This window comes from Gigantopelta aegis, chromosome 4 (assembly GCF_016097555.1).
Source record: "Gigantopelta aegis isolate Gae_Host chromosome 4, Gae_host_genome, whole genome shotgun sequence".
NCBI classification, from domain to species: Eukaryota; Metazoa; Mollusca; class Gastropoda; order Neomphalida; family Peltospiridae; genus Gigantopelta; species Gigantopelta aegis.
Genome location: NC_054702.1, coordinates 6,781,915 through 6,926,093, shown reverse-complemented (window position 1 = coordinate 6,926,093; position 144,179 = coordinate 6,781,915). Strand labels below are relative to the sequence as shown.

The window sequence follows — 144,179 nt, the reverse complement described above, 5'->3', positions numbered from 1 at the left end:
ATTGTGTAAGAAACATCATCGGAATGAAAACAAATGAATTTCCTGTCATGTAAACTATACTTATTGCTGGATTGAGACGTTTCACACTCGCTACAAGCTTCAAATGGCTCGTGTCGATTCGGATATGTTCGGAAAAGTATGATAATTTAGCGAACGCAGTTACTACAAGTGTGTAGTAAAAGTTAACCAGAAATGCTACAAATGTCTGAAAACAAAACTTAAACAAACACGTGATACGAGACGGGAAAACCGATTCTACAAAGCTTTACCCGACAAAACCAAACCTATTAGTACACACACGTATGATAAAAGATTACTTGCGGAAAAAAACTATTATATCACACAAATATTTGGCTATTGTTAAACCCGTGCCAATGTACATCAGACGCATGCATTTTTAATTGCTTGGATATTCCATTCGGTGAAGTCATATGACAAATGGATCAGTTAAAACATTCATCATACTTCAATGTGTAGTCATAAACTAGTCGGTAGAACGCTTGCTTGAGGCGCTTGGGTCAGAAGATCGAATCATCTCGGTGGACTTATTTTCTGACTGTTTTTCCCGTCCCTACCAGTGGTATATCAAAAACCGTGTGTTAGAAAATCAGTTATGTGACATCCAGTATCTGATGATTAATTAATAAATGGTCTCTAGCGATGTCGTTAAACAAAACCTTTTGTTAGTGTACAGTCTAAAACTGGTTGTAATGGACCACTATGTCCGTTATTTCCTGCATTATCTCTACAGTGAAGCAGCTATATATGCAATTAAAATAATGCAGAAAATTATTACATATCCATCAACAGTGGATTATTGAAATGCACACTTTCAAAAATGGAGCTGCTTTGAAAATATGTGACTGACTGCAGGTTGATTTTTTAAAGTCTGATTTCACCAAACTTAGTAAAGAGAGATAACATATACCTCTTGATTTATGTTTATCGTTTATATAACCGTGTTCAGCAGTATTTTAGTTGGACATTGATGTGATAGACTATCACAAATCTTGTGGACACCCTTGTCACTGTGGACATCTAGCGAATGTTGGACATAATTGACATCGACCTTTTACGGCCAGGTTTGGACAATTTGTAAACATTGCCTGGCGTCTGGTATTACGAAATTAATAACTCATGTCCAGGAATTACGTAATATAATAATTATATTAACGAATCAAGACTTCCCGTCCTTGGGCGTGGAGACAAAATTTTGAAAGAAGGCAATTTCCTGAACCTACGTCTGCATGTCTTCAGCGTATAATGCTCATTATTTCTGAAATGTAATGGTGTAACTCTTTCTTGTTTTCACTTATTTTACGAGTTTGCCGCTGCGCAACACGGGTTTGATGAACACCCACCGCTGGGAGGCGCTGCGATGACACGACCAATTAAAAGTCTCCCAGAAGCGAGGTCAAAGGGGTCGGCTTGGAGGAGGGCCAATAAATAATTTTATTTCGTTTCAGATAGATTCCAGAGTTTTTCTCTTTCCGTGATAGTAGCAGCAAAACATAGCAATTATTACTGGGAATAAAGAAACGAAATCTGTTAATACCAATAGCGGATCCAGAAAATCCATTTAGGTGGCCCAATGAGATATGGCTGATGGCCACAAACGTTCCCGAACGGATTCCTCGGATTCTCAAACGTAAAACAAATGAAAAAATAAAATAAAAATATAACTGTCGCAAAATTTACGGGGAGGCGCGGCTCCCTTGCCCCCCCCCCCCCCCCACCCCGATTCGCAATTAAATACTCTCCTGTCATTGCATAGCTTCACTGTTATGTAGATATGGTAACATTCACCGTTATGTAGATATGGTAACATTCACCGTTGTGTAGGTATGGTAACATTCACCGTTGTGTAGGTACCGGCCTCGGTGGCGTCGTGGTAGGCCATCGGTCTACAGGCTGGTAGGTACTGGGTTTGGATCCCAGTCGAGGCATGGGATTTTTAATCCAGATACCGACTCTAAACCCTAAGTGAGTGCTCCGCAAGGCTCAATGGGTAGGTGTAAACCACTTGCACCGACCAGTGATCCATAACTGGTTCACAAAGGCCATGGTTTGTGCTATCCTGCCTGTGGGAAGCGCAAATAAAAGATCCCTTGCTGCTAATCGGAAGAGTAGCCCATATAGTGGCGACAGCGGGTTTCCTCTCAAAATCTGTGTGGTCCTTAACCATATGTCTGACGCCATATAACCGTAAATAAAATGTGTTGAGTGCGTCGTTAAATAAAACATTTCTTTCTTTCTTTCCGTTGTGTAGGTATGGTAACATTCTTGTAAGAGCGTAGTACCGTAGCTAGCTGGGATATTTAGTAGCTCCGAGGTGGTGATTGTTGACAGAGTCCAGAATGTACGACTTCCTCCTCGGGACTGATGGATGATCATCTGATATCGGGTAAACGCATCCAGGACATAGCCCGCATCCCATTGCAGAAATAATAAACCAGAATTAAAGAGGCAGGCGGGCCAGGCATGTTTTATTAACACTCAATACAGTTAGTCTTAGGCAGGCCAGGCATGTTGTATTAACACCTACTACAGTCAGTCCCAGACAGGCCAGGCATGTTGTATTAATAGTAATACTCAATACAGTCAGTCCCAGACAGGCCAGGCATGTTGTATTAATAGTAATACTCAATACAGTCAGTCCCAGACAGGCCAGGCATGTTGTATTAATAGTGATACTCAATGCAATCAGTTACAGACAGGCCAGGCATGTTGTATTAACACCTACTACAGTCAGTCCCAGACAGGCCAGGCATGTTATATTAATAGTAATACCCAATACAATCAGTTACAGACAGGCCAGGCATGTTGTATTAATAGTAATACTCAATACAGTCAGTCCCAGACAGGCCAGGCATGTTATATTAATAGTAATACCCAATACAATCAGTTACAGACAGGCCAGGCATGTTGTATTAATAGTAATACTCAATACAGTCAGTCCCAGACAGGTCAGGCATGTTGTATTAATAGTGATACTCAATATAGTCAGTACTAAGCAGGTCAGGCATGTTATATTAATACCCAATACAATCAGTTACAGACAGCCCAGGCATGTTGTATTAATAGTAATACCCAATACAGTCAGTACCAAGCAGGTCAGGCATGTTATATTAATAGTGATACTCAATACAGTTAGTACCAAGCAGGTCAGGCATGTTATATTAATACCCAATACAATCAGTTACAGACAGGCCAGGCATGTTATATTAATAGTAATACTCAATACAGTTAGTCCCAGACAGCCCAGGCATGTTGTATTAATAGTGATACTCAATACAGTCAGTACCAAGTAGGCCAGGCATGTTATATTAATAGTAATACTCAATACAGTCAGTACCAAGCAGGTCAGGCATGGTATATTAATACCCAATACAATCAGTTACAGACAGGCCAGGCATGTTATATTAATAGTAATACTCAATACAGTCAGTACCAAGCAGGTCAGCCATGTTGTATTAATACCCAATACAATCAGTTACAGACAGGCCAGGCATGGTATATTAATACCCAATACAATCAGTTACAGACAGGCCAGGCATGGTCTATTAATAGTAATACTCAATACAGTCAGTTCCAGAAAGGCCAGGCATGTTATATTAATACCCAATACAATCAGTTACAGACAGGCCAGGCATGGTATATTAATACCCAATACAATCAGTTACAGACAGGCCAGGCATGGTCTATTAATAGTAATACTCAATACAGTCAGTCTCAGGCAGACCAGGCATGTTGTATTAATACCCAATACAATCAGTTACAGACAGGTCAGGCATGGTATATTAATAGTAATACTCAATACAGTCAGTCCCAGAAAGGCCAGGCATGTTATATTAATACCCAATACAATCAGTTATAGACAGGTCGGGCATGGTATATTAACACTCAATACAGTTAGTCCCAGGCAGGCCAGTAATGTTATATTAACACTCAATACAGGCAGTCCCAGGCAGTCCCAGGCAGTCCAGTAATGTTATATCAACATATTGTACAGTCAGTCCCAGACAAACCAGACAGGCCAGGCATATTATATCAATACTCAATACAGTCAGTCCCAGACAAACCAGGCAGGCCAGGCATGTTATAGGAATACTCAATACAGTCAATATCAGGCAGGCCAGGCATGTTATATTAATACTCAATACAGTCAGTCCCAGACAAACCAGGCAAGCCAGGCATGTAATAGGAATACTCAATACAGTCAGTCCCAGACAGACCAAGCAGGCCAGGCATGTTATAGGAATACTCAATACAGTCAGACCCAGACAAACCAGGCAAGCCATATATGTTATAGGAGTACTCAATACAGTCAGGCCCAGACAAACCAGGCAGGCCAGGCATGTTGTAGGAATACTCAATACAGTCAGGCCCAGACAAACCAGGCAGGCCAGGCATGTTATAGGAATACTCAATACAGTCAGACCCAGACAAACCAGGCATGCCATATTTGTTATAGGAGTACTCAATACAGTCAGACCCAGACAAACCAGGCAGGCCAGGCATGTTATAGGAATACTCAATACAGTCAGACCCAGACAAACCAGGCATGCCATATATGTTATAGGAGTACTCAATACAGTCAGACCCAGACAAACTAGGCATGCCATATATGTTATAGGAGTACTCAATACAGTCAGACCCAGACAAACCAGGCATGCCATATTTGTTATAGGAGTACTCAATACAGTTAGTCCCAGACAAACCAGGCAGGCCAGGCATGTTATAGGAATACTCAATACAGTCAATCTCAGGCAGGCCAGGCATGTTATATTAATACTCAATACAGTCAGTCCCAGACAAACCAGGCAGGCCAGGCATGTAATAGGAATACTCAATACAGTCAGTCCCAGACAGACCAAGCAGGCCAGGCATGTTATAGGAGTACTCAATACAGTCAGACCCAGACAAACCAGGCAGGCCAGGCATGTTGTAGGAATACTCAATACAGTCAGGCCCAGACAAACCAGGCAGGCCAGGCATGTTATAGGAATAATCAATACAGTCAGACCCAGACAAACCAGGCATGCCATATTTGTTATAGGAGTACTCAATACAGTCAGACCCAGACAAACCAGGCAGGCCAGGCATGTTATAGGAATACTCAATACAGTCAGACCCAGACAAACCAGGCATGCCATATATGTTATAGGAGTACTCAATACAGTCAGACTCAGACAAACTAGGCATGCCATATATGTTATAGGAGTACTCAATACAGTCAGGCCCAGACAAACCAGGCATGCCATATATGTTATAGGAGTACTCAGTACAGTCAGGCCCAGACAAACCAGGCATGCCATATATGTTATAGGAGTACTCAATACAGTCAGGCCCAGACAAACCAGGCAGGCCAGGCATGTTATAGGAATACTCAATACAGTCAGACCCAGACAAACCAGGCAGGCCAGGCATGTTATAGGAGTACTCAGTACAGTCAGGCCCAGACAAACCAGGCATGCCATATATGTTATAGGAGTACTCAGTACAGTCAGGCCCAGACAAACCAGGCATGCCATATATGTTATAGGAGTACTCAATACAGTCAGACCCAGACAAACCAGGCAGGCCAGGCATGTTATAGGAATACTCAATACAGTCAGACCCAGACAAACCAGGCAGGCCAGGCATGTTATAGGAGTACTCAGTACAGTCAGACCCAGACAAACCAGGCAGGCCAGGCATGTTATAGGAATACTCAGTACAGTCAGGCCCAGACAAACCAGGCATGCCATATATGTTATAGGAGTACTCAGTACAGTCAGGCCCAGACAAACCAGGCATGCCATATATGTTATAGGAGTACTCAATACAGTCAGGCCCAGACAAACCAGGCATGCCATATATGTTATAGGAGTACTCAGTACAGTCAGGCCCAGACAAACCAGGCATGCCATACATGTTATAGGAGTACACAATACAGTCAGGCCCAGACAAACCAGGCATGCCATACATGTTATATTAATACCCAATACAGTCAGTACCAAAAAAGCCAGGCATGTTAGATTAATACTCAATACAGTCAGCCCCAGACAGACCAAGCAGGCCAGGCATGTTGGATTAATACTAAATACAGTCAGTCCCAGACAAGCAAGGCATGCTGTATAATTAACACTCAATATTGTTAGTCTCAGACAGGCCATGCATATTATATTAAAGTCAATATAGTCAATACCAAGTAAGCCAGTCATGCTGTATTAACATTAAATATTCAAAATAGTCAGTCCCAGACAAACCAGGCTGACTAGGCTAACTATAATAATATTCAATACACTTAGTCCCGGGCAGACCAAACATGCTATATCAATACTCAGTACATGTTATATTAACATTCAGTACAGGCGGTCTCAGACAGGCCAGAAATGATATATCAATACTCAGTACATGCTATATTAACATTCAGTACAGGCGGTCCCAGACAGACCAGAAATGCTATATCAGTACTCAGTACATGCTATATTAACATTCAGTACTTCAGTACAGACGGTCCCAGACAGGCCAGAAATGTTATATCAATACTCAGTATTTGCTATATTAACATTCAGTATACTCGGTTCTAGACAGGCCAGAAATATTAACACCCAGTATAGTCAGTACAGGTAAAATGGGCTAGCCGAGTTGAAGAATGTCGTGAAAATAAAGCATCTGTAAAAATTTACCCTTCATGGATATATAATTATACATCATGGGTCAGTGGTTCTTCGTGGCTTACAATTTTATAAAATATATTGCTAATTAATAGTGATTTTGAATGGTAAAACCGAAGGTCAAGACAAAATATAATAGCTATAGGCCTACACCTGGCTTATCACCATGTGTCTCTCTCTCTCTCTCTCTCTCTCTCTCTCTCTCTCTCTCTCTCTCTCTCTCTCTCTCTCTCTCTCTCTCTCTCTCTCTCTCCCCTAACCCTAAAAAATAAATGCAATAGTAACACATCTGACGTTTTGCCTTTCGTTTTTACCATTAAAACACATTCATATTTCACCAAAACCGCCATTTATTATCTCCCTTTAATCTGGGCACTGGTCAAGCCGTAATTGGTAAATTTGCAATCTCGGCTTCCAGCTGTTGAAACATATCCCGTATTTCGATGTCCGCTGCTTTCCACGTGTTCTGCTAGCGGGCTATCTGCCGTGATTAATGTTGTCAGTTGGTGCTCCAATTCCACCACTTTCAACGAGCGAACCCATCAGAATAGTCTGTGAACCCTAGATGTCTGGTCACCAGTCCCTCAAAGATTGGTCAAAACAGAAATCGTACTAACAGATCGCTGCTGTGGGAACCTCTAGAGAGATGGGTGGGTGGGAGAGTGAATGGACGGAAGATCGGGTGATGGTTTTAATAAATACATGTATCAACTTCCTAATGGTGGAGTAAATTGTCAGATGAGACCTAACACTCATTTTCGCTAACTGGACAGTTAATAATGTGTATGAGGAAGATTGGGGATGATTGGTTAATCAGTAACTAACACGAACGTCTTACCACCACACTACACATCAATACAACAATCATATCACCACATTATAATTCAATACAACGATCGTATTTCTGACTGTACATCATTACAACAAATATATCTGGACGCAATACTTCAATACAACAATCAAATCACCAAATTATAATGTTTAATACAACGATCGTATTTCTAGACTATACGTCATTACAACAAATATATCTGAACATAATGCTTCAATATAACAATCATATCACCAAATTATAATTCAATATAACGATCGTAATTCTAAACTATACATCATCACAATAAATATATCTGGACAAAATACTTCAATACAACAATCATATTTTAAGACAATACATCATTACAACAATGTCTCCCCACAGTCTGTTTCAATGCACATTACGCCATTGCTTTTGATGCAATAATCGTATCTTGACACTCTATAACAACAATCATATCTCTATACATAATACAACAATCATATCTTTATACATAATACAACAATCATATCTCTATACTTAATACAACAATCATATCTCTATACATAATACAACAATCACATTTCTACACTATACTTAATACAACAATCATATCTCTAAACTAATACTTATAGAATCATTGTATTTCTATACTATACTTAATACAACAATCGTATATCTACACTGTACTTAATACAACAATCGTATACATACACTGTACTTAATACAACAATCGTATACCTACACTGTACTTAATACATCTACCGTATATCTACACTGTACTTAATACAACTATCGTATATCTACACTGTACTTAATACAACAATCGTATCTCTACTTAATGCAACAATCGTATATCTACACTGTGTTTAATATAACAATCGTATCTCTACACTATACTTAATACAACAATCGTATCTCTACACTATACTTATACAACAATCGTATATCTACAATATACTTAATAAAAACAATCGTATCTCTACACTATACTTAATACAACAATCGTATCTTTACACTATACTTAATACAACAACCGTATGTCTGCACTAATATTTAAGACAACGATCGTATCTCTACTTAATACAACAGTCGTATATTTACACTGTGTGTAATACAAAAATCGTATCTTCAACCTATTTCATACAACAATCATATCGCTAATACTATACTTCAGTTGAACGTTAATATATCAAAATAATACCTCACTACAACAATCATATCGCTAACACTATACTTCAGTTGAACGTTAATATATCAAAATAATACTTCACTACAACAATCACATCTGTACACTATCAATGCAACACGTGTGCACGATACTTCAATACAACACTGATACCTCTACACTGCCTGTATAGCTCTCTTTGGTATAGCAACAGAAACCTTGAATGAAACAATCGCAACCTTTATTTCATTATTCCACTATCCCGTCTATGTCCACATTTAACGATCACCGTTAATAACTTGCAGCTTATTAATATTTTATCAAATGTATCAACGCGAGGGGATTAAAATACACAGATCAACTGCTAGTGGGTTTGTTAGATCGTGGTGTCTTGCAGGTTTAGATTTGTCAAAATAAACTACTAGTATTAGATATTTAACGACCTGGTAATTTTCATTCATTCATTTATTTCAGCTTATTTTTATGCTTATATCCAATTAAGGTTCAAGCACGATGTCATGGGCACACTCTTCAGCTATTTAAGCTGTCTGTCCAGGACTGTGTGTTAGTGGTTAGTTGACATGGTAACTTAAATATCACTTTAAAGTTCACTTTCAAGTCATTAAACCAACACTGGACACTCAGAGTTTCATCCGATGCTGATTAACACTGACACGCGGATCAGAATCGGTTTGATTGGCCGTGATGAGCCGTGACGTCGTTTAGTCCACACCGTCGTGGCTGGTATTTCCGTTCAAGCCCGGTTTGCGTTATTATTTGAATTGTATTTTACCATGACGGACTATTCGTCTCTTGTTGACTTAACTCTTAGAACCTCTTGTCTGTCTCCTTCTCTTATCAGCCGCGGATGAAATTTTGTCATGTTCTTCCCTGTCGAATGGAGCCTGTCCGTGACTTTTGCCATTTCAAGTTTGAGCAATAAAGACTTGTTTTTCTCGTGGGAGTGACGTCTATTGCTGCAACAGCTGCTGCTAAACTCATTCTCACATCCTAAACCGGCTTCCCGCCATTTGTCGTCTTGTCGTCTGGTGCGGCCTGATGACAGATCAAGTCACGCGATCTCACGAAGAGGGTCATGTGATCGCGAGACGCTCAACCCGATACGGAGAAGAAGTGAAATGAAGAACTGAACGCCGGAGATCGTCCGGTTTGATCATCTGGTGGCGATGATATCCTCCACTCTTGGGCTGTTTTCCTAGGGATGTACACTCGTTTAAAAATCACTGTAGTCTTCCTTCAAAATGACTCTAATCTCAGTCTAACTCAACAGCTGAACGAACTGAAATGTGAGTGCGGGGGGGGGGGGGGGGGGGGGGGGGTGAATAGGAAATACTATTTTGGCTGATGTTCTACCTCAAAGGGTCTTCAAATTTACTGCTATTAACTTCAAGCCTATTTCTAAATTTCATAAAATGTTATTTATGCTGCAAAATACCCCAGGACTTTCAAAACAGAAAATGGCCATAAACTACCCAGACCTCGGCAATTGTTCTGACACATAGGATTATGTAGCCATGAGTCTAAGACCATGGATTGCCAAATGTCATGCGAGTCGATACAGTAGATTCTAATCCCACCAGTTAGCAATTTGTATTTATATATTATATCGTATAAGTTGCTTTTAGAGTTAATAAAATCGTAAAGCAATCACTGGTATTTTAATGTTAGAAGCTTGACTTTGAAAAAGCTATCTGACAGACGACACAGCTACCTTAGTCTACTTAATAACACAATAACGGGGTTCACCGCTCATTCTGGATGTTAGAGATCTTCTTTTACATGTATGGGCAAAAACGAAGAAGATGAAGAAGAAGACGAAGAAGAAGATGATGATGATGTTGTTGTTGTTGTTGATGATGGTGATGATGATTAGGATGATGATGATGATGAGACGACGTCAACGACGACGATGAAGGAGGATAAGAAGAGGAAGATGAGAAAAACCCAGCTGTACATTGAATCTGATCAACCATGTCTATTTTCAATCTAGTGTTAATTTGACGTCTGTATTGTACTTCATATTTTCAATTTCTTCTAATCTCTCCTAAAGCTGTTTCTTGACACGTTGTGAACTCCCTGCTCGCGGGCACCGGTTTGCTTCCAGCGCTGACAAGCGAGGGACACAAATGTACCGCTAGCGCATTAACGCGGATATTTACGGTGTTGACGACAGCTCGAGAGATGGGGCTAATGAGAGACGGGGATGTCTGGGATTTGGGGAACGCCATCTACAGGGACCCGCAACAACAGACTCTTCTAAATATAGAACACAGCATGGTGTGTGTTTTGTGTGTGCGTGCGTGTGTGCATGCGTGTGTGCGTATGAGTATGTGCGTGCGTGTGTGTGTGTGCGTGTGCGTGAACATGTACAGTGCGAAAACATGTACACAATTTTAGATCCTGGGATCCTCGGTTGTTATTTTTCAGGTTAATTTGTTCCATTCCCTGTTTGATTCTGTTGTTATTTTTCAAATAAATTTGTTCTACTCACTAATTGTATTGTAATTTTCTAGTTAAATTTCATTTATATTTTTTCTTCTGTTTTCATGTTGGATTATGTAATATTTGTTCAGTTTACTTTCTTTTCAGAGACTAATGATGGGCAGTTAGAGAGAGAGAGAGAGAGAGAGAGAGAGAGAGAGAGAGAGAGAGAGACAGAGAGACAGACAGAGACACAGAGAGAGACAGAGAGAGACAGACAGACAGAGACAGAAAGAGAGACAGAAAAAGACAGAGACCGAGACAGAGAGAAAGAAAGAGAGACAGAGACAGACAGAAATACAGACCAGAAAGACAGAAATACAGACCAGACAGACAGAAATATAGACCAGACAGACAGACAGACAGAAATACAGACCAGACAGACAGAAATACAGACTAGAAAGACAGACAGACAGACAGAGAGACAAACATACTAAGACGACGTCGACTACGATTGTGATTATAAATAAACTCACCATCTTTAACCCACCGCAACCCATCATTTTTGACCCGATTGCTTTACCACTAATGAAACCACTGAATTCGGTTTTATTTTAATTAGTTTTGTGATTGTATCCAATTACGGTTCAAGTACGTTGACCTGGGTACACACACACACCTCAGCTATCAGGGATGTATGTCCATGACAGTGGGTTAATGGGTTAGATATTGGTTAGTGAGATAGAGGTCGGTGTAACGGCTTTAAACTAGCTCACCGAGCTGTGGGTTCTAACCAGTGCCCCATGTCTGTTATATCAAAGGTCGTGGTATGTGCTGTCCTGTGTGTGAAAAAAATTAATATAAAAGATCCCTTACTGATAATAAAAAAGTAGATTTCTCTGAAGACTCAGAATTACCAAATGTTTGACATCCAATAGCCGATGATTAATAAATTAATGTCCTCTAGTGGTGTCGTTAAACAAAACAAACTTTAACTTTATTCCCTTGTTTGGAGCCAGTACTGAGACACAAACCTAGAACGTGCCGATACTGTTGTTAATGAAATTACAGGGGGCAAGTACAGCAATTTGAAACAGGAGGGTACGAATTTGAATTTGAAAATGAGGGTGCGAGATGTTAATGCGCTAAGGGATATACAGTGTCTGAAAAAAAGGGGTGCGGGGTGCGCATTCGTCACCAAATGGGGGTGAGAGGTACCCCGCCTGTGAACAGTTTTGAAGTTTTATTCAATATAAAATATACGCTTACATCTTCAAAATCAAAATTGTCTCATAAACATTAATTTTTAACACTGCTCCACAAAAATAATGTGTGTGGCCAAAATAAAATCCTCAAACAGTTTTGACATGTTTTTTGTCACAAAACATTAGTCCACGCCCCATTACTTGAATACGGTTATTGTTAAGAACAAGGCTTTTGCAGAAGTTCGCGTGTTTGTGCAGTGGGCTCCCCGGGGTGCGAATATGCAAAAGATATTTAAGATGTGAGGGCTCTGGTTTTTGTTCGAGGAAAGTTTGACAGACGAGGAGGTTAATAAATCGTACCAACGAGGCGAGAAGATTATGGCGACATGTTTAACTGATGTTTAGGTCATTAGCCCGCGCATGTTCCATATTCCACACAAGAGAAAACAAGACACAATTCTCGCATTCGCGTTTCGCCAGTTTTAGCAGGATTTTACAACCCGGTTAAAAGCATCATTTAACGGCGACTCGCACCTCCTTCGAACAGCCCGGACCTTCTGTAGTAGGTTACGACGTCTTGGAATGACAACAACGTGTTGTTTTGTCTGATCTGTTAACTGCATCGTGGAGGTGGTGGTTGCCCATCAAGCAGACGATATATCCATCCAGTCATTCATCCACCCATCCCAGAAACACGCCATTTTCCAAGTGGGTTTAATGAGCAAGATGTATGACATACGGTGATTATTTTACCAGAAATATAGAGACATTATTTAGCAAACTGATAGTTAATAAATAATAATAATTTTAAAAATGTTTAACGACACCACTAGAGCACATTGATTTAGTAATCATCGGCTACTGGATGTCAAACATTTGGTAATTTTGACATATATTATAAGAAAGAAAACCCGCTACATATTTCGATAGTTAATAGATGAACAATTGATATAAAATTATTAAACGGTTGATTAAATGAATAAATGAATAAATAAATAAATAAATAAACGAATGCATGAATGAACGAACAAATGAGCGAACGATATACGAATGAATTGAACAATCTACTGGAGGAAATAAACGAATAACAAACCAGTAGAAAAACATAAAGGAACAAACATATTATTTTGCGAAAATTATAGTCTAAATACATATCGTCCCCTATAGAAAATTCGATTAGCAGCGTACTAGCAGGTCTTTTTCTTTAATTCTCTAAACCAAGTTCTACAGATTCATATGCCAGACGACCAATGTTCTGCTGGAATGGTGCATATATAAGATCCCTTGCTACTAATGGAAAACATGTAGCGGGTTTCCTCTCAAAGACTACATGTCAGAATTACCAAATGTTTGACATCTAATAGCCGATGATTAATTAATCAATGTGTTCTACTGGTGTCGTTAAACAAAAGAAAACAAACTGTAACCAATAAATACAATTTTAAACAACGTGATGAGGTATGCTTCACTGATGTACGGTGATCAAGACAATTTTAAATTGATTCAGTAGGAAAATAGCATGCTATAATTAAATACGGCTTCTCTAAATGTCTTCTTTTTTTAATTCTGTGCATTTGTACAAGTCGTTAAATAAAACATTTCTTTCTTTCTTTGTACAAGTAGAAACAAATATCCTATTTAAATCAATCTCATTTCGTTGAATCTGTGGATCTGAAAGTGTTGGTAATTTTGGTCATGCTTCGATCAGAGAACTGTTCAAGCACGCCTGTCGTGACCACCACTTGTGATTTCGCCGGGTAGTTCTGTCCATGATAATCTGGCATCCACATTTCATATCTAATATATTACACCTATTACAGTTTGAAGTTGTTAAGATGGGGGATAAATCACTAAGTACTCAAAGGGTGCTCAGAGAGGACACGGAGCGATAAGATGAAAAGTGGAGGAAAGTAAAATATTTTAAACACATTATGTGTGTCACCTGTTGCGATAAGCTATCTGCTGTGTTACGCCAATACCACACGGGCAGTTGGTGGTGATTAGGCATCTGTGGCGCAAACAAACCCATCGCGCTAACTAATCGAATATGTATCTAATCTTCCCAATAACCTTCATTAAAATTACCTGCACCGATAATCGTGCTATTGTTAGCCAACTTAAAACGGAAAACGAGAGCTCTTTATCAGGGGAGATCATTACAATTAATTCCGTCATGGCGAGGTGGTGGCGGGAACTGCCAGACGCACGTCACAAGATGGCTGCCGTCATTACGATTACGATAGGTCGCCTCAGTCCTGTCGGCGTCTGACGAAACAGTTTCTGGCTTCGACTACCAGTAATTAGTCTCCGTAATGAATCACATGCAAATGTGTGAAGCGCTGTCGCTGATTTCGTCTGATGTTTTACTGTTAGTTCCCGAGCACGTGTCAGAGTGTGTGATTTATGGCGGTGCTTCTAATAAGATCCGTATCTTCCTCACCGTTGAAGCTAATCACAGGCGGGCGGTGATAGGCTGTACCGGAATGTGCGGTCTCGACTGGTCAGCGCCGCACTGGAGAGGTGCCACACATGCATCACTGTCAACAAACAAATGTGTAGTTTAGAAAACAGTATTTATTAAATTGTCTATGAAAACGTGTTTACTAATTTCTATATTTGTTAAAAAAAAAAAAAAATCTTCTATAAAATACAATTTACAAATTCAAATACTTATTCCATCCACTAAATAAACATAAGTGATGTAGCTATAAAAATCTGTATTTTGTAAATTTGCTAAACATAAAAACATAATTATATAGTTGAGATAACAGTACGCTGAGGGTTTTTTTGGGGGGTTTTGTTTTTTTGTTTTGGGGTGGAGGTTTTCGTGTGGGGTTTTTCACAGAACTATTGACAAATTTATTATTATATTTCTTCCATTTAATCAAATTGTTTTGGGTTTTTTAAAGAAAATAGTACTTTATGATATTATTTTGACATAATTTTGCTGCTACTATCTATGTGTTCCTTTACTTCTTTCCATCAGTATATATTTGCCAACACTTGAGAGTGATTCCTGACAATGTAGCACAATGGTTTTACTCGTGTAATACAGTAAATAAAGCTGTCAAACAAAGTACCTAACTAATGGTCACTTTTAATCTTCTAAGACATTTGCACATTTTATTAATTTTATTACTTTGTTTAGTTTTACCAAACTACACAGTACAAAAATCGTAGAACACCGAGAAATACTTTTGATCTAATGATATGTGTAGCAGATTCCCACGTTTTGCCATCAAGTTATATAATACTGAGTAGATGAACAGAGATTTGTATACAGCAACTTGTGGACAGGATTATTTCTAATAACCCATGGAAACATTCACTTAGTGATGCCATGACCTACCTACTTTGAGTCTCCCACAGCGCTCACATGGTTTGTATTTCTTCTTCCTGGACCGCTGGGTGAAAGTCGTCAGCTATAGACATCGAGAGGCACCATCAAGAACCGAGAAGTATTTATTTCCACTGATGATTTCTTGCTTTAAGCGACCATGACACTTTTATTGGGGTTTTCAATTTGGGTGTCATTAACGACTTAAAAATATGGTTGTTTATGCAGAGGCGGGTAGTCCTAATCTGTGCAAGCTGAACTCTTAATTATAAAAAGCAGCATTTAACAATGGTTTTGTACTGGCCTCGGTAACGTAGTGGTTAAACCATCGCCACTAACAGCTAACCATTAAAGCCTGTCATTGGTTGACCATCTCAGATAGTTGCGGTGAGTTACCAGGACAACTTGTCTGAACCTTATTTGGATATAAGCACGAAAATAAACTAATATGAATGCATTATTGTTTTTGTTGTTGTATTCCTGAACGGTGGAACACATTGGTTGAAGTTTAATTTGCAATGTGTTTCTTTCGTTTATCAACCGTAGCACCTATGATTTTAATCACGTCATATTGACTGCTTTTTTATGCATATGATATTTTTAAATGGCAGTCATTGGGCTTGTACAATTCTACAGCTACACACCCATAACCAGAAGATGAACCTCCATCGTAGTTAGCGCCAACAATGACTGTCACTACCAAGAAGGTTCTTCTTTTGGTCATGGGGAATGTAACCGTCGAACTGTACGAATATTCTTAACTGTTTGCCTGAGTTACTATGGTTTGGGTTTATCAATAAACATGTCACAAACATGGATACACTGAAATTAAACAAATAGCTAAAAGTGTAAATTGGGTTTCATATCATCAGTTTTGCATAGAGATTCAAAACGACGGAAGTCCATACACAGTAAAAGGATAACTTTGAAATTTTCAGTTGCCAATGATTTCATGGATGGACGGATATGTTTTACGAAACCCACGAAAACTTTGAGGTGTATGATGTGAATAATAAGCAGGAATGTCAAAAACTGCGTCTTACAGATGATATGTAGTGGAAATAGCAGTATGGAAGTTACGGCATTGGCCTACATTCACCATTCACCAATAATGATGTGCATATTTGTGTGTGTGTGTGTGTGTGTGTGTGTGTGTGTGTGTGTGTGTGTGTGTGTTTGTGTGTGTGTGTGTGTACCAAATCGATATTGGTACAATTTATTTCCATGATGGATGAAGCTGCAGATACTAGTAGCAGGAACCGCTTTCTCACGCCATTGTCCTGCCCAGTTCCTCTCTCTGTACGCACGACTGGAACTGTGTTGACCGCTATTGTACGAGGCTGGTAGTTAATTATCGCAAAACGATACATCGTTATGGCCAGCGATGATAGTTGCTCCCTCTACCGGTCTGTGCGAAGCACGAGTTGCGATGGTTCGGCTCGCGATATACATGGCTTCTGTCCAGAAACCAACTGAAGCAAGGCCCGGTCTAGTCGCACGTCACGCACCAGTCCCGTGATTGACTCATTGCTTCAAACCATCATCCATCTTTATGTCTTACTGCAGAATCGGCATCAACTGCGCATCTATCACCGTTCAAATATTACCGGATAATTAATGTAAAATGTCGATTTCAGTTCTCAAACCATTTGAAAATGATGTATATATAATCTGGACGATAAATACAATTGATATATTTAAGCTCGTATTTTTGCACAAGCCCAATAGCCGATGATTAATAAATCAATGTGCTCTAGTAGTGTAATTAAACAAAACAAATTTTTAACTTGTACAAGGCAGAGTCCAGAGTATGTGTTGACAATGTTATGACGTTATGCCTCCTTGGATCACTCTCCAGAAGGATATTTTGGTATTAATAAATATTTGTAAAGCAAGGGTTAGCATAACAATATACTACAGCTATCACCACAATGGTGATTCTACTACCGGAAGACTAGCCACGTACAAAGATGATATAGCTAAAACAGATGCATTCATTATCTTTGGCTCGAGATAAGTGGTGTTCTATAGATCATACCATTTGGAATGTAACTAATTTACCTACAGTACTGGTACGGTAAATGATACGCCCATCATAAGTAGGTCGCGATGACCTAGTTATAGTACATGTCATGCCGCCATCCCATGCAAGGTTTGATGATCCTGTATGAATTGATAAGGAAGGTATGGTCCGGACAAGGATTTTCTTTTAATGTACAGTAATGCGCGAAAAATAGGTCGCGGTGACCTAGTTATGGTACGCGACACTCTGCCATCCAAAGTTGAACGTGCATGCAAGGTTTGATTGTCCTATACGAATTGCTAAGAAATATGTGCTTCAGAAACGAAAAGTTTGCGAACAGACGGACATATGGACGGACAAGCTATACCATAATACGATCAGCCAAAGACGGATGTATAAAAACTTTAAAACATTTAGTTTTGCAAAACTATATCAATGAACACAGGTGTAGAAATCTGTCTATATATAATGCCATTTGGTAGAAAATATATTTGTAGAATACTGATGACATTTTGCTCTTGTGATATTCAAGGAATATAATTAATATCGAATTGAATATCATATAAGAGAATGCATACCAAGTGGAAAATCGCCTTTCTTCATAAAAATAAAATAATTAGTGTTTTGAAACAAATTCTTTCTACTAATAACACAAGAAATCTATAGCAAAAGATTCGAACCTACTCTCGTGGTAGTTTCCAGTTGACGGCGGTAATCTCAAATCCAACCGGCCTTTCATGAATACTAATGTCCAATTAAGTGTTAAAATACAGTGGCAAATTCAATTATGAAATCACAAAACTGTTACCACATTCAAAATTATCGCATAAAAGGAAATATATATCTGCCTAAAGGTTATTTGAATATGAAAAACAAAACAACAGCCAGTATATCTATATGAAATCGCGTAATTTCCTAATATTATAACAATATACGAAGTAGTACTTACTCCTGCTCTGTATCGCGTCGCAGGCTTCACTAAAAGTACTTTTGGTTTTCCCAGTCATTTCAATTTGGCCACAATACGTCCATCGTTAAAGCTGATGAGAAATGGCAGTGTGTGGCACGGGTAGCCACAAAACACGAGCACCTGTCCAGGGCCGTACCCTCCGGGGGGGGGCGGGGGGGGGGCAGCTGCCCCCCCCTGAGAATCTTGTCCTTTTTCTTTTTTTATATATCTCCAGTAATAGCATAGAAATGTTTAATCTTTATAGTATGTTAAAAATTATTTATAAAATTTAGTGCCCCCCCCCCCCCCATGGATTTTGGTCAGGGTACGGCCCTGCTGTCACGGTTAGAATGACAAGCACTAGGGTGCGGAGGTGGACAGCGAAGGAAGTTAAGGTAGGATGATCTGTAAGATCGGCAAGAAATTATATGGAATTCAAAGCAGACAAACGATACTAATGTCAAAGTGGCATTAAAACAAATTAAATTTAGTTTGTCTTGACGTACAGCAGACGACATTCCTTATTATGGATAAGTATTGCTGTTTGTCATTCGAGCAGACGACATTCCTTATTGTGGATAAGTATTGCTGTTTGTCATTCGAGCAGACGACATTCCTTATTGTGGATAAGTATTGCTGTTTGTCATTCGAGCAGACGACATTCTGTTGTGGATCATTCGATTCGAGCAGACGACATTCCTTATTGTGGATAAGTATTGCTGTTTGTCATTAGAGCAGATGACATTCCTTATTGTGGATAAGTATTGCTGTTTGTCATTCGAGCAAACGACATTCCTTATTGTGGATAAGTATTGCTGTTTGTCATTCAAGCAGACGACATTCTTTATTGTGGATAAATATTGCTGTTTGTCTTTCGTGAAACTCCTTTACATTTTTCATACTTTTAGATGAAGTGAAGGACTTGACTGCTCGACTGGCAGTACAACTTTTGAGAACACCTGATATCATCACTGTTTTGACAGTGATTCACGGGAGTATATCTTCACAGCTATATTTATTTCAATGAGCTCTGTCTTGACCTAATTTTGATTTGGTAAACTAGTCTGGTAGTGGCTGTCTTTCTATAGACGAAGAACTAGATAGAGATTTATGGAATAAACCAATATTTTGCCAAATACCCATTCGACTGCAATATATAGAGATACGGTTTTGACCATGCATAACGGTTTTGTCGTTGATATTTAATTATATCTTAAACCAATATTGTAACAAATCGTACGTAAAAGAGGAACATATTCATTATTGCCAATAAAACCGCTTTCCACTTTAAATCAAACAACACTATCATGACTGACAAAACAAACCAACATATTTAATTGAGGCTAGGACGGGGTGTGTATGTAGTATGGATGTTGTGCAATCCACTAAGGAAAGATTTCACGACGGCGGCGGCGCGGGAAAACGTCCCATCAATAAAACTTGCTGGCAATTTCGTGTATGAGCTAGAAAAATGAACTGTTTGTAGTGTGAGCGGAACTTGTCGTCATGGTGTTAAGACGAAACCTTGCGTGTCTGCGACCCACACAGGCACCGTGTTGTCACTGGACTCAGCGCAGGGGAGTGACATTCTGCGGTGACAAGAGAGAAATTTGAGCCTGGACGCCGTACGGGATGGCACCGACAGACCAAATCGCAGTTTGCACAAACGGTGCAGCATCACTTCATTCTGTACTGACAAAAATCGTCGTGGATTTGTGGGTTGTCTTTTTTTGTTGTTATTCATCGAACGTCTTATGATGGTTTGAGATCTCGACCTCTTACACACGGGGGATAAGCTCCTGCATTAGTCTCATTGCAGAGAGGGTGGAAGATTGTCGAGAATGGTTTGATCGTCGACGACAGCCGCAGCGTGGTCACGCCGTCTACAGTGCAGGTAGATGTATTCTTCTTTCTTTTTTTTTACTTCAGCCTCTGTTTACATCAATGTTAATGATTTCACATGTATGGGAACGAGGCGGGTCAATTTAGTTACGTAGCATATATTGTCAAGGCTACAAGAATGCAGTCACCAGTCATGGATGCATATCAGTACATCAATGTTAAAAAAAAAAGTCAATTTCTTGGGTTCCCAAAAATATCAAATGAATGAAACTTACAGATAAAAAAGTTTTATTTAGTTCTGTTTAACAACACCACTAGAGCACAATGATTTATCAATCATCGGCTATTGGATGTCACACATTTGGTTAATTTGACATATGGTCTTAGAGAGGAAACCCGCTACATTTTTTCCATCAGTAGCAAGGGATCGTTTAAATGCACCATTCCACAGACATGATAGCACATACCACGGTCTTTGATGTACCAGTCTTGGTGCACTGGCTGGAACGATTATCGATCCTAATTTACAGATAAATATTTGTGTAAGCACTACGGTGAACAACCAAAGTAAAATGAGAAACACTTACCAGTACCTGGCTAGAATTGTATAAACTATTGTTGACGCTATTGTAAATATACCGTTGGAAAACATAAGGGAACACACGTAATTGTATACCAAATTTAAGTTATTATTAGCCCAGTAATTTATGGGTTTTTTTCATACAAAGTAGTAACGTGAGTATTGTCGAACTGACTGCAAGTAACACGGTCAACCTCTGACACTATGGACTGAGGGCTTCGGTTGCTCTCACCGTTTTCTGTGATTATTTGTGTTATTCCTTATCTTTTTCCATCAGTATACATGCCATATGTATGATATGTCATATAAGGTACCCATATTGCAAGAGAGAAGTATAATAGACATCCGCAACAGGTCAGATCTATCAGAAAAGTATTTGTCATTCAGATCAGAGTAACCTGAATATTAATCACCTATAGTTCAGTCAATATTAATGTTATATTCTCATTTAAACAATTACTCAATTAAAGATAACATCTTGAACGACAAAATTATGTTTATTTACTGGATCCTAATCTTTCAGAAACTAGATTCAAACAGAGCCAGTTAGGTAGAGGAGTGCCCTATGGGTCATGGAGCATTTAGTCCCGGGTCGTAAATTGACAGAATGATTCAACTTTAGGCGCTTATTAATGATCGGCGATCGTCTGTTAGGTTTGTGATTTGTTATTATGAGGACACCCCAAACTGGACGTGGCCTGGGTATCTTTGAATCTCCCAGTATCAGAAAGCCTGTATCTATGAATCTTCCAGTATCAGAAAGCCTGTATCTTTGAATCTTCAAGTATCAGAAAGTCTGTATCTTTTAATCTTTCATTATCAAAAAGCCTATATCTTTGAATCGTCCAGTATCAGAAAGCCTGTATATTTTAATATTCCAGTATCAGAAAGCCTATATCTTTGAATGTGTGTATATTTGAATCTTCCAGTATCAGAAAGCCTGTATATTTGAATCTGCCAGTATCAGAAATCCTGTATCTTTGAATGTGTATCTTTGAATCGTCCAGTATCAGAAAGACTGTACCTTTGAATCTTCCAGTATCAGAAAGCCTGTATATTTGAATCTTCCGGTATCAGAAAGCTTGTATCTTTGATTTTGTATCTTTGAATCTTCCAGTATCAGAAAGTCTGTGTCTTCGAATCTGTATCTTTGAATCTTCCTGTATCAGAAAGTCTGTGTCCAAAATGCGTGTGTACTGTACCAGAGGACAGACCCTTACAACAAAAAAATACGACCCGCTCCTCCCCCCCCCCCCCCCCCCCATTAGTTTAGAATTGCCGTTTTTGTTTAGTTGAATATAACTGTGCCATTATTATATTTCCCTGCGTTATCCATCTAAACTAGTTAGGAGGAGTGGGGGCGGAGAACAAAACAGTCTTAAACGAAACCCTAATGTCTAATGTCTATTTAAAGAGATGTCGATATAAAGTCTTAAACAAACCATAAGTTTTATAAGTTTGATTTGTTTGATAAGATTCCTGTGTACACTAACGATAATTATATAGAACATAATTTTATTTAATATCAAATACATGTCCAGTTTTTAAATTTTAATTGTATTTGTTGTCTCAAACGTAATAGCATTTCTTTAACGTGTTTGAACGTTAATTAGCTTAACCAATATTAAATCAATGTAAATAGAAACTCAGAAGATGTGTTTAAACGTCATTTAGAAGAACCTAAAGTATCTATCAACAGTCTGTGTGATGGTGCTCGAAAAAAACAAAATTATGCTTGCTAATCAAAAAGATTAGCCTATGTGGTGGTGGCAGCGGATATTCTTTCTCATTATCTGTGAGGTCCTTACTCATATGGCCGATGCATATATCCGTAAATAAAAATGTATTGAATGCATCGTTAAATGAAAAAACAATTCCATAGTCATATCCTCATTTTTGTATTTTGTATTTACTCAACAACGAAAGTTTAGCTAATGTTAAAAGAAATGGCATAACATTTATAAAGTAACCTATTTTTATTAATTAGTATTCATTTACAAACAACATAACTCATCAACCTCTGCCTTAACACAACAGGAGGACCTGGTTTTCTTTTACGTTTATTCAACAATGGCAAATTTAGACGTCATAAAAGATATTTGCTAAACTTTCGTTGTTGAGTATACATATATTAATACAAAAATATTCAAAATCAAAATATAATGCTAATACATGATTACCGTAAGCATGATTTGAACAACTAGCTCTGGGTTTTAGTTCTGCATAATTTATGGTGTAGTTTGGAATCTAAAACTACTGAACTACTTGAAGGTTAGCATTCTGAATTATTATGGTGTAGTTTGGAATCTAAAACTACTGAACTACTTGAAGGTTAGCATTCTGAATTATTATGGTGTAGTTTGGAATCTAAAACTACTGAACTACTTGAAGGTTAGCATTCTGAATTATTATGGTGTAATTTGGAATCTTAAACTACTGAACTACTTGAAGGTTAGCATTCTGAATTGTTTCTCGGCTGCCTGTTCGTTTGACCTCATCCGACCGTTACACCTTCCGTATCGTGAGTATTAAAGTCACTTTTTCGGGTCTAGATATCTAAATCCTTTTATGCCTTCTGTGGACAGCCAAAAGCGTCAGTTATGTTGCACTGTGCTTATAGATTCTCCTCCTATAGTTTCCCATGCAGATGCGACATGCCGGCAGTGCCGTCTCAAAACGCGTTGGTCCGCGCTGTCTAAACATACAGATGCTCTGCGACTTTGGGGAGGGATCAACGGACGTGGGAACTATGGGCAGACAAACATATTGGATCCTCGCTTTAATTCCTACGTAAATTTGAAAACGCTTCTCTGCAGGTTTGATACAAGCTCTTTTGACATCTGAATTCTTTATATCCTTGAGAAATGTATGATACACAAAAACAATCACTGCTGTCTGAAGGCAGGTAAACCAGGGTAACCTATTTAACAAGGCGTCACCTTGTTACGTGAAGCGGTCATTCTCAAGATACAAGACAAATCGTGAACATTCTTTTTAAAAAATGTACTATTGATAAATGTTGTTTAGAAAAACACTTTAAAAATAAAGATATAACATCACCCGAAAATAATAAGTTTCTAATTGTCAATTTGTTCAACACTGAGTTGTGTATTATGGTATTCGAACAACATGGTTCTCTCGTTTTAACACAATATTGAATGAATAGGACATTTACGTTCTGTTGTACAAAGTTCAAGCACATAAGTGTACAATAGAACTACAATTTCAATCTCATTTATCAAAAATATCAATGTTAGTTAGAACCCAGGTATTCTTATGTTGAAATAATGTAGCTATCGCATACGTGGTGAGTTTCTAAATTATGACACTTTTTATTTTCACAATACATACATAGGCTATATTCTATACAAAATATATTTCTTGCACATACACAACATAAATATACACATTGTCTACATACAACACAAAATCCTGATTGAAGTCGGTACCGGGATACGAACCCAGTACCTACGAGACATAAGGCCGGTGGCTTAACCACAAAGGCCAATGAGAATATCATTTGATCATCCACTAGCATTAATCACCATCATTGAGACCGATTACTCTGCTACAGATGACATTGTTTTATGTATGTCAAGGTAAGCATTCAATAAAACATATTATGTCTAGGTAAAAGTTCAATGAAAAGTGTCTTCGCTGCTTTGGTACTGGCTTTAAATGTGCGATATAAAAATATCCATGGTAAATATTGAGTAACTAATGATCGTCCAACTACGCAACACATATATCGATATTTAGCCTGATTAAATTTTGAAAACATTGAAGGTGCTTGAAAAACAAACAACACTGGAATGGATATATTTGGATGGAACCGTGTATGGAGCGCTTTGAAGTAGCGCGGTTCACCGTCCCTTTGATGTTGCCGCGACAAAAGAGTATTGTACATGAAATATGCACCGGCGAGCATCTCTGTATGGCGCACAACACGCAGGTCTTTATGTGACATGAGTAAATATCTTAAATGTGCAAAAAGTTCTTTAAAAGTTAGCTAATTTGGAGATGTATGCCTCGCTGTTTGGCCTGTGGAGACCCCTAAGAATCCAAATAGATCCATAAGACACTGCCCTCAGATCGACGGCAAACCTGCTGCTAGTAAAAACGTTTCAGATTTTACCTTCTTCGATACGCTTTTCTCAGGTAAACATTTTCTTTGATCTTTCTACCTATTTTCCGATGGATTTGGGGAAAGCTGTAAAGCTCGTTTTTGTATATTTTGCAAATTACGCGGATCAGCAAAGTGTTTATGCCTCACGACGAGACTGTGTGTAATTCTTGGATAATTCGCTGATTACCACCTCACACAGGTGTAGCTCATATTAGACATAGGTTTAATACCTGATTCCTCCACAGCGGACCCGGCATACCTAGTACAGACACCGAGAGAGATATTTTACACTTGTTTGTTCTCGTCAGTTTGCTCCCTTCATTCTGTACATGAAACAAATTAATACATTTAAGATATATATTTCTTTTATGCAGACCACGATATGTGAAACACGCTTCTTAATGTATGTATTTTGTTAAATTGTATTAATGATGAATATTGGCGAGGGATTCCATGGCATTGCGGTAGTCTGTTTGGCACATAACAGAGTTGAACATAGTTGTATAGTATGTAAAGTCTGATTAAACAGAAAAAGTCAATACTATATTTACATGTTTTAAAATATAAATATAGATTTTCATGTATAAAATAAGTGTTACATTCAGATGTAGTTATAAATTATTTTTACTAATGTTAAAACTCTCAAGTTATCTATACTAAATTGCATATACGTTTATGAATTTGGTGCGGGATCTAGCTCAGTCGATAGAGCAGTTAGCCTGAGGTGCTTGGGTCATAGGATCGCACCACCTCGGTGGACCCATTCTTTGACTGGTCTTTTTCCTGTCCCAATCAGTGTATCACGACTGGTATATCTAAAGCCGTGGTGTGTGCTTTCCTGTGGGAAAGTTCATATACATTATCTCTTCTTGTTCCTTTGAACACTACGTGTCAAAATTATCAAGTGTTTCACATCCAATAACCTATTATTCATAAATCATTGTAATCTAGTGGTGTCGTTAAACAAAGCAATGTTTAATTTTTACTTTTTTAATTTGTTTTGTTTGTTTTGGTTAACCTAATTTGCCAACGTCCAGAGATCTCTTTCAGGCGTTAGCACTTAGATTTTAGAATTATGTTCTAAAATATTAACATTTTTGGAGGGTTATGTAAGTGTATAGGTATATTTTAGCATTCTAAGATTGTTTAAGAAATCTACTATTGTAGGGTGTGTTTTTTTTTATAGACATCTAGGGTTGTTTTTCAAGATGTCTAAAGTTATGCAGTAGATATCTAAGGTCGTAGCTGTAAACGTAATGGGTTATGGGTTTCAGAAGTCTAGAATAGCATGTTAAAGGTCTAATGATCTATTTTTAAAAAATGTAGGATTTTTTTTTACATATTTCTATGATTATATGCTAGACGTATTTTGTTTTATGTTGTAGAATGCTAGATTTATGCTTTGGTAGACTAAGTAGACTACGATTATTTTTGAAGTTTATGTTATTGTTTTAGAAGGCTATGATCAAATATTTTACTAGTCTTAGGTTAATACTTATTTTTAGCAGGTAATGGTTATCGTTTACTTGTTTTGTGTTTATGCTGTAGAAGTATGTTTTATCAGTTTATAAAGTCATATTTTCCAAATCTATATTGGTATATTCTTTTGGGATCCAGTCATTTCATTTGGACAGTTCTCTAACGTCTACAGATACTGAAGTCTACGGTTATGCTGTTGAGATCCACATATATGCTAGATCGCCGACGGCTCATATCTTTGATGCCGTCTGGGTATTTGTTTCGACGGGTTATCAGTTTCGGAGCGGCAACTTTAATTAGCGATTGTATGTGATAGATAAAATAGTATAATTTCATAATGCATACGTTTTTGTCATCGCAAATGTTTACGTTAATGACACAAATATCGTGTTTATATAATTCATTCTTATGCAGTAAACATTTAGCTAAACGTCCTATTTTAATTCACACACTTTTATTCCATGAACCAATACCACCAGATCACCCCCATTAGGTTTAAATCAATAAGGTGAAATGTACATACTGTCTATATAAAGCAGACCCGTTCCAAATATTTATTCAGTTTTGTTTAAAATGTTTTTGATATTATGGGCATTTACTGGATATAATATTGTTCTTAAACGTTAAGCTGTTAAATGTCTTTGGGTTTTCTACAGTTGCAATAAACGACAACAGCCATTCTGATCTCGATCTGGCGTCTGTATAAAACTTTCAATCGGATACCTGTTCAAAAAGACTGAAGATGTTAACAATAGAAAGCTGAAACGAATATACAGTTAATACTGTATTGTTGTTTGCCCTTTAAACATACATATTTTTGGCAAAACCTAAGCCAGTGAAACCAAGAAAAACACCGTTATTTCCGTACGGAACGCAACACGTCGTTTTTTAAGTGTTACGAAACTAATACTGCCAGAATACCTATGGAGTTGCTCATTGTTTGTTAGAAATAATAATTATGTAATAAAAGTCTTTATATGTAGATTAAGATGTAGGAATATAATTTAAAACTGAAGTCTGATGATAATCATAAAACGATTGTTTTAGGACTATGTTTTGTATTTATAGCTGAAGTTTTACTAGACATGTATCATTTATTTTGTTCAGCACATAAATGATATTTTTAAATCAATCAAACAAAAAAACTGTCTTTAACAATATTGCATAACAAAATAACATCATTTCATTATTGTCATTTTTCGATTTTAGTTTTGACAAACAATATATAAAATAATAATTTGGAAATAATATTAAGATTTAACAAAAAGGTGTACACAATATACGTTTCTATCTTGATGTAATTTTTTATTGCCCCAGAAACCATTTCGTAATGTCAGTGTTGGGGGCCCTGATATCATTACTTACATTGTGTGTATCATACATACATATTATATAGACGTAATCCTAATAAACACATTTACACACAGAGGGACACACTATACACACACACACACGCGTGCGCGCGCACACACACACACACTTCTATTTACATGCCCATGTATACATATATACATACACACACTTGCATATACATATAAATGTTTTTTGTATAAATAATAATAGTAATTAATATACATATACCTCTACATTGTAGGTTTTACATGAGCAAATAAACAACAGTAAAATACTATGATAGAGTCAAGAAAAGGGAGTAAAAAGAAATATTTCAAACCAGAACCATTAACCATTTGTTTGAAAGAAAATTGGCCAATGGCTGTAGACTTCTTTGAATTCGTTGAACATATATTTTTGTATACAAAATATATTTTTAATTTGCAATTAATAAATTTATATTTATTATTGGATGTCCAAATAAAACTATATATTTAGCCAATGAAATATATTCACCTTTGGCCTTTATCCAATGTTTTCTAAACTTCAGCAGCTTTTGTGCAATTATAAAACAAATGTTTCTGCTTACAAATATTAGAATGTATATATTTTATTTTATGTAAAAACCTATACATTGCTATAGTTGTGTAAATTGTATAATAAAACTGAAAATGGTAAGCTGTAATGATATTGCCACATCTGTGTAACTTTTATTAATTTTGATTAATAATCAAATTATGTCGTTACTGTGGGTTCATGGGGGTTTTGTTTGTATTTGTTTTCGCTTTTAAAAGTGTTTTCAAGTATATATCTTAATATATATATATATATATATATATATATATATATATATATTATATATCTTAGTAATTATTAATAACAATAGACGTCGAACAGAATACTTCAGGTCTAGTATACTGTCACTTTCTTGACTTAAATGTTCTGCTTCAAGATATACACAAATAGAAGTATTTAAACAAAATTATGAAAATTTTGAAAACAAAATCTTTAATACATTTCATTTGAAAATGATGTATATTACAGGATACCTGTTAATACTAAAAGGTTTACTACATTTCATTTGAAAATGATGTATATTACAGGATACCTGTTAATACTAAAAGGTTTACTACATTTCATTTGAAAATGATGTATATTACAGGATACCTGTTTAATGGTGCAGTTGAAGTTTGAAAAAATAAATATAACTTTGACAAATTGTTTTTGATGTTATAATAATGCTTCATGTACGTTTAATATTTTTAATTTGTCTGATCGACAATACCGTTATCCGTGATTAAGTTCATATCTATCTAGTGCCTCAACTATGGGAGGACAGCCACTCCCAATATCATTTACTGCTCAGTACATCATTTTGACTGACACAAAGAAGACTGCCATGTCCATACTAGTTTATTAAATCAAAACAAGCGCAGAACAGAGGTTAGTGCAATAAATACAGCTGTGATGACATGCACTCATGAATCACTGTCAAAACAGTGATGATATCATGTGTTCGTGAAAGATGAACAAATCCTGTCCCACCGGCGGCACCAGCCTACAGGTGGTGTCGTTAGCATCTATTCTATTCTATTCTGTTCAGCCCACAGGTATGCACTAGTTCAAAATATGGAATAGTATCAGCCATCATTTCATTCAGTGATGCATTTAGTAAACATAGCTTCCAAATGTCTACCATAAAACGTTTTGAAAAGTCATTTATTAATCAGATCGTGTTTTTAATTTTCCCATTTGTGTTTAAATAGTAAGCATTAAATTTAAGGACGTGCCGCACAAAAAGGGGTAACTCAGTGACCAATTTATTTAATTTTAAAAAGTAATTATTTATTCATTTATAGTTTTAATATTTATTTTCTAATTCATTAATATATATATATATATATATATATATATATATATATATATATATATATATATATATATATATATATATGTATTTATCTATATATTTTTTATTATTATTTATGCATTTATTTATATATGAATTTATTTAGTTTCATTTAGTTTTAATTAATTAATTTATGTGTGTATTTATATTTGTATTTATTTATTTATTTTCAATATATTTAGTTATTTATATTAATTTTTTTTATCGTATTTATACATACATATAGCCTCCAACCTTTAGAATCTGCTGTCGTTTGTGTACTTTAATTAAGCATGTCCCTTAAAAATTGAGCTTCCTACGTTCCTGGTTATAGTTGAAACGAAACGAATTGTACGAAACAATTGGCCAGAGCTAACGTATTATACTGAACAATAAAAGAAACCCGAATTTAGTTTTCTTTAATTTATTTTACATTTATTTGGTTTGAATCCCATTATTTGTTTGTGTTTTGTGTCTATTCTGTTAAACGATTGATGTCTTATGAACATATGTGTGTGTTGTGTGTGTGTGTTGTGTGTGTGTGTGTGTGTGTGTGTTTTGTATGTGTGTGTTGTGTGTGTGTGTGTGTGTGTGTTTGTCTGTGTGTGTGTGTGTCTGTGTGTGTCTGTCTGTGTGTGTGTGTGTGTGTGTGTGTAAGACATAAAAAAGAAAGAAAGTAGCAGTAACGCATGAAAGTACCATTATTTGATCATGATTGGGTATTGTTTCTTTCTTAGACTATTAATGGGGTTTGGGGGTTTTGGGGGGGTAGGGGTTTGCGTTTTTATTTTTGTTTTGTTTGTTTGTGTGGGGGTGATTTTGTTCTTGCCTTTGGTTTTGTGGGTTAGTTTTGGGTAGGTGGGGGTCTCTTTGTTTTGGGGGTTGGAGGAGGTTTTTAGGGGAGTGGGTGTGTTTTCTTCTCTCTTTTCTTTCTCTTTTTTCCCCCCATATAGTTTGGGTTAGGTTTTTTTGTTTGCTGTTGTCTCCGTTTTCTTTCTTTAACTTTTGATTTTCTGTGCGCCTATTTTCAGTTTTACTCCATTGTTTGTAATAATTGTGTGTAACTGTTTTGTTTACCAGTTGACGAGTAGTAGCCTTGACTGGGCCGGGGCGCTAATCCACGATGACCTCTCATAATGTAGTCACAATATCGTCGAGCCAAATTTGGAATATTTCGCATGAAAGCGCCATGTTTGTCCTAACAATTTGTTTTTGTTTACCTTTTCTCTATAAATATGAATACAAACACCGCCTGTTCCGAACGCTTTCTCAGAGCCACAGAACCAGAGAACTTTGTGATTTTAGAGCACACCATCTCGGCAGCTACAAAGATCAAAAAGACTTTTGAATACAAAACGTTCGTGCTGATCGCCAATAGATCGACACAAGCAGCAGTCAACATTTGTGCGTGAAGCGGATGTGACGCAACACGGAGCATAAGGTGCGCGCTCATCTATCCAAATACACCTGAGCGCTTTCCTCTTGTTCAATATGTTCCATTGATTTAGCGACGCGCAAGGTTTGCCGTTTGTTTCCTACGAAGGACTTAAAAGGTGCCGATAGCTGCGAGAAAACATGCTGGTAAATATTTAAAGACGACTTACTGTGGTGGGACAAATAGTCTGTGAGGAATATCAAAGAGCTGGGGTTGTGTTGTGAGCGCAAGTTGATGAGAGAACAAGCCACGGGACACACGCACAACAAATAGACACACGGTATTATATCCGTGTAGCCAGTTTATCCTTTGATCTCAACACACAGATACAAATGGACATAACTTTTACAAATGAACATAACCTTTTTTGACAAATGGACATAACTTTTACAAATGGGCATATCTTTTACAAATGAACATAACTTTTTATAAATGGGCGTAACTTTTACAATTTGACATATAACGTTTACAAATGAACATGTCTTTTTACAAATGTACATACATTTTACAAATGGGCTTAACTTTTACAAATGGACATGTATAACGTTTACAAATGAACATAACCTTTGCAAATATATATAACCGTTAGAAAACATTTTCACAGTTTAAATACGTATGTACAAACTGACATACAATTTTACAAATGGACATAGTTTTTACAAATTAATGACATAACCTTTGCATAATTATTTAACTCGTGCAGTACATAGATACAGATGAGCATATCTTTTACGTAACTTCGATATAATTATTTCACTCCATCAACTGACAGATACAAATGAACATACAATCACTTCACTATTCCAGAAATGAGATGCAAAATTAATGAACATAACTTTTGTATAAATTGCATAATGTTTTGATTATTTCGCACCCTTGATTTTATCTAAAATTTTGATCCGAGAGTATGATGTTAAAGAGATATTTTAATACTGGACAATAAACAAAACTCTGATAGTTTCAGGTTTTTTAAATCTATTTCATTTTTTAAAATTTGTAATCAGTACTAGTCTTCATATTAAACTGTATGACTAAGGGGATTACTTCAGAATGCCAATACTTTTTTTTTCACTTATGTCAAGCAATATTCTACCTGCCCCAGCGTTTGGTGTCTACATATATCATAAATTCAAACTGATTCAGTCTATTCGTTATATGCCGATTTCAAACATTGCCATGTGTTTCTGGCACAGACGTTGTGTCGTCAGGAGAGAAAGGAGGAATTAACATCAACACGTTGTGCTCGTGACGGGTGTCACTGTAGGCCAGGGTGCGCTATGATACCGCGAACACGTGGCAGAATTACTATTATGAGAATAATTCATATTTCCAAATTCGTAAGTGCATGCCACCAAGAATGTCAACATATCCCTTGATCTCTGTCTTGTTTAAAAATACGCCTTTGTCATTCAGGTGGGCGGAACGTAACTCAGTGGTACACTGCTCGCCTGATGCGCGATCGATCTAGGATCGATTCTCGTCGGTGGGCCCATTGGGCTATTTCTCGTTCCACCTAGTGCTCCACAACTGATGTAACAAAGGCCGTTGATGTACTATCCTGTCTGATGGTGCATATAAAAGATCCCTTGCTGCTAATCGAAAATAGTAGCCCATGAAGTGGCGACAGCGTGTTTCCTCTCTCAATATATGTGTGGTCCGTAACCATATGTCAGACGCCATATAACCGTAAACAAAATGTGTTGAGTGTGTCGTTAAATAAAACCTTTCCTTCCTTCCTTATTAAGATTTGTCAAGTAACTGGCAGTAAGAGACAAAATGGGAAGGGTGTATCGCCATCCTGGAGAGCGGCTGTTATACAAACAAAACACCCACATAGATCCATGGTTGCATACCATCACGACTTTCTTAGAACATCTTTTGCATTACATCTTGTACACATATACGAGCTTCGATATGCTAACGGTTGTGCCCTTCAAGTTTGTAATAAACACAAATAGTAAGCACTGTTTTAGCATCCACTTGAACAGTTGCAAGCTTAATCTGACATACAAATTTGCATATTCGATTATTTTTACAAAGAAAACAAGTTGTGATGAAAAAACATAACTGTCGGGCGTTTTATTAGTAGGTGGCAACAACTATGCGTCTTTGTTTGAAAGAGGACTGCCACTTCCATCACGACTATGCATTCATCTTACTTCGTCTGAAGGATGAGTGTCACTCCCAGGACTGGCTTGACAAATTTAAATGGGAGACATCATTTCAAATATTCCTTGAACTGTGCCTCGCACTAATGTAACAGAGTTCAAGGGGTATTTGAATACATGCCAATTGATTCTATTTGAGATTATTTGAGGAAATATTAATGTATGTCCTGAAATCACGTGACTGTATAATAGGAGTGGCCGCTTGAGCTGGTTTGCTTGTATTTTGTAGACAAGATATTGGAATTTTTGTCATAGACAAAACAGTATAAATTACCTGAAAAATATATATATAATTGTGTAATAATTGACCATTATTTCTAAGTTTCTTTTTCTTTTTTTAACAGACATATGTCGAAGATTTCAATATTTCCGGTAAGTATATTTATAATTAATTACAATTATATGCCGTTAGACCACACAGATAATGAGACAGGAAATCTGCTGTTATTAATTAGCAGAAAAGGATATTTTATATGTACCATCCCACAGACAGAATAGTACATACCACAGCCTTTGTTACCCCATCAGTGGAGCACTGACTGGAACAAGAAACAGGCCAATGAGTCCACTGATTGGGATCGATCCTAGACTTGCCGCACAACAGTCGAGGGCATTACCGCTGGGTTAGTCCAGACTCTATTAGTAGGAGGATCGATCATATTGAGGTTTTTCGTCATCCCAATCAGTGCCACACAAAAGAGCAATGGTATGTACTGTCCTGTCTATGAAAAAGTGAATATAAAATATGTCTTGGTGCTTTTCGGTAGAAGACGACTATGTGGCGACAGTGTCTTTCCCCCCCCCCCCCCCCCCCCCCATCGACTTAAACAACATCAAACAGTCGTGGTCAGGATGTGCTGAGGTGTCTTTAAACAAATATTCTTTCCCCTTTCTTTCTCTGACCATCAGCGATGGAGATTCACTGCCCCGATTCTCCAGAGTCTGGCAGGTAAGCTTTTGTTGTGGCAGCGATCTCAGGCCGCTGTCTCGTCTGTCTTTGAGCCACGTGTAACAAAACTAATGTTTTGTCTACAAAACAATTACTATCAGTCGCGATATCTTGGCCAGGAGAAATGTATAAAGCACATCCACGAAAATAAACATGTTTTCAATAACAACAGTGCTCACTTGCTTGGAAGCTTGAGTTAGCTAGGTCAAGAAGTGGTTCTAGGGCATCCGAGTTTTTATGTACATCTATACAAGCATATCCTCCCGGAAAAAAGTTCCTATACACCAAATAAAATGGTCTCAAATCAACTGCAAAGTTTGTTACATGGTTGAAGTTTGACAAAGATGATGACAAATCATAATTGTACACATTGACTAATAATGTTTGTAAATGACCAATAAATAATTTCTTGAAAACTATTTGATTTTTCTTTCATTACAGTTAAACATATTTTAACGATGATTTATGGTTACAAGGAAGTCATCAGCTTCATTATAGCTTTATACGAAATAAACAAAGACGTAGTCGTCAAAGATATTCACGAATAAATTGGGGGTTTTCAATCAAAACGTAAGTTAAAAGAATAGAGTAGTTCGACTTAGAAGCAATATTATATGTTTTTGTCTATAAATGATAACGCTTTGACGTTTATTATTCTGTATATAATAAAGGATCATTATAATGCCAATAAAGTTATCAGAATTTCATTAAGTGGATTTCCAGGGATCATATGAAATGAGCAAACACTGTTGGGTATAAGTTTGATTAAGACTTGTGCTTATATAAAAATATAACATTTTAGTTAAATATTAAGTCGTGGAACAAGGTGTCTTTAGGATGCTCTATGGCAAGTTTTGTTTCGATTAACGACAACACTACAGCACATTGATTTATTAATCATCGGCTACTGGATGTCAAATTTTTGGTAATTATTGACACGAAATGTTTGAGGAAATTCCCTGCATTTTCTGTTAACAGCGAGAGATCTTTTACATGCCATTTCCCACAGACATGACAGCACATACCATGGCCGTTGATATACCAGTCGTAGAGCACTGGTTGGTACTGAAGAAAACCGAAAACCTGAGATGATTCGAACCTACGACGCAAGCACATCAGGCAAGTGCTCTAGCGACTGAGGTAGCGATGTCCAAGAATATGGCTTTCTTTACGCTATGGTTGAGATACTCGAGTCCAGCGGGCCACGTTAATAAGTAATCCACAGTGACTGTACTCACTCTGAATCCGTCTCGCCGTTATCACCCATTTACCGTCAAACTAACGGATTAGTGGGCGGTTTAGGATCGATCTCCGTCGGTGGCCCCATTGGGCTATTTCTCGTCCCAGCCAGTGCGCCACAACTGGTGTAATAAAGGCCGTGGTATGTACTATCCTGTATGTAGGATGGTGCATATAAAAGATCCCTTGCTGATAATCGAAAAGAGTAGCCCATGAAGTGGTGACAGCGGGTTTCCTCTCTCTCTCTCTCTCTCTCTCTCTCTCTCTCTCTCTCTCTCTCTCTCTCTCTCTCTCTCTCTCTCTCTCTCTCTCTCTCTCTCTCTATCTGTGTGGTCCTTAACCATATGTCCGACGCCATATAACCGTAAATAAGATGTGTGGAGTGCGTAGTTAAATAACACATTCCCTTCCTTCCTAACGGATTAATTCCATCATTGCCTCTTTTCACGTATGTGCGAATTATTATGTAACTTGCGTAGCTGTTGAACAAGGACTATGAAACATGGTTGTAATAAACAACTTTCATAAGCATTCTTAAATACATGTTTTTAATAAGACGATTCCTAATTACGATTATTTCGATATTTATATATAAATATTACATAATTATTAATATGACTGTTAATAGTCAGACATCACATCCCTTGCTGTTATCTCGTCTCGGGTATGACAGGTCGTAGTATTGATCGCTATCCGTGGACTCGTGTTTTTTCCGTTTCAACTAAAAAGCCGTGGTATGTACGCTGAAAGTGCATATAAATCTGAACGACAAAACCGTAATACATGTTCAGGGCCGTATCTCTGCACAATGCAGAGTTGAATGTGCATTTGGCATAACAGTGGTTGATTCCATGAAGCGTCGCAGGATCGAACCACCTCTGTGGATCTATTCAACTAATTGGGTGGGGTTTTTTCTCTCGTTTCAATCAGTGCACCACAACTGGACAAAGGCCGTGGTGTGTGCTTTTCTTTCTGTGGGAAACTGCATATAAAAGATCCCTTTCTGCATTAGAAAAAATGTAGCGGGTTTCCTCTGATTACTACGAGTCTGATTAACCCTATATTTGACATCCAATAGCCGATGATTAATTTTCAATGTGCTGTAGTGGTGTCGTTAAACAAAACAAACTTTTTTTCTTTTTTAGTGCCCTGTCTATATCCCTCGTTGCGGGGGTTTTCCGGTATGAGTAACCTATTAGTGACGGTAGCGGTTTTTCTCTCTTTGTCAACCAAGAGTTGAAATAACTATAGTTTAAAACGTGCTGAGGTGTCGTTAAACAAATCGTTCTATCCTTCAATTTCTTGCTGTTATTTGTTAGAACCATTCTGTGTGGTGGCAACAAGTTTCTTTTCTCACCCATATGTCGCAGTCATCTCATAGCAATAGTTTAACGTAGTGGGCTGTAGTTAGAAAAAAAACCTAAACTCTTCTTTTTTTCCTCTTTCCAAGAGTTAAGCGAATATCATCCATTAGGTGAAGGCCGCGTGACAGCAGAGTTGTTACGCAATGGAATGACAAATCGTGGTCGTCACGGATCACCTGCGTTCCAGAAAGCCTGGCACCAGTGTCAGAATCCGGTTTGTTTGGCCATGGTATCACGATTCCGTGTTTCCGAAAACCTACCCTCTGTTTGAATGACACGACACACGCCCGGCTTATGTCAGCGATCACTTCTCCAAACAAAATTTATGTTTTAAAAAATCGTCTTCCTAATGAGCGAAAATGTCCTCCGTAATTGTATCGATTTACCATTCATTAGAGTTGGTAATTAAAATTAATACCCCACCATGTGAAAGTAAGACTGGTCACGTGACGCCAGTCGACGATTCTAATGTCAATATGGCACTATTTGTTTTCCGCGGAAGCTGGGAGGCTACCGCCCGCTGGTCGTCTCGTGGTTCCTCGCAGAACCTCGCCGCTCTTTGATTGACAGGCGCGCGTGACTCGGGGGCCGACTAATGCCAGCGAAAGACCGCCTCGGCATATGCCAAATATATTCAATAGTGAAAATACCTTGCAAGAGTGTTTGAATGCGCTTGAAGCAACGCATTGATGCTGTTTCTCCGTGTGATTGTACCTCATTATGAGTTGTGTTGACGTTATGTATCAGCCTTATGCATCGGGATTTTCTTACCACCGCCACACCTCCGAACCGCCACAGGTAACAACAAAAATTATTAAATCTTTTACCACTTTTTTTCCCCTTCATTTTTTCTTTTTACACCTGTCGCATAGTTACATCCTTCTGACATTTTTAACCATCGTCTTTGATGTTGTAGCTCTTGCATTTTTGCATATAGCTTACTCGCTATTTCAGACAAAGCCATGACATACCATTGTCTAGTAAGGGCTCGCATAATTCGCAAGTTTACCGCTTCTAGCAAGTTTGGCAGTGCCCGTCCTGCGGATTGCGGGAGTTTTTCAAAGAGGAGAGAACGATATCTGAACCGCGAGTCCCGCTACCTGTGAATGGCGTATTAAATTATCGAGCACATTGTTACATTTTTGTTATTCCTCAGGCTTTCGGCGTTCCCAGGATGCACGAGCCGCTGGACCTGGGCAGCTACTCGGCGTCAACGTGCACTTCAACGACGGGGCCGGTGAAGGAGGAGGAGGAGGACAAGGGTTCGCAACCCAAGGAGACGCATTACCTGAACGCCAACTGCGTCCTACTGACGTACTTCTCGGGCGATACGTCATCCGTCGTGGACGAACACTTCTCTAGAGCTCTCAGTCAGACGAGCAGTTTCAGTCCCGACTCACAAAACAACAAACATGTCGTTAAAGGTAAGCTGCACTTTGTTATCATGATGACGTCGATGCTTTTTAAAATATTAAATATTATATAATAATAATAATAATAACAATAATAATAATAATATAACTACAATCAGTACTACTACTACTACTACTACTACTACTACTACTATTATTATTATTATTATTATTATTATTATTATTATTATTGTTACTACTACTACTACTACTACTACTACTACTACTACTATACTACTAAAACAACTACAACTACTGGTGGTATTAATATAATATAATATAATATTGATGATATTATATTAATGTAATATTGATTATATATTAAAATAATAACATATAACATACTTATTAAATATAATAATGTAATAATATTAACAATATACCAATATGAATAACAATAATAAATGCATTATTATAATAGTAAAAAAAAGTATTATTATTATTATTATTACTATTATTATTATAAAGTTTAAGACATGATGTATAATATATCTCATAAATAAATATATATATATATATATATATATATGTGTGTGTGTGTGTGTGTGTGTGTGTGTGTGTGTGTGTGTGTGTGTGTGTGTGTGTACTGAGAGAGGAGCAAGCTTTTACCACGTTTCGGATCTACAATAATATATATATTATTAATTGAATAGTCTGAACTGAATTATATATTTTTTCATAAACATCAAGTCTTACATTTATTAAAAAGTAAAATCGTATCAACAACATATTAAGAATTTTTTATAAATTGAATTGGCTTACAGTATTTCCTAAACTGGGCTATTTTTATTTTATTTTCATTAGTGTGTGCGTGTGTGTGCGTGCGTACGTGTATGCGTGCGTGTATGCGTGCGCGCGCGTGTGTGTGTGTGTGTGTGTGGATGGGTACTTTGGCATTAAGCAATATATTTATTTTTGTCATGTATATAAAATAACGTTCTCACTTCATAAAATCTACACACTTGTGATGTATTGTTTTGTAGGGGTACGTCCTACATTATCAGTTTCATTTATTATCAGTTTCATTTAATTATTTATTTAACTTTAAATGCAAATACAGGCATATGTAATTCTGCACTTTTTAAATACATGTATATTTATTTATACTTTTATTTACGTGTATTTATTGAGTTTTATCTTTATGTTACAATTACATTGAAGTATTTTTAATATCCATATCTTTTAGTGTTATGTATGAAAATAAGTATTAAAACATGGGGGTTTTTTATAACATGAATATAATACTAATATATTAATAATAATAATAATAATAATAATATAATAATAATAATAATAATAATAATAATACAATGTAATAATAATAATAATAATAAACATGTATTATTATTATTATTATTATTATTATTATGTCTTTACTATTTTGCTATTTATAATTATTTATATCTATTGCCGGAATAATCAACTATCGAAGTAAAAACACAACCCAGAAAATAAAATGAATCACAATGAATATAATAAAAATAATAGCAATATTAATAAATTAGTAATGGTTGTAGTAGTAGCAGCAGCAGAAGCAGCAGTAGTAGTAGTAGTAGTAGTAGTAGTAGTAGTAGTAGTAGTAGTAGTAGTAGTAGTAGTAGTAGTAGTAGTAGTAGTAGTAGTAGTAGTAAAACTAATTGGATATATTATATGTGAATAAAATGTATTATTATTACTATTATTATTATTATTGTTGTTGTTGTTGTTGATTGTTGTTGTTGTTGTTGTCTGGCAAGTAAAACTGTGAAGACCGTTATATTCCATATATTGTATTATGTCAAATACAAGTAATAGAACAAATACTACTCTACTTACAACACGTATACTGTTCTTTCATTTCATATACTTTCTTTAAACAACTAGTGACAAAATGTTGAAACTTATTTTTTTAATTTTTATTCAAAACACTAAAACAAAATAACCTGGAACCTAATATGCGTGATTGTTAGCTTTCTGGTATTCAGTCTTGTTAGCTGATATCCGTCTCACATTGACAAAGATTGTATCAGAAAAAGTAAAAATAAAAACATCGTGTAGCTGATAAATTGGTTTGTGGTGTGTGTGTGTGTGTGGGGGGGGGGGGGGGGGGGGGGGGGGGGGGGGTCGGCGTTTTGTTTTTGTTTTTAAATTTAAAGTACGCACCTCTATGAATATTTTCTTATTACCTTTTAGATTTCAATTTGTTTAGTTGCATCTGATATAATATAACCAGATATTTAAATAAATATTTTGAAATGTGGTGGAAATATTTCATGCTTGATGTTTTTGGGTTTTATTTTTATTTTATTGTTTTTGTAAATAAAACACTAAACTGATTAATAAACGAGTCATCTCATAGAAAATAACGTGTTATAATACAATGAACTGTGGCACGTTTATTATACATCACAGCTTCTTAGAATATAATATAAATATTTAGTAATATGTCACTGTTATGGTTTTAAAAACAAAACAGATTACATACACACTCTAAATATATTATAGAGGTTTTAGTCAATGTATCATTGCAGTAAAACAAGGGGAAGGGGGACATTATCAGTTATATATCAAATATGACACAGATTTTCAACAGTCTACATACAAGACTTTTTATGATATATTGAACGTATTTTAATGCTGTCGTGTTACCTAACTAAATATATTCATTCAATGAACCTCAGAGCGACGCAAACAGATTGTATATTGAAAGCAAATCGTTAAGCTATAAGCTATTTGAGCGTTTACCAAACGAATTTACACAAGGGAGCCTTGCATACATTTAAAAGGACGACCCGCGCTGATGAAATATCCACTCGTCCTAACTTCTTGTGTTGTTGTGCTCTTCGTTTTGTTCCAGCACAGTTAAAACCGCAATAGTTACATTAAAAATCACTTTTTAATTGATGCGTTTGTCTTTAATATTCTTACATCCCGCTGACTGTGTGGGTCCATACAGCGATTCAGTCTGAGAAGAGTATGTTAATATGCGCGCGCCGCTAGCTCGCGCGGTTGGTTCCAAGTAATAAGAGAAGTTTTGAGCAGACGATTCTGTCAAATTGTGTGATGTACGAGTTTTTCCAGATGTTCCGCTTTTATCATTTCTCTTTGAGTATCGGGGTGATTAATTTCCTCTATTGTTGATATCGTTAATGAGTACATAGAGGAAAGTAGTCTCGTTTTCATACATAACATCACTGTAAAATACTGTTATAGTCAATGTTTAAAATTAGTCCATTTGTAAAACGACTGACGTTTTCAGTCAATTTTTATATTGAGGGTTTCACACAGGCAGCTTACAAATTGACTAAATATTTTAGTCATTTTTCAAATGATTTGAACTTGTTACTGAGGATATTATTTAAATTTTTGTTTTTATTTTGTATTATTGCATTTTTGTGAAACATATCTTACTTTGTATTACATGTTTACGACTAATGTTATTCCAATCTAATTAAAATTAGCTCCACTATTACATGTGGATCTAACACCAGCCAGTTGGATCTCATGTCCACCAAACAAAACCTTACTTGCAGAATCATGCCAGTGATTTAAAAATAATTTGAAAATATTCCGAATTATCCTGAGGGTATACGATATGTTTCATGTGAATTACGAATGCCTTATGTAGACCAGTACAACTAATTTTAATCAGATTGCTAACAACACTGCGTAGTCTTCAATGTCCAGGTAACATTTCGTCTGTAAATAATAATATAAATATTGACCAATCACACTTCGCCTTTTATAACGTTATTTGGGAGCATACAAATTCTAAAAATATCGGGCGGGTCTATTTTAGTGGCCGCAGTACAGCGAACCATACCAATACGTACGGGATGGATTATCAGTCTTCAATTTTACATTAAAAATTATTTATTTATTTATAAAAAAAAATAAAAAAAATCAGTCTTCAGTTTTACATTACAAATTATTTATTTTATAAAATAAAACATGTTTTAAGGCATTCGTAATTCACACGAAACATGTCGTATACCCTCAGGATAATTCGGAATGTTTTCAAATTATTTTTAAATCACTGGCATGATTCTGCAAGTAAGGTTTTATCATATTTTTTCTTTCTTAAGATATACAGTCGACCTTCGATAACTCAAACTTCGATCGTTCGTAAACGTCGATCTCTCGAAGTGAAACGGCGGTCCCGGCCGAACTGCTATACAAACTAGTAATAACAGACTTCGAACACTCAAACTTCGAACATTCGAAAAACTCTATCTCTCAAAGTAATTTCTCTTAAACGAGTGCAAAAAAGTACATAACCTAGTGCTATTTGGCATACAGCGTTTTGATTTGTTATGTTATGTCTCGCTATGTTAGTGAGGGTTTTTAAAATGATGTTTGTGATTTACAATAATTTTTCTATTTATATTATGTATTTTTTATTTGGTAAACAAACGTACTTAGTGCTAATCGACATTCAGTTTTTAATTTATTAAAAACGTTACGTTCCGCCTTGTTTTGAAATTTGAAAAATATATCAACTTTAATTTATCGCTTACTTCCGGTTATATGTAAGTACGTGCTTTCAGTTTTCTTTTCTCTCTTTTTACTTTACTGTCAATTAATACAATTAAAGTACATAGAGATGTACGTCAAATTGATCGGATTTATCTCGTTTCTGTTAATATTTACTTAGTTTTATCATATACACAGAAGAAATGTGCTAACATCCGATATCAACGAAATGATAATACTGCAATGCAGTTTCACTTTGAGGTCTGCTGTACGAATTTCGAACACTCGAACTCCCTGAAACTCGAACTATTTCGTCGTCCCCTTCAACTTCGAGTTAACGAAGTTTGACTGTATTGTATATTTAAATTTTTAATGGGTATTTTCTATTTTCTTTTAATTCTTTTTTGTACATTTTCTACAATAATAATTATTTAATAGTAGCAAGAATGGATAAAGAACAAAATAAAAATGGGCTTCATTTTGCATCATGTTTTTAAAAATATATATTATTCAGAATTTAATTTAAAATGCATTGTATAATATTTAATATTCGTCTTGGGAATATTTCCCAGGGAACTCGGATGATGTACCCAAGACAGACCTTCAGTAGATATAAAATGTGTTTGGACCTTCAGTAGATGTAAAATGTGTTTGGACCTTTAGTATATGTAAAACGTGTTTGGACCTTCAGTATGTATAAAACGTCTTTGGATCTCCAGTAGGTATAAAACGTCTTTGGACCTTCAGTAGGTATAAAATGTCTTTGGCCCTTCAGTAGGTATAAAATGTCTTTGGACCTTCAGTAGGTATAAAATGTCTTTGGACCTTCAGTAGGTATAAAACGTCTTTGGATCTTCAGTAGGTATAAAATGTCTTTGGACCTTCAGTAGATGTAAAGCATGTCTGGACGTTCCGTAGATGTAAGCACGGGTAAAAGGGTTTATTCGTTAAGTTTAAAACTGCTGTTTTTGTCAGCGGTCTTAGTTTCGCTGTGATATACATATGTCGAATATCGACCCGTTAAAAGCTGCAGTCGTTAAATATTATTAAACATTTCACTACTGCAAAATACAATCACAATTACAGTTTTAAAGAGATTGCCCTGCTTGCTACTGTTGTATTATGTAAAATCAGATCAATAGAATAATTTTTATTGACTAAAAGCTGATTTAAAATGTTCTTATTTGTTTGTATTTTTTGTCACATACTTGTACTAGCCCGAACTGAGATTTTAGCTCATAACCATTACATACATACAAGCATACATGTATCCAGTATATATATATATATATATATATATATATATGTGTGTGTGTGTGTGTGTGTGTGTGTGTGTGTGTGTGTGTGTGTGTGTTAAAAAGGTCGTTAGTTGTCCTATCAATAAATTGGTGTGTTGTTGTCACAGCTTATTGCTGTCATTCCCTGTCGCCTTGTGATTCATGAGTGCATGCCATCACAGCTGTATATATTCCACTGTGCTTTATCCTGTGCTGATTTGGGTTCTCTAAGATAGTCTGGTGAGTGGCGGTCCTCTTACAGGAGGCGCGGAAGTGATAAAACAGCCTGTCACAGATCTTTTAGGGGAGTGGCGGTGGCTCATCAAAGAATCACGTGTTTGCCTAAAACATTCTTTTGACTCTGCCTTGTTCAGAGATACGATTTTGATTTAATTGATTGTAAGACAAAACGAAAAATTATTCATTTCGGGAGTAAAAATGGAGAATAGTATGTTTGTGTGTGACCTACATTAGAAAATAAGCTAAAGGATATTGAAGTATGGCGTGCGAAAGTTAGAATATTCATGTAGATGGTCAATTCAAAATGTTAAAATAATGAAAATGTATTCTCGAGATTGCAGCTTTAAACTTTACAATAGCTTTACTGCGAACATAAATAATATTTTATATTTCAGATATTGTATGTGTCGTTGTTATAACGAAAACAGAATGACGGATTTCTCTTTTTAAAGCTACCAATATCCGGCAAAATTACAAATATGTGATTAATATGTAGAATCAATCACAATGTCAATCTGAGTGAAGTTGTTTCCATTGTATTGCAAATTATCGTATTGGTGGTACCCGCATTGTCGTATGCCCGTTTCGCGGTTATTGATGCGGATTCCTTGAACCGGGGCCCTCGGTTCATGCGGTAATTCCTGATTACCGCAACCAGCCACAAACGGCGCTCTCTTTTTAATTGAAAAGAATGGAGATTTCTATTATTGCAATTTGTAACCACCGATATAACTGTTTGGAAGTTCACGACGAGCAAGTTTAATTGCGTTTGCTATGTCGTTAATTTTGATCTGTCTGCGGATGTTATATTAAAATGTTTTGTCGTCATTGTGGCTTGTCTGTAGTTTGGTTAATTCTACATCAGTTGGATATTTCAGCAACAAAACTTTTATTTAAATGATATCTATAATCGTTATGGAAGTTAAAACGATTCCAGCATATAAACGTAGGCCTAATGGCGTTAAAATGTAATATAACCGTAGATGTAAGCATGTGTGTTAGTAAATATGTCAATATACAGTTGTATGTACGGTGAAAATAAATGCCACTGGAATTTTGATCGCTTCACAGCAGCGCAACATGAAACATCTGTACAGTCTATTTAAGAGTTGTTTTGGGGTCTGTTTGTTTGGTTTTTGTTGTTGTTGTGTTTGTCTTTTGCTTTGGTTTTTGGGGAGGGGGTATTTTTCTGTCTTTTTTTTTCTTTCATTTCTTCTTCTTTTTTTTAAACTGCGACTGATGCAGATGCAATCGGAGCTCTCTCGTAACTGTGAAATCACATTTGATCGTTGCTATCAAGTTGATCGTTTACTTCAAACACACTAAATCGGCCGTAACCTTGTAAACTCTTGAGAACAGACGACCGATAAACTGGGGGGAAATCCCCGCTACCTGGTTTTGAGATGTTTTTAACAACTCGTGTGTTCTCCGTTTCACTCTATTAGCGCAACTCGATCCATTGTTATTATGTGCCCCTCTTTAACTCGGTTTAAGCTTTGATACATGCCAGGTCGCTCGTTCGGATGTGTACCTTTTCCTCTAGTTCAACACCAGCTTTTTGTAATGGGGTTCGAGCTTGTGTGCGATTCCGTGATCACCCACCGCTTTACGTCCCCGTCTGGGAGCCCGCCATCTTAAAAGACGCCATTATTACCATCTATGTTAAACGGCGTGTTTATCCCTCATTTCAACAGGTTAAACAGCTAACTTAATTGAAGACAAATTTCACTGGTGTGGGCTACTTGCTCTAACCCGAAAGTCATTTGAAATTTCTTTCAGCACATTTTCTCGTTAAAAGCGCCCAAATCCTCGGCTGTGGTGTCTGTTTGTTTTGCCTGATCCCGCTAAGCGATGATCGTGCTTGTGCCGGTGTGGCCAAAAGTGGCCAAACTAACGGGGATAGTTTTAACCTGACGCGCAATATTTAGCATGGGCCAGAAGTCCTGGAGACACAGCAACAACCATTGTTTCATTTCGTCTTCTCAAACACCAAACACCGAACAATGTACCGCTTGCAAATAAGGCACACTAGCTTTCTGAGAACTGTGTTGGGTAACAGTCTACAATAGGTGAACAATAACGAGATTTAATGGTGGAATAATATACAAAACTATACACTATTTTATTTACTGCTACTATGTGTAATATTAACTTTTTGTTACATAACATTGGTAGGGGTGTAAAAGGAAGTTAAAAGGACATATCCTAGTTTTTCAACACTAAGGCATATTTTTTTACTATTACTATTTGATAACTGAAATGATACTTTACTAAGATTTTATTGTTTAGTTTATCCATTTCCGTACATTCGAAGTGTTTTTGGTCATCCTGGTGTATTTAATATCACAAAATGCATTTCTCATTTTTTTTTTTAAACGCACGTGCGTGTGAGAAGTAACAGTTATGGAGTTGTTTTAGTCTATTTTTAGAGGGTATTTCACCATTTCAAAGTCACAGACTCATGTTTCACTCAATTGTAATTTTATCCAAATGTGTTACAGGTTTGTAGATTAAGTAAACGTAGTGTTAATTTTCACAGGTTGAAACTAGGGTCTGTCCCTTTAACATTTCATGGTTCTTTGATAAAGATGTTTGGTTCTCATGATAGATACATGTTTAAAAGTATGTGTATTATACTTGATATACACAGTGTATATATCTTTAGACATTACTTTGTGCATATGGACAATACATATATATTACTTTAGGTTTTAGAGTTATGTGCATCTGTGCCTACGTGCTATATGGCAATCAAATCCATTCATCATAAAATAATGAGCAAATATAATAAAAATTATATACATAACATGATTTAACATATACGTCATGTGTAAGTGTTTTGAAGTGTAGATAATTATGATGTATGCAATATGCATATTTAGTAGTTGAGAAGAGTTGGTGGTAAAGAATAACCGAGTAACCGAACACTGCTGTTAAAAACACTGTTCTGGGTTTGCTTCCCTTGTAAAATGTGTCCGACAAATAAACATCGTTTAATGACTATCTAGATATTCATGGAATCAACCACTATTTTCCTAAATGCCCATGCGACTCTGCATTATGCAGAGATATGGCCCTGATCACGTATTACGATTTTGTCTTTCAGATAAAATTTCGTACTAAATATATTTTCTTCTTTAGAATATCACTGTATATTCAGTATGTTGCTGGTCGTCATAATGTTTGTAAGTAGCCCAAACTGGACTTTACCTTTCGTACGTACAAAAACATATATATGTATATTAGGAAATAGCACTAGGATAATCAGTATAATAATTAAAACGTCTGTTAGTCGGCAACATCATAAGAATAGCAGCAAACACAATTCAGTGGTTTTAAAGTTTAGATCAATGAGTAAAGGAAAGTAAAGTAAAGTTTGTTTTATTTAACGATGCCACTAGAGCACATTGATTTTTTTATCTTATCATCGGCTATTGGACGTCAAACATATGGTCATTCTGAGACTGTTTTTTTAGAGGAAACCCGCTGTCGCCACATAGGCTACTCTTTTACGACAGGCAGCAAGGGATCTTTTATTTGCGCTTCCCACAGGCAGGTTGTTGAACCAGTTATGGATCACTGGTCGGTACAAGTGGTTTACACCTACCCATTGAGCCTTGCTGAGCACTCACTCAGGGTTTGGAATCAGTATCTGGATTAAAAATCCCATGCCTCGACTGGGATCCGAACCCAGTATCTACCAGCCTGTAGACCGATGGCCTAACCACGACGCCACCGAGGCCGGTAAAAATGAGTAAAGGATGTTCTCACGGTACGAGTTTTGTAGTAGCGACTTGCAGACTCGAATTATAAGGTGTGAACACCCCACAGTTATTACAATGTCGGGATTCACGTGTTACTTCAGTTTCGTAAGGGTATATATTGTGATGGCCTTTTAAACCCATACATGATTCACATAACTACAGATACACTGTCAAAAACTCATTGTTAGGCCTAAAAATATGTACTTCCGGGAACGTGCCGAAAAACATTAGGTAGAACAGGTGGGGTTTTGATAGGGGGTTTTGTTTTTACTATATTTACCTCCTATGGGTCAAGGTATAATGTTATGTAGTTATTCTTTTCAGCACCTAATTAATTGGGGGGGTTTTAATTGAAAGAAAAACCAATACATACACAAATTTAGGGTCAGCCCTTTTATCAGATAGATTCCGATTCCCGGAAACACCATTTTTAGGCATTATCGATGTATATATATGAGATCTGTATATACATATACATATACATACATACATACATATACATATACATATACATATACATATACATATACATATACATATACATATACATATACATACATACACATACATACATACATACATACATTCTATTTCATACTGTTGTCAAAACTAGTATTATTTCAGACTGTTGCCCTCTTGAAAGTAGTTACATTTCAGACAGTTGTTTAGATGAGAGTAGTTCCATTTGAGAATGTTGTATGTGAGCTGTTTTATTTTCAACTGTTTAGCTGTGTTTCCGTGGTTTGCAGAAATACTGCACGACCAAAGTAAAAATAAGACCTCTTCCTTCACCTCTTATTTCTTTATTGTAAATCGAATAATACAATACTTTGTGTCTTGGTGTCTAATGTAAAGAAACAGAGGAAACACGAAATTCGATTGATATATGAATGGTACACACATGTTCTATTTTCGAAAAGAAGAGGATCATTGCGTAAAGGAACGCCGGAGGAGACACAAGCTATGGTTGATCATAAATGACACATATTACAATAAATAAGAACATAATATATAAACATAGTATCTAAATATATATATATATATATATATATATATATATATTATGTTTATATTGATAATGGTACAGTTTACAAAACATATATTACAAAATACAAAAAGTATACACACGTAATGAATTACAAACAGTAATTTTAAATGATTGTACAGTTCATTTTTCAGGACGGTATAACGTGTATTTAAACATATGGGGTTTTTTCACAACAGATCTCCTATTTACACGATTTATATATTTGCATATTTATTATTTATTTATTTATTTATTTATAGCTAATAGTACATTAAAGGGACATTCCTGAGTTTGCTGCATTGTAAGGTGTTTCTGACAAACAAAATATTTCTACGATTAAACTTCCATATTAAATATGTTTTCATGTTTAAAATATCAGTCTCCGTATATTCAATGTGTTTCTGGTCGTCTTAATATTTGTAAGAAGCCCAAACTGGATGTTGTGTTCAAATAATTTCGTACGTACGAAAAAAACATATTTTAGGAAATTAAATGAAATTTAACCTAATAAAAAATATTATAATGATCAGAAACACGTTTAATATACAGCCACTAATATTTTATGTAGAAAAATATATTTGATATGTAATTACAATCGTTAAAAAGGCTCTGTTAGTCGATAACATCTTAAAAATTGCAGTAAACTCAGGAATGTCCCTTTAAAAATCAGTTTATATAAAACAACAAACAAACCAAAATAGTATCTAAATATTTAAAACGGATACACATGTAAAAACATTTGCATATATGTTTATAAAATTATAAATATAAAACCACAAAAGCAAACCTAAAAGCAAATATATTATTAAAATATAAATAAACAGAAATATAAGGTCAGAATATAAACAAATACAAATATCAAAGAACACATAAAGATAAATCTTATTTTTGTAAACGATTGTTTTATCAAATATTATACTGTAATGCTGAATTATCGTATCATGCTGGGGGTTTGTAAATATGTTTGTATAATTATAAAAGACGATTTATTGTGAACAATTATTGTATCAAAACAATTTGATGTCAGTACTGAATTAATTCAACAGAGTTTTATTTTAAATATTGAATAACTGCAATTGACGTTTTATCAAAGTACTGAATAAAGAATTATCGTACCAGAGCACTATTTTGGCCAGTGGCTTTTATCAGAACAGTGTATTATAAATGAGAAAATATTGTAAGATATGTAATATACAGTAAATCAACAATGCCATATTCGTTCAGAATAAAAATGTTTAGATAGGTCACATAGTAAGGTAAATATTGAATTATTTGATCAGAATGGTTTTATTGTACATAATAAATGATTGTACTACAACTGGTCATAAATATAAATATAATATAATTGCATAAAAAATATTTTAAACAAACTCTTAGAACATTAATTACATTAATGTTTAAATGTATAATTTAATTCAGTGTATATCGAAAGGCTACATTTAGTGTGTATTGTAAAACACGCTATTGTCCGCTTACAGCATGCACTACACTGCATGGCGGATGAACACTGATGGAATGCAGCGTAGCGACATGATCACTGACAGGACAGCTGCGTATATTTATGTTTCTGTATGACCCGTCATGCAACGTGTGACCCAGACAAACAAACATGTGTTATGAACGTATTGCAGGGTATGTGTATGTGTGTGGGAGAAAATATTAACATCTTATTAGTCCCAGGCCTTATCTCTCTGACATTTTTATACAAATGTAAAGTATTCATACATCCAGTTGTTGAACATTGAAGATCTGAGTCTCTAATTCTAGCTTTGTAAAGACGTATTACATATTTCCGGTTGTGTTTGCATTTTCGTACAGGGATTTGACAACCCTAAACGAATAAAATGTCATTGCTTGAAATCAAATCTTAACACGTGAATAGCATGTGCGGGTTTTTTTCTGAAATGAATACATATGTGTAATACTGCCAAGTCACTTTCTATTGTTCATCAAATATAATTCCATGATATATTATTTTAATGTCTCTAAACGCTATGAACATATATATTTTCATAAACATAATACATTTTAAATCACATCTCATCATGTAAACTATCTGAACATTTTAATTCTGAAATGAATATAACATTATCAATTACAATACACTGTTCCATACATATCTGTTGCATATGCATTTTAAACTCTCTTAACATTTTGGACTTTGTTGTATAGTAAATATTTTAAAATATATATTTTGTGAAATATTATTGTGCCTTTACAAAATAATCTTATCTTTAGTCATTTGAGCGGTTTCGTGAGTGTACCGTATTAACTTCCAGTTTAGATGAACAATATTTTTAACAGTACTCAGTAGTGTACTTCAAGACTTAGGGTACTAGTTTACTTGTGTTTTTCATGAGCTATATACTACACAAAACAAATAACGAGTTTCGCACACAGAGTTGAAGCCATTTCTTACCACTTCATTTAAACACTTGAGGGCTGCTAAGGCGGTAATTAAAACCGTGACTCGTAATTCAAATTTGTTTCCACAATTGATTGTTTTCGCGGGTTTGCGTGAGTAATTACGACCAGACTGGTCAGCTTGCACAGCGGCCACACTTTGCGTTTCAACCTGACAACGACGTCTGTGACGACAAACCCGACCATTGCGCTTTTCTGGCATTTATTTTCGTCACAAAGAAAGGATTGATTTTAATTGTTTGGCGAAACTGGAATACGAAAGACGAAACACTCCTCGGGTGATAATGAAAATTCTTCACAGTAGTTGAATAGTTTGAAAAATTACATCAAGGATGAAAGCCTTTTGATGTTTTGGGGGTTTTTCACTTTGTGTGTTCGCCGCTGTCTAAAACTTTTGTGTAGACATGCATTTTAGATCATGATCAAATATATATTTAAAACGTAAACTGAACGTTTTTACGAATAACAAACAGGTAATAGTGTATTTGACAACGTATGACGTAACAAGTAGTTCAATGCTAGTGTATTCGCCTGAGGTGACCTGGAATTAATTTACCTTAGTAGATCCAGTGGGGGTTTCCCGTTCTAACCTCTACTTCACGGTAAATATATCATGGGTCGTGGTATATGACGTCACGTCTGTCAAAGGTGCTAATTAGTAGCAACTGACTCGTATGGTTACCCATACAGCAATGCTGGGTTATACATAAAACTAATGAATCTGCTTTGCTTAGGCACAATATATAGTGGACACAGTAGCGTTAATGGTCACCCGCACTTGCTTTCATGGCAATCTGAGCGACAAAACCAGTAAGGCACATAAAATCGTATCTCTGCACACTGCAGAGTCAAATGAAATTTTGGCAGGTCTTGATTGCTCCTTCGAATACAGTAACTGTCAAGTGCAGTGTCGGAAGTTTTGGAGGTTTCCTTTATAGAATCTTATTCGGCTATATAGAAAGAAAATATTTTTATTTTTGTAAATGGTTTTTTTTTTTTTTTTTTTTTTTTTTTCCAGACTCACCCCTCATGTCTCAGAGGAATTTCCCGCCATCCTTCTGGAACAGTAACTACCAGCCTACGACGGGACTCATGGCATCGCACCACGACTTTCAGTTCTCGTCTGCTCCCTATTTTCCGTCATCCTTGCACGGCATCTCGAGCTTACACCAAGACCCCTGGCATTACCCTCTCTCCTCCCAGACACACGGCGTGTCGTATCCTCACAGGTCCATGCACTACGACCTGTCCTACCCGTCCATGGCCAGCACCAGCAGGTTTTCCCCTGGAAACTACGGCACTTTGTTGATGCAGCCCTCCATGAGATCGAGTCAGTTTGGAAGCATGGCGGGACAGTGCGATCTCACGAAGCCGTCCGACGCATCCAGACCCAGATACCCCGATCACAGAATAGGATCAGACTTCCCTTCACATACTGCTCTGCCAGGTAAAAGAAACAGTTTTGTAGATAATAACTAATTTACTTAATGACTTACGATATCGGCTTTATCCTGTGATGGTAAGAATGGAAATCTCCCATTCGGCCGGAACAGAATAAAGCCTATATCCTACGTTATTAATCAGTTATACTTTTTATCCTGCAGTCCATAAACATTGAGGTAAAAAGCAATACTTTTTTTTATTATTTTACCTATATTGTATTATGATATAGTGGTCAAATAAACGATTTTGTAATGTATCTATGCATGTGACGTCACGTGCGTGACGTCAAAAAATCATAATCTGATCTGTTGGTATACGCTTTAATCGATCATCATAATCGGCCAATAGAAGCAGTGGTTGCAGGATAAAAAGACATTATTATGCCATTGGTCATAATTCTCATACGCGAATGAGGCAGGGAACTGGGAGGCTGCTCCCACTACATACACAGATCTAGGGAATAGAGCGGGGTTGTTTTTACAATAGATGATGGATGTTTTAGGACAGATTCTTCTGATACGGTGGATTCTTTGGGGGAGGAAGTTTATAACTTGAGCTAGGGTAAATGCTTGCTGTTATGTTTGTGATTCTCTTGCCCTGCCTTTGTGTTATTGTATGCAAGATTTAGTGCTGATATTAAAATATATACCTTGAAACATTTCGGGTAAAATTCATTCCAACACCCCTAGCAAAATGTGATCATATACGTCTATGACAAAGACCAAAATTAGGTGTGTCTGTCCTCTTATATATAAAGCACTAGATAGAGATTCATGGAATCAACCACTATTTTGCCAAATGCCTATTCGACTCTGCATTGTGCATAGATACGGCCCTGAACATGTATTACGTTTTTATCGTTCAGATTTCAGAGTTTTAAAGAAAAAGGTTTTAAAATGAAACAACAGAAATGTTGATTATTAAAAAAAAAAAAATATTTGTATTTTAAATACATTTAGTTTTTATATTAAATTTTAATATAATAAGTTTTATGTTATTTTGTAATGCCCAGTTTCAATATGTGGTGGTAACATAAAGTAAACGTTTTAAAAATAATAATAAATACCGTTACGATTAGGCACATTTCCCCCAAATATTACCCTAATAATGTTTTTAAATCAGTTTTATGTGTGTGTGTGTGTGGGGGGGGGGGGGGGTTGTTGTTTTGTTGTTGTTGTTTTGTTGTTGTTGTTTTGTTTTGTTGTTTTGTGGGGGGGGTTTGTTGTTAGTTTTTTTGTTTATTTTTTGTTGTTGTGGGTTTTCTTTTGGGGGGGTGGGTTTGTTGTTGTTTTGTTTGGTTGGTTTTTGTTATTTTTTTAATAATGTGGTAATATAGTAATACATTGTGCGTATAATACCTATTGTTTTGGTTGTAAAACTGCAATAAAGAACAGTAGTGATCATAAAACAGAAAATGTTCTAACGGTGATCTAAAAACTGTTTGTAACCTCTGCCCTACACAATACTTTGAAGGTTAACTAAATGTTTAGAGAAACTTTAAAGGAGCGCAAACCGGGCGTACATACGCACGTACAGAAAGGCTAATCATTCTAGACCTGCTTTCACATGGCCTAAATTATGTTTTGAAAACATCATAAAATCAGACTCAAAGTTAGTTTTGGCACTTATCACAAATATTGGATAGTTTGGATTGAGACATTGTTCTGCAGTAACAATCAAGAAATAGGACTGGTTTGTGATTATGCATTATCATTCTAGGAAGAATAGTCATTACTTGATTGTTTCTGTAACTAACCTTCTTTATGACGATCATTGTATTATGTTTACTTCTTGAACAAAAGTATATAATTATGTTAATGTCATTTTGTAAAGGAAAATGTTGCTAACTTGATGTTTAAATTAATTTATAAGCAATACAACAGATTGAAGTGGGATGGAAAATAGCATTGCTACACTAATAAAAGTGCAGAACATTTTTAATTTACAAAATGTATACTGAGTATTTTTAATTTACAAAATGTATACTGAGTATTTTTAATTTACAAAATGTATACTGAGTATTTTTAATTCTTACAATTTTATTTATTTTTAACTTTAAAAATGTGTACTCTACTACCAGTATATTTAAAACAATGATTAAATACAATTACTATTTATAGGATGTTAAACGAGCTTCCATTTCGTATTAAGTTTACATCTCGAGTGAAATAATTTTTAGCTGTCACGAGCATGAAATGTTTTTCACGAGGGACATAAATATGATAAGAAATGGTAGCGAGTTTAATATCCTATTTATTACCCATAATAGATTTTAATTTATATCACTGATCTCGTTAGGTTGACGTTCTGGTAGGGGTGTACACCGCCAATCGATGACGCATCGTGTGACGTTGAAATGCTACTTCCCACTTTACGTTATAGTGGGACATAACACTTTCATATGAATTAAGATATTTTTAACCATATGGGCAATAAATCGTCAAATCAAAACCCATTTTTCAGATTAGGTCGTGTATTTCGATGGACTTTGCGAAAACTAAATCTGGTTTCTTTTGGTGCCCAAGATATTGAGTTTGATAATGTCAACTTACGCTTACGAGCTTTGCGTGTATATAGTTCATCTTCGTCTTATGGCGTGTACTATTTTAGTAGTTAATGATAATCATTGAGCAAGTAGTTTATTTAAAAGAATTTTATCTTTGAAAGTTCAGGTTCTCTGAGAAACAATTTCTTCGAATGCAGTATGATGTGGTGAACTGATTGCCGACGACTACCTTGTTGGATTGGTATTTTTACTGTGATATGCTTTGTGGTATTTTATGTCTAGTGGTATTAGCTCAATAAAGTTGTCACCGATTCTTCTTTTTTAATTCGCTATCAATTCTCTCTTTGGTACTTTTCTCATAAGTCTTTCCAAATTCGAAAGTTCTTACTTTCACCAAAGTTCTGGGGGTTTTGTAGGACTTTAAGCGACAGAACTAGCACACTGTTTCAAAGTCAAATTATTCTCTAGGTAATTCATGTCTTGTCGATGCCAGTGTAGCTTCTTGAGTTCGACCTACGACTGCAAAACCATCAACTTTCTTGTTGGTGATCATGTAAATGACTTGTAGCAATTGTTCTTAAGCAACAGTGGATCTGATTGTTGCTTAATAAATTAAATTTCCTTATTGTCTTTGACTTGTAACATTGATTTCAACCGTTCATACCAAATCCATATTCCAGCATCATTCCTTATTTTGACCACAAAAAATTGAATGATTTATGGCCATTGATTGAACTGTGCCGCAGTTTCTTTTCATCCTCTTGTTTTCAATATCTTGAGTGGGCTGGAGGTCATGGTTGCTGAATTATGTTACTCGTTTACCATTAAAGATAAAGTAAAAGATTCGTTGTAATTATGATGCAAGTATGATGAATTCAGATTTGGCTGGTAGACTAACCATAGTTCCTCACAAAAATTGTCATCCTAAATTTAGAAGGACTCCGCACATGTTTCAAGCATAACAGTATCTGGTGCATAAATGCTAGTTCAAATTAAATCACAGGAATTTGCTGGAAGAAAGTTTTATGACAACAAATCCTGTCACATAGCACACCAATGGTAGCCAGGTTCTTATTTAATGCGACATTCAAAGTTACTTGCACTTCGAACTTTGACCTGGAGAGATTCAGTTTGGTATACAGCTACCTCCTATTTGTGCACTCAGTTTGGGTTAGATCCAGTATAATGATAACCACTACGCCAGCGAGTCAACACTTTTGGTTACTGCTTTCCTCAAAGTATACATGCAAATACTATATACCTAACAATATAAAACTAATCACAATCACAATCATTGTTCCCGCTGAAAGTAATAAAAATGGTCGTTATATATTAAAATATAAACCAACACGAATTTTCGTTATACAAATGTATGTTAAAAGAAAATTCAAATACATGTTTTCACATAAAATCTGAACAACAGAACTGTTATATTTTAAATTTTGAATAAACTTTACATAATATTATTCTACAGTTTTATGTGTAAGATTTCTTTATCATATGATAGGTTTTTTTGTGTGAGGTTTTGTTTTGTTTTTCGGGGGGGGGTATCATATGACAGTTATTGTTTGTTTTTTGTTTACATGTGAAAATGGCACAGACAGACAAAACATGGCCTCTGTCAACAGTCGGATTTATCCCGGTTCGATACGTCAAGCTTTGGTTTAAACTATTTTGGTGTCATTGATTTGAAACCTAGCTGGATAAAATACCCACCAGAACGGACCGCGTAAAATAAGTGATATTTACAAATGAGAAAACGTTTGTCTTCGTTGTCCTTTTCAACTTAATTCACTTTTTCCATTTTCTTCTCATTTGTTTATCACTATTGTTATTAATGATATTAATATTATGATTATTAATTAGTACTATTATTATTATTATTATTATTATTATTACTTTTTTCCCCGAGGGTTTTCTAAAGAAGAGAAATTAATTATCAGATGAACTGAACAAGCGATGGTATCACACAACTAATAAATAAAACGCTTCGTTTTAGCCATTTGGAAAATTCATATATATCTTTAATGTTAATAAAATATTACATGCAGAACAAAACTAAAATACCATCAAATATATTTCATGTTTGGAACGAAATGATTTGCATGCGTGTATTTCATCTCTGGCAAGAATAGATCTATAATGAACCAAACTGGTGACAAACGTGCGAATACGATTTAATAAACAAAATGTATTTCTATATTCGTTTTGTATCATGTGTGTTCGGAAGGTATTATTTGTGTTTAATGCAAAGAAACAACTCAACAAACAGTATCTCGTTATAATATTATTTTAAATATAAAATTAGTAATATACTATAAATTTCTATTTTAAAAAATCTCACGAATGAACGAAAACAGAAAATATGTTGCAGAAATTATTATGTTGGAAATAATGTGGGATTTAATAGAAATATTAGAACACTGGTGAAAACAAAAGAACATCCACTATATCATGATATTTGTAAAAATAAAATTAGATTCAGACAGATATATAACTAAAATACTTTAAAATATACTGTACTAGTACATAATATTTAATTTTTATTAAACATATACAGTTATTTATATAACTAGAGATACCTCTAAATGTATATCGATATTTTGTATTATTGGGGTAAGAATATACGTTTGTTAGTTCTAAATATCTACAAATGATTCTAAACTTAATGAAAAGATATTGTAGATAGTTCTAATATACACAAATATTTCTGTACTTTGAATGCGAATTCACTGTAGATAGCTCTAAACGTGCACAGGTATTTCTATAAGGCGTACAACAATTGTATTCTCCGACCCTATCTAGAAAAAAAAGGGCCGACCCTAATTTATTTTTGATGTGTTACTTTTTTATTAAGGTTGTTTGTTGGGGGGTTTTGGGGGGAGGGGGTGTTTGTTCTTTGCTTTTTATTTGGGTTTTTTTTTTTTATAATATGTAGGTGAACACTGGATGTGTAGGGGTGAATGCAGTAAAAAAAAACAGAAGAAAGAAAGAAAAAAAAGACAAACCATCGCACAATTATTTTAGGCCATTAACAAGAATATACAACTACAAGCTCTAAGTACGTGTAGCTATTTCAACAAGTGGAATATGAACAGGCTTCAGATAGCTTACATATATTTCGTACTTACTTGGTAAGTATTTGACGTACCTATATCCACTTACGTTCAAGCACGCAGTCCTGGGGACAAAGTCCAGCAGCCTTGACTGCCTCTCCAGGACTTGAAGGGTTTTGGACAAAAGGTGCTATGGCTCTGCTTGGTTAATTAGTGATCTATAATCGATAAATTAGTGGGTTTTGACTGTCCCCTAAAATAAAATAAAAGAAGTAGACATGTAGACCCATATTTATGCCACAACCTAAAGAATATATTTCTGCAGCTAATAAAATATAATATCTTTGACATAATTTTAAGTATGCATTGGTTTAATCATAATAAGCTGTGTACTATATATATATGTGTGTGTGTATCTGTGCCTGTGTGCCATTGTGTGTGTGTGTGTGTGTGTGTGTGTGTGTGTGTGTTTTTTTTTTTGGGGGGGGGTTAATGGGTTAAAACTAAATTTTAACTAGTTCTGAGCGTGTACTAGTTTGACATATAATTCGTTATTGGTGTTTTTGCCAGTACATGGGCTGTCCTGATACAGAGAGTTGACTTTCTAAAACATTAGGGTGTGCAAATAGGCTTTGTGTTGCATCCCCGCGAGTTCGTCATAAGGTAAATGTTACAGATAACGCCTGACCGACTACACCCTAGAACAGGGGCGGTAGTACAGCACATGTAATTACCAAGGGATGTTACAGACATAATCACGGGGTCATGTATTTTATTTTCAGTTTCATTTTTAATGTATTAACATTTTTATTAACGACATTTGATTTATTAAATTAGTATTATATTATTATCATTATTTTCACTACTGCTACCACTACTATTTCAACCACCAATTCTACTACTACTACCACCATGATATTACCACTAGTGTTAGTATCTAATGAAATTAAACATGGTATTAGTTTCTTACACACCAGTCTTCAAGTGGCTAAAAACTAAAATGTTGCAAAGTTAAATAACTGTAGATTCGTGTTTAAAACAATATGTATTTGAAACCTTCAAGGAAGAGGTCTTACCAGCTGACCAGTAACGAGCACTGTTCAAAACACATCTTGGTGTATATATTTCTAAATATTTCCCAAATGAAATTAGCTGTGTAGTATTCGTTGTATCTAACCGTCATTAAAATGAACGCTGTTCGTGGAGAATTCTGTTATATGATGCCTTGCATTATTCCAATTTTAACAAGGAAAGTGTCTTAGAAAAGTGTTTTGTTCGACACAAATATGTACTATGTAGATCAGTGTTCCAGAATGATTAAATCGTAGGATGGGAGGTGGTTACAATTTTTCTAATACTAACCGCACATATTGTTAAAAAAAAAATATACTATTATTTTCGTGAAAACAAAATGCAATAAATACACCATATATTTGTCTAAATTGCAGTTGCATATCGTATATCACCCATTGTAATAATAATTGATGTATCACCCTTAATGTAGATTATCCTCGGAGCAGGCGGGGATCCAGGGGGTGCTGGTGTGCGCATCCCCTAACACGATGCATAATGCATGTTAGTGTACTGTGGAATACCATAGATTCTCTTGTTTAGACATCGCATCTCCTCCTTAGAAATACCCTCATACTGATGTGTTGGTGATGTAGCCATGTTAATGGCTAATATCGACTGTCCAATACCAACAACATAAATATTTACAGTGTTAAATTCTTCCGTCACCCACAAATATGTTCTGTATGCCACATATTCGTGTTTTAACTCGCATTACAATGTAGGTCCATCGTGAACACAAAACTCAATAGTGCCACGATGGAGTGTTTTCAATACAAACAACATTGATGTATTACTATAGGAGGAGGTTTTTCTATGAGATACTCAAATAAATACATTTTTCATTGTTACATACTCATGGATTTATCTTAATAATAACCTATTTTCTAATGCATCTAAATATGTGGACTGGTAATGATTGTGAATAACAAATAGTTTCGTATGTTAAATTCATGGACTAATAATGATAATGGATAACAAAATTATATTGTCGTGTCTTCTTAAAGTCGTGGACTAGTAATGACAATGAATAATAATTGTATTTCTTTGTGCTCTCAAATCCGTTAGTCGATAATAATGAAGAATAAAAAAATATAATCTATTTTCGTGTGCCCTTAAATTCGTAGACTGGTACCAATATAGAAAACCGGCCTCGGTGGTGTCGTGGTTAAGCCATCGGACATAAGGCTGGTAGGTACAGGGTTCGCAGCACGGTACCGGCTCTCGCCCAGAGCGAGTTCTAACGACTCAATGGGTAGGTGTAAAGCACTACATCCTCGTCTCGCTCACTAACATCTAACCACTAACAACTAACTGACTGTCCTGGAGAGACAGCTCAGATAGCTCAGGTGTTTGCCCAGGATAGCGTGCTTGAACCTTAATTGGATATAAGCACGAAAATCAATTGAGAAAGAAAGAAAACATAGAATAGCAAATGTGTATTTGTGTGCACTTAGAAAGTATAGATGTATTAATAACAACATAAATCAAAAGAACCAGTTTGTATAACATTTAAACTCGCTGAAACATCATATCGACTGAAAATAATGTAAAATCACAGTTTAAAGATACATAAAACTTGGTACGTGAGGCAATCTGGGTTACCGCTATCTTAAAATATAGCAGTTTAAAGGCTCGTATGGATTGGATGCGGCGTGTGAAATAATCGTATGTGGTGTCTATCCCTAAAACGCAAGTCCTAGACGCAACAGTCTGGTCGCACGCACGAACCGCACCCAGTCTATATGACCCTTTAAAGAGACCGCACAAATATTCAAATGGATAACAAGCGTCAGCATATATGTACACGACAGAATCGAATGTATAAATAAAATAAAAAAAGTTGTAACATGTACATTCCTCCACTTCATAGAGCACGAAAGTGCACGACTATAAAATAGTATAATCAACATATAATTACCTTTGTACATTTCGCATTTTATTCCTATACATTTGTTTTTCTTTCTGCCCTGTACATACATATATATATATATATATATATATATATATATATATATATATATATATATATATATATATATATATATATATATATATACATGTATGCATATATAATCATAATTATGTAAATCATAAAAAGCAGTTATACTATTGCAATGGATGGGATTTGTCTTAATCAAAAAGGTATTACAAAATGTTTTTTATTGATATATTTTAAAAATTGTAACTCCAGTTATATGCATGGCATTGTTGATGAAGAAAGAATAAGGTTATTTTTTACAACCATTATAACATAATTTTTATATTAAACAAAAATGAACAATTTGTACCAAATAACAATGACTCCTATGTTCTGCTCGATAGAAAGAAAAAAGCTCTCCTCTAAAATAAACTGTTTTATTTGTAGTAAATTTAAGATGCGATTGGGTAAAACAATTGGAGTGTTCAGCGTTTTGTTTCAAAGAGAATCGGTGTATTGTTTTGACCGCCATTATGTGACGTCAATGACCCCCCTCTCTCGTGCTATCAATTTACATAGACCCTCATTTCTCGGCAGGGAATTCAGGCCTCGCCATAACGATTGTATGTGTATTTAAACGTTGTCGCTTTTACCACCGGACTATGTTGGGTGCCACTTGAAAAGTGGGATGTTCCCGTATTCTCTTGTTTACAGAACCAAGAAAGGAAATATTTCAAAATGACCTCTGACAAGGAGACTAGTTATACATTAGAGTGACCTGCCCTTGTGCACTCTTCCCGTTTCGAGACATGTCGTGGTATTAACGCTATTTTGTAGCGCGTTTGTATACTTGCATTTCTTTTTCTTTGTTTAAACTCGGCTTTTAAAACCTAACAACAATAATAGAATTTGAGCCAAAATATTCTTTTATTACGGTAGCAGTTCCTAAAGCAGATCATTCTGACAGCCTTGATAACTGAGTGTATTTATTTTTCATGACTAAACACTTTGAATAATGGAGACTATTTGTCTTTCAGGGCTCGACAGTTCCATCCAGGAGGCGGGAAAAGATCTCTACTGGTTTTAGAGGGCTACAAAAAAACCTGTATAGCATGCGACTGGAGAGTTCAGGCCCAGAGCCCAATCCTCGGGTCATATTTGTGCAGTTAAGCTGAGAGAGATTGCCAACAAGTTCCAATTAGTGTCTTTGGAAGAGTTATTCGCCCATCCAAGATGGCTGCTAGCTGGGACGATCGATTCGATAGCTGGGAACATGTTGGTTCAGGGATTATCACGCTCAAGGAAACCATCTGAGAAATGTGGATTCGCTCTGGACAACTCCCGCCTTGGAGAAGCAGCAAGGTTTTGTTTGAAAGTCCTCGCTAAACATCATGGTATCTGCGACCAGACTGCTCGCTGTGGTTTCGCTTATGTCCCGCCAATAAAGACGGGCGATGTATTTCCCGCTTTTTTTCCACAAGGGAGACAACTGAGTTCTGTCTACAGAAAAAGACGTATTGCGTTGAGGTTCGAGCGATTTCAGTGAAATCTTTGATATACCACGTGTTGTGTTCTGACAGAAGTGAGGATAACAATGACATAAGTTCTGTTCCTATGGTGGGAGAACGCTGAAAGAACTTTTAAACTCATGACATGTCACATGACAGCAGTCTCGGTAGTGTGTAGTGTTCTGACCAGAATAACGTCAGTGATCTTAACCCAAAGCATAATCAACTTGGCAGTTATATTTTTTATATAGGATATTAAGAATGCAGTTTAGCATAGAAATACAAACTGTTGAAATACAATAAATAACATCGCAACTTAAGAAATAGTGGTATCATGCAATGAAACAATTATGGGGTTTTTCTCCTAATTTTTAATGCAGTTTGGAAAAACTAATTATTGAAGGAAAATTGTCAATGTTTAATATTGTCCAAAATCAAAAACATGCAAGAGTATGATATTATAATTTGACAATGTTTTCATCATACGCCAAATTTCATTACAACTGTCATCAGCGTGTGGAAAATGAGAAAAGTTAACCAACATCTTAATACATTATTTTCAGTTGGTCACAGCCATTTGTGTTCATATTACCGTCACGTTACCGTGATTTAAATGCAGAAGTGGACGTGTGTTGCATACTATACCGGGTGTTATTGTTACCAATATGAAGAGTTGCGTATTATATTATTAACATACCACACACAAAATTGTCACGGTCAACACGCAGAGCTGCAATGCTCGTACTGCATCTGGAATTACCATCGTATGCAGAAGTATATGATGGTCATTTATTACACCGGACGTTGTGACTTGCAAACAAATCTGTATAACAGATATATAACAGTTATAATACCGTAACTAATATTCAGATTTGTGAAAGTCTCACTTGTCATACCGGAATTACGGATAACAATCTGATTTATATAATATTCATTTATCATACTAGAAGTTATCATGACAAAAAGGCAAATGTGTATAATTGTCATACGGTAATGTCATTACTCATTATTAGTCATTCAGGTCACTGTCATTAAATCATGCCAAATATAGCCTGTGATAAAATGTTATTGTTATTGTACAGAAACGTGTTATCTTTTGTAAATAAAATCATGTCAAGAATCTCACTGCAATGTTTTCTCTCTTATTTTATTAATTATGTATTGTTTTAATTTACGGGGGTGGGCTTCCTCTTTCGCTCTTTATGGTGTATACCACCACATCAAATCCCATAGACGACAATAGTAACATATGTGACTGAAATTCCTACCTGCAGCGTATCAATCAACATAAACGCCATGGGTATAAATACTAGTACACCTCACCCTTAAAGGTCCTGGACGGACGAACCGACTGAGGCCGGTACTTGTGCCCAGGACAGGCGTGCGTTACAACAGCTTGCTCTGAATGTGCATGTTAAACAATTTTCCTTCCTTCCCTTAAAGTGAATCAGAAAAGAATTGGGGGTGAAGCTGTTCATTTCGGAGATAACGGGTAGCGTCTACGACTACCCTAGTTCCGCATAAAATGTGAGTACTTTTCTTTTACAGGTACCTTATACATTCAAGCACAAGGCTACTTGACACAGTGGTACTAGATGAAATAAAATTACATACATTTTTTAGTCCAGATTAAACTAACTTGTTTTTACAACCAACACACACGTTTATCACCAATCACAGGACTTGTGGTATTAACTGCTCTATCAAATGTTTGGTCCACCTCTAACTTTGACCCAGCCGGAAGTTATTTGGTTTAGTACTACCTTCAGACAAAGTGTGGAAACAACAATGTCAGTCACAACATGTGTAGTACACTGTACTGGGGTGAATGAAAGGAAGGAACCATGTGCATGACATGATTATGTAAGACCCACGGCTAACCATCCCGTGTCCCCTCCGCCTGTTACCGACTTAGTCGGACTGCTGGTGCTCCCTTGCACCTGCTAGTGCAGGCGGTTCCTCCTCTCCCCCCCCCCCCCCCCCCCCTTTCCTGTCATGGCGTGCGCTACAACAGCTTGTTCTGAATGTGCACGTAAAACCCTTTGACCTGACCTGACCACCCCGTGCATAGACACTGAAGTAAACACCTCATAAGAAAGAACGCTACAGACCACACTTATTTACTCCGTTTCTATAGAGCGCTAGTTGCTATAACATTTTTATTAATATCAGTAGGTCCATAGATTTTTATGCACATTTGCCTTCCTGAAAAGGACAGCTCCTGTTGTCAAAGGAAAACTTCTGTTGTCCAGCTCTTTCTCCTAGGATATTGGTTTAAACAAACACACCCACTAAACCTAGCCGGAGTACACCCATTTTACATAAAAAGCATTACTTTTGCAAGCAAATGGGAATATAGCTGTGATCTGGGGCGAAAATCCTTGACACCCCGATCAATGTGCTGTCCGTGACGAAGGTTTTACGAAAGATGTGCTGCTCCATCAGGATAATACACCTGATCACATGTCGGTGGTCGCCATATGGCTCCACTGCAAGACCGTCTGACTTTCATCTATTTCCTAACCTGAAAGAAGAGTTAGCTGGCAGGCATTACGTAATTGATAATGATGTCATTTCCGGTGTTGAGAATACTTCTTCGTCAGAGGGATACAAACACTAAGGCACCGTTGGCAAAGGTGTGCGGACTTCTAAGCGACGCAAGTCCGTCCTAATTAGGCCGAGAACTTTTCAGTCACCCCTTGTATACTGTGTGTTGTATTCAGAACTGCTAATACTAAACAAGACACGAATATGAGGACGAGCTTTTATTGTAGGCGTCAAACCTTGTTAAAACATCATTTTCAGTCTGCCTTGTATAGACATATTATTTGTAATTGTGATAAAGGTTTTATCGTTCTGATTTTATTAGGCAGGGTTTTTTGTAGTGGGAAGGATTAGTTCACACACACACACACACACACACACACACACACACACACACACACACACACACACACACACACACCTTCAGAAAGTGCTATTTTAGTTTAAATGAAAACTACTTTCATTTAAAGACACCACTAGAGCACATTGATGTCAAACATAATTCTGACACGTAGACTTCAGATGATATTACTAGCAGGAAGGGATGTTTGCATGTACTTTTCTCAAAATAGGACAGCACATACCACGGCCTTTGATATATCAGTCGTTTGGCATTAGTTGGGAGGGGAAGAAATAATGGGGCCGCAGAGGTGGTTCGATCCTACGACTCTACCAATTTAGACGAGTTCTCTTCCGACTGACCCAAATCCCACCCTTAATTTAAACGTACCCTTTTGATTTCGTTTCATTTATACTTATTTTCGTGCTTATATCCAATTAAGGTTTAAGAACGCTGACCTGGGCACACACCTCGGCTATCTGGGCTGTATCAAGATAGGTGAGTGGTTAGTAAGAGAGAAGTTGGTGTAGTGGCCTTACACCTATCCAGTGAGTCAAACTCAGTGGAAGCCGGTACCGGGATGCGAATAGTTCAATACCGTACATCATCGAGCGCGTGTCTTATATTTAATTCCACCCCCACTTATTTTAGTCTAGGTACGCCCTGATAGTGCTAAAAGAACGGACTGAAACTGGATCTTACTTCCTATACCGTCTCAGCGGTCGCCGTTAGAAGATCTGACGTGAACTAGTTCATGTTCAGGCGGTGTTCCGTCCAGTATTTAGTCATTTATATCAGCGCTGTTTTAACTGGTCAAATGATTTTCTTAATACCATGGGATACCATTGATTTTCATCAGATTTACCAAAGAATACTTCCAGTAAGATCTGAATTCAATTAGATAACCGACCTCAGTTCGCATCCCAGTACCATCTTGAACAACACAGTTAAGTGTAGGGCCTCTACACTGACGTTTGTCACGAACTAACCATTAATATCTAATAGATAGCTGAGGTGTGTGTCCAGGATTAGTGAGAGAGAAATCCGTGTATTGGCCATGCACCTACCCAATGAGCCGTTAAAACGTGCTCTTGATAGGAGCCGATACCGTGATGAGAACCCAGTACCTACCAGCTTAGAGTCGAATGACTAAACCACTATGGTACCGACAATCACTTTCATCCACATTACACAACACCAGTACAAAATCTCGAGTTGATGAAAAATAAGTTTTTTCTGTTTTGCTCTTGTGGAAATGAATTATAAATACAGCAATTTCGGTGTATATGAACTAGTATAATTATGAATGTGAAAGAACAAAGAACAAAAAATCTAAGACTAAAAGTTTCTTACACGAATATTTTTAGTATTCTTTACTTTATAATTTTTCACCAGGTAAATATCAATAAGAAACCCATTTTTCAAGTAAAAAGCTTAATAACCGAGCATTTGGAGTCGTTTTGGGACAATTTGGTTGCCAAACTGATTCCATATTAAAGAAACTGTAGCTATTTTAGCAATTTCCGACTAACAGAACCTTTTCGACGACTACAATTAAGCATGAAATGCATTGTTTTGTTGTTCAGGATGTCAGTGCCTATATAATATCTAAAAACACAAAGTGTCAGCTGACAGGATTCGAACCCACTACCAAATATTTGACATCCAATAGCCGATGATTAATAAATCAATGTGCTCTAGTGGTGTCGTTACACGAAACAAACTCTTTTTTTGTGATTGTCGGGCACTTGTCGTTTTGAGACGGCCCCGGAATGGCTGAGTGGGCGATTATGTGACGCAACGGCACGATATAGGTCAGCGAACTTAGAATTCTGCTGTCCGGAGTTTGCCGAAGCTTAGCTGAATGTGGGTGCTGTTGGGTTTCTTTCTGTAGTGTGTGTATTAGTGATTAATATCTGAATTTTTTTTAATCAAGTAACTCGAAAATGGTCGATGTAAATGTATTTGACGTCAAACATAGGATTGTTGTGGTATTAGAGGAGAAATCCTTGACAACTTTTTGATTGTCGGCAATTGCCAAAAAAATACATAGCTTGGTCTCTGACTGTAATGAGAGCGTGTTTATATCCAAATGTCCGTCTAGCTCTTTTACAGTCAGAGTACTCGGGCTACCTCTGTGGTGGAAATTTCGACCTTGTGACTCATGAAGCTTCGTCCCGGGTGGAAATTTCCACCACGTGACCTCGGGTGTACGTTTTCTATCCCACATGACCACATATGATGGAGTCTTATAATTTTACCATCGCAAGAAACTCGTGACGCTTTCTTTAATACCGGCCTCTGTGGCGTCGTGGTTAGGCCATCGGTCTATAGGCTGGTTCTGGGTTCGGATCCCAGTCGAGGCATGGGATTTTTAATCCACATACCGACTCCAAACCCTGAGTGAGTGCTCCGCAAGGTAGGTGTAAACCAATTACACCGACCAGTGATCCATAACTGGTTCAACAAAGGCCATGGTTTGTGCTATCCTGCCTGTGGGAAGCGCAAATAAAAGATCCCTTGCTGCTAATCGGAAAGAGTAGCTCATGTAATGGCGACAGCGGGTTTCCTCTCAAAATCTATGTGGTCCTTAACCATATGTCTGACGCCATATATCCGTAAATAAAATGTGTTGAGTGCGTCGTTAAATAAAACATTTCTTTCTTTCTTTCTTTAATTAACGTAAATATAAAATTAAAATATTCCGACACGTGCGTTGTTTGTCATCGGACGGAAATCTTCGTTCGTGTAGTCGCTGAGCTGTACTTATAAATACCGGGGAGATATTCAAAAGCATAATAATCACGTAATTTATGGTTACACCACAACCGTATTGTGATCAGCGAAGAAAGGCGCTGGGAACAAAACAAACACCATAACCGTTGGCGTTAATTACAAGCCAAATGGAAAGTAAACACTGGTGTCGCTTTTTGTTACGCCTTCGTTGGAAAGAAAATTCCCCAGTAGCAGCCGCTCTCTGACTTACGTGATTGGACCACTTACAGTCTGCGTGTGCACTCCGTGGCTGTTGATGTTGCCGTCAAGACGGGATTATTGGCAATAATGGGCCCATAAAACTGTCCATCTTTCGCTTCCATAATCAATATATTAGCGCCTGACAATAATGCGAATTCTTCCAGCCGACGCAGCGCTTGAAGTTAATCATATTGTTTGAGAGCGTGTAGATCTAATCGAATACAAAGACAGATACAGTTCTATTGTATGGTTTGTTTCCTGTGTACAAAACTCATTTTTTTTTTTTTTTTTAATTTCACAGACCACACATTAAGTGTATTACATCTACGATTCATCAAACGTTGTTCCAGAAATTACTACATGGATTTGGTGGCATCAAAATTCCTCTTTATCATGTCTGCTTAGAGTTCCAAATAATCTTTATCTAAGAAAAAGCCAAAATATTTAATTTTTACTGTGTAGTGAGTATTACTATTAGTTGAAAACAATGTGTATATGAGTACTAAATAATCTTGAAATCTCATCATAACGTGAAATCACGAAATTTAAAAAAGTTTCATCTTTCTGTTTTTAAATATATATTTCCTGTTTCATAAAAAAAAGTTTCAGTACTGGTAGTTTGGTACTGTCTAGGATCAAATCTTGTGCATTTGCACACAAATATAAAACAGTGCGCGTGCAAAAACACAAATGGCGCGCGCGCACGTGGGTATGTGGAATGCTCAGGCAGCTAATTTGCAATCAAAATGAGCTGATAAGAAAATGGCCGACCCGAGAGAGTCAGCTGTCGCGATGGGCGGGTTTACTAGCGGGGATAATTAGAAGCGGAGGTCATCTAGGAGCTTACACCACTCGTTGATGGGGAGAGGAGCCGATCATGAACATAAAACAAGGCATTTTACACGGCCCCTACCTCGTAAACGTCGACCTGTCAGAAGGCGGCAATATAATGGATATGTCTACATCTTTGCTCGCCAACCCGCCACTACAAACAGATGCGGGGCAAATAGTCCTGGCGCTGCTAGAATCGCAATTAAACTTTTATTGTAACTTTATTGGATGCTGCCATGTACACACTGAACTGTCTTTTACGAAGTAGCTACTGTAATCAGAGTGCATGTCGTGTTCAATTCTTATACATTGCCAAATAATTTCTTAAAGCTGCGATCTTACCTCTCCAGAAGTCCACGTGATTTTAAAGTCGCAAACCCTAATTTCAGCCCGTAAAAATAGACACTAAGTTTGGTTAATCTACAAACCTGTAACACATTTGGATGAAGTTACAACACAGTGAAACAAGAGTCGGTGACGTTGAAACGGTGAAATATCCTTAAAAATAGACTAAAACTTGACTCCATAACCGTTATTTCTCAGACACACATGCGCTTATAAAAATATGAAGAAAAAAAAATGCATTTTGTGATATTAAAAACACCAGGATGACCAGAAACACTTCGGATGTACGGGAATGGATAATCTAAACAATATAATCTAAGTAATGTCTGATTTCGGTTATCATAAACGGCTCTAATTGTGGAACATTTCCCGTAGTGTTTAAAAACTAGGGTCTGTCCCTTTAAGCAATGTTAAACACTGAGACAGCTTCAGCTTAAAGGAAGGGACAATTAAGGCATTTGGCCTTGTAACGATATATAATTCAACGATATATAATGCACATTACTGCTTAATATCAACAAGTATAATCGTATAGTTAATTAATAAAACGGTTAAATGTGACGGCTATTATATATAACGGGCGCAGCCATTTTGTACCATCTTAGTGAGTACGCCCTCTGGCGAGCTGGTGGTTACGTAATACTTAACGCGTAACGTCAGGAATGAGCCTTAGAACTAGAAAAACACAATCTACCTGTTTTTTGCGGGATGATAAATAGTCATACATTGCAATGTTATGTAATAATACACATCCCAGTAAGCCTGCAGTAAGTACATCCAGCTCTCTATATATTATGTTTTAATACAAAATAAAATACCATTGTCAAAGTGGCTACACAACAAGTCGAAATAATTAACAATGTTTTGTCCTACGTACTGAAATGATACACGGAGTGTTTTCTTAGTTAATTGGTCTATGCTGTTAGTTGCTTCTACCTGTGATTCTTGATTGGCAGGTGTGTATTTGATTGGTAACCAGACGAGCCAATTAACTGACGCTGTCTAGACACAAAAATACATACCGGTATTGTGGAATATTACCTGTCGCCCCTAAAATGGTAATGGACATGGTTTATTACTGTAAATAGTTCTGTAAAACTATTGATTAAGTAGACTTTTCCATCTAAAACCACAGAACTGACCAATTACGTAGTCCCAAAGAAAAGAAAATTATCACTTGGGTATCGTGGGTTGTCGTTTTTGCTCCAAATGTAGCATATCAATAGGCCTAATAGTGTACATTTTTTCTTTGGATTATTTAACAGAGAAAAATACTATAACCCCATTTTGTTCCGTTAATGCAACTTGAAATATATTTAGTTTAATAGTTTATTATATTATTACGTCATTTATGCTGTTCTACAAGTCAGGCTGATCAAAGAGAAGCGTCTTGTCGAAAATTACTGCTTTTGTTTACACTGTACATACAAGAGATGGTCGGGAGCTGACGTCACTTCGCCCCAAGCTATCCCACCGGACGTCACAAAAACGAAACAAAATGGCTGCCCCCAGTTAGCAGGAATAATCATGGTTTTTTATTAACTCTAAAATTACGCGTTTTTCATTTGTTAAAGTGTCAGTATGTGTTGGTGGTCCGGGTATGCATCTTTCCAACACATAAGGCTCTTGTTTGAGTTGACCATACCTTTAAGAAACTCGTCTGTTGCCATTGTGATCGGGGTGTGGGTAGGAAGTAGATCATTGGTACGGTACTCGCATGAGGTGTGATGGATCGCAAAGATGTCCATCATTCAGCACTGCAATGGGAATTGAAGAATGGCGCGTCACAAGAAGAAAACGAAACTGGCTGATCAATTCTAAATGTTTAAATATTAACTAAGTTTGAGACAGAAGGAAGGAAATGGTTTATTTAACGACGCACTCAACACATTTTATTTACGGTTATATGGCCTCAGACATAGGGTCAATGACCACACACATATTGAGAGAGGAAACCCGCTGTCGGCACTTCATAGACTACTCTTTTCGAATAGCAGCAAGGATCTTTTATATGCACAGACATGATAGTACATACCACGGTCTTTGTTACGCCAGTTGTGGAACACTGGCTGTAACAAGAAATAGCCTAATTTGGACCACCGACGGGGATCGATCCTAGACCGACAGCGCATCAAGCGAGCGCTGTACCACTGAGCTACGTCTCGCCCCTGTTTGAGATGGAGTCATTGTGTTTGATAAATATCAAAAATAGATAATACCAAACGCAGTTTCATTTACTGGTCGTCTTGTGACGAAGTATGTTTAGCGTGCAATTGTTAAAAAGAGTATAAAGGTAACTATCATAAATAATGAACTTCGTTTTGTAATTATCTATGTACTAGTATTGTTTTGTTGTTGTTTTCTCTGTGTTAGTAGCATATAGTTTTCCATTGTTAGTATCGTATTGTTCTGTTTGTGTTTGTTTGTTCTGTGTTGGTACATGTATTGTACTTCTCTTGCACTCTGGATCCATGTGATAGACAGACGGGATTCCGTTTTTGTGCAAGGTGGGGACACGTTGATTTTCGCCAGAATTAAACAAAAAGGCCAGAATTAGGATAACAACGTTTAATCATATTTGCATTACTACCAAACGAATTACTACGCATTTTTACATGGATTACAAGTAATATCTTTATTAGAATGATAAAAATACATTGTGAAAAGTTTTTAAACCGGCTCATTTTGCTTCGTTTCTGTCCGAATGTAAATATCTGCTCAAGACATGGGGGGGGGGGGAATGGGGGGGGAATGGGGGGGGAGACAGTTGACCGCTCCCCCACCGTCTCGTACGCTTATCATCCGTGTCTACATGTCGTAGTATGTCATTTATAATCATTATTATTTTCGTACTTATATCCAACTAAGGATCAAGCACTCTGCTCTGGACACACACCTCAGCTATCTGGACCGTCTGTTCAGGACAGTGGTTTAGTTGTTAATTGTATACCAATAGCCGTGGTATGTGTCATACTGTCTGTGGGATGGTGCATATAAAAGAGAGCCAATACCGGGACGCGAACCCAGTACCTACTAGCCTTAAGTCCGATGTGTGAATCACTATACCACCGAGGCAGGTTGGACATTTGGACGACTTGGCTGTACTCCTCTAGTACCAGACGTCCACGTGTATAGGTCGATACAACACGCAGGTAGCCGTCGTAGTAGCCTTGGCCCGGGAGTCGTAGTAAAAACCGGTGCAGCCAATGAGCGCTGAGACGGACATGTTGTTTGTTTCGTCGCCACACGAACAGTTTGCCGAATCAGTCTCCCCACTCACCTTCTACGTTTACCTTGGAGATCAAAGAGATCTTCGGCAAATCCACCTCTTGCGGATCTGTCCTCGATTGTTTGACTGTTAGATCCTTCATCCTCTACTGCAAATTTGAACGAGACTCGCTTTGTTTGCGCGGGTCTTTTATCGGTGCGTTTCGATTGTGTTTGTGAAATGTGCACAATACCGTATTCTTCGAGTTAGCGGGAGTCAGTGGTTTCCACTGTTTGTCCCCATCACGGCACTGAACACCAGCGTTGTGTGGCGCAGTTGTACACTAGTCTGTATAAACTAAAGTCTTTTTCTGGATTACAAAGGAAAACATTGCAGATACACACGGAACAAAAATAAAGAACAAATCTGGAGTTTTGTTCGGCGGCGGTATCGACTTTAGCGGGGAGGGGCGGGTATTGGCGTAGAGGCGGGGTACGCTTAACTGTGGTGTGAGGTTGTTCTTTGCATGCCCGTCTGTAAACACGCGATCAACGCTTTTTGTGTAATTTGATTACGTTCGAAAATAACTACTAAGAACAAGGCTAAAACATTTAATTGTCTCTATATACCAGTTCTAAACGTTGATAGTTGATTCAGCTTAAAGATACAATTGACAATATGGAGGAGTATTAGGGAAGAGAGAAGTGTGTATATATTAGTATGTATTTATAATCTAAATACATGCGATTTATTTAATATCTGCAAGTACGATTTATTTCAAAGTTATTCTCATAAAAAAAAAGATCAAATTAACCGGGTTTAAATTCAACGCGAAAAGCTATTTTTAACTTTGAAATTGTAATTTTTACCATTTTACCTTTTTAAAGTTACTGTTTACTTCTACATGCTGTAGACAGATCGTATTATCTATTGTTCAGGTCCAGATTGTATTATCTATTGTTCAGGTCCAGATTGTATTATCTATTGTTCAGGTCCAGATTGTATTATCTATTTTTTAGTTCCAAATAATGTGTGCTAAATATTACTACGAGCGTATTTAAAAAAAAATCAAACTATTAATGTTTGGTAAGTACTAGAAATGATATATTAGGCCTACATATATATGCTCCTACATACTAGTAATTGTACGCGCTTTCACATAATACATGTAGATAAATTAGTCTGTAAGTATCTCACGCACCAATGATCAAGTGGTTGAAACTAAATTGTTCCATGTTGTTTATTTATTTATTTATTTATTTATTTATTTGTTGTTTATTTTATTTTATTTTATTTTATACATTTATTTATTATTAATGATTACAAAACATGTGCGTTGATCACGTTCTTTAGTAATGGAAAATAACCCAAATACTAGATACTGATAATACCTAGGTATGTTGTATCCATATCTAATCTAACGAATGGCGTTTGGAATACACAGACGCGTATATTGGTAACTGTTGTCGCTATTGCTGCTTGTTTGTTTGTTTGTTTGATTGTTTGTTTGATTGTTCTGGATTATCACGCTGTGGTTTTGTAAATGGTTGGCGTCGTGGCAGGCCATCGGTCTACAGGCTGGTAGGTACTGGGTTCGGATCCCAGTCGAGGCATGGGATTTTTAATCCAGATACCGACTCCAAACCCTGAGTGAGTGCTCCGCAAGGCTTAATGGGTAGGTGTAAACCACTTGCACCGACCAGTGATCCATAACTGGTTCAACAAAGGCCATGGTTTGTGCTATCCTGCCTGTGGGAAGCGCAAATAAAAGATCCCTTGCTGCCTGTCGTAAAAGAGTAGCCTATGTGGCGACAGCGGATTTCCTCTAAAAACAGTGTCAGAATGACCATATGTTTGACGTCCAATAGCCGATGATAAGATAAAAAATCAATGTGCTCTAGTGGCGTCGTTAAATAAAACAAACTTTATTTTTTTGTAAATGGTAGTTTAGAATCTGAAACATGCCACCTACGAGCGGCGATTCCACAAGCACTAGTGGGGTGGTCTGGGTGAAAGATTCCTTGCTACCAATGACCAAATGTAGCGAGTTTCCTCTCTAAGACTATATGTCAGAATTACGAAACGTTTGACATACAACAGCCGATGATTAATAAATCTAGTGGTGTCGTTAAACAAAAATAAACTTTTAAGTTGTGAGCCAACCATCTCTGAATGTGAAAAATTAACTTTTTTAATGACATCTTGTTTGGAAAGGGGGATTCGAATCACCTGAAGACTTTTCTGGATCCACCCCTTATATTTCCTCCTTTTGTGTGTGTGTGTGTGTGTGTGTATTGCCTTCTTTTTTCTACTTCTTTCTTTTTTCTTCTATCTTTGTTTTTTCTATTTCTTTTTTCTTTCAAATTTCTTCTTTGTCTTTCTACTTTTATTTCACGATTTATTTTCTCGATATACTTCTTTCTTCTTCTCTGCTTAGCCAATGTCAATGTGTTCTTTACGACAGTCAGCTATGTAGATAATCACACAGAATAGACATTGGTCGCGACACAGACATACATTTAAATTTTTTCCGTCTGAAATTTACACCACTTTCCCGATCTTTATTATAGTGTCAGTTAAAGGACGAAAATCTCAATGGATTTTATCAGCTTAGGACATCACACTCTGTCGCAAAGTAACAAATTGACTTCACTTAGACGCATTCGGTTTCGAATAATTATCAAAAAAAAGGTTTTATTGTGTTATATTAAAGGCTGTTGGAGGTACGTTGTTAGTTCCCACGTAATTAAAACTAAATCTTTCTTTTTCAAAACTTTAATCCGACATGAGTCATATTTACGAAACGTGTAACTTTATATTGGTGTCAAACATTCCAGAAAGGCTGGGATGGGTATTGATTCGCCTTTCAACTGATAGAATACGCATACGAGTATGAGACAGGACACCAAGTGTTGGAGCAAAATCTCAAATTCCGGCAAAAATGAAATACAGATATTCCGGTAAAATGTGCTAACCTGAGATCGTTTTACCATGTATTTCCATCATGCTACACCCAAAGTTAGTTGTAATCCATTTAAAAATGCGTAGTGGTTCGTTTACAACCCTATGAATAAATGTTGTCCCCCCCCCCCCCCCCCCCCCCATCCCCCTATACAAATGGGAGCCCGTACGCCTATGATATTTGCATATTCTGGTCATCTCAACTTAGTGGCCGCAGTGCTACCCGTCACCCTCATATCGCACTCCCCTCATATTACACTCCCCTCATACCACACTCCCCTCATATCACACTCCCCACTCATGTGTTTTACGTTTATGTCTGTCGTATTTTTAATAGGACGAAAATCTCGTATTTATTTTTTAATATAATTCTCTCACTGCGAAAATAAACCAAAGTCTTAAAATCCATGATCTTGATTTATCAGACGTAGAACGTACCTTAAACAGAAGTTGCGACTGAAGACAGTAAGTCCAACTTTATACGACGTAACTTACCTTTTCAGTTAGCTTATTTTCATAAAGTATCACTATCAGTATACCAGAAGCGTGTTCATCTTGGCGAGCGCTCGCGAACAATTCGACTGGTACCATCGTGTTCTTTCACATCACATTCATTTAATGTTAGCGGCAAACACCCAGTCCAGCCTAACGAGTGTCTAGTCTCCTGAACAAGCCTCGGACACTATTGTACTTCGAGCAATTTCTGTGTGGATGTAGGGTAGCCAAGGATGCATTTTGTTATATATCCAAAATGAACAACGTATTGTCCCTTTTTTCTTCAATTAATTTTAAGGGTATTTTAATGTTGTCGTCCATAGTATATAATTTTGTTGTAGTCATTGTGATGATTCCACTTGAAGAAAAACTAGGCGGTTTTTGGCAAACCAATCTTGCAGGATGGTGTGGCCAACGTATTTAATGTGTGGATTTGAAGTGACCCAGTAAATCACTGCAGAAGATCAGCTAAAGGGGCGGAACGTAGTCCAGTGGTAAAGCGCTCGCTTGATGCGTGGTTGGTTTGGGATCGGTCCCCGTCGGTGGGCCCATTGGGCTAGTTCTCTTTCCAGCTTGTGCACCACGACTGGTATATCAAAAGTCCTCGCTGGTAATGTGAAAATGTAGCGGGTTTCCTCTCTAAGACCATATGTCAAAATTATCAGATGTTTGACGTCTAGTAGTGTCGTTAAACAAAGCAAACAAAGACCAGCTAGGGAAGCATTCAGCTGGCCGGTTAGATAGATTTTGAATATAACGACGATGATCGACGGCTCATGTTTTAACTTGATTCAGTTGAACTTCAAGAAGGCTGCCTTGGACAAACCCCTCATGTGTATCTCGGTTATCTGTGCAAAACAGAAATTAATGGTTAGCGAGACAGAAGTCGATGTAATGGTCTTACGTCTCCCCAGGAACCGCTACTGGGGGTGGGAGCCGCACCAGGGTAGAAACTCATTGCTTATCGGCCAGCCTTAAAGGGACATTCCTGAGTTTGCTGCATTGTAAGATGTTTCTGACTAATAAAATATTTCTACGATTAAACTCACATATTAAATATGTTTTCTTGTTTAGAATATCAATGTCTGTATATTCAATGTGTTTCTGATCGTTTTAATATTTGTAAGAAGCCCAAACTGGATTTCGTCTTCAAATAATTTCGTACGTATGAAAAAACAGTATTTTAGGAAATACGATGAAATTTAACCTAATACAAATATTAAACGATCAGAAACACGTTTAATATACAGCCACTAATATTTTATGCAGAAATATATATTTGATATGTAATTACAATCGTTAAAACGTCTCTGTTAGTCGATAACATCTTAAAACTTGCAGCAAACTCGGAAATGTCCCTTTAAAGCTGATGGTTTAAGCACTGAACCACCAAAGCCAATGAGAGATCACAATCTCAGTGATAATGAAAACTGAAAACAGAATGTTGCGAGCCACTTGTTGGAGAGGGAGGGGTATGCTTCCTTGTCGGGATTTTGAATCGAATATATTAGTAGTCTTAGGTGAGGTTTATTTAAGCCCCCATCTCCTACAAACACACACACACACACACACAAACACACACACACACACACATAAAGACACACACACACACACAGACACACACACATACACACACACAGACACACACACACACACACACACACACACATACACACATGTACATACACATACACACATTCAAACATGCATACACACATACACACAAACATACATACACATGTGCATAACCATACACACAGACACACATGGAAACATGCACATATGTTCAGATACATACTAAACGCACATACATATACACATATTCACGCATATGCACACATACACACAAACACCTGTCTCCCGTGACGAACTTTATAATATTGCCAACATATACCTTAAGGCTTAATCCCGTGGAAGCATTATTATGACGTTGTCATGGGGATGTTCTCCTTTAAGGAAGTTTATATATATCACAGTATTGCCATCTCGACTAGCGCCAAGGTGGTGTCAGAAGGTAAAAATATAGGTAAACGAAAACCACTTCCAACAGTCATAGTCCCCAAACGTTGCAGGCATTTGAAAATTGTTTGACTTAGGATTTGTGGCTTGAAAATTTCATTTCAGAATAACTCTTGTGTAAACGAAGTCCACCGTAACTCCAAACAGCGCACAAAGCGTCTGCAGGTTTCGTTTATCATCAGAAGCGTGACATTTGCAGAACCAGTGAAGGTGAAATTGTGAATGAGTGTGTCGGAGACAATGTTGTAATTTCGTTTAAAACAACCACGGACGAGTTTACCTGGCCCACGCGGCTAAGCCGTGAACCGTTTTACCCCACCCGTCGACATTTAACGAAGGCCAAGCAGGCGTTTTCCTTTTCCAAACTTGGGCTCACTCCGATATAAGGTTAATAGACTTCTGGTGCAAATGGACGAATGAATCTATGCAAAGGAACATACCAATAATCACGAACAGACGACGGGGGTGGAGTGAGTTGAAAGTGTCATAGTCTCCTCTTTCAGTTCCCACGTTTAAGATTTTAATTGTTAAAAAAAATTAAAAATTAATATGGCTCAGAATCTAATATTCCAGAACGCCTCTTCGGTTAAAACACATAACATGGTAGGCTTACCCCACATCCACATCCCTTCGCCTCCACTATAAGCTAGCTTACATCATTCCGGTATCAATAGAAGGACCTGCAAAGGAATTATCAAGATATATTATTTTAATGTTCTTTTTTTTTTCAAAATGTTAATATTATATTTATGTCAGCAAACGTTAAGCACCACTACTTTGTTGTAATAGTGTATGTTTAAAGTGTCAATTATGGTTATAATGGATATATCATCCACAACTACTAAAGGAACATTCCTGAGTTTACTGCAATTTTTTAAGATGTTATCGACTAATAAAAATTTTCTACGATTAAACTTACATATTAAATATATTTTCTTGTTAAGAATATTAGTTGCTGTATATTAAACGTGTTTCTGATCGTTCTAATATTTGCACTAGGTTAATTTTCATTTTATTTCCTAAAATATATTTTGGGCTTCTTACAAATGTTAAGACGACCAGAAACATATTGAATATAGAGACACTGATATTCTAAACACGAAAATATATTTAATATGTAAGTTTAATCGTAGAAATATTTTATTAGTCGGAAACATCTTACAATGTAGCAAACTCAGGAATGTCCCTTTAAATTGTTACTAGTGTACTATGCAGTGCTCTATATAAAAAGACCACAAACACAGAAAATGATCAAACATTGATGTCTGTATTGATATTCATTGAAACATGTGAAATCAGATGTATGCACAGCCAAAACAAGTATGCCAGTGAGCATTCACTGTGACTTGGTTTGAAATGTAATAATGTTGTTTTCTTATATATATTAAATCATTCACTAAATTACATTTTAAAAATCAATTAGCTGAATTTATTTTTATTCTTCATTTAACCTCGTTGCTACATACTCATTAATGGCATGCAACATTGTTTACCATGGAACAATTTGCTTCGTCCCATGTTCAGTCAATGGGAGATTACCTATTATCAGCATTGTTTCCCTTGGAGACACGTGTCATCCAGTTCTGGCACCACGCACGCGCGCAACACCTGACGAATTCATCAGTGTCGGGTTGTCTCCCTTCCTGACGTCATTAAAGTTTCGCAGTGTGAAATCGTAAAGACCGATAACGCAGTAGCGGTTACAATAGCGTATCTAATTATGGTGAAGTGTCCTGGCTCGTGTAATTAAGTAGATATACAGCACACTTGTGGAAATTACTCATCCCTTCAGTAATCAGAAGCCTGCTGTTTCCGAGCCAAAGATGGAATGGTAATACAGTTCAATAGCGTCCACTCGATGATTTGAAAAGCACGTGTTCAAATAATGACTTATGTGGTTATAAGACCACCGTATTACGCGTGTGTGATAAAAAAAAAAAAAGTTTCTTTTTTTTCATGACACCACTAGAGCACATTGATTAATTAATCACCGGCTATTGGATGTCAAACATATGGTCATTTTTGACACAGTCATAGAGAGGAAACCCGCTACATTTTTTCATTAGAAGCAAGGGATCTTTTAATGGACCCACCGACGGGGATCGATCCCAAACCGACCGCGCATCAAGCGAATGCTTTACCACTGGTTCTTGGCGGACTACGGTTTTTTCTTTGTCCCAACCAAAAATCTGTTTTGTTTAACGACACCACTGGAGCACATTAATTAATCAAAAATCAGCTATTGGATGTCAGACATTTGGTGATTCTGACATACAGTACGTCCCAACCTGTGCCCCGTGACTTGGAAATGCATATATAGGAGATACTTTAATGTTTTTCGGTGGGAAAGAAAATGAAAGGAAATGGTTTATTTAACGACGCACTCAACACATTTTATTTACGGTTATATGGCGTCGGACATATGGTCAAGGACCACACAAATACTGAGGACAAAACCCGCTGTCGCCACTTCATGGGCTACTCCTTTCGATTAGCAGCAAGGGATCTTTTATATGCACTATCCCATAGACAGGATGTCATGGGGAAAGTGTATGTATATAAAAGATCCCTTGCTACATTATGAAAAATGTAGCGGGTTTCTTCTGATGACTACGTGTCAGAATTATCAAATGTTTGACATCCAATAGTCGATGTGCTTTGACATCCAATAGTCAATGTGCTTTAAACAAAAAAAACTTTAGATAAAAGCTGAATCGTGAAGCAAAAAAACCCGAAAGAAAATTTAAAAAAATATTAAGGGAATTGCCATATATATAAACAAAAGTAAAAAAACAAGTGCCTTTTTATCATTGTAATTTCTTGAAACACGAGTTACGAAACGACTGACAGAAAAACATACCCATACCATATGGTTCTTTGAACAGGATACAAATAGAGACCATGTTTTCTAAAAACGTTATAATTTGGATCATATTCATCTCACGAATTTTGTCCATGGGATACTAACAGCTGTTTTGTTTTGCCATCAGATCACACATCACAAAAATGCTTCTTCACACTGATAAAAAGAAGTACGTGGATGTACCTCATGCTGTTCTTCCAACAAATCCCCTCCCACTGGGACGACTTCCTGATAGATACCGCCCCTGTCTGTTATTGCATACCGCACCCATACTTCGTCCCTGTCGACATATTGGATATGACAATGTCTGCGTGCACTCGGGTTTGATGTACCACGTTCCTCCTCCGGGATGAGTGTTCGCACGCGCTCCAAACACTCCTACCTCGCGTGGAATGTTCTCTCACATAGTTCTATGTCCATCTCTTCAAAACTGACCACTAACTGGACACAGACCACGCGCCTTGAGCCACCGTCTGGATGCAGTTTTTCTCCGTGTTATGCCCGTCTGAGTGCAAATTACAGCCAAATCGTTGTCTGGTGTTATTAACGGCAACATAGTTTAGGTCTTTGTTCCGCCCGTTACGTTCTGGGCTTCGTTTCCAACACCATGTGGTAATAAAGGTAACCAACAACACGCACGTTCCAGCGGAATCACTTGCCAAAACATCACCGTCAATGGAGGACAATGCTTTAGGATGCGCCCGATTGTCGGTTCCACAACCAATATTAAGCTATCACCACTAACGGCGCAGCTTTGATGTACGAGTTTCCATGGTGATGTTTCGTGGTTTGCCTGTTTTTGGTACTTATCTTGCATGTGCTTGATATTACAGTTCTATATCTGGACACTCTTTTGAAAGTGGGTACTTTGTTAACGGCGGTGGACTTCCCACCTGAGATGTGTAAGACTGCGGTATCGATTCCCTTGGTAGATTCATTGTTGTTTTTTAAGGAATTCCTGATGTACCATACGACCGCTATATCGAAGGACTTGGTGTGTTTTATCTAATGTGTGGGAGAGTGCATTTAAAGACTGTGCCATTAATGGTGACGTTGCTGCTAATGGGATAGAATAGCCTACATGGCTGAGTCGCGTGAGCAGGGGGTCCGGGGGTTGACTACCCCCTCATTTGCTCAAAGCGAATTTTCTTTTTAAATATATTTTCCGGGGAGAATGACTTGAACCCCCTTCTACACCCCTCCCTACATAATTTTCTGTACACACGCCTGTCTAGTTACCATATATTCGCTACCTAGATATTACTAAATGCACTTAATGACTTCATTCTAGCCGAATATAATTAGATACAGGTGCATGTCAACATGGACGTGGTGTATGTGCGAAAACATTCCCCGTCTCTTTGAACGTCTAGCACCTGTGTCAAAAGGTGGACTTTCTCAAAGGTGACAGGTATGATAATATGCTACTTTGACCTTAACAAAGACTTAAACCAAACAATTTTGCAACGTCATCTTGTACTTAAAGATACCGAACAGTTAAAAATGTATCACTTGTGTTTGAGACTTCTGTTCAGATCAGTTCGAGATCATGTCCGGTGTTCGCCGGAACGAAGCAAGTTATAATTTAGAGTTGTCGCCCTTTTCAATAATTTAAATATTTTCATGGTCTTCATTTCCATATTACGATCTGATTTCCATATTAACAAAACTATGTGCAATAAATGCATAGAAGCTGTTGTACAAATTCACATCTATTAAAGGGACACACCCTAGTTTCAACCCGTGAAAATGAACACTAAGTTTAGTTAATCTACAAACCTATAACACATTTGGATAAAGTTACGATAGAGTGAAACATGAGTCTGTGAGTTTGAAATGGTGAAATATCCTCTAAAAATAGACTAAAACTTGACTCCATAAGTGTTACTTCTCAGACGCACGTGCGTTTTTAAAAATATGAGAAATGCATTTTGTGATATTAAAAACATCAGGATGACCAATAACATTTCGAATGTACGGAATTGATAATCTAAACAATAAAATCTAAGAAAGTATGATTTAAGTTATGAAAAGCAGTTATAATAGGCCAAAATATGCGTTAGTGTTTAAAAACTAGGGTATGTCCCTTTAGGTAGAGTACCAAAATATGGCATTGCTCAAACGTTTTGGTCACCGTGAAAAATAATAAATTTGACAATTAAGGGCTGTTACTAGGGCGAGTGTCAGTAATGAGGAAGAATACACTAAATAAAGTTTGTTTTGTTTAACGACGCCACTAGAGCATATTGATTCATTAATCATCGGCTACTGAATGTCAAACATTTGACATATAGTCTTAGAGAGGAAACCCGCTAAAAAAATCCATTAGTAGCTAGGGATCTTTTATATGCACCATCCCACAGACAGGATGGCACATACCACGGCCTTTGATATACCAGTCGTGGTGCACCTGCTGGAACGAGAAATGGCTCAATCGGTCCACCGATGGGGATCGATCATAGACCGACAGCGCAGCAGGCGTGCGCTTTACCACTGGGCTCCGTCCCGCCCCCGATAATACCTTAGTTTGACTTTGTCCATATGTATCGCACTAACAAATGCTGATAGAGCTAATATTAGGAGCGATGATTATGAAGCGATGGCGATGAAACGCTTCATCGTAATTTCTTCATGGCCATCATCGACATCACCCTATCGCTTCATCGTTTTTGGCGATGATAAAGAGATTTTATACGTAAGGCTTGTTGTCAGGACAGGAATCTTGCTTGTTTTACATACAATCAACAGCATCCATATCGAAATATCCGTAGGAATACTCTTTGTTTAAGAGTTAACGGTTTTATTTCGATAGTTACACGCTATATTTTCATTTAACAAATTAATCTCTGTGATCAGGCTTATACATTTTACGTTAAATTTAAAACTGCACTTTAAAAATCATGAAAATGTAACTTCAAATAAGCTAAACGATCATCTGTTCAAATATATCAATAAAACAATGTACTTAATTTAGAATGATTTAGTTTTATTTTCATACATACACGTTTGTGAGGACATCTGGTGAGACATGTGTTTGCACCGATCTAAAGACAACTGATTAGCTGTGAGATGTGATGATGTACATATCAAATCCAAGTCGTCCTCTCATTTAAAACTGCCAGACACCACCGGCGGCTCTCAAAATAACTTCAAGTTGGAAAGACGTTTCAAAAGTTTGTTTATCCTATATTTTGAGGATATATAATAAATATTTACTGAGAGAAACAACTAATGGATCACTTGGTATTGTAGATTAAAGAAGATTTAAACAAATATAAAGTCGTTATGATGCTATAAAAGAGAGAATGACGGAATAAATATGTCATCAATACCCAAAATACAGCAACAAGTCCGTATTGTTAAAAGTTGTATAGCTGACATAACATGTCATCAATCGGGGTACCATATTGGTTTCTATACCAACATGTCATCAATCGGGGTACCATATTGGTTTCTATACCAAACTCCAGACAGTATTAGCGTCGTAATATCTGTATGGAGTACAACGATGTAATGTCAGTAATGTGAGACTGATATGAATGTCAGTAATGTGAGACTGATATGAATGTCAGTAATGTGAGACTGAATGCCAGTAATGTGAGACTGGATGTCAGTAACACGGTTAACTTTCTGACGTTAGGGATAATGGTTTTGGTTGAAGACTCTCTCTTGTTAGAGTTCTTGGTGTGATACCGTTTTCTTTCCTTCAGTATAAAATACATCTGTGTCAGTTATGCTAGGATCAGACTGTCAACTGTCACCAACAAGTTGGCCAACTCGATGGTTGCATTGTAATTTCCCCAACTCCCGATTTACGACGGGTGCGCTCAGTTTAACAACTAATGCGATTGGTTATACGACAAGCATTGAGTTGTGAGAGCGCTCAGACTAGCAACGGGACAGTCGTAGAAGTCATGACAGCAAAATGTTGGCCAACTTTCTGCTGGCAGTTGGTAGTCTGAGAATAGCATTAGATACCATTTGGCGTACCACCCATTCTTTAAAAATGTACCCAGCTCGCTCGCGCTGTCTCTCTCTCTCTCTCTCTCTCTCTCTCTCTCTCTCTCTCTCTCTCTCTCTCTCTCTCTCTCTCTCTCTCTCTCTCTCTCTCTCTCTCTCTCTCTCTCTCTCGCTAGAAAGGTTTTGAAACGACTCTTCGTAAAATAAACGATATCTAATGACCATTCGTGTAGTTTGCTTTGTGTATCTAATGACATAATCACTATGAACCGTTCGAGAACACAGGTCTTCTCTAGGCTGTAGGTAAATACCTGAGTGGTGATAAAACGTGATTGCACTGTATCTTTGTTCACCTGTGATGCGCCGCAAACACGTCTTGTATCATTCTCATTGATAACGCTGTTGGCAGAGCAAATGACGGAGACTCGCGGTTTCCCGTCTCATATCATAATTACAGTAGAAAGTTGAGCCCAGCCCGCCTGGATGGCACGGAGAGAAAATAGCCTATCAGGAAGACAACCGTGGCGTTGATTAATACAAACAAATAGGCCAGATCATAATGCGTGTGTTGTTATCTTTCTTTTCTTGTACGTGCCTGTGGGGGGTTGCGAGGCGCCCTCTGGTGTTACTTCCCATCTGATAGGCGAGGATGATATCGTCTCCATCATCAAGCAATGGTTTCTGTGTTTGTAGAATCTACACAGTTTAACACAAACAGACAAGGTTTAAAACCAGTATTCAGAACTGACATGGTTTAAAATATATTTACTGGAAAGCCATGGTTTAAAAGCCAATACACAAAATAAACATGGTTTAGAAAACAGTATCAAAATACGCATGGTTTTAAAACGTGTATGCAGAATAGATACATAAAATCCTGTATACACTTTTACATGATTTAAATTGTACATAAAATAGACATTGTTTTAAAAGTTGTTCATAAAATAGACATTGTTTTAAAACCTGTACAAAAATAGACATCGTTTTCAAAACCTGCACACAAAATAGACATTGTTTAAAATGTTGTTAACAAATAGACATTGTTTAAAAAGATGCTCGCAAAATAGACATTGTTTAAAAACTTGCATACAAAAAAGCATGGTTTAAAGGCCTATATACAGAAATATATACATATGTAGTTTCGAAATCTGGGGCCTAATTCACAAAGGTCTCTTAGGCTCTGCTAGACAACAGAACATCCTCTTTGCAAGTCTTTTAGCATTGCACTTCGAGATCGCAAAGTTGCGAGAGTTTTAGTGAATTAGGCACATGTATACAGTATAAACATTGATTAAAACTCTGTGCTTAAGTTATGTCAAGACGCGATTTTCAATATCTGTAAGTAAGAAGGGACGTTTTTGCCTAGTAACGAACATAAAATCTAATTATAAATTTAAAATATGTCGGGAATATGCTAATATGATCAAGTAAGTAGTAGATATTTTAATTGAGGGAATACATAACTTACGAAGTAAAGCCATCATGTCATACATCTGAATGAACAAAAACGTTAACAGTTAAACTAAATGCTTTCACGATACAAAGTTGAAGGTAAGTTTTGGCAAATTCTTGATTGCATGTTCACAAAATGTTCATTCAAAAAAGGCTAATTATTTTACTGGTTTTCAGCTGAAAAATCATCAGATTATATTTTAATAATGTTTTATAAGAATATAATTGTTTTAAAAGAACTTAGAATTAATACTTTGTTTTGTTTTGTTTAACGACACCACTAGAGCACGTTGATTTATTAATCATCGGCTATTGGATGTCAACCATTTGGTAGCTGTGACATATAGTCATAGAGATTTTTCCATTAGTAGCAAGAGTTCTGTGATATACGAGTAGTGGTTCACTGGCTAGAATGAGAAATAGGCTAATGGACCAACTGACAGGGATCGATTCTAGACCGGCCGCGCATCAAGCCAGCTCTTTGCCACTGAGCTACGTTCCGCCCTTTTAACACAGAACACTTCGTTTTAATACCCCCAGGTCAGTCATACCAGTTGCAAGACTTGGCGTTGTTTGGCGGGGGGGGGGGGGGGGGGGGGGGGTGTTGTTCCTCCTTGCTCCCTTTTCTTTTCCTCCTTTTCGTTCCATCATATTTCTGATCTGGCAGCTTTTAGTTTTTATTTTCAACTTATTTTGCTGTCCACCGTCACATCCCTGTCCTTGTTTCCCCAATCGCAACATGTGCTTATTTGTTACGGATTGTTTTTTATTCTGTCTGAAAATGGCTTTAGGCTACTATGGTGTTTTTGTTTTGTTTGTGTCTTGAAGTCAATCCGTGTCTGGTGGGAAATAGAACACACTGTGTACACTGTGTGTTTGTGTGTTGAGTAAACACCACTGCAGGGCGGATTGCTGGAGGTAATTTAATTGCTAGTCGTGTGCCACCAATCAGCGGGTCACCCTCGCGCCCCCTCTAGTGTCTGGCCGTAAAAACAAGAACAACCGACAGGCCGCCGGGAGCGGATCATTAGTCAAGGTGGATGCTGTGAGCACGTGCTTACTTCTGCTACAATTCCTCTGTCTGCACGGGTTATGGTAACTCTCGTCTGTATGTTGGACAGATTTTTTATTTGATTTTGAACTTATTTTCGTGCTTATATCCAATTAAGGTTCAAGCACGCTGTCCTGGGCACACACCTCAGCTATCTGGGCTGTCTGTCCAGGACAGTGGGTTAGTTGTTAGTTGGTTAGTCGTTAGTGAGAGAGAAGAGGGTGTAGTGACCTACCCATTGAGCCCTTAAGAACTCGCTCTGGGTTGGAGCCGGTACCGGGCTGCGAACCCTGTACCTACCAGCCTGTAGTCCGATGGCTTAACCACTGCGCCACCGAGGCCGGTTGTTGGACAGAAGACTTGTGAATCGTGTCGCATAAACACAGACCGAGTACTCTACCTTGCAAGGGGGCAGGACGTAGCTCAGTGGTAAAGCGCTCGCTTTATGCGCGGTCTATGAGGGATCGATCCCCGTCGGTGGGCCCATTTGTGCCATTTCTAGTTTCAGCCAGTGCACTACGACTGGAATGCCAAATGACATTATCTGTGGGATGGTACATACAAAAGATCCCTTGATTTTAATGGGAAAATGTAGCGGGTTTCCTCTCTAAGACTATACGTCATAATTACCAAATGTTTGACATCCAATAGCTAATGATTACTAAATCAATGAGCTCTACTGGTGTCATTAAACAAAACTAAACTATAACAAACCAGAATTATGAGGGAAACACAATGTTACTTAACTATATGTCTGACGCCATATAACCGTAAATAAAATGTGTTGAGTGCCTCGTTAAATAAAACATTTCTTTCTTTCAGTCAATGTTAATAACGTTCAATGAGATCACGTAGCCTTCAAAGACGTTGAATTACACACATGGTAAATAATTCCTATTTATAAGAACAAAACAACATAAATCCTTCAACCATTTATTTATGCATGTTTCCAATTTAATTGTTACTTCTTAGTTACTCCATGCAATGCTTATGTTGTCGGGGTTATATAGTATAATTCGTATCTGTTTCAAACGTTTATCACATTTGGAAGATACAGATTTTTCATTATGAACAAACACACGTTTTTCGATAAAGTAATTACATATACTAAAACGCAAAAGAAACGCAGGTCCTGAAAATGCGAAAGAATTGCACTTTGTAAAGCAGTAGCTTTGGTGGAATTGAACCTCAACTGTGTTAAAGGACATGGCACACACCCACACCGCAGTCCCACCTGCGTGTCAATTTCATTACCTGTGTGACGTCACGAATTCTCAAAACACGTTGTTTGCACGTGCTGGATCATCCGTATCATGAATCCAGTGCAAACACACTCATTGAAATGCTTATAAAGCCTACACACCTGGATTTAATCGCATAAATTCAATTTGAGTAGTGACAGACAACAGAATCACATTTTAAAAATGCCGCGACTGACGCAACTCCAGCGAGGGATGGCCATCGGGATGTTGCAAGCCGGACAGACCCGTACTGCTGTAGCCAGACAATTGGGATGTCATGTTTCGACAATCGCACGCCTTTCTCAACGTCACCAAATCACTGGATCTGTGAACGATCGACCACGCACCGGCCGCCCGAGGGTGACAACCGCAGCCCTAGACCGGTACATCCGGGTGACCCACCTTAGGAATCGGATGCTGCCAGCAGCTAACACCGCTCACCAGGTGCGTGGTCCACGTGGTCCAGTGTCCGCCGATACCGTCCGACGCCGTCTGAGGGCAGCAGGACTCCGTAATCACCGTCCTTATGTGGGACCAATATTGACCCCTCGGCACCGCCAACAACGTCAACAGTGGGCGCAACAACATCAAAGATGGCGACGTGGCCAGTGGCAACAAGTTCTGTTTACTGATGAGAGCCGTTACAATCTTTCCAACGCTGATGGCCGAATCCGAGTATGGCGACGTCGACATGAACGTTACTCCGACTGCTGCGTTCTGCAGGCCGACCGATGGGGCGGGGGTAGTGTGATGGTGTGGGGTGGGTTCTCATTCAACCACAGAACACAACTTCATGTGTTCAGACAACGCGTTAATGCCGCCGTGTACCAAAATGACGTCATCAACAATCACGTCGTTCCCTTCTTTGCCGCTCACCCACGTGTGCGCTTGCTGCAGCAAGACAATGCCAGGCCGCACACTGCCAGGGCAACACAGGCGTTGCTGGCTCAGCACAACATTCCAACGTTGCCGTGGCCAGCCTTATCACCGGACATGGCGCCTATCGAACACGTCTGGGATGAAATCGGACGTCGCCTTCAGGCTCGCGGACAACCTCAGAATATGCAGGCGCTGGAGGCAGCATTGGTCCATGAATGGAACTCACTCCCTCAGGCATTCTTTCAACGGCTTGTCAACTCAATGAGGAGACGTTGCACTGCCTGTTTGAATGCCCAGGGTGGTCACACGCGATACTGACTTTGACAATGCTACAGGTCGTCTCTTTCACATTTTTAACATGGACCCCCACCCTACTTTATGACATGAAACAATAGCCAAAAAGGAATTCAATCAAAAATTTCCAACACCAATGTGTGCCGAATTGGTGTAGCTCCAAAATAAATGTTGAAATCTTCATTTCGTTTTGTTTTTTTAATATTTTATATCCAATTTAATGAGAACCTGCGTTTCTTTTGCGTTTTAGTATATGATACAGTAGCTTGTGTCAGCGATTTACGCAGTGTTAGCCACATATGCTACTGTTGTTGTTTATGGGGTTTGATTTTGTGGTGTACGGGATGTGTAAGATTAGTGATGGGTTTTGGCGTCGATATGTGATGCAGGGGAAACAACTCTTTAACTCTTTATATGGGGAGATTGTCTTTCTTGTTTGGATGGAATAATGGCATAAGTAATTTTTAATGTCATAGGGCGTATGCCCGGGGTTAATACTACCTCACCACCAGCCCAAAACACACACACACACACACACACACACACACACACACACACACACAGAGAGAGAGAGAGAGAGAGAGAGAGAGAGAGAGAGAGAGAGAGAGAGAGAGAGAGAGAGAGAGAGAGAGAGAGAGAGAGATACACTCACACACACACTAATACTAACACACTCGTTGACACACGCATACATATACACACACACACACACACAATGACACATACACACACATACATACATACACACACATACACACACAATGACACACGCACACACACACACACACAGTGACACACACACACACACACACACACACACACATACATACACACACACACACACAGTGACACGCATATTCTGCCAAAAACGACACGGGCCTGATCCTCCTCCCTTAGGTCGAGTGTCCCGTAATATTTATTTATCAAAACATGCAGTTCATGTTCATATTATATACACACTATATTAGTGTTCACAGACGGGATTATATATAATATATAAAGTTAAAACACACATAGAATAATTAATATATTGTGCGTCAATAGCAAGAGTGTATTTTACATTTATATACTTATACTAACACACTTATAATATAGATGTCGTTTTCATTTAGATCTGTTCTGTATTTCATAGCATTAATCAGAAATCTACATATAGCAGGGCCGTAGCTAGCATGGGGGAAATTGCCCCCCCCCCCCCCGAAATTTTTTCGAAAAGCATTATAGAAACTTAAATAAAAGGAGTTTCAGACTAGTAACTACTCAGTTGCCCCCCCCCCCCCCCAACAAAAAATCCTAGCTACGGCCCCGTATAGTCCAATCAACTGTTTTGTGTTATCAATGGACAATAGTGGAATTAATTTAAATGGTGATGGTTCGTTGTAAAAATATGGTTTAATGTACAGGTCTCTTATAAATAGTACTGTAAACTGGGCACACTATGATATAGTGGGACAGTTGCTACATCCATATTACAAAGAGGGCAGATTTCATCCTTTCTGGTGCATGTGCAGGGTGTGTGTGTGTGTGTGTGTGTGCGTGTGCGTGTGTGTGTGGTGTGTGCGCGTGCGTGTGTGTATATGTGTGTGTAGTGACGGATTTATCACAGGGGAAAGGGGTAATTGCCCCGGGCCCCCCTGCCAGAGCCACACACCCCCTCCCGGTGAAGGACTTCTATTGTAAAAAGAAATGTAATCATTATAAAATTAGTTCATTTTTTATTTGTCATGTAATTTAATTTCTATGTTCGTGAACCTGAAGTGCCCCGGGGCCCTGTCCCGTCCCCCCCCCCCAAGTCTAAATCCGGCCCTGTGTGTGTGCGTGTGCGCGCGCGTGTGCGTTTGTGTGTTTGGGATTGATCACCTCCCCTACATCCCACCACCCCCAAGCGAATTTTCTATTTCTTAACTATATTATCCAGGGGAGCATATACACGGCTGTAGCTAGCGCCCCTTCCCCCCCCCCCCCCCCCGAAAAAATCCGGAAAGCATTATAGAAACATAAAGAAAATTCTCTTCTTGACTGTTTAAGGAGTTTTAGACTAATAACTACTCAGTTGCCCCCACCCCCCCCCCCCCCCCCACCCCCCACCCCCACCTCCAAAACAAAAATTCCTAGCTACGGCCCTGATATATATCCGCTTTGTATTATACCGATTAAAACTACTAATACTAATTGTTTCTTATACAAATATATTGCTAATATTGTATCTTATCTTATCTACAGAAATCTGGGCCTACGGCATTTAACCCCCGAAACCCACCCCTGCTGACCCAGTTGTGCGTGGGGGTTTTACGCATTCATCAAAATGGTGTAACACTTTTAGGATACAGCTATCGGTGTTTAGTAGTTTTAACCAATATAATAAAATGAGGATGTTTATGCGGATATTTCTACTTTTACACACTCGTTGGTGGGATAGGCCTAGTTCATAACATACCATCATATTTATTTTAGGCCTACTGCTTTTCACTCCTTAAATACATTTACTGAATTGCAAATATACACTCATAACTATTGATTTTATTGAATCCATATTCTACTACAAAAAAACACACAAATAACATGAAAAAGTAAAATCAATCAATGAAGTAAGTAGACTGCTATGTCTGCTGTGAGGTCATTAAATTTTCTGAAATAACCCTAAAAAAATCCGCTGTCATTGGATACCTGCCCCAAGTTCAGCCAGCTAACGTTTCGCTAACGTTCGCGGACAACTTGATTGGTCTCGGCGATGCTATTTGGTGTACCGTCAAGCGCATAAACCACTCTATTGGACGTTTTTCTGCTTTCTTTGGCTAAACTCAGCCTGAGGGCAATCCGGTGTAACATTATACTAAGCCCATGTCATGTCCTTACCGGATCTAGAAGAATTCGTTCTATAATGCTAAACACCAATATGTCAAAGAAGGATGGCTGTGCTTGTGTGTGTGTGTATGGGGGGTGGGGGTGGGGGGTGGGGGCTCAGTAATTGTATTATAACGCTTTCTAGGGAAATGGAGGATGTGTTTGTGAAGTGTTTGTTTAATTAAATAAATTATAAAGTAAAATGCTTTTATGGATGATTTTCAATCTACTATCTATTACAAGAAATTGCCTACAACAAAATTTAATATCGGTCAAATTTACGAGTGTTACGTTATTTCAGAGAATGGAGTGGCCTTAGCGTAATAAAAAAAGTTCACGTTAAAATTTGTTTTATTTAACGACACCACTAAAGCATATTGATCTACTCATCATCGGCTATTGGTTGTCAAACATTTTGTAATTTTGATATGTAATCTTTGAGAGGAAACCCGCTACATATTTCCATTAGTAGCAATCGATCTTTTATATCCATCATCCCACAAAAAAAAGGATAGCAAATGCCATGGTCTTTGATATAGGAGTCCTGGTGCACTGGCTGGAACGAAAAATAGCCCAATGGGCCTACTGACGGGAATCGATCCTAGACCGACACGCATCAGGCGGCGCTTTACCACTGGGTCACGTCCCACCCTAGCGTTACAAAATGTTACATGGGGAAGGGCACATGAGGGGTGTATACAAAATGTTACATGGGGAAGGGCACATGAGGGGTGTATTCAAAATGTTACATGGGGAAGGGCACATGAGGGGTGTATTTTTTCAAAATGGCAAATTTAGTTCTAATTACATAATTATTGAACGGTCCCTTGGACTTACGCATGCACGTAGCAATTTACTAGCAAACATTAGATTATTCATTGTGTTGTTGTATGGTTGTTTGTTGTCGGTTTGTTTTGTTGTTGTTGTTTTATTTGATGAATGTGTTGTTGTTGTTGTTGGGTTGTTGTTGTTTGATTGGGGGGGGGGGGATTCGCTTTGTCTGTGTGTTGTTAAATTGCTGTTGTTTTGAATTAAATCCATAAATAGTCGCAATTAATATGGTGTTGTGGGACTTTCTGACACAGTTGACGTTTCCGGTTTCACCGGTCGAACTTTGACCTGTCATCCCACACGCTGGTTAAGCTTAGCCCAGTTTATTACAATGAGATTAGTTAATGACTAACATACGAAGCACTACTACTATTCTACGTTCGACGGTCAACATTAGGCACTTCTTTTTTGGGCGCCTGTTGGATTTCGTTTCAATCTTTTGTTTCGCGATTTGGGTTCATTTCCAAAATGGACGCCCTTCGTCGAGTAGTAAGAAAAAGTCCAACCTCGATGGGATCGTCTTCACATAAAAGTAGGTTGTGTGTTTATTAGTGGTTATAATTGGATTACATTTTACGGTGTTCCCGAGTTCTTCGAGTAATACATCTTAACAAAAATAAGTTGAGTTTTCAAAGAATAAAATGGATCACCGCATTATCATGCTGAGCATTGCCTTTGGGTGTGCGTAGGCGTTTCATTTCCAGGAAGGTGCCATGTGGGTCTAATTTGGTGGGGGAGGGTTTTTGTGGTTTCCCTCTGCCGATTAAAGCACTGTATGTTCTCTGTATCAACAGGATTAATGCAGACTAACTTTTCTAATAAGAGATATTGTTTCTTCGGTGGGATTAGCAAGAATGGGTCTTATGCCCGTTCCAACTGACAGGACAGCACATGCCACATAGTGGCATAGCCAATTTTTGTGGGCAATTATAGGGGTTGAAGTCTGAACCACCATGTTAACAACTACTATAAATTATTCTCCTACCTTTAATTACTGATAGATTTTCCCCACATTTTGTCAAACAGAAATTGTAAAAAGAAAAACATTATAAAGACACAAATTCCACATACCAGGGTGTGCACTTGGGTCATGTCGGCAGGAGTTCAGTTTCAGTGGGCATAGCCAACTCGGTTCTAAAGTACATGTATGTTTATCAGTGTTTATAAAGAGGTCTTTTTTTTATTACTATTTCTACCCCTTAAATGAGCACTAAATTGGCTGTTACGTAGCAAAGTTTCCCGCATGATCATCAAGAACAGTAATTGGTAATGTCGCATGAACCATAAATATGATCAAAATCACTGGTTTCAGTAGCAGAAACATTTAGTGGATTAGATTGCAGCCAAAGTGAAAATATCCGCCTGGTCTTCTCTAACCACCACCAATATAGAACAATTCCATTGAGTAAAGAATGGGTTTTTTTTTAATATATCAGTATGCTTTTACCTTTTTATAAGTGTAAAGAAAACATTAAAGTGTACCATTTGTTTTAATAATAATAATAATATATACATGTAGCATATATAAACAAAAATATCTATAATAATAATTTAGATATACCATACTTATTCAGTGTGTACTAACCCCAAAAGATGGACTCTGCAAATGTATGGGGTTTTTTTTTTGTAAAATAAAAGTGCTACCAGCCATTGAAAGTTTTGGATACTAGCCAAATATTGTACATGGCTTTCACAGAAATATGTCCCCATGTGGTAACCAAAAAACAGAGTCCTATAGCTATCTAAATATAGACGTACATCTGTGAAACAGCACAGTCATTCATCACTACATGGTAACTCAGTATGTAGCATTATACATCATTTAATATAGGAAAGGAACACCTGTGTAATGACACCTAGAGGAAATTTTTAACCCATGACTGTTTGGTGTCTAAACATTATTTCAACACGTAATTGAAAGAGAGAGAGAGCATGGGCAGATCCAGGATTTTGTAAAGGGGGTCACAAAATTCTAAAAAGGGCAGTTTGAGTTTGCCTAAGACAGTTAAGCCGAGTTCCCAAAGGGAGAGAGGGGTGGGGATGTTCAGGGGCATATTTTACAGGACATTTAGAAATAAAGATGCTGAATAGATGTGTATTTGTGGTCATGTAGTGTAGTCACTGTTGTATATTGTGAATGATGAATTAAAACAAACAAAAATAACTAAAAATGGCACTTCTGTGACCTCCCTTTGGATCCACGAGTGAAAAGAGATACTGGTAGGAAGCCCTCTTCCACCACATAGGCTACTCCAGATAAAACAGCAAGGCATCTTTTAAATGCACTTTCCCATAGTCAGTACAGTTTATAACATACCATTTGGTCAACCAATCTGGTTCTCTTATTAGGATGGGGCGAGACATAGCCTAGTGGTAAAGCGCTCGCTTGATGTGTGGTCGGTTTGGGATCGATCCCCGTCATTGTGCCCATTTGGCTATTTCTCGCTCCAGCCAGTGCACCACGACTGGTACATCAAAGACTATGGTATGTGCTATCTTGTCTATTTGATTGTGCATATAAAAGATCCCTTGCTGCTAATCGAAAAAGAGTAGCCCATGAAGTGGCGACAGAGGGTTTCCTCCCTCAATATCTGTGTGGTCTTTAATCATATGTCTGACGCCATATAACCGTAAATGTAATGTGTTGAGTGCGTTAAATAAAACATTTCCTTCTTTCCTTCCTTATTAGGATGTGGAAATCCGTGCTAGATCTCTATGAGAGAGTGATCGACCCCATGACTTAACCAGTGCCACTGAGTTACATTTCAACCCCATTTAATACAGAGTATCAGTTTCTACTTCCTCTACTTTTAAAGATATATTTCACATATTAAATGTTATTCAAGATTCTGAAATCTGTGTATTATATTGACTGCACAAGCTGTATTAAGATAGCATGGACATAATATTGCTGTTAATTGTGTGCATCTGTGCAATATTTAATATGTGGTCAGACTGCTCATGGGATCACCTATTTTAAGCATTCACCTTGACCTCAGGCCCTAATCTTGCCAGCGAAATCAGCTTTTTTTTTTTTTTCCGCTGAAAGTCAACTCAAGACCTTGTCGCCATATGCCACTTTGGCACCAGACTGTATCTTTGAGTAATCGTGAACCGGCCTATTATTAGTATTAATGTTAAATGGTTTCTGCACACGCACACTGTAATGTACGATTGATTTGATGAAATAATGTTTTACCTTGTTCCATTTATTATCAAAATCAACCAGCAAATGTTAATACTCATGCCAGTTTCTGTTGTGAAGAGATTAAATACATGTTGTAGTCTAATGTTGACATTCTACAGATCAATACACCCGTAAACCAGGCTATTGTTTTTCAAAGTGACGCATGTCAAGTCATGTTCTTTGACCAGTTATGTCTTGTTACTCCTTGACCACATTCATTTGTAATGCTAGAAAATACTAATTGATACTTTAATTTTAACATAACGGCACATTATCAACTACTTAATAATATCACGTTTTTAATGTAACATACAATTGTTTTGTTTAATTACTGGAAGTAGTATTTTATAACAAACTATTACGATTAGAAGCGAGTGTAAAATTAAGAATTTTTCCCGATTGAACGCGAAAACTGCCGAAACGTTACAAAATGTACCAATAAATGTTCACTTCACCTATTTTTATCAAACTTCTCCCCTTACTTCTGAAAAGGGAGAAATCACTTCTACTTTTTCTATTCTAGATTATGGCCTGCGACCTGTACTAACAGGCCACCTTTTGGTTCTCCCAGATCATCACACATAGTACATACTGAACTGTAGGCTATTACGCAGAGATCATCACACATAGTACATACTGAACTGTAGGCTATTACGCAGAGATCATCACAGACAGTACATACTGAACTGTAGGCTATTACGCAGATCATCACACATAGTACATACTGAACTGTAGGCTATTACGCAGATCATCACACATAGTACATACTGAACTGTAGGCTATTACGCAGAGATCATCACAGACAGTACATACTGAACTGTAGGCTATTACGCAGCCACAGGTCTGTCCTTAGAAGCCATCTTATTTTATATAGTGTACAGGGGACAATTATAGGGGTTGAAGTCTGAACCACCATGTTAACAACTACTATAAATTATTCTCCTACCTTTAATTACTGATAGATTTCCCCCACATTTTGTCAAACAGAAATTGTAAAAAGAAAAACATTATAAAGACACAAATTCCACATACCAGGGTGTGCACTTGGGTCATGTCGGCAGCCACAGGTCTGTCCTTAGAAGCCATCTTATTTTATATAGTGTACAGGGGACATGTAAATGTAATTCCTTAGCTGATCTGTATTACCAATATCCTGCATCCAAATGATTAATATCGACCATATTTATCTGCATTATTTGAGTAATTGGCCACCTGACTACCTGTGCTATATCTATGGTATTACATGTATATGGAATGCTTGATTTGTAGAGCTTAGTGAAGGTTGGCAGGACAACCGTGAGCCGGTGACGGAGGGGGTGACGTTCTACCTCAAGTACCTAGGATCGTCACTAGTGGTGGAGCTTCCTGATGATGAAACATACGGAAATGGGATCAGCGCTCTGGCTGTGCATACAATTGTTACCATGGTGAGACTATTAAGTAAGACTGAAAACAATTCTTATCATGGTGATAATTTACAAATAAGTAGATTGGAAACAATTGTTACCATGATGAGAATCTACTACTACTAAGTAGTTGTAGACAGTTGTTACAATGGTGAGAATCTACTTAGCTATAATAAGTAGATTATAGACATTTGTTACCATGATGAAAGTCTACTAATGTGTAGATTGTAAACAATTAACATGGTGAGAATATATGAATAAAGAGACTGGAAGTAGTTGTTACCTTGCAAGTAAATGGGAATTATATCTGAAGTCAAGGGGTGGACACAAATTGCAACAACAAGTTTTGTTTGCACATTCCTCGCTCAAGATTTAATTTTGCATTAAAAAAAAAAAATTCGTTCACACATTATTTAGTGTGTCATTTACTTAGTCATGGTGGGTTTAAAAAACTGAAATGTGTTACTTGTATTTGTTTTTGCTTAACCTGTAAATGGTTTGCATCAGTTTTCAATTTTCAAAGGCCTGATCACTTGTGGTGGGGGGGGGGGGGGGGGGGGGGGGGGGCACAAGTCAGATTTATATCTGTATATACAGTAGGACAAACAAAACTTACATTTTTCTTCTCAGAGTTTGGGGTGGGGGAGATGTGCATAATTAAAATAAAATCCATTTTAAAGTCCAGATGAGAACCGTCTTTATTTTTTGACTTGGCCTAACTTGTTGCTGCAAACTCTGGTTCTGAGTAATATGACAAACCTAACACTAGTCTAACGGACACATCTTCCTGAATGGTTCATTACATACCAGGAAGATCCACGTCAGAAACAATTAACAATTGGTTGTGTAAATTTGTCATACTTCAATAATCATGGATTTTGATTTTTTAAATTATAAGTACATGTACTAGTGTATAAAGCATTATATGGAAGATGCTTTTTATTTTCAAAAAGAAACTCCTGTTTTTAATTTAATTTAGTTTTAATTTATTTTTTTATTTTTTTATTTATGCATTATTTACTGGTATTTATTCTGAAGTGCATGTACACTATCAAGTGTTTATTTCACAATAGGACACTTCGGTTATTGTGACTGATAGATGTGATAGCCACTTGAGTCTTTTTGCACTACAGTGTTATTGCTCTTTTTTTTCCTTTAGGCAAAGAATATTGGGAAGAAACTGAAGAAAGTGTCTTTAACAATATCACCTGTAGGAATCTACATGACTGACCTAGTAACCAAGGAAATCTCTCTCAATGTCTCAGTATACAGGTTAGCTTTTGGAATTTTGGCTACAAGCACAGTACATGTACTTTAAGTATACACATCATCATGCATACAAAAAATCCTTACTAGATATTTCTGGAATGCCAAATTTTAGTCCCATTCTAAAACTGTTCCTGTTTTTGTTCATTGGAGAAACGCTTAGGTATCTGTATTTGTTTATATTATGGAAAAGAAGTATTTCACTATGAGAATTATTTTAGACTACATACAATAATACATACATACCTTTTTCATTATCCTTTCCAAAAAAACTGATATTCTATACCATTTATAATTATTTAGGATAATTCTAGTTCCATTTCTTGTATGTGTCAGTGTAATTCATATTTAACTCTGTGTAATTTCTATTTTCACTGAACTTTCAGAATCTCATTTTGCACGGCAGACCGGTTTCACGACAAAGTGTTTGCGTTCATCTCCAGGAACACGACTAACGAGACAATGGAGTGCCATGCCTACCTTTGTGCCAAGAAGAATGTGGTGGGTGTTTTATAGAACTCCTCTCCAGCTTGGATTTTCTTCTCAGATTTGGGCGGGACCCAGCCCAGTAATAAAGTGCTCACTTGATTGGTTTGGGATCGATCTCTGTTAGTGGGCCCACTGGGCTATATCTCATTCCAGCCAGTGCACCACTACTGGTATATCAAAGGCTGTGGTATGTGTTGTCCTGTCTTTGTGATGGTGCATATAAAAGATGACTTGCTATTACTAACAGGTTTCCTCTCTAAGACTATTAAAATTATCAAATGTGTAATATTCATTAAACCAATGTTTAGTAAATCAATGTGCTCTAGTTGTGTTATTAAACAAAACTAACTTTCCTTCTGAGATCTATAATAATTTTGTCATGCAGTGAAAGGTGTGGGATGTAGCTTGGTGATATAGAGCCTTCACCTGGGGTGCGATGGGCACTATGATCAATCTTCCTCACATCCCAACCTGTGCCCAATGACTGGTACATCAGAGGTTGTGGTATGTACTGTCCAGTCTGTATAAAAATGCATATAAAAGATCCCTAGCTAGTATTTGCTCAGATAAAACTGTATCTTTCTTTATAACTAACTCGAAACCAAACGTCAAAATAATCATATGCTATAGACACCAAATACCCATTGTTTATAAAAATAATAATTGTAAGAGCTGAGGTGTTTTTAAACATTCTGTTCCTTTCGGGTAATTAAAAAATCTTTTTTTAACATGCTGACACAGCCATTGCCCAGAACCCATAAGGGGTGGCTGTGTCAGCATGTTAAAACAATAAAGCAACTTTGGTTTGTTTGAACTGACATGCTGTCTTATCACAACCAACATGTGACAAGAATAAGTTAAACATGCCAATGTGTTTTGCACCAATCTGTATTTAATCATTTTTGGGTAGGTTATATAGAATGGACCATAAATGTCCACAGGTCGATACTATTGTTAAATAAATAGCTTCTTCTCTTGTGGTATTTTCAATATCATAATAAATCTTGATGCAATACTGAACAAAATGTTCCCTGGGGCGTTGACTGGATAACAGAGCTGAAAATAGGAACTAAAATATGGCCTGCTGTTTTATTGTTTCAAATAGCAGACCAAAAGGAATATGTCCTGCTAAGAAATGATATGGCCTGTTGTAATAACACAGCATGAGGAGAGGGTTTGGGATAGTGACCAAGTGTGAAAAATATTACAACTTCTGATATGTATTTTAGAGCATCATGGACTTAAAATATAACATAGTCATGAACTAAATAGCAGATGAGATAATTTTGCTTACATCTATCTCTTGAAAAATTACCTGTGATGTTTGTGGTGATCTTAGCAGGTGAATTTCTATTGCACCTACAATGACTATAAAATAATAAATTGCTTTTCCCAGGCCGCTATTTCGATTCATGGATATGGCACTTTTTTTTTTATCAGTCATCTCTGAATACCTTATAATAAGAATTAGTAAAACCATCTTATCACTATTGTCACTTAAATCACTGTTGAAATTACTAACTTTGGTTATTCATGAAGAACTAGTTAATGATGTAGGATATCTGCTGTATCCTGTGAAGGTAAGAATGGGAAATTCTGTGAGGCTTGCTGAGTGGAATTTCCCATTCGGCCACAGAAGGATAAAGCTGATATCCTACATCATTAACATGTTATTATTTTTATCTTGCAGTACATAAAGAAATCTGGGGGAAAGTTATTATTTCTGTTATCTCTGCTACATTATACGCTGACCTATGAGTCAAATGAGTGATTTCGTAATGTAGCTATGCGTATGATGTCACAGGTCACAATCTGCTAGTATACGTTTATGAATTTGCTTTAATCGGTCGTCACAATTGGTTGATAGAAACAGTGGTTGCAGCATACAAATATTTAATCTGTTATTTAATGTTTTTCTCTTGTTTCAGGCCAAGGCTGTTACACTAACGGTTTACAACGCATTCAAGCTTGCCGAGGATGGTTGGGCCGAGAAACAGCAGACTTGCAAAGCTCAGAAGGAGAAAGAAAATCACCACAAGGTAAAATATGGAGCTCTTTGGGGGGTTATGTAAATGATTGATGATATGTTTTTAAGATGTAAGAAATATAATATCCATTGGTGACATAAATGACTGATGATATGTTTTTAAGATGTAAGAAATATAATATCCATTGGTGACATAAATAATAATAATAATAATAATAATAAATTCTTTATTTAGTGAGGGTAACACAGTTAGCAAAAGCTAATCTTCCCTGAGGCCCTCAGGTACAAACAATACAGAATTACAATACATACATTTATGAACAAATAGAAAATACATATATGGCAATAAACATATGTACAAATGATATTATTTTAGAAAATATTTCTTGAGTCTATATTTAAAAACAGCAGTATTTGGCGATGATCGGATAGCTTTAGGCAATTTATTCCAAAGTACTGGTCCAGAGTAACTGAAAGCATGTTTAAATAAAGACATTTTAGGTTTTGGAATTAATAGATTTCTATCCTTTATATTTCGAAGGTTGTAGGGATTGTTTTCTCCAACATATATTAATAAGTTTGAAAGATAGTTTGGGGCTTCATTGTATAGACATTTATAAATTTGTAAACATTTGTGGATTCTTGTTTTCATTGTCATCCATTTTAACTGTTTAAATAGTGTGGCAGATGGAGTAATAGGATCTACATCTAATATTATCCTTGCAGCTCTCTTTTGCAGTTTTAGTAAACGTTCTAATCCATCCTGATTATAGTTTCCCCAAATTACACAGCAGTAATCGATGAGTGGTAAAATATACCCATTGTAGAAAAGTTTTCTTGCATCTAAATTAATACCTAATGATTTTTGATAACAGATACAGACGTTTAGAGATCAGGGAACACACATGTTTAAACCTGATTTGTCCATTTTAAATTATTATCAACTTTAATTCCTAAAAGTTTTTCGCATTCAGTGTGTTGCAGACGTTCTGAATTTATTATAAGAGAAATATCCTTTTGGATTGTAACTTTTTGTCTTGTTCCTATAGTCATATATTTGGTCTTTTTTGTGTTTATGAACATTTTATTATAGGAACACCATTTTTCTACACTATTCAGATCTTGCTGTAGTTTATCTTGAATTTGAGTAACAGTTTTCCCTGACATGAACATTGTTGAATCATCTGCATACATACTTGTGGTACAATGTTCAATGTATAGTGGAAGATCATTTATGTACAGTATAAAGAGAAGAGGTCCTAGTATGGAACCCTGTGGAACACCATAAATAATGGATTTAGGTTCTGATGTTGCCATTTCTATAGTGACTTGCTGTGTCCTGTTAGTTAAATAAGATTGGAACAAGTTAAGAGAATTCCCTTTGCAGCCATAAATGTTTAACTTTTGAATCAGAATTGAATGGTCCACAACATCAAAAGCTTTTTTGAAATCAAGAAATATGACTCCATTTAGATTTCCTTCATTCATTTCATGTAACCATTTATCAGTTATATCAATAAGTGCTGTTTGCATGAGTGTTTGGTCTAAAACCTGATGAGATGAGTGTAAAAGGTTAAATTTGTTAAGTAATCATAAAATTGCATGGAGATATGTTTTTCTATTAATTTGGACAGTGTTGGCAATACAGATATTGGCCTATAATTTGTAGCTTCAGTTTTGTCACCAGTCTTGAAAATTGGAGTAACTTTAGCATTTTTAAAACATTGTGGATAAATACCACTGTCTATTATTTTGTTAAAAATAAATGTTAACGAAGAAGCAATTGCCAAGGCACCTAACTTAAGTATTCGTGGACCTAAGTTGTCATCTCCAGATGATTTATTGACATTTAAGTTCTTAAGCTCATTATAAAGATAATTTATTTGTACAGGAGCTATCTTAAACTTTTCCTCATTTGGGAGTCTCTCTTTTACAAAACGTTCCACTTTCTCAAGATTTGGCATATCATATCCAGAATTAGTTCTCAAATTTTCAATACAAGAAGTAAAGAAGTCATTAAATTTGTTTGCTATGTCGGTCTTATCCTTAAGTGTTGTTCCATTGTCAGATTTCAGCTCTGCTGGACTTGATACATGTGGAGGATTTAGCTCATGGATACATTTCCATAATGATTTTGGATCCCTAGAGTCATTCACCACAGCAGAATAGTAGTTTTGTTTGGCTTTGTCTGTAATTTGTTTAGTTTTGTTCCTCCACACCTTATATTCATCCCACATACATAGCTTGTGATATCTGTCTCGTAACTGTCTGGCTTGTGTTATTTCACAGGAATACCAACCTGGCTGCTCTTTCCTCTTGACTCGTTTTGTAACTAAAGGGGCATGCTTGTCTAATACATTGTTGAAAATTTTGTACCATAATTTTAAGCAAGTATCTAGATCCTCCTCAAATTCCACAGAATAAAATGGGGCATCTAGTAAATCATTAACAAACTCCTCTTCATTTAAATGTTTACAATTTCTGTAGGTAATAGTATTGTGTGCATTTTGTTTTGTATGAAATTTGCCATTTCTTGTAAAGCAAACAGGATAATGGTCGCTAATTGAGTATTGAACAACATGAGATTCCTGTACTTTGCTACGATTGGTTACATATATGTGATCAATCAGAGTTTTAGAATTTTGTGTTATCCGTGTTGGGTCAGTAATTATCTGTTGTAAATTGTATATTTCTAACATGTTTAGCCATTTTTGAGGTGTGTTATTTGCTAACAGGAGATCAATGTTAAAATCACCAGTGAGGATTATATCAGAATTATAATGCATTGCTAACTTAATTTCCTCTTCAAGCTTATCAATCCAGGCAATGGGAGATTTTGGAGGTCTGTAGCTAAAACAGAGTAAAAAAGATTTTTTATAAGTAGGTTTGATCTCAAGCCATAATGTTTCAATATTACTTACTTCAAATTCAGTTTTTCTTTCAAAAGTTAAAACATCATTTAAATATATTGCCCAGCCCCCACCTAAGTCACTGGTCCTATCTTTTCTTATCAATGTATACCCAGGTATTGAAATGTGGTCATTTAAAATGTCACTTGTGAAAAATGTTTCACAACATCCAAGAATATCTGGGGGATTTGTAGTATGAAGAAGGTTAAACCTTACTTCATCTAACTTGTGTTGTAATCTATTTACATTATGAGAGCATATTTTTAGACCTTTGGAGGTAAACTTGAATACATTGATAGGATCATTCGATAGAACATTGGGGGTTTCATTACAAAGAACATATGTACAAGAGATAAGTAACAATAAATATATACACACACATGCTAATCTGTGACTGACACTAAAGTCATGGTGAGACTGAGGAAGGGTTTGATCCCTTTCACAGAGAGTGTTATTTACACAGTCCACAGAGGAAGTTACTAAACACCCAGGGTGTGAAGTGTCACAGTTTGTATCAGCAGGATCACTAATAGTATAAACGAAGGACAGGGGCGAGGTATGTAATCTGGTAGTCACCTCTACTAATCTCTTAATTACACAACTGGCATTAATTGAAGTTAAAGGACAACAGCCCACGAGGAAAACTGTGAAGTTGAAATGTACAACCACAAATGACTGATGATATGTTTTTAAGATGTAAGAAATATAATATCCATTGGTGACATAAATGACTGATGATATGTTTTTAAGATGTAAGAAATATAATATCCATTGGTGACATAAATGGGGTTTAGGAAAGAGCCTTTAAACTGTCAGACTCATGTGATTGTTTTAAATCAATATATGATATTTGACATATGGCATTATGATGTAAATAGTTAAATAGTTAAAGTTACATATAATGAAGGTCAGTGGTTCATCATATGCTTATTTTCCATACATTCATTCATTTATTCATTCATTCATTCTTTCATTCATTCATTCTTATACAGTGATGAGTTATGTTGAATGTAATATGAAGCAGAATGTTATCCACATTTTAAGATAAAGAAATGGGAAGTATTAAAACATGTAGTAATATGTTTGTGTTGTTTGCGTTGTTTTGGGGTTGTAAACCAGAACACAGGCAGTGAATAGGTTGTGGTTGTACATTTCAACTTCACAGTTTTCCTCGTGGGCTTGCCCCTGGACTTCCTTTTGAATGTGGGGTGGGGTGTAGCTCAGTCGTAGTGCTTGGCTGAAGAGCAGTGGGTTACAGGATCGATTACCCTAAGTGGACTCATGGGTTTTTTCAATCTCATTAAATGTCCCTTGACTGGTGTATTTAAAGCCATGTAGGGTTAAAGCTGGGTGAGCAGAACATTTTGTCAAATTATCTATTAAACTTAAAAAAACAGATGAAATTCACAGTTCTTTTTTAACAAAATATGACTCATTAGACAGTTCTTTTGCCAAATTAAAATAAAATTTGCAAATTTGGACAGTAGTAGAGCTAACCCTGCCATGGTATGTACTATCCTGTCTGTAGAAAAGTGCATATTAAAGATCTCATCTGCTGAGGTGTTGTTAAACAAAGATTCCGTTCCTTTTCTTTCCCTTTGTACAACAAGTACCTTTAGTACATACAACTGAAATTTGTGACAACTGCTTGTGGATGAAGATCTGCATGCTCGTTTTCATCTCTAGAGGGCAAGCAATAGAAAATGGTGTTGTTCATGGGTACGTTTGCTGTGTGTGTTGCTGTAGTTATCGGTGATAATTGTTTTCAGGTGGCTGAACTATCGAGTACAGGTAGAAACAGCCACGTCACTCACCAGGTGATCAAACCCATGATACACGAGACATCCAGCAGGTCAATGGACAGTACAGAGGATCCTTTTACAGGTACTCTTAGAATGAGCATGTTTAGAACCAGTTGCATGTAACAATCGATTTAGCTCAGTCAGTTGAGTGCTCACTTGAGGTGCTTGCATCGCAGGATCGAACCACCTCGATGGATCCATTCAACTGATTGGGTTTTTTGTCATTCCATCCAGTGCACCACAAGTGGACAAACGCTGTGGTATGTACTTTCCTGTCTATGGGAAAGTGCATATAAAATGTACCTTTCTGCATTAGCAGGTTTCCTCTCTAAGTCTATGTCAAAATAACCAAATGTTAGACGACCAATAGCCGATGATTAATAAATCAATGTGCTCTCATTTCATAGCCAAATGAAAATGAAAACCACCAAATGTTAATGCTTGTTCACAATTGCCCTGCTTAATAAAATATCCCTTAATCAATTTAACTGATTGATACGGTATTTTATTACCCATATGGTTAAAAATATCTTGGTACATATCAAAGTGATACATGCCACTACAACGCCAAGTGGGACATAACACATCGACGTCACATGATGACGTCATCGATTGGCTTACTACAACCTTACAGGAATGTCAGCCAAACGTGTTGAATGATATAAATTAAGATCGATCATGGGTAATAAATAGGATATTAAACTCACTACCATTTCATATTATATTTATCTCCCTCAACAAAAAATATTCATTGTTATTCATTCATGAAAATTATTTCTAGTCTAAAAATAACACTGAAACATTTTCATCAATTTAGATCAAACTGTAAGTTTACATTAAAAATCTCACTAGTTATCGTTGCAATGCAGTTATAATATAGCAGATGTATCATGAGTTGATTACCTCCCTTTTAATAAAATTTTAATTCTCTAGTGAAGATAACATAAATATTGAAAAATTTAACTTTCACTAGAAGTAATCTTCTAGTATAGTATGAACAAGTTTGATTCATAATTATTGTGTGTTTTAGATTCAAGTGCTGCTGTAGAGAGCCGGTTGAAAGTAACACCAACGAAACAGTTTGAAAGAAGTGCATGGGTAAGACTGGATTTTACGTATTAAACATTCAAAATTCATTTTGTAGAATGAAAAGAAAAATCTCTATTTGTGACATCTTAGTCTGGAAGCAAGTCAGTGATATAAGTAAGAAAACATTTTCTGTTGTCCACCAGACAGGTACGGTTAAAAATCTACTATATAATTAATGTTTATTTACATCACAACCATACATTGTTCAAAAATACTTTAAAATAATCAACAAAAATCTTCATGTGTACTATGATTCATTGTAAATTGTACTCTGATAAGGTATTTTATTATTAGTTTGCAGAATAAATTTGTGGGTCCATGCTTATAAAACTTTTAGTCTAGTTGATCTCTAATGATGTCACGCAGTCAATTTGTATAGGATTGCCATAGCATAATTCTTAGACTGTATAAAAGTCTTGAGTCTAAACTAAAAGTTTTAGAAGCACTGGGCCTGATGTGTTAAATGTATTCATATGTCAGTAAATTGAGGTTGTGGCATCATATGTTTTCACCGTCACAAGATTCCAAGAAATGCCACAATAATTGTAGGCTGGTGATAAATAGAATCCGTTATTTGTGGTAGGTGAGGCGTAGCCCAGTGATAAAGCATTCGCTTGATGCACGGTCGGTCGGTGGGCCCATTGGGCTATTTCTTGTTCCAACCAGTGCTCCACAACCGGTGTAGCAAAGGCTGTGGTATGTACTATCCTGTCTGTGGGATGGTGCATATAAAAGATCCCTTGCTGCTAATCAAAAAGAGTAGCCCATGAAGTGGCACAGCAGGTTTCCTCTCTCAATGTCTGTGTGGTTCTTAACCATGTGTCCGACACCACATAACCGTAAATAAAATGTGTTGAGTGCGTTGTTAAACAAAATAAAAAATTCCTTCTGTTATTTGTGGCAGTTGAATACCATTTCTTTTACATTATAATTTGTTGCGAAATAGCGTATCTAATGTGCTTTTGCTTGTTAGATACATTTTCAAACAACTTGTAAGATATGGTATCAAATATACTCCTTTAGTATCATCTAAATACAACAGGCTGGTTTGTTCATTGGTTCATATCAAAACATTCATTTTAGTATCATCTAAATACAACAGGCTGCTTTGTTCATTGGTTCATATCAAAACATTCACTTTAGAATGATCTAAATACAACAGGCTGCTTTGTTCATTGGTTCATATCAAAACATTCACTTTAGTATCATCTAAATACAACAGGCTGCTTTGTTCATTGGTTCATATCAAAACATTCACTTTAGAATGATCTAAATACAACAGGCTGCTTTGTTCATTGGTTCATATCAAAACATTCACTTTAGAATGATCTAAATACAACAGGCTGCTTTGTTCATTGGTTCATATCAAAACATTCACTTTAGTATCATCTAAATCCAACAGGCTGCTTTGTTCATTGGTTCATATCAAAACATTCACTTTAGTTCAAATCCACAGGCTGCTTTGTTCATTGGTTCATATCAAAACATTCACTTTAGTATCATCTAAATCCAACAGGCTGCTTTGTTTATTGGTTCATATCAAAACATTCACTTTAGAATGATCTAAATCCAACAGGCTGCTTTGTTCATTGGTTCATATCAAAACATTCACTTTAGTATCATCTAAATCCAACAGGCTGCTTTGTTCATTGGTTCATATCAAAACATTCACTTTAGAATGATCTAAATACAACAGGCTGCTTTGTTCATTGGTTCATATCAAAACATTCACTTTAGAATGATTTAAATACAACAGGCTGCTTTGTTCATTGGTTCATATCAAAACATTCACTTTAGTATCATCTAAATACAACAGGCTGCTTTGTTCATTGGTTCATATCAAAACATTCACTTTAGAATGATCTAAATACAACAGGCTGCTTTGTTCATTGGTTCATATCAAAACATTCACTTTAGAATGATCTAAATACAACAGGCTGCTTTGTTCATTGGTTCATATCAAAACATTCACTTTAGTATCATCTAAATACAACAGGCTGCTTTGTTTATTGGTTCATATCAAAACATTCACTTTAGAATGATCTAAATACAACAGGCTGCTTTGTTCATTGGTTCATATCAAAACATTCACTTTAGAATGATCTAAATACAACAGGCTGCTTTGTTCATTGGTTCATATCAAAACATTCACTTTAGTATCATCTAAATACAACAGGCTGCTTTGTTCATTGGTTCATATCAAAACATTCACTTTAGAATGATCTAAATACAACAGGCTGCTTTGTTCATTGGTTCATATCAAAACATTCACTTTAGAATGATCTAAATACAACAGGCTGCTTTGTTCATTGGTTCATATCAAAACATTCACTTTAGTATCATCTAAATACAACAGGCTGCTTTGTTCATTGATTCATATCAAAACATTCACTTTAGAATGATCTAAATACAACAGGCTGCTTTTTCCCTGGTTCATATCAAAACATTCACTTTAGAATGATCTAAATACAACAGGCTGCTTTGTTCATTGGTTCATATCAAAACATTCACTTTAGTATCATCTAAATACAACAGGCTGCTTTGTTCATTGGTTCATATCAAAACATTCACTTTAGAATGAGGTGTACTACTGTTTCAGTATATTAACTTGTATATATCTCTGTCCATCAAAATGTTTACACAGGGATGTGATTTTTCACCTTTTTGTATTAAATATGCTAGTAATTCAAAGTTTATTGATCTTGTGGGCTGTATTTCCCATTATTAACTCTTTTACTCCCATTCAGTCTTCGTAAACACAGCTGTCAACATTCACAGGAGTTATCTATCTTGATTCTTTGAATGCTAGAACATAGCAGAATGACAATCGAACACGTTGAGTGTATTTTGTTGACTGGTATTCGTATTTAAGTTGTTATTGCAATATTGAAAAGAAAACAAAAAACGGTCTAAATTTGTGTAAATATTACTGATGACATAATGCCCACATGGGTTCGATGTCTTGTTATTTGTATAATTATTTCTTTTAAAACATGTTAGACATTATTATTTAATGAAAACTGAAGATTTGTAAAGGATGTATTCGCTGAAAATAACTGATAATACAGACTTTGAAGTAGATGATGGATTACTCGTCGTCAATTGAAAGTGAAAATAAACTGTCATAAACAATTGCTTCATGGATCGTGATTTTAGGGTTTTAAAAAATACTAATAAGTTCTTCTGTAAATTTTATTTTTGTAATATGTCCTCTAATTCATTATGACAAGCATCAAAATAGTGTTAAATTAGTTGGAGGGTTTTACAATTTGAGGTTGAATAATGTATGTTCAAAATTACATATTTCACGTTGGAAAGCTGGGTGGGTAAGAGTTAAAAGTATTTTTTTTGAAAATATGTTTTGTTTTCCCAATTCTCTAACAGCAACAGTTCAGCGACGGTGAGGAAGAAGATTCAGACGATGATTTCTCACGGTGAGACACATTTGTAAAACATTTACATCAGTGGATTACTTTTTGACAAAAACCATATTGAGGAGCACAAATTCATAACTTTTACTTGTATATTTTCACTTAAAACAGAAATATTTTTTAGGTATTAGATTAAGTGTTATAGGTACAGGTAAACGTTTGCCATTACCTCAGTGTTTAGCTCCATTTCTCACAAACTGTAAGTCTTGGATCACGGAAAATTGATGTCAGTGCATGTGAACTTTTTACAAATTAATAAAAAAATTTAATTGAATTGTTTTGAATAAAAAATTGAAAGTTTTCTCTATGGATGCAATGATATAAAATACATTTATTATATACAAAGCAATGAAATATATAGATCTACGGAAACCATAAAAGTGATATCCGGTGAAAAGTCATGTGTTTTAAGAGTTATTGTATTGTGAAAGTTGTCGCATTGTAACAGACTGTTGTGTTACTATATTTTGTAAGTTATTGTGTTGTAAGAATCATTGAATTGTAAGAGTTATTGTGTTGTAACAGTTATTGTGTTGTAAGAGGCACTGTTGTAAGAGTTAATGTGTTGTAAGAGGCACTGTGTTCTAAGAGGCACTGTGTTCTAAGAGTTACTGTGTTGTAAGAGGTAGTGTTGTAAGAGTTACTGTGTTGTAAGAGTTACTGTGTTGATTTCAGATTTGCTGAGAACCGTGGTCGTACTTGTCGACTGCCGTCATTTGGCACGGACCTGCGACAGGAGGACATTGACGAGGGGGTGGAGCAGTACATGGATGGCCAGGGGTCGTACGAAGCATTCTCCAGACAGAAGTCTCTTGAAGACCTGCTCAACTTGTGACACGATTCGGTGACACGCGCACTGCAGGGTATTCACTCTAGAGGATAGGACTTGTAGACACGCATACTGAGATGTATTCTCTATCTAGTGGATATGACTTGTTGACGCGTGAACTACGAAGTATTCTATCTTGTGGATAGGACTTGTTGACACGCGCACTGCGAAGTATTCTCTCTAGTGGCCAGGACTTGTCAAGCATGCGGAAAAGTATTCAGTATTCAGGTTTCCCTGCATGTGATGTGTTTAGCTTGTGATAATTCTCAGTATTGTTTGTTGAGGTAACAGTGACGAGAATTGGACTGAGATAGATCACAAATTCTCTTCCACTAACTTTCCTTTGCTGTGTGCTTTGATGAATCTCCATAACAGGTCATGTATAGCCATTGATGAGTACAACCAGTGTGCGATTTTGAGGAGAGCCTGAGGCTTGCAAAAAATCATGTAGGAATCTTTAACTTGGCTAGCATACATTGATTTTTTTAAATAACACAGTCAACATATTTAAAAAAAAAGAACTAGCTTTCATAAACAGAGCAAATCACTCCTGAGGCAACATAAGGGACAACTCCCAAATAAAATCCATCAATTTAGTACTGTCAGTTGCATCCCACCATGGGAACCACAACTGGACAATCTAAAGATCTGCACAGTGGTCCAACACCTCACCCTGGAGAGGAACACAGTGAACCATACAAACGAGTCCTGACACTGGCCATGATTGATGAATCCAGAGACATCATGGACACAGGTATACACTGATGGATCTGCAACAAATGCAGTGTAAAACGGAGGGGCTGGAATATGCATCATGGACCCTAGTGGCTACCAAGAGGAGGCACATTTTCCTACAGGGAAATACTGCACAAACTATACTGCAGAGGTTGAGGGTCTCATTCATGCTGCCCACATCATCAGCACCAGAGAGGAGAACTGCTCACACGTCGTCTTCCTGATTGATGCTGTCTCTGCCCTCCAGGCTCTTGAAAACAACAAGCTTGACAGACTTTCAGAAGCCCTACATCCTATCAGCAGTGTCATCCAAATCGTGTTACAATGGATCCCTGCTCACTGTGGCATACCAGGAAATGAAAATGCAGACAGACTGGCAAAACTGGGTGCAGCTAAAGAACAGGAGGATAACAGGGTGACATACGAAGAGATGAAATCCCATATTAAATCTCTCTATAGACATCCCAAACAAACCAATGATTATTACCTGCTATCCCATCAGGAACAGGTCATCATTTTCCGACTAAGGACTGGACACAATAGGCTGAACCAACATATGTATAAGAGGTTCCGGCTGGTACCTTCTTTCATGTGCTTCTGTGGAGAAGCAGAACAGACGACCGAACATGTCATCCAAGACTGCATAAACCTTCAACAGCTGAGGGAGACTACCTGGACAACTACAACAACTCTCCAGAAGAAGCTTTATGGCACAAGAAGTGATCTACAGAGAACCGTATCGTTCATAGTCACTGCTGGCCTTGACGTGTAGTCAACAAGCGAACAAAAAGAAGAAGAAGAAGATATATTTCAAAATCCTGGGAACCACAATCTTGAATAGTGATCTTTTCCATGGTTTTATGCAAAACATATGGTGTATTTCTTCTGTTCTACTGGAAATGTGCAGCTCGTTGGGTTGTTGGTGGGTTCTTAAGATTTGCAAACAGCGAGTCCTTATGACATTTAAATTTTTGAAACCAAAATCGCACACTGACAACTCTAAAAAGATCTGTAGGGAAAATGTTATCATTTGTTTCATAAACATAAAATGGTATATTTATATGAGCAGTGGCATTAACAATATAGAAAAATAATTATTTTCTAATTAAATTTGTTGTTTTATTTTGTATCATAAACATTTGGCTGTTAGAAGAACACTGTTATGTGATGACATCATTGGCACTGCTTCATGACATAATGGCTGATGGAATTGTTTATATGTAAAAACAGTTAATAGTGACAAAGGGTAATGGAAAGAATATCCAACACACTATGATTAGTACAAGGAGTTATTAATTATCTGTCCTTGTGAGTGAATGTTGCCAAACACTTGCCAAAGTGGTTTATTCATTCACTCATTCACTCAGGACATAAAATGTGTAATTCCTTGTAGCTCATTATTTATTCTCTGAATATGCACATTTGCAAATAAAAGGTCATTTTGCCATGGCCTGCCATTGGCTTTTATCAGATCTCATAAGGTAAGTAGTCTAGTGTATTGTAGAATCTAAATATAACTATAGAGCATGGACACGGATTGTGACGATTCGGTACAGAGTGTTGCATCTCATATCAGTGTTTGGTCTTCCCTTCAGTGTCTTTGAAATGAGCAAAATAAGAAATGGTGATACAGACCTTTAGTTTTTAGAATATCCAGGAGACTGAAAAATCAAACTCTTCAAAATGTTGAGGAGGTGAAATCAGTATGTCTCAAAATAATGTATGATAGAGGGGAGATGGGGAAGTGCTGTTTGTACAATCGATGGGTGTAGTATTTTGTCCAACTCGGACTGAACTGAGAGACATGCAGGGCATGGTCTTGCTTGTGTCCCTCAGAAAGGAAAGTCTGGTGGTGGCACACATGACTCTCCACTGATGAAACGACTTCATTTAAAATATTACGTCAGTCCTACTTCAAAAACTACAAAATATGCAATGCATGTTTAGCCAGTTTAAGAAGGTTTTTTTCCTTTTTTAAAAATCTTTTTTTTGTTCCCACTGAAATTCTGTTTATGGCTGTACCACATGTTATTTATTTCTTGGTGTTTGTGTTTGCTAGTGTATAAATATGGCATTAATCAGTGTGGAGATATTTAAACTTGAGTAATTTATTGTTATGTTAGAGCTTGTGTGGGTTTCAGCAAGCTTGTGTCTTGGTGCTCTGTTTATCTGCACTGTCATCAGTTTAAACATTTTGTTATTGTCCATCTAAAAATTAGCTATGTGTGATGTTTCATAGATATGTGAATAACACAAAATTCATTTCTTAAAAGGCATGTAATTTTTTACATCACATTGTTGGTGTGTTAGGAATCACCACCCCCCCCCCCCCCCCCCCCCCCCCCCCCCCCCCCCCCCCCCCCACCCCCACCCCCACCCCATCCCAGCATTTCTGATTTATGTGTGAGATATTAATTGTATTGATTAATATTTGAGGAACATAGCCCAGTGGTAAAACACTCGGACACAATTGATTTAGAATTGATCCCCACCTGTGGGCCCAATGTTGGACTGTTTCCTGTCCCAGCCTGTACACCACAACTGGTTTAGCAAAGGCCATGGTATGTACCATACTGTCTACGAAATGGTATATGAAAAAGATCCCTTGCTGCTAATCAAAATGAGTAGCCCATGGAGTGGTGGCAGGGGGTTTCCTCTCTCATTATCTGTGTGGTGCTTAACCATATGTCTGACACCATATAACCATAAGTAAAGTGTTCTGAGGGTGTCATTAAATAAAACACTTCATTCTTTTTCTTTTCTTTCTTTTTTCTTTTTAATTTAATTGATGTCAAACATCATGTGGTGAGGTTGCAATATTGTGTATACAGTTCACCAGTGTTTAGAGTTTAATGGGCCTTAACTTTAAAAAATATTAAATGATATCATTTTCAATACACATTTAAACTATGCAAGTTGATAATTTAACATTGAAATACACTAATTTAACCAGCATATAAATATTTAAATGCAATTGAGAATGGAAAAATTAAAAATTGTTTAAAATATTTTTTGAATTCAATCATCTTTTGTAATAGAATTATATATATATATGTATGTAAGCCAACTAAATATTATATTTTGCAATTAACATAAGTTTATACAAAATTGCATTCATAATCATTGTATCTTTTTTAATAGTATCTTTATTATGATGTACTCAAATTTATATTATTATTTATAATTAATATCGGGGCTCCATATATTTAGCTGTTATCATTAGATTGAGTTTATTTGTTGGTTACTCACGGAGCTGAATTACGATTTATATTTGTTCTACCTCATCAAACAGAATACCAAACTAGTTTAATTAGTCTGCATAATCCATATCATTGTTAAAGGTTAACGTTATAATAAAACAATGAACACTGAGCTGTTTAAATCTATTTTACTGTATACTTCGTATTCCCAGTAACAAGTAAAAAGTGTTATTCTTACTTTTGCTTTCACGTAATTACGGCAAAGAATCTTACAAAATACCTACTCTAAACGTTCCCAACTTTATCCAAAAAACAAGGACATGACATCATTTTAATGTTTTCAGTACATACACTATGGAGTAGTTAAGGGAAATAGGTACTATTCAAGAGAAAATCTTATGAATTAAGTCACTATTCAAGAGAAAATCTTATGAATTAAGTCACTATTCAAGAGAAAATCTTATGAATTAAGTCACTATTCAACTCTTGGTCCTTGTTCCTTTCGGGGTAGGACATAGCCCAATGGTAAAGTGCTCGCTTGATGCGAGGTCGGTTTGGGATAGATACCTGACGTTGGGCCCATTTGGTTATTTCTCATTCCAGCCAGCACTGGTATATCACAGGCTGTGGTATGTGCTATCCTGCCTGTGGGATGGTGCATATAAAAGATCCCTTGCTACTAATGGAAAAATGTAGCGGTTTTCCTCTCTTAGACTATGTGTCAAAATTACCAAATGTTTGACATTGAATAGCCGATGATTAATAAATCAATGTGCTCTAGTGGTGTCATCAGCCAAAAGGCAATTTTAATGCAGTATTTTCAACAATTTTTATAAAATTAAAATGGCCTTTTTTGGATAAGAAAACATGATGCTATCTCTTGATACTTGACTAAAGCTTGACAAAACAGTTTTGGTCTAGTTTTAACCTTTATTATAAATTTAACCTTGAAGAGATTGTCCTGAATTCACTGCCATTGCTTAGCTATTTCCAACAGTGTTCTAAGTAAAACTATGTATTTAATCTTATTTTCTTGTTTTGAATATCGCTGTCTATATATTATGTGAGCTTTTAATGTTTGAAGTTCTCAAAAAACTGCATTTTATTTCCTTTGTTTTGTCATGAAGACAACAAAATTGGGAGGTAAATTCCAGGTTGGGATACTAGAAATATTAGAATGACTAGAAATACATTGAATAAGCAGTCACTAATAGTCTTGGTTTTTGAGTTACTAGAAATATTAGAGTTACTAGAAATACATTGAATAAGCAGTCACTAATAGTCTTGGTTTTTGAGTTACTAGAAATATTAGAGTGACTAGAAATACATTGAATAAGCAGTCACTAATAGTCTTGGTTTTTGAGTTACTAGAAATATTAGAGTTACTAGAAATACATTGAATAAGCAGTCACTAATAGTCTTGGTGTTTTTTAATGTATTTAATATGGAATTGTAGTTGTGTAAAGGCTTTATAAGTTGGAAACATGGTACAGTGGCAGTAAACTTATGATGGTATCTTTAAACAATTGGCATGAATGACGTAAAGACTTCGTCCCATCAAACAAACAGGGATATTAGACAGGGACATCTGTATTTATAATGCAGTTATACGATCAGCATATCCATATCAGCATATCCGTGTTTTTGTCATAGGTAGTGGCAAATAGGTTTTAACATCTCTAGCAAAAATTATTACTCTTTTTTGGGGTTCCTTTTCTTTTCTTTTTTTAAAAATGAATAATAGAATATTTTAAGGGGTATAAAATAGTCAAAACTGGAAAAGTTATCTTAGCAAAGCATTTTTCTGTTATTACAAGCTGTTTCTGTATGTCATCATGGATTGTGCAAAGTATAATTTTCACCCTTTGTCATATTATGTTATGGCTAGTATTGCATACTAGTTTTTTGATGAAGTCATGAAATTGATGTTAGTCATTTATAGCCAGTGGTTTTATTCTTGTTTAATTTATTCTTGTTACAATCATTGCTGAAGTGCTTTGTCTGTTTTTTGTTTTACCAGAATTAATTTACAAACTGTTAGCATAGTATTAGTGCTACAAAATATGGTGTTATAGTATGGTAATTGTTTACCATAGCCCTTGCAAAATTTAAACAGGTGCAGTATAACTATTTGTGACAGATACGATCTTAATAACCAGCTTTAACATAACCAATTCTTAATAATTGGTTGCTGCACACAACTGTTTTATATACAGTGACTAACCAGTTACAAAATTGTACATTTTTTTTTCTTTTTTTTTTCTTTTTGACCAGTCTGTTAATTTTGAAGATCTTACATGTGTGACTGTTATGTATTTTTGTTTTAGTATTGCTTGAGTTCATCATTATTTATTTACACTGAAAAATACTGGTATATCATCATGTCACGGGTTTTAACTTTTATGGGATTTCTATCTATCTTATACAGTGTTTATTAAATCATCCTTCAAAACGCTTAACACTATTTTAAAAATGTAATGGATTATTTATATTATACATAGTTTTATATTTTACATAGTCAGAAGCAGGGTAAATAATTCCACAGGTGCGAGTATTTTCATTAAGCATTTAAATACCAAAATTGGCAGTTAGTCATACTGAAAACAATAGAATCACTTCTCATGTGTTGTATTTTCACTTTATTACTGAACCTGTTTTTCCCTATAGCACCACTGTGACTGAAAGTGAAGAAAACGTAGCACGTTAAAACCAAACCCAGAGTCAAGTGATGTTGAAAGAATTAAGACTGTTACCCTCTTGGAGCAGGTACAAATGATGATGAGACCGTCATATTCCTAGGTATAAGCATGTTCTCGTATGGGCCTCGGCTACACGACAAATCTTAGGATGTTATTATGGGAGGAAGGAAACATTAATACTAAGGGATCTTGTATGAGAATACTGTTGCCATATTTTTATTAAGTCACATGTCTATTGTAAAACTCATGTGCACATTCCTGTAGACAACACAGAATATACCTCTGACATTGTTCTGTCTAATGTGTCTGTGGCTTGCACATGCCCTCATAAGCTCTGTCAATTAATTCTTGGTTGGAGGCCAGTGGGGAAATGTTATAACATATCTGTTTCTTTTCAATAAGAAACTGGGACCAGACTGGAGGTCATCATGACCTGGCATCCATATAGGTGCACAGACATGTTCATTGAAAAATTCAGCTCAATAATGAGTTGTCAATAGATGTGGGTTCTGTTATAAACATAGGTGGCAGTATGTAGATCAATGGTAGAGTATTCGCCCGAGGTGTAATCCGTTGCAGGATCGATTGCCCTCGGTGGACTTGGGTTGTTTTTTCCATAACAACTATTGCCCAATGACTGGTACATCAATGGATGTATTATGTACTGTCCTGTTTATGGAAAATTGCATTTAAAAGATCCCTTGATGTTGAACACCACAGAGTCATAGTTTCAAATGTGTCTTTAAACAAATATAAGGTATGTATTAGAAATGTATGTACTGGTATCTGTACAGAAGTGCATATGAATTTTACAATGAATGTGAATTAAAAATAGCAAATATGGTGACAGTATTCTCATTTAAGTCTTGAATAAATCCATTTTTATTTTTATGACAATGGTAGTCGTCCGTCCCGGGTGAAATCTGAATGACATAAGCATTATCATTATCAAAATTTGTGTCTCTTCATAAAGCAGAATCAAAGGGTGCTACCACGAAGCACTGGCATGATCTTTGTCCTTAGGAGGACTGCCACTCCAACAATGCATGTCTGTATGACTGCCACTCCAACAATACATGCCTGTAGGAGGACTGCCACTCCACAATACATGCAATGTATGAGGACTGCCACTCCAACAATACATGCCTGTATGAGGACTGCCACTCCAACAATACACAATACATGCCTGTAGGACTGCCACTCCAGCAATACATGCCCTGTATGAGGACTGCCACTCCAACAATACACAATACATGCCTGGAAGACTGCCACTCCAGCAATACATGCCCTGTATGAGGACTGCCACTCCAACAATACATGCCTGGAGGACTGCCACTCCAGCAATACATGCCCTGTAGGAGGACTGCCACTCCAACAATACACAATACATGCCCTGTATGAGGACTGCCACTCCTTGGACTTTTTGCTTAAGTTGCTGATGTAATGTTTGTGGTTTCCTTGGTATGTCTTTATACTCTTCGTACACTCTTGAATGTTTTATTGGACAAATATTTTTCATTTTCATTTATTTTTATTAAGCAGTAGGTAATGATCTGTTTTCCAGTATATGTTATGTCTTGCTGTTTTTGTTTTCTAAGATTGTTACTGGTGTTATTAATAGTGAGTTCTGTTTTTGATTAGCTATTATGTGTACTATCTACACCACTTGAATATTGTTTTGGTTTTCTCATAGTATGTTATTTATATGACCTGCTATGCATGAATAATTAACCTTTTTCTGTTTAATTTATACATGCATATAAAACTTTTGATATAAAGCTATCAAGTTTTGTTGTGATTTTGTGAGAATGGGGTAGTGATGTAGACTAGTTATGGTAATGTTTCATTTAAAATTAAAACATTTACTAATAAATATGTAGAAAATGAATGTCAACAATATTTTTAATATTCATAATATATTTTGCAACACGTATAAAATTCTACCTTTGTGTAATTTTCAGAACCTTGTTTGTTCTGCTACATCCAGAAGAAACTTATTATAAAAAGTAATTTCCTATTGTGAAGGTTTGGTTTGGGTTCTCCTCGTGAAGCTTAGTCAATCTATCCTTTGATGAAGACCTGTTTCTTGGATGTGAACCCGGTACCTACTAACCTAACAGCCGATGGTTTATCCACTATGCCAGTGATGGCCGGTTGACCCCACTGCTTCAGTCACAATATAAGTCACAGTAACCGTGTTGGAAGCCTCAGTTAATCAAAAGCTGAAGAATGGTAATTGTTCCATCCTGTGAGCCCACAGCTAGGAAGTCTGTCTGGGGTATCACTGTCAGTGCGATCGGAGTATTCAAGTCTTCAATGTAACCTCTGACAATTCCCTGGGAGGTGAGGACAGCAATACGGTTGTTGCCGACATCGGTTACATACATCTGTCCTCGCCTGTCAACCGTCAGGTCATGCGGCCACCAGTACGTCTCGCGGTGAGGGTACTGCAGGAAGCGAACTCGCCCATCCAGATACACACCACCCACCACAGCGTCCTTGGCATCGGTGTAGACCAGAGTCTGGTGCTGCTCATCCCAGCCCATCCAGTGAGGTCGGGAAAAGATCTTTATCTTCACGCTGCTGCTTGGTGCATCATTCTGTAGGATCAGGCTGTTGCTTGCTGAATTGGTTGTAGAATTATAGTGCAGATGGGTTTTACTGGTGTGTACAGTATTTAATGTTTTATTTTTAAAGCTGGCTGTTTTTAGTAAGAATTCTTGAGACATCTTATGAAAATTGGCAGCTCGTTTTGTTTTCTTTGTTGAGGCTTTTTGAAATTTGGTGCTGTTTTGTTCAGAATTCAACAATTGTGTGTTCTTCGTCACAATTTTTTCTTTATTTTTTTTTCTCTTTACATTTGGTTTTTTCTTCTTTGCATGGACGTCTTTACGTTTTGGAGATATTTTCTTTTTCTTTCTCACTTGTTTTTGTTTTTTTCTTCCTGTTTGTTTGGAACTCTTCTTACGTTTTCTGTCTGCCTTTCTAAGTCGGTTACGTTTTTGTTTTCTTAACCATTTTCTATACTCTGCTGTGGATTTATCTATAGTTGGTTTGCTAGATCTCTTAACTGGAAGCATTTCCAAAGAAACTCTGGATGTTATGGTGGATGTTACGGTGTTAGGTGAAGTTACAGCAGTGAGCTCAGAGATGGTGGTTGTAGTGGTGGATTGCACTGTAGCTGTTGTAGTGGTGGGTTTTGTGGTGATAGAAGTAGTTGGCATTTTAGTAGTCATAGTTGTGGTCGATTTTGTGGTTATAGTGGTGGGTTTAGTGGTAGTTGAAGTGATGGATTTTGTAGACATTAATGTGGAGGATTTTGTAGTAGTAATGAATGGCAGTTTTGTGGAAATAGTTGTGGTGGGTTTTGTGGTAGTTGTAGGTGAAGTGGGTTTTGTGGTGGTAGTTGTAGGTGAAGTGGGTTTTGTGGTAGCAGATAGAGTAGTAGGTTTTGTGTCTGTAGTTGTGGGTTTTATGGTACTTCTTGTAGTGGTTGGGAGTTTTGTAGTTGTGGGTGTTGTGGTTGTAGTTATCAGTTTTGTGGTGGTGGTTGATTTTATGGTAGTGGTGGGTTTTGTGATAGTTGCAGTAGTGGATTTAGTGATTGTAGTTGTGGGTTTTATGGTTGTGGTCGGTTTCATGGTAATAGTCGTAGAGGTTGATTTGCTGGTTGTTGTGGTGCTCTTTGTTTTAGTACTTAAAGTGGTGGATTTTGTTGTAGTAATTATAGTGGTAGGTTTTTTGATAGTTGACGTAGTGGAGGGTTTTGTAGTGATCGGTTCTGTGGATGTGTTTATAGTGGTTGGTTTTGTTGTGGTTGTAATTGTGGTAGTAGTAAAGGTGGGTTTTGTGGTGGTAGTAGTAAAGGTGGGTTTTGTGGTAGTAGTTGTAGTGGTTGGTCTTGTGGTTGTAGTAAAGGTGGGTTTTGTGGTAGTAGTTGTAGTGGTGGGTATTGTTGTAGTTGTGGGTTTTGTGATAGTTGTAGTAAAGGTGGGTTTTGTGGTAGTAGTTGTAGTGGTGGGTATTGTGATAGTTGTAGTAAAGGTGGGTTTTGTGGTACTAGTTGTGGGTTTTGTGGTAGTAGTTGTAGTGGTTGGTCTTGTGGTTGTAGTAAAGGTGGGTTTTGTGGTAGTAGTTGTAGTGGTGGGTATTGTTGTAGTTGTGGGTTTTGTGATAGTTGTAGTAAAGGTGGGTTTTGTGGTAGTAGTTGTAGTGGTGGGTATTGTTGTAGTTGTGGGTTTTGTGATAGTTGTAGTAAAGGTGGGTTTTGTGGTACTAGTTGTGGGTTTTGTGGTAGTAGTTGTAGTGGAATGTTTTGTGGTAGTAGTGATGGGTTTTACAGCAGTAGTAGTTGTAGAGGCAGATTTTGTGGTAGTAATGGTGGGTTTTGTGGTAGTTGTTGTAGTGGTGGGTTTTGTTGTAATGATTGGTTTTATGGTTGCAGTTGGTTCTGTAGTAGATGTAATAGTAGTGGTGGGTTTTGTGATTGTACTAGTTAGTTTTGTGGTAGTAGTTATAGTGGATTTTGTAGTAGTTGCAATGGTGGATTTTACTGTAGTTGAAGTAGTGATGGATTTTGTGGCTGTGGTGGGTTTTGTGGTAGTACTTGTAGTGATGGGTTTTGTGGTAGTACTTGTAGTGGTGGGTTTTGTGGTAGTACTTGTAGTGGTGGGCTTTGTGGTAGTACTTGTAGTGGTGGGTTTTATGGTAGTACTTGTAGTGGTGGGCTTTGTGGTAGTACTTGTAGTGATGGGTTTTGTGGTAGTTGAAATAATGGTGGATTTTGTGGTACTTGTAGTGGTGGGTTTTGTTGTAGTTGAAGTAGTAATGGGGTTTGTGGTCCTGGTTGTGGTGGGTTTTGTGGTAGTTATAATGGTGGGTTTTGTGGTTGTAGTTGTGGGTTTTGTGGTAATTGTAGTGGTGGTGGGTTTTGTGGTAGTAGTTGTGGGTTTTATGTTAGTAGTAGTTGTAGTTGTGGGTATTGTGGTAGTCATTGTAATGGTGGGTTTTGTGGGTGCTGTGGTGGGCTTTAAAGTTATGGTGGACTTTGTGATGGTGGGTGTAAATGTGGGTTTTGTAATGGTGGGGTTTTGGGTTGTAGTTTGGTTTATGGTAGCTTTTGTAGTGGCACTTGTGGTAGTAATGGTAGAGGCAGGTTTTGAGGTAGTAGTTGTAGTGGTGGGTTTTGTGGTAGTAGCTGTAGTGGTTGGTTTTATGGTAGTGGTTGTAATGGTGGGTACTATGGTTGTAGTAGTGGGTTTTGTGGTTGTAGTGGTGGGTTTTGTGGTAATTTTAGTGGTGGGTTTTGTGGTAGTAGTTGTAGTAGTGGGTTTTGCAGTTGCAGTGGTGAGTTTTGTGGTAATAGTTGTGGTGGGTTTTGTGGTTGTAGTGGTGGGTTTTGTGGTAGTTATGGTGGTGAATTTCGTGGTGGGTATTGTGGTAGTTGCAGTGGTGGGTCTTGTGGTAGCTGTAGTAGTGGTGGGTCTTGTAATAGTTGTGGTGGTGGGTTTTGTGGTAGTAGTAGTAGTGGGTCTTGTGGTAGTAGTTGTAGTGGTCGGTTTTGAGGTAGTGGTGGGTTTTGTTGTAGCTTTAGTGGTCGGTTTGGTTGTAGTTGTGGTTGTGGCAGATGCTGAAGTGGATGATGTAACAAATATAGATTGCCAACTGCTTGTTTCCTTTACAAAAGAGCCTTGTATCTCATGTCCAGTTATAATGGAGAAATCTGCCTCGTGAAAGCCAGGGGTCGGTGATTCCTTGACGGGTATTCTCTTTCCAGTAAACACTGCCTGTGCCTCTATAGAGTGCAGATACTGCCACTCTCTGGAATACACTCGTATTTCAGATGGGAACTCGCAGCCCAGCAGAAACGACGTGTCTGTGACCACGATATCCCAACCACAAGAATGGTCCAGCTGAATCAGATTGCTAATTCGCGGCTTGGGATATAGGTTGACCAGGACAATCTTCTTGGCAATGGGCAAGCCAACTACCACCTCTGTCCGACTGACTGAAGCCAACCCTTCGACTTTTCCATCTTTAACCGGAATGCTTAGGTTGCCTACCATGTAGCCTGTGATGTCGTAGTGTATGATGCTGTTTGTTACGTCATCGACGGCCACAAACTGAGTTGGTGATAAACCAGCAAAATCTACAAAGTATATTTTACACTTGGTGGCGGGTGAATCTTGGTGGTTATTTTCGACAGGTTCGGGTTCGAAAGGCAAACAACCTTCAAATGTTCGAATGTGAATAGCAAAGACGGTTTGTGTGATGTTTGTTGGGTTGCCTTCTATCAGTTCTGAAATTATAGAGAATGAAAAAAAACATCAGTTTCAGTATAGATGTAAAGTCTAAATTTTCCACTAAATGAAGTTGGAGAAGAATATAACGCTTCAGGAGAAAACAAATGATTACTGACACGGTGAAGTCGTTCTTATGTTATATTTCGATATCTACAAACACTAATTATACACGGAATGTTTTATAGAGAGTAAGTCGCATGTTTGCGTCTGTGGACAGGGCGAAGCGTGGTCTGGACCTGGGGAGGGGGTGTTCGAATATGAACCTAGTGGACCCTTTTGTCTACACTTCCCCTGGACATATATATATGAATTGCGCGGGGAAAGGTGGAACGTTTGGCGTTAGTCATTGATAGACCATAGGTGTGGATCCAGGGTATGTGTAATTCTTCCTCGAACTCGGAATTGACGTAAACCTCCATTGTTTAAATGATGAATATAATGCATGTAGTTTTTATTACCTACAGAAAATGCATGTTTTGTTTAATTTGGAATACTCCTTTTAACACCCACCCTTCCTTACAAAACTCCGACATCCGCCGTTGCTCATGAATACAATTATAAAAATGCACGCTGTTTGTTACAGAGATGCATATTTTGCTCCATGATTAGTGACTTCCATGATGAGTACATGTTAAATTATAGTTCGACAACATAGCAGTATCCGTATATTCCAAATCGTATCTCGGGATATGGCTCATTTATAGGGATATTAAGTAGCTAAACCTATATTACGTGGAACAATGCAGAATTCTGGACACACTTACTTAATTGAACTGGTGTTTCAAAAGTGCTATCTTCTGATGCTGGAATATCAGCGATGATTAGGTCTGAAATCAATATTAATTAGGAGAGATAATATTTTGATTACTTCATATACTACAGTATTATTAATTAATAATGTTATATTATTCGCGGGTTATTTATATCTCAAAAGTATTGTAAATATGTTTAACTTATGCTTATACTAACTAAACTTAACATGTTCAAGAGATACTGAATATGTGCTGTATTTGGCACTCTCGAGAAAACCCGTGAAATGTTGCCTCCCCTGCACCACGATGAGGAATAGCACACGCAGCGTATATATAATATGTATACAATGTATATCTACAAGTACAGTTATTTTTATCTTAAAAGAGTTTTTGGTGTCATTTCGTTCATGAATTTGAAAGAGTTAAAGCAAGCTAATGGGCTAAATAAGTTCATATTTGTCTGAAACGACTTACCTGCACTGCCATCCAGTCCCCAAACAGCTACTTTCGCCTTCAAATTATTCACGGCGTCTCCATTTATTTTCTTGAGCATTCGTTTTAACTTCCGGTTAAGAATCTGTCTGCGGAACTTCCCTTCCCATATCTCGGTTTCAATGGCGTCAAAAGTGCTGTGCAGGTTGCGTATGACACTTAACGCTTCTTTGTAATCCCTCACTTCTTCGCCAGACATGTGTTCGCTTCTCGGCGGGTCACTATCTCGTTCCGGGACATCGAATCTTGGAATCATATCTAGAGTGTTGGTCAGATTTGCAAAGTCGTCTTCCAGCTCCAGCATCCTCGTCTTGAGACCCTCGAAGTACCCGTATGAGTCGCAGGCAATCGCTATCCTCGTCTTCATCTTTTCTCTCTCTTGGTGCTGGAGTTTAAAACCCTCACGTATTTTCCGGAGATCCCACCACACCTTCTCTCTAACGTGTCGAATAAGTTCCTCCAGAGAACTCACTTCCCCATGAGCTTGTTGTGCAATCAAGGCAAGGAACAACAAGCCTATGTGTATTACAAGCTTCATGGCGTTCAAGCCACACATTAAATAGTGTTCAAGTTGGTAGAATCAGTCAGGTCAAAGAATATGATATCATATCTGGTGTCAGGTTTACTTGATGCTGAAATGGTCTGTATCACATTACCTTTACTGGCATGAAACGTGTAGTAATTTACGTTGTCTTTAAATAAGCCCACAAGACACCGGGAAGGGGAATACACACACTTATTAACAATGTATTTTAATTTAATGTTTTATTTTTTATTTTTCAAAATAACAATATGAAAAAAACAGCTACAGAACTCTTAACAATACAAGGTAATGAACCAGCAGTACCAAATCATTTAGTTACGCTAGTGGGTTGGGGTTTGGAAAAAAACAACATGGGAAGTAACTCCTGGTGAAACTAAAATGTTTGAACATGTTCAATCAAATTTCACCAATCTTACTGCCGCTAATCTGATTTTAAAACAAAAAGGTCGTTTTGTTTAACGACACCACTAGAGCACGTTGATTTATTAATCATCGGTTATTGAATGTCAAACATTTTGTAATTCAAACTCGAAGTCTTTCCATTAGCAGCAAGGGATCTTTTATATGCACTTTGCCACAGACAGAACATTACCTTTGATATTCTAGTCGTGGGACGGAAACAAGCAAGTTGTGAGTCAGTCACATTGATGGAAACTAATCCTTGGATCGAGCTCGAACAATACCAGGTTTCTCAGAACCCATTGACATCTTTCCAACCCGGGAGTCAAACGCATCTCCCCCTCATTATGTTGTAAGGCAGTAATCTTATTCAAAGTTTGAAACAGCCCCTGTAGAAATATAAAATCGTAAACTTGAAGTACGTGGATTTAATGGTACAACTTCTTCTTTTCCACCCAAATCTTTAACAATTTATTATGTGATATTTAATAAAACAATAGAAATGTTATTTGTTTTTAGTGTTGTTTTATGTTGTTGTTGGCGGGGGCGGCGGGGTGTAATCTTCAGAACCGATTTTTTAAAAATATAATACAGCCTCAGTTTGTTAAATAACAACAGCACAGAACATCGTTTAGCTGAAGACTACATATCATTGCACTTGACCCGGAATGTTTGGGAGTGTGTGTGTGTGTGGGGGGGGGGGGGGACAAACAATAATAAAACAAAAATAAAATTCGCAATGTTTTCGCCACATAGCTTACCCCTTCCGGTTTGCAGCAAAGCCGTATTATTTCCACGTTCTTGGGCAGGACAATACATACTATCGCTTTTAACAGACTTTCATTTTTGAGGGGCACGTGCACGTCCAATAGTTCGGGCTGGAATCAAGTTCAGTGGCAGAGCGTTAAACTGAGATGCAGTGGGTTGTTGGCCTCCAGATACAATTACATTTAAATAAACCAACCTATTTGGAGCAGGCAATGCTGGCCTCGATAAATATAGCAAATAGGAAACATATTTACATGTTATTGACAAAATATGGAGCAGGCAATGCTTGCCTCCATATACAATTATATGCGATTAAAAGTTGGCCCAAATAAAGCAATAATTACATTTGAATAAAACAATTTGCAACAAAAAATGCTATTTAAACTTCAACGTCACTACTGACCTCCACATATAATGCATTAAAATATGACCACCATGCGAATATTGTTCCCAGTATTAGCTCACCTGGTCCTTCAACTTTTCACATTTTCGACAGCTTCTCCGGTTCAACCAGGCATATTTCAATAAAACTTGGTCAACATTATCCTCTCATGACCTTGAACAAGAATTGTTCTTTTTAGGGTCGATTCAAAATCCGGATCAAACCACCTCGGTGAATCCATTCAGGGTTTTTTTTTTATCTCGTTCTAACCAGTGCATCACAACTGGTCAAAGGCCATGGTATGTGCTTTCCTGTCTGTGGGAAAGTGCATATAAAAGATCCCTTGCTACCAATGGAAAAATGTATCAGGTTTCCTCTGATGACTACGTGTCAGAATTACCAAATGTTTGACATCTAATAGCTGATGATTAATTAATCAATGTGCTCTAGCGGTGTCGTTAAACAAAACATTTATTTATTTCAACTTATTTCCGTGCTTATATTAAATTAAGGTTCAGGCACGCCGTCCTGGGCACACACCTCAGCTATCTGGGCTGTCTGTCCAGGCCAGTTAATTAGTTGTTAGTGAGAGAGAAGAGGGGGTCTTACACCATTCAGTTGTTAAAACTCGTTCTGGGTGGAAGCCGGTACCGGGCTGCGAACTCTGTACCTACCAGCCTTATGTTTAATGACTTAATCACGACACCATCGAGGCCGGTTTAAACAAAACAAAACAAACTTTATATATAAATCCAATATGGCCGCCCTGTCCTGTGATCAACTGAGACATTTTCGACTTCTTCTCCAGTTCCACCAAGCATGTTTCAATCAAAGTTGGTCTAAATGATCGTCTCATAGCCCTAACTTAGAGTTGTAATTTTTTGGGCCGATTCAGAATTCAAGATAGTTGCCTTGTCTTGTGATCGACTGAGACATTTTCAACTTCTACAGTCCACCAGGCATGTTTCAATCAAACGCGGCCCTAACCAAGTGTTGTTATTTTTCGGGCCGATTCAGAATCCAAGATGACCACACTGACCTCTGATTGCCTGGGAGATTTTCGACTTGTTCTCAAATTCCAGTGCCACCAAAGCTGTACAAATGATCCTCTGATGACTCTGACCATCACCAGGTTACATCTTTATTAATTCTCTAATCTAATTATCTCACAGGTGAAATTAGAATTTTAAAAAACAGCAAGTGTTTATGTGGTACATTTGCAAGTGGGTATATATTGCCTTTAAATTTGTTGAGACAGTTTAACTTTTTAATATTAATATCAAGGGCGTTCCATTCGATCCCGAATTGCAGACGGCAAGACTGATTTGTTTATTTACAGTTCAGTTCTAGTACGAATGTTTTACACTTCATCATCATGTCGTAGAGGACAATTTGTTATTGCCATTACTGGCTAAAGATTTCAGATAATTAGAAGTCATACCTTTAATCATTTTATAAAAAGTACACCAGTTAATTGCATAAATATATTACTGTCGTGACGTGTATGTACATGTATGTATTATGGAGAAAGCCTAGAAAGTTGTATAAATTGTGCCTAATCCATTTGTTTTGGGGTTGTTGTTTTTTGTTTGTTTGTTTGTTGTTGATTGTTTGTTTGTTTGTTTGGTTGTTTGGTTGTTTTGTTTTTTTGTGTTTTTTTTTGGGGGGGTGGGGGGTGGGGGGGTTGAAAGTAACTAAATATGTTTCAGCCAATCCAAGGTAACGGTAACAGTGGCGGATCCAGTGTGAAATCGAACAGGGTTGATAGAAGATTGTGAAGCAAGCGATGGGGAAGAGGTGGTGGTGGTGGTAATTTTGCAATTGTTTTAAATATTGTCATAACTGGCAGGGGCAAATGCAGGGGATTTTTTCTAGGCAGAAGTGCAACACTTAAAAATGGCACCTACAGTATTCAAAAGTACACTAACAGGATGATGTATTAAATATATGATTAAATCTTCCACAGAAATATCAAGCTGACCATTGTAATCATGTTCCCTGCTAAAACGAATAAATGCATTTTATTATATAACATTTAGTGAAATAAAAGTGTTATCAGTCACTCAGTGACGATAACACATTTTAGAGTAAAAATTTCACTATTTCACTCTAGAATGTGTTATCGTCACTGTAGAAAGTGTTATAATCACTGTAAGAAAACCGGAACTATTTTGCTGCTGGCATTTTAAAAATAAAGGTAAATTGCCAAAAGTTATATAATAACTAGAAAATTTCATCGTCGCGCAAGCGTGACTCGTGAGATATGATTGTAAACTTAACCAGATGAGATTTTAATCATATTTGACAAAAAACATGAAATATCCTCTATATATTCATCTGCTAAACACTTGATTTTTAGGGGAAATTCGAATTTCGGAGGTGGTGCACATCCAACTCCCTCCTCTTGAATCCACGCATTCAGTATTTAGGAGCAGTTTTTAGGGTATTAGATCCATGCACAGATATTTTAAATTTATATACACTTAAAATAAATATGCTTATAAATGTCAAACAGCGATAATGATATTCTAAACAAGAAAATATATTTAATGTGTAAATTTAATCGTAGAAATATTTTATTAGTCGGAAACATCTTACAATGTAGCAAACTCAGGAATGTCCACTATATTCAAAGGAATTTACGCAGTATCGCTTTGACATCAATAAGCATATTTAGGAGATAACCATATTATGGAATTTTTAGATTTGCGGGTGTTATTGTACTATTTGATCCCGCAAATGTAATTTTTGACCGAAGGCGTTAGCCTGAGGTCAAAAATTAAACATTTGCGGGCATCAAATAGACAATAACACCCGTAAATTTAAAAACTCCATATGGTTATGTACATTGTAAACTGAATCGTTTTTCTACGGCACTAACTGTAGGCCTATATTTGGTATTTCTTGAAAAAAATACCTGGCTACAATCTAACTGTAGACCCAGGAATCGTCAACTTCGCCTGTTCCAATTGCTAATGACGTCACTTTTTAATGACTTCATTAGATTTCGGGGTATTGTTTTTATTTGATCCCGGAAAAAGAATGTAATTAACCAATCACAATACAGAACACACTCGCAGTCAGTTTACAATTTACAATAAAACATCAAAGCATTGTTGACATCACGTCAGAGGATTGTTGACGTCCTAGGCTATAGGCCTATTTTTGTAATTAACTTAAGGGGAAATATCGAAATACCCGAGATCCGCGTCTGACAGGGAATGCATGTAGCACAGAATCCATTGTGTGTCACCAGTAGCATTGATGATGCAAACAAAATATTAAATACATAAAAAGTATTCGCGCACTAAAATATGATCCAGTTATATGTCAAATTGAAAATGTAATGTCACGTCTTAACCTGTCGGTGAAATAAAAGTGTTATCAGTCACTCAGTGACAATAACACATTTTAGAGTGAAAATTTCACTATTTCACTCTAAAATGTGTTATCGTCACCGTAGAAAGTGCTATAATCACTTAGGCTGGTAGACCTGTACAGAGTTCGCAGCCCGGTACCAGCTCCCACCCAGAGCGAGTTTTAATGACTCAATGGGTAGGTGTAAAACCATTACACCCTCTTCTCTCTCACTAACAACTAACCTACTGTCCTGGACAGACAACCCAAATAGCTGAGGTGTTTGCCTAGAACAGCGTGCTTGAACCTTAATTGAATATAAGCACGAAAATAAGTTAAATGAATGAATGAATGATTTGTTATGAAATATACAAGATAATTTTTGTCTTTTTAGCATACTGTTAAGGGGATTCCTAATTTATGCGTTTGCTCAATTTTAATATCGAGCTTTGAATAACGAACAACATTTATTTTAATGCAATAAAATGGTATGTAGCTGCTGTGCAACATGAATCAAAACATATTTTGGGGTCACAGCCGGCTTGTGACCTTTCACTTTCTCCAAAGGAGGGAGTCATGGGTCCTTTGTACCCCCCCCCCCCCTTTGCCGGATCCGCACCTGTAAACTATATTGTTTTATTTGCAGCCAGGGGCGTACCCAGCCATTTTTGATGTTGATTCCAAATTTACAGTCGAGCACCGAAGGTGCGAGTGTTGTAGGGGGGTTGTAGGGGTGGGGGGGGGGGGGGGGTCTGGGTGCATCCCCCCAGAAATGTTTTGAAACCTAGACGTCAAATGGTGCACTCTAGCGACTTTGAGAACTAATTTTACACCTATAAATAAACTTGGAAATCGCAAGTTTTAATGCGGCAATTTGTAAAATGTCTGAACTATAGATTGCATCAGTGCATCGTCTGAGTTGCATCTCACTTTAAAATATCTTTAGCTGAGTCCGGGTATGAAAAGGAGTACATCTACCTGTGCCTTTACTTGTAAATAATTGGTTAGTACTGGGGGTTGCCAGGAACACTTAGGTTAACTGACTGCCATACTGACGTTGATGGCCCGTCGCAAAATACGAATAAAGCATTTTCTGAGCATCCGACATTTTAACTAGCGTACCACCTAATGTGTATTGCAAGCGGCGAATGTTTTATTCGATGACGTCAGAGTGAGACAGTCTAGTCTATGTGCATGTGTGTGAACTTGACAATGTGCTATTATTCTACAATTTGGTTATCCCTCTCCTTTTCTCTCGCGCGCACGGTTTTCCGTTGTTTTTTTAAAGATTGTTTTTTTTTTTGTGGAAAAATGATGTGGACGCCACTGCGTACTTGCGTACTTGCGTACAGGCAGGTACGCGCCTGGCAGCCCATTCTAAATTAGCGAAATAACTATTTTCGCTGTTTTAATTTGTAAATAAAACATTTACAATATGATCTGCGTTGAATTTTGTTAAATTACGGTTTCAATGCTATGCCATTCATCCGAGGAAACCGTCACGCTTTCAATGCAGTTACCTGAATGATAACATTACCTGTTGATTACTTTGTTTCGATTATTATAATGAAATATACCCAGCTAAATATGAAAGTACATCTATAATGCAACATAAATATATTTGTTTCTTCATAACAAAGATTTATTTTTGCAGGAATCGCGTGGATATTAATCCGAAGAACTAATTATTGTCGACAATACGGTAGAATCAAAAAAAACCTTCCCATATACGCATGCGCAGTACCTTTAAGAGTTTCAAGCTGTTTAGATCAATCGAATGAGGGTCAAGCCTGAAGACTGAAGTCTTTTGTGGATTTTACTACTTTCAAACTTTTCGGAACGCAAGCAAAGTGTACAGATGTGATCGTTTTCACAATTTTCAAGGATTTTTGTAGAATCGGGATATTAGAGCCGCAAATATGTCCATGGGACAGGCGAGCGAAGATCGCCAGCGGCTTATTCAACTTATAAAACAGTGGAATGTGGACCATTACGACATTTTCGAACTAAGTCCACCAAATGAGGTGAGTTACGTTAATTTTAATGTTTCTTGTTAAATAATTAATCCCGGAATTACCCTGTATTGTGCGTTTCCGTTCCGATGTGACGGCCGCTGCGTCTGGGTGAGCTCACCTGAACGCACCTTGCAGGTGACACACTTTTAGGCGTCAACAACAATCCAATATGGCGACCTTGAAAACACACACGTCTAATGTTTAAACCAGGTAGACACTGAACATTGTGGATGTCTGTGGTAGTTAATTATTTGAGTACAGAGTACTGATAATAGACGGAAGCACACCTGTGTAATAATCAGTAGATATAAGTTTTATATCTGGTATAAAAGTTATTTATTATGTTTTTTGACAGTTTTATTTATTTTATTGACACTGTTAAGCTCTCAGAGGGTCTATCTAATTATGGTAAACAGTAGTAGTTGGCCATTGCCACCTTTGTTCTTCTAACACCAAATCAAAGCTGTTGTCTCAGTTCAGCAGCGACTTCCCTGATTGCTGGTGTCACCTACTTTTTTAATTAGGTAGTAAGTAACTGGTTTATGGTACATGAATTAATTAAGTTGATTATCAACTGTTCAAATATAGAATATTATTGATTTAAAATTAAATTAAATAATATTTATTTTTATGTATTATGGTGAAACAAATCAACTTAGAGACCAAACAACTTTGTTGTATGTACAGGTATTGAAGTAACAAGGCAGAGACAAAGTTACAGTTTATTTTGTTTAACAACATCACTAGAGCATTGATTTATTAATCATCAGTTATGGATTTTAGACATTTGGTAATTCTGACGGTCTTAGAGAGGAAACCCATAACATTTTTCCATTAGAAGCAAGGGATCTTTTATGTGCACCATCACAGACAGGATAGCAAGTACCACAGCCTTTGAAATACCACCAGTCTTGGTGCACTGGGTGAGACAAGAAATAGCCCGATGGGCCCACTGATGGAGATCGATCCTAGACCGAGCACTTTACTAGTACCACTGTGCTACGTCTCGCCTCTGGGACAGAGACAAATGTAATACCATGTAAACAGGAACAGGTCAAAACTGCTCTCAAAATCAAGTCAAAGGGTCCATTAAACATGAGAACAACAAAAAGAAAAGTTAAACAGCCTAATAACTTAATCTATTACTAGTATTGAGGCTTTGTTTGTTTAAAATATTGTGATTGTAATGACAAAGAAAAGGACATGTAGAATTAATCATCTTGAATAGCAGAGGATTTTTTATAATAATATGCACCATCATACGGTGACTATCCAACAGACAGGTTGGCCATTGGACAGATAGCACATAACACAGGTCTTTGGTGTACCAGTCAGAATATCTACATGTGGATAATGATATACAATATATGAGCTAAATGCTTACAGCTCTTAAAATATCTGGTGTTTTAATATCATGTTTTTATTAAATTCTAATCAGAGCATAGTACACATTATTATCAAGGTATATATATCCATGGGTTGTATCATCCTTGCTTTGGAAAGTGCATACAAATTATATAATGTTAAAGACAAGAGTAGCCTTTTTTAATTTGATGCCTCTACCTATAATGTATTCCATTCCAGGCCCATGGGAATATATGCCTATTTTTATATATTTAATAATTTATATGCATAGACAAAGAAGTATATACCAGAACCTTTGATGTACCAGTCATGAGGTAGTGGTTAGAATGTTATCCATTCAATGTACATGTATACTGATCTCCAAGCCTGGAGGCACATTATCACTGATCAGCAATTTGCCAAATTCTGCCAGGTGGTAACAGTGTCAAACTGATATCTACAGTAAACTTGCAGATTAGATGTACCAACTCTTCAAAATTGATTAAGCATAGTGGTAGATTTTTGTAGTGTGTGTTTATTTGGGGGGGGGGGGGGGGGGGGGGGGGCAAAAGGAAATCTTTCCAGGGCTGAAAGTTTGGGACAGTCCCTTTAAACTACCATTAATTCTATTGAATTAGAAAGTACACGGTCGGTGAATCACACCCACTGGTCAGTGAAGTGGCCTCCCAGAGGATTGATTGTAAACTGATTGTGCCACCTGTGAGCAGCATTAAACAACCCTGTCTGACATCTGACATGTATTTAATTACAAGTCCATCTAATCAATTAACCAGTATCAGCCTGGGTGGTGTAGTAGTTGAGCCATTGGACATAAGTCTGGTAGGTACTGGGTTCGCCTCCTGGTACTGACTCTCAAAGCTAAATGACTCAGTGGGTATGTGTAAGGATACTACACCAACTATTCTTTCATTAACCACTAACCCACTGTCCTGGACAGACTGTCCAGATAGCTGAGGTGTGTGCCCAGGATATCATGCTTTAACCTTAATTGGATTTTTAAGCATGAAAATAAGTATAAATAACCTATTTTGATTTTAATTAAACCTCCACAGACCTCACCATGAAATGATTTTTAGGAAAGTGATTAATGGCTCCCCTTGAGACTTAGATTATGGGGAGCCATTTAAGATATTACCAAATAGAGCATTGATGTGTAATCTCTTTGGAGTACATTTAAAATGTATCACATACTATGGGGAGCTAAAAATTACTCTCCTTGAACTAGTCTCAGGGGAATTTTGGGGAGACAGAGTGATGGCGAGATCTGTCTACAAACAGATCTGTCTACAAATGGTGTACCACACATCAGTTAGTGTTGTTGGTCTGGCCTTTCGCTGTGTAGGGTTTTACACAGAAATTTTATGTGATGTGTGAATATTCATCCTGGATGGATTCCATTTTTATGTATGTTTAATTTGCTGGTTCGGTTTTTAAAAATAATTCAGCTGTAATTGGAGTAAAAACAAATTTGGGCTACTTTGTTTTTCATTCTGAAAATCGTGTGTATTTTGAATATGAGATATATATAGATATAGATGTATATAATATGCTGTGTTGTACAGGAAACATTCAGTTAGCAACAGCTGTTAATCATTTGTCTGAAAATTGATTAGCATGTACTATTTAAATAACATTTTAGAATTGTGTAGCAATCTCTGAATCTTGTATATATTGAATCGTGATGAGATACTCAGGGCTCGAAACTCACCAAAAAATATGGTTGCCCAAAACATAATAATGTATCTTGGCAAATTATGGTAAGCGAACCACGAACCACAAGCAAGATTTTAATGTGGAATAAATATATGCAATACAAATATTAATAGTGGCTCATATGTTATAATTCTAAAGAAGAACGACCAAATAATATTATTTGAGCGACTAACGTCATTATTTTCTAATATTTAAGTCATCTAAATGGGACATTGGTCGCATTTGGCAACCTGACCACTGGCTGTTTCGAGCCATGACATTAACCATTTTAGATACGTTACCTAGGAACCATCCATAAGTATGTATGCCAGAGGGTATGGGGGTTTGGGCATTGCATACAAAGAGTGTACATACAGGGGTAGAGGGATTGCTGACCATTAACATGCACCAGTGTGTGCAGTTGAAAATGTACACCTGTACATGGCGGAATAGTGTGTGACGGTGGGTGTGTATAAAAAAACATCCCAGATTTGGTATGTACATACTTCAGAAAACATTTGTTTAGTATCGAGTCGCAATTCATTACTCAAGTTTCTGAGATTGCTATACAATTTTAAAACATTAAATAGTAATTGCTAATAAATTAATAAATTAATGAAATATTATATTTGCTAAATTAAACTTTAATTCACATGATTGGTAAATAAAGCTTAAAGCCCAGCCAGTATGTGGTAGTAATTACATATAAAGCATTGACTAACATAATACCGTAGCATCATAGATGTTTGTTCACTATGTATGGTACATAATCTTACCAGTTACTTTTATTGGTCAACGACAAGGACTCTTTTATATGTACTTTTCATAAAAATCAGACAGCATATACCACAGGTTAAAATTGTATTAATAACTAGTGTATAGCTATAATGGCAGATCGAATTCAGTCTGTACCAACATACTGTTGATGACATACAGAAAAGAATAAGCATACGGTTAGATGAAATATGGCAGTGGATCAACAATCTGGTGAAATACGGTCATGAATAAACTAAACTTACTATTAGGGGAAATACGGTAAGGAACCAACATCCTCATATATATGCAATATGGCAATGAATCAACATACCGGTAACAAAGGAGGCCATCCATAACATACACAGAACATTTTGTTTTCAAAATATTGATTAGTGATATTTCTAGTGAACTGAAAATTAATGCGTCATAAAGGTAATTTAAGAATTGCTTCTAGTGTTTTGTAAATCTACCCCCTTTTTAAGCTGTCTAAATAAAATTTGAATTTGGCTACATATAATTGGAACAGATTTGTGAAATTAATTATTATTTTTGGTGCCCATCTTAAACTTTGATTTTTCCCTGCGCCCTCGAAGTGAAGGTTTTCATATACGTGTATATATGTGCATGTAGAACACTGCTAAAGTACATCTTCATGGCTGCTTGTCTTTACCAATATTATCTCTTTATGCTTTTACAAATATTTCTCTACAGCCCTTTGTCAACTGTTTGTTTGCTGTCTGCGAATGGATCCTTTGAACGTGTTACTAAGTTAATGCTAATTCTTTTATGATATATAAACCATGTATTTACTGCATGTAATGTATTTAAATACAGGTTTCTTTTCTTCTTCGTTTTTTTGCAATGTAAAAAGCATTCTGTCCTATTTCTTAAATGTGCTTTTAATACTAACATAAAAAGACATACTTTGAAGTTTTATACATGTAAAATGTGATGGTGCCATATTAAAAAAGTAAAGTTTGTTTTATTTAACGACGCCGCTAGAGCACATTGATTTTTTATGTTATCATCGGCTATTGGACGTCAAACATATGGTCATTCTGACACTGTTTTTAGAGGAAACCCGCTGTCGGCTACTCTTTTTACGACAGGCAGTAAGGGATCTTTTATTTGCGCTTCCCACAGGCAGGATAACACAAACCATGGCCTTTGTTGAACCAGTTATGGATCACTGGTCGGTGCAAGTGGTTTACACCTACCCATTGAGCCTTGCGGAGCACTCACTCAGGGTTTGGAGTCGGTATCTCGATTAAAAATCCCATGCCTCAACTGGGATTCGAACCCAGTACCTACCAGCCTGTATACCGATGGCCTGCCACGACACCACCGAGGCCGGTTTGGTGCCATATTAAGTCGTGTTGACCAAGACATACCATCATGTCAGGTAAAGATAGTGACACTGTGCATTGCAGACGTGTATATATTTACACCTGTTTATCTAATACCAGTGTACATGTGGACTCTGCAATTCGTTTTACATAGAGTATAATATATGTTGTGTATATATTTGTATGCACTTGTGTCAGACTATTAGAAACCAGCTCTTGTGAAACCTTTACCATTTATTTAACAGCGTTTATCAAATGTAAACATATCATGGCTGATGTTTGCCAATTATTTTTATCTTTTCCATGTTCAGAATATTCAGTAATTGGCCTTAAAGGGACATTCCTAAGTTTGCTGCAATGTTTTAAGATGTTATCGACTACCGGTAATAAAATATTTCTACGATTAAACTTACATATTAAATATATTTTCTTGCTGGTCGTTCGAATATTTGTACTAATTTGTTTTTTTTCGTACGTACGAAATTATTTGAAGACAAAATCCAGATTGGGCTTCTTACAAATATTAAGACGATCAGAAACACATTGAAACTGATATTCTAAACAAGAAAATATATTTAATATGTAAGTTTAATCGTAGAAATATTTTATTACTCGGAAACATCTTACAATGCAGCAAACTCAGGAATGTCCCTTTAATGTTAAATTTAATAATAGTGTATAAGTTATGTGGTGGAACATGTTGACCACAGTCTCCTATAGTTTAAATACCAGTACATAATTTTTGTCATAAGCATTCACTAATAATTTGGCTTGTTCCTGCCCGATCACATTCATTTAATTTTAATAGACAGGTGGGAAAATTTCAAGAGTGACCTAAAAATAATTTGTGATTGAATATTAGAATGCTTAAAAGTGATATAAAGTGACCTAAAAATCATTCGTGATTGAATATTAGAATGCTTAAAAGTTGGATGTTGTTTTTAAAGGTGTTTTGAGGATACTCTGTGGGGGTAGAAATGAAGATATATTTCTACTGGTCTGGATGACTAGTAGCCTATAAAAGTTACTAGTTGGCAGGAAACAAGGACTGTTTAGGACTCATGAGAAGATCATCTGATAAAACGTATATGGGTTCTAGCAAGCTGTTAAGGAGCACACATTACTTCTGAAATAGCCTGATAACATCAGAATTATTGACCCACGGGTGGGGAGGGAGGAGGACTAGCACTATTTAAATTGTACTCGTCCCTCGAGATTTTTACTCCCCTTATGAGGGGGTGAGCATTAATTTGTAACCCTGCTTTGGGGCGGTCTAGGATCGATCCCCATCGGTGGACCCATTTGCCTATTTCTTGTTCCAGCCAGTGCTCCGCAACTGGTGTAACAAAGGCCATGGTATGTACCATCTTGTCTGTGGGATGGTGCATATAAAAGATCCCTTGCTGGTAATCGAAAAGGCGACAGCGCGTTTCCTCTCTCAATATCTGCATGGTCCTTAACCATATGATATGTCTGATGCCATGTAACTGTAAATAAAATGTGTTGAGTGCATTGTTAAATAAAACATTTCCTTCCTTGTACTTTTGGAGATCTTTGTGCTAAGTTAGTCTTATCTGCCCAGACTGCCAGAGTGACAATACACAGAATATCACAGACCAGTCAAAATACTGACTGGTTGTATTTCTGTGTCTGCCATTTGCAAACCAGATAGTTTTAAAGGTCATACTCACTGTCAGATACATGTATACAACACTGGTACCTGCACGGAATTGATAATAATCCTTACTAAAAGCAACCCATCATATTTTTGGTGACCTAAATATTGGCATTTATATGCTTAATGCAATCAACTCATTTACAGATAATTATTTTTCATTTGACTCCAGGGGCGGGACGTAGCCTAGTGGAAAAGCACTCGCTTATGCTTGGTCAGTCTGGGATCGATCCCTTTCAGTGGGCCCATTAGGCTATTTCTTGTTCACCAGCCAGTGCACCACGACTGGTATAACAAAGGCAGTGGTATATGCCATCCTGTCTGTGGGATGGTGCTTATAAAAGATCTCTTGCTACTAATGGAAAAATGTAGCATGTTTCCTCTCTAAGAATTAATGTCGAAATTATCAAATATTTGACAACCAATAGCCGATGATTAATAAATCAATGTGCTCTAGTGATGTGGTTAAACAAAACAATGTCTTCATTTGACTCCAATTTGGGTGGGACGTAGCCCAGTAGTAAAGCGTTTGCTCGATGTGCGGTTGGTCTGGGATCGATCCCCGTCGGTGGGCCCATTGGACTATTTCTCATTCCAGCCAGTGCACCACGACTGGTATATCAAAGGCCATGGTATGTTCTACCCTGTCTGTGGGATAGTGCATATAAAAGAACCCTTGCTGCTAATCAAAAAAAGAAGCACATGAAGTGTCGACAGCGGGTTTCCTCTCTCATTATCTGTGTAGTCCTTAACCATATGTTTGACACCATGTAACCGTAATTAAAATGTGTTGAGTATGTCGTTAACTAAAACATTTCTTTCTTGACTCCCAATTTATTTTTATGCTTGTATCCAATATTAGTTTAAATTAAGCTTAGTGTGTCTCAAGTTGTATATTCTGAGATGGGGTAAGTATTGGGACCAAATTCATCCTCAGTCAATCTTAATGAGAGCCAATGGTTTAACCACAATATCAAAACCTAATATGTTTGTGTAAACCATACTATTAATGACTGGAGTGATTATGTATTTTTTAGAGAGATTTAATACCATAATTATCTGCACAGTTTAAAACTGTACGAGATAAACACTTGACTCTTTTTCTCATACCTGTCTACTGTTTGTTTATGAATCTGAGCATATATTATCTATTTGTGGAATTCTCAGTTTACAATACACCCCTACCTGTTGATGTTATGTGCATGCTGCAGAACGCAAATAAGATGAGTTGGCAGATTTCATTTTATTTACAGACTTATGTTTAAATTATGTCTGTTATCACTCATACTGTAGTGCAATTTTCTCGAAACCACGTTTATAACACCCCTTTTTAAATTTTCTTGTAGTAAAAGGAAAATAATATTTAACAGTTACACTGCAGCATGTTGTTTAATTTGTTGCTGTAGTGAGATATATTAGTGAGGTTTTTAATCGGAGTTCACTCTGTCCATTTCCAAATTAGCCTGCTCCAGTTATGTCATTAGAAATAGAAAACACATCTTTGTAAGCACTCAGGACAGTTATGTACTTCTAGGCACTGAAATGTCAGTTGTGAAGCATTGGATTGAATAGACTTTGAAAATAAGATGTACATGAATGATGTAAAATATAGCCTTTTTTTTTTTTTTTTTTTTAAACCCAACAAAAACTATGTACATGTACATTGTATCAAGCCAAAGAAATATGTCCTACCAAAAAAAAAGGATGTGTTGGAAATACATAAATTATACATGTACTGGTACTTCTACTCACAAGTACAGTGAAGATACACTTATTAAAATATAGTATAATTTATGTGTTTCTTTAAGAAGCATCTACGTCTATAGATTTAATTGTATTAACCTCCCTGCAGTGTGGGTTTCCTGGTAGATTGTTTCTGTCTATATGACCTTGTGCCCAGCTGTATGGTGGGCAGGTCATGTTTGTATTTCTGACGTTTGTGGCTAGGCTTGTTTTGACATTCTGCTAACTTGTGCAGATAATGATGGTACTGTTACAACAAAACAAAACAGTCTTCACCGGGACACCATGTTGTGCATTCTGCAGTGTTCTTACTACATGTACCTGAGCTGGTAGTGCCGCACATTCCATTTCTGTTACTAATAACATTTTGTTCAGTATCACATTGCTATTCCCTACACAATTTTCAGAGATTGATATACAATTTTAAAACATTAAACAGTAGTTGCTAATCAATTTTCAATTGGCAGGAAATATCACTAATATAAATTTTGAAAACAAAATGTTCCCAGTGTTAGTGTTTTCTATACACTCATCTTGGTGAAAACATACCCATCAGTTTTGTGGTTGTAAAAAAGATGAAATGAAAAGAAATAATAAAACATTTAACTGATTTTGTATAACTCTAGAGATGTATTCTGGTAGGCAATAAATAAACAAACATTTTTTAATTTTTTTTGACTCTTTGTGGTCAGCACTCATTGGTTCCTCTGATAACTTGTGTTAGAATTACCACATGTTTGCCATCCAATATCTGATGATTAATTAATCAAGGTGCTCTAGTGGTGTCATTAAACAAGACAAACTCTTTTTTGGGGGGGGGGGGGGGAGGGGTTCTACACATTTTCTTATATGTTTTGACGTGTCCATTCAGTAATACATAAGAATACCTAGCATCATAACATTTGATTTTTTCTTATTTATGAAAAACCCCAAACAATAACTATGTTAAAACATTAAAATTCTTATGCTTTTAGCTATTACAAGCATTTTACCACTAAATTACACATTGCAACCTTTTGTTTAAATTATTATTATTATTAAAAAAAATTCTGGCAAATTCCATTCATGTTGCAATCTGTTATGCTGCTTGTAGCAGCTCCAAATGTATTTTATATAAAACAAAAAAGTACATACCTTAGGAACTATATAGGTGAGTGACTGGTTCAGCCATAGTAAAATTGTTCAAGTTCTTTCAGACCAAGGCAGACAAATTGTATCATTAATGAAGATTTATAGGTAAGAATGTACCTGTATGTAGGGACATGATCGAATCGGCAAAATGTCTGGCAAGAATCTAACGCCCTCAGCAATGTTTTATTGTGAGTTTTGTGATCTTTAATATGTAA

The 144,179-nt window shown here is 36.9% G+C and overlaps 3 protein-coding genes across 3 annotated transcripts in view; all 3 read left to right on the top strand.

Annotated features, from left to right (window-relative positions):
• The first annotated feature begins 37,642 nt into the window (after window positions 1-37,642).
• On the top strand, window positions 37,643-64,207 carry LOC121372200 (transcription cofactor vestigial-like protein 2). Its single transcript, XM_041498484.1, has 4 exons — window positions 37,643-37,779; window positions 38,138-38,405; window positions 52,389-53,024; window positions 62,612-64,207. Exons 1-4 carry the CDS (start codon window positions 37,702-37,704, stop codon window positions 62,659-62,661), a joined length of 1,032 nt encoding a protein of 343 aa, XP_041354418.1. The 5' UTR covers window positions 37,643-37,701; the 3' UTR covers window positions 62,662-64,207.
• A 30,296-nt stretch (window positions 64,208-94,503) lies between these two features.
• LOC121372589 (low density lipoprotein receptor adapter protein 1-B-like) lies at window positions 94,504-112,625 on the top strand. The gene is made up of 9 exons (XM_041498995.1): window positions 94,504-94,748; window positions 98,673-98,830; window positions 99,969-100,081; window positions 100,462-100,576; window positions 102,493-102,603; window positions 107,230-107,344; window positions 108,293-108,360; window positions 111,736-111,785; window positions 112,458-112,625. Exons 1-9 carry the CDS (start codon window positions 94,685-94,687, stop codon window positions 112,615-112,617), a joined length of 954 nt encoding a protein of 317 aa, XP_041354929.1. The 5' UTR covers window positions 94,504-94,684; the 3' UTR covers window positions 112,618-112,625.
• A 21,383-nt stretch (window positions 112,626-134,008) lies between these two features.
• The window catches only part of LOC121372588 (afadin-like), a 92,442-nt gene continuing 82,271 nt past the window's right edge, over window positions 134,009-144,179 (top strand). The window contains exon 1 of the mRNA XM_041498993.1: window positions 134,009-134,265. Coding sequence (XP_041354927.1) covers window positions 134,161-134,265 — 105 coding nt within the window. The 5' untranslated portion in view covers window positions 134,009-134,160. The remainder of the gene's footprint in view (window positions 134,266-144,179) is intronic.

Bases quoted from the DNA above. Each gene is read 5' to 3' on its own strand.
- LOC121372589 (XM_041498995.1), top strand. From the start codon at position 94,685: ATGGACGCCCTTCGTCGAGTAGTAAGAAAAAGTCCAACCTCGATGGGA. The intron at 94,749-98,672 runs GTAGGTTGTGTG...CTTGATTTGTAG, and splicing joins GGGATCGTCTTCACATAAAA to AGCTTAGTGAAGGTTGGCAG. The intron at 111,786-112,457 runs GTGAGACACATT...TGTTGATTTCAG, and splicing joins TCAGACGATGATTTCTCACG to ATTTGCTGAGAACCGTGGTC.
- LOC121372200 (XM_041498484.1), top strand. From the start codon at position 37,702: ATGAGTTGTGTTGACGTTATGTATCAGCCTTATGCATCGGGATTTTCT. The intron at 38,406-52,388 runs GTAAGCTGCACT...CGACAAAACCAG, and splicing joins CAACAAACATGTCGTTAAAG to TAAGGCACATAAAATCGTAT. The intron at 53,025-62,611 runs GTAAAAGAAACA...TTTGTCTTTCAG, and splicing joins TTCACATACTGCTCTGCCAG to GGCTCGACAGTTCCATCCAG.